Raw genomic sequence first — 131,803 nt, forward strand, 5'->3', positions numbered from 1 at the left:
GGGGCATTGGTAGGTGTAAACTTATCTCAGATGGCATTGCTGTCTGTACTGGGGTATTGGTAGGTGTAAACTTATCTCAGATAGCATTGCTGTCTTTACTGGGGTATTAGTAGGTGTACATACCTTTAACATTTGGTATATTTTGTGTCTGTGGAAGGTGAACATAACTCGGACATCAATGAATATATTGAGTCTGTGATGGATGTACCTACCTTTGACATCTTGGTGTATATTGAGTCGGTGGCGGGCATACTCCTGATGCTCAGCTACCAGTAGGGGTATGATATAGATCCAGAGTGTCTGCTTTGATGGAGTGTCCAGAATGACTTCTAAGTCCTGAATTAGGTTCTCAACTTTCCTGTTGGTATTAACAACATGTATATTTATGGTCTTCTCCAGGATATGGCTGGATTTGATAATCTGATTGATTTAAAACTTTTGACAGCTTTTTGCCAACTAGATGAAGTGAGAATATGGCTTACACTACCCCCATTTCCTGCTGGATCCATGGTGAAATTTTGAAACAGTGACCTTGACCTTTAACTGATTGCATCTATACTGCAACTTGTCCAAAATTTGTCAAAGTATATACATATTTACAAATATTTGTGAAAATCTTTCTAGAAATACAACTGCTAGAGTGATGCAAAGGAGTGTGACAGTGAAATTATATTTTTAGTAAGTGACCTTGACCTTTTACACCCATATTCCAACTTCAACTTGACCATTCATGCCCATATTCAAGCTTCTTCAAGTTATGTCCAAGGCAAACATAAATACTAGACCATACACAAAATTACAACATGATTATCTTCCAAGTTATGACTTTTGCATGATACAATGTATCATAAGATAAATATGGCATGACCTTGATATAAAATGGAATAAAATGAATGTTATCCTGCCCCCTCTATTATCAGACCTGTTCTCGGCGTAGATCTGGAGAGCCTTCTTCAGCTGTGAGCGTTCCCTAGTGGTAAGTAGGTACTCCACCTGTTGTTGGAAGGATGCCAAGTGTGGACCAGTCTGACCCCAGGCCTCGGTACCATCTGGGTAGAGACGGGCACACTTTTAATGGAATGTTCACAAATAGCAAAGAGGGCAACTTTTAATGGAATGTTCACAAATAGCAAAGAGAGCAACTCTTAATGGAACTTTAACTACCTGAAGAATAACAAGCAAACTTGGAACTATACATGGGGAGAAGTAGGTATAAACTTCTGACTTTTAACCAGATGGGAAGAGACATGTACACATTTAGTTGGAACTGATGAAATTTCTACCTCTATATACAGTCACACTTCATTAAGCAAGACTGTAAATCTGCAAAACCTTCACAACTCAAACCTCTCAGTTGGCTTCAAATTAAGTATTGGCTTAAGGTGACCTACGTTTTAGTGCCCAGGGAGGGGGCACTTCATTGCCATAGCTTTTATCATACATCTGACTGTTCTGGTTAGAGGAATCAACTATTTCTGAAAGTCAAAAAAAATTACAATGATATTTAGACATTTGGTATAAAACAGGTTTAGCACAGAGCATACAGAACAATGAATTCTTGGTGACAAAATTCAATTCTGAAGAATTCATGAACACAAGGAATATATCAGATAAACCTTTTCCTACCTAATTAGTATGAGTTTAGGGTAGTTTAAGGATTGTGGTTCCACACATGAGGATGTGTTAAATTTGGCATAAATTTAAGATCCTACCAATAAATGTTGAAGTTGGTATCATATAAAGGAACAGAACTCCGGAGGATTGGCTTACAGGGTAGTCTAAGGGTTAAGGTTTCCCTGATAAGGTGTGCAGATAACGGTATGTGGGTAAGCACTTAACCAAGGAGGATGTAATGAGGGTGGTTTAAGGATAAAAGTTGTATCCATGAGGATGTGCTGAGGGTGGTTTAAGGATAAATGTTCTACCCATGAGGATGTGCTGAGGGTGGTTTAAGGATAAAAGTTTTACCCATGAGGATGTGCTGAGGGTGGTTTAAGGATAAAAGTTTTACCCATGAGGATGTGCTGAGGGTGGTTTAAGGATAAATGTTCTAACCATGAGGATATGCTGAGGGTGGTTTAAGGATAAATGGTCTACCCATGAGGATGTGCTGAGGGTGGTTTAAGGATAAAAGTTTTACCCATGAGGATGTGCTGAGGGTGGTTTAAGGATAAAAGTTCTCCCCATGAGGATGTGCTGAGGGTGGTTTAAGGATAAAAGTTTTACCCATGAGGATGTGCTGAGGGTGGTTTAAGGATAAAAGTTTTACCCATGAGGATGTGCTGAGGGTGGTTTAAGGATAAAAGTTCTACCCATGAGGATGTGCTGAGGGTGGTTGATTCTGGTTACACAGAACTCCTGGTGAGCAGTAGGTAACTTGGCCAGGATGAATTTCCACAGGACCTTCTTAGACGGTGTGTCCATCACCTGGGACAGGGCATTGAACAACTCCACAATATTTCTGAAACAAACCATTCTGATCTTTGTATATCACTGAATTTTCATGACACCCAATTCCTTATTAGTATTTATCAAAGCTTGATTCTTTAGGATGAAACAATCATATCGTTGATGGCAGGCTATTTTGCCAGCGACATATCAAGTCGGAAGAGGATATATAGACGTCTTTACAAGCTCAAGCTTCCGATCGACGTTCAACGACAACTTATATCGCCATACTTTCATAATGCATATATGAATATTTTCAAAAATTTCAAATGACATCATCTGGAAATATGTGAAAATGTCCTGAAGTTTCAACTAACCTTGACCTGTCATAGTCCAGCATTGCTTTCTTCATCCTTGACCTTTCCTTGGAGGTCAGCAGGTAGTGTGCCTTAAAAGTGATAACAGATCGTGTTAATACACTGTATTACTATTAAGGTGAATCAATAACTATATTTTGGTTGGTTAATCTAAGAATCCAACATGACAAAAATAGTCACAATGCAGTTTTAGTAAATGTGGCAGATTTTGATTGTACATAGGATTACAGTCGCCTTATAGCTTCAAGCTAGAGGGAACTTCCCTTTAGCTCAGTGGTAGGGCGTCCGACTAGGAAGTCTGGGATCGCAAGTTTGATCCCCTGCGAAATCACACTACTCTCTTTCCCTTTAAAATGGTGTCCATGGCCCTCCCTGTGGTGACAGGGAGTTAGAACCAACTAGAAAGTTTCGGATCGCAGGTTTAATCCCTGGTGGAATCACAGTTCTCTCTTTCTTGCTACATAAATAAGGATTCAAGAGTATAGAGTATCCAAAACCAGTCAGAAAGTGACTAGGTTACTGATAGACAAAAAAGAAAGGATATATTTGAACAATCAAAGCACTGTTCTTCTAAAAAATCATCCCTGTATTGATGAATATGTTACCCTCGCTACCAACCTGTTCAATGTGTTACCCTCCCTACCAACCTGGTGAATGTGTTACCCTCCCTACAAACCTTCTGTTCGAATGTGTTACCCTCCCTACAAACCTTCAGTTTGATTGTGTTAGTTACCATTCTTACAAACCTTCTGTTTGAATGTGTTGCTCTCCCTACAAACCTTCTGTTTGAATGTGTTACCCTCCCTACAAACCTTTTATTTGAATGCATTACCCTCCCTATACCAACCTTCTGTTTGACTGTGTTACCCTCCCTAAAAACCTGTTTGAATGTGTTACCACCCCTATATCAACCTTCTGTTTGAATGTGTTACCATCCCATACCAACCTTCTGTTTGAATGTGTTACCATCCCTATACCAACCTTCTGTTTGACTGTGTTACCCTCCCTAAAAACCTGTTTGAATGTGTTACCCTCCCTAAAAACCTGTTTGACTGCGTCACCCTTCCCAAAAACCTGTTTGAATGTGTTACCATCCCTATACCAACATTCTGTTTGAATGCGTTACCATCCCTATACCCACCTTCTGTTTGAATGTGTTGCCATCCCTATACCAACCTTTGTTTGAATGTGTTATCATCCCTATACCAATCTTCTGTTTGAATGTGTTACCATTCCTATACCAACCTTCTGTTTGAATGTGTTGTCATCCCTATACCAACCTTTGTTTGAATGTGTTGCCCTCCCTACCAACCTTCTGTTTGAATGTGTTGCCATCCCTATACCAACCTTCTGTTTGAATGTGTTGCCATCCCTATACCAACCTTCTGTTTGAATGTGTTACCCTCCCTAAAAACCTGTTTGAATGTGTTGCCGACCCTACCAACCTTCTGTTTGAATGTGTTGCCATCCCTATACCAACCTTCGGTTTGAATGTGTTACCCTCCCTACAAACCTTCTGTTTGAATGTGTTACCATCCCTGTACCAACCTTTTGTTTGAATGTGTTGCCATCCCTATACCAACCTTCTGTTTGAATGTGTCGCCCTCCCTGTCGGTATTATGTGTCTCATCAGTGGTCATCCAGGCTGAGGAGGCATGGCTTGACACAGTTGACATGGAAATCACTGAACCTGTCCCTCCTCCCAAGAAACCAGCTGTGGCTGTTAAATAAAGAAAACAAACTGATTGTTCAGTATACACTGTCTGATGTGAGTTACCTAAACATAATTTCAGTCTATTTAACGTACATATTGTGCTGCACTTGATTGTCAGACTGCACTCATACTACTTACCTGTCTATGGTGCCATTTAAATTTACAGTGGAAGAAATAGCTTGCACAACAGATTCTCCCCTAAAGAAACTTTTAGAACTACACTGGATAACGGGTAACAAGAATTACACACAAAATGTGTTTAGAATGTTTCAGAGGTACTTTTACTTAACCTTTTCACCACTGTAGACCATGATGGACTCATCCAGATCAATGAATGGAAGAAGCTTCTAAAGTAATATGGGGTGACAAGGTTAATGTATTGTTGGTTTTGGTTCCATTTCATGACAGAGCCCTTAAATAGATCATGTTGCAAATGCTAATATGAAACCTTTCCCAAAATGAAACCTTTTTTCCTTACCATCAGTATCTTCAGTAAGTCGTAACACCTCTATGAGAGGGGCACTGCCACTATCTTGGAACAACTGTACCAGGTGAGAATGTCCACACCTCCTATAAGAGAAGTATCGAGCTGACACGTTAACATACTTTTCCACTATTTCTTATCTTACAGCAATTTTACTACATGTTGAGGTGCTACAGGTAAGGAGACACCTCTTTTAACAAGAAAGATCAAAGGCCACTCATAGGATTGATGAATACATTATGTCTGACCCTTCTGTAATCAAGAACAGGCCACTCAAAGGGTGCGTGCCTATTGTCTGACACAAAGGAATGATAAGAGTAATACATATTGAAAAAGGAAAGAATGAAATAGAGATCCCATTGGTTAAATGTGGGTCAGTAGATACATTTTAGTCCTCAAAAGTCCTCAATAAAATGGCACAGAAGAAGCTTGAGGAGGCCCAACATAACCCGCCTTATTCAGTAGGAAAGATCAGGCCAATTCTTAATTTTTGAACATGTAAGTATGGTTTATTTCCAGATTTATAATCAAACAGGTATACCTATCTGGGTAACACAACCTACTTAACATCAATGCCATTGAGCTTCATGATGAGGTCTCCTGGCTGAAGCCCAGCCCTCTCTGCAGCTCCACCAGAATCTACTGTCTCTATAAACACTGGATTATTGCCTTTGATCACAAAGCCAAAGTTGCCTCCATTTCTCACCACCTGTACAGCTCTAAAACAAAGAATATCGATAGAGTGACGGATTTACTTGACAAATATTATTTATAAAATTAAATGTTATTCATTTTACAGCAATAATGAAACAAATTCTATCAGCTTATCTAAATTATTCTTGTTGGCCCAGAGGGTAGCGTACAGGGGTCTTAATGTGGAAGAAACCAGAGAAAGCCCACATAGGCAAGTGACCCATACCTTTTCCCATCTGATTGGGTAATCAGATCCCAGTTGTCTTGGTAACAGGTGAGTGTTCTATCCACTGCACCATCTGACAAATGTTACACTCACAGATGACTGGCTGTAAGCCTTTGTAATAGTCACAGATCTCTGACAAGTTATATTTATACTTACTTGACCTGAGTTAAGTAAAGCTATCAATTTCTTAACCAGAATGAGATACATTTATACTCACTTAACAATGCCATGTTTGTGATTGGATGGGCCTCTTGAATCACCTTTACCAGAGTGAGGCCTGGCATTTGCAGAAAGGCTTTGTTGCTGTCGTATTGTCTCATCAAATCTGTATCGCTTTCGTGGAGGAATGAATTGTCTGAAAATAAATATCATCAGTGAAATATACTAGATCCAGTTATTACAAATGAAGCAATACTTTTTTCCTGTTACCCTGACTTTAAACATCTATCCTATAAAAGATATCTGATGCTTTTAGTACTCAAGTCATGAGGGAACTTCAAGGAAAATGCATCATATGATAATTATAAGCAAAGGACATGAACTTGGTGACCTGTTATATTGAGGACCAATTTTAAGGGTTACAGACCCAGGAAAATGTACTTTTTAACATGTGAGGAATCTACAAACCTGATCTGTCTGACAATCCTCTGTTGTTGTGGTGTTTTAAGGATGACAGCCAAAGCTCTAGCGAGGATGTCAATATCTCTGTCCTCTGCAAACTGTTTCATAACACCAACCACTGCCATTTTCTTCTCATAATCATCCCCAAGAATCTCGTTCATCTGCAAGTTCCCAAAACATACATTGATCACTGACCATGGCTGACTATGGGGCTTGAATTAACCCCAAAACATACATCGATCACTGACCATGACTGACTATGGGGCTTGAATTAACCCCAATATATACATTGATCACTGACCATGGCTGACTATGGGGCCTGAATTAACCCCAAAACATACATTGATCACTGACCATGGCTGAATACGGGGCTTGAATTAACCCCAAAACATACATCGATCACTGACCATGACTGACTATGGGGCTTGAATTAACCCCAATATATACATTGATCACTGACCATGGCTGACTATGGGGCCTGAATTAACCCCAAAACATACATCGATCACTGACCATGACTGACTATGGGGCTTGAATTAACCCCAATATATACATTGATCACTGACCATGGCTGACTATGGGGCCTGAATTAACCCCAAAACATACAGTGATCACTGTCCATGGCTGACTATGGGGCTTGAATTAACCCCAACACCTACATTGATCACTGACCATGGCTGACTATGGGGCTTGGATTAACCCCAAAACATACATTGATCACTGACCATGGCGGACTATGGGGCTTGGATTAACCCCAAAACATACATTGATCACTGACCATGGCTGACTATGGGGCCTGAATTAACCCCAAAACATACAGTGATCACTGTCCATGGCTGACTATGGGGCTTGAATTAACCCCAACACCTACATTGATCACTGACCATGGCTGACTATGGGGCCTGAATTAGCCCCAAAACATACATTGATCACTGACCATGGCTGACTATGCGGCTTGAATTAACCCCAAAACATACATAGATCACTGACCATGGCTGACTATGGGGCTTGAATTAACGCTAACACATACATTGATCACTGACCATGGCTGACTATGGCGCTTGAATTAACCCCAAAACATACATTGATCACTGACATGGCTGACTATGGGGCTTGAATTAACCCCAACACCTACATTGATCACTGACCATGGCTGACTATGGGGCGTGAATTAACACCAAAACATACATTGATCACTGACCATGGCTGACTATGGCGCTTGAATTAACCCCAAAACATACATTGATCACTGACATGGCTGACTATGGGGCTTGAATTAACCCCAACACATACATTGATCACTGACCATGGCTGACTATGCGGCTTGAATTAACCCCAAAACATACATAGATCACTGACCATGGCTGACTATGGGGCTTGAATTAACCCCAACACCTACATTGATCACTGACCATGGCTGACTATGGGGCGTGAATTAACACCAAAACATACATTGATCACTGACCATGGCTGACTATGGGGCTTGAATCAACCCCGAAACATGACGTTGTTTTATTCCAATCTGAGGATGCTGAGCGTGTCTCTGGTCTTTGTGAGGTATATAGACTACACTATCTTCACACCTCAAGCTACTGGATATAAATTGCTATACTGCCATGGTAAAGATTATAATTATGTGATGATTTATTGCTGTTAGTTGCCTGTGTAGAGTGTACACTACACACTGCTAAAAGGGCCTGAATTATTCAGACAACATAATAGAGGATGTATAAGTAGGTTACAACAGTACAGTAATAGCTATGGGGTATTACACCAAGTTATACCTTACAGAGGGGGATATAACAAAATAGGTAGAAATTATAAGGACAGGATCAGGCAATAGTATGACAATCGTAGAATTTGAGAAGATTGGTTTAGTGAAGTCATACAGACATATGCATGCATAGACCCACATAGATAGCTATTTAGGTTGAAAGGCGAAGCACCCATTTATCGGCAGAAACTAAAAAACAAAATTTACCATCATGTTTGCATTTAACATTGTTTTTAAATGTTAAATGCTAATGTATTAATTGAACTATCTTAATTTTAATTTTGCCAATCAGAATAAGACTCTAACGGTTTTCGAAAACATTGTAATGTATTTAGTGGGAACCAGTTGACAATTCAGTAATACATGTTTCTGGATAAGAATGTTTATGCACTGACCTTTAAAATTGTAAATTTCTGCAAGTCAGTACATGTACTTCATTCAAAATACTTCCTTAACAACCAAAAAACGCTTTTGCAATATTATGTATATACCTGGAGATGAACATAAAAAGTTTAGGAAGTATTGCTGCTAATCTCGGACATTGGATAGTTCCACTACACCTGTTTAATCAATAACCGCTGTATCAACCTGCCGTCAGGCTGACCATCAATAATAGATAGCACACCTGATAGGCCTCATGAAGTGTACCTTTTATTACACAACATCTGTGTTATCACAGGTATGCTAACAATGTCTACATGCTTTACAGAGACAATGCAAATTAGATCTATTATAAAGGTCACATGGGATCATACATATGTAATTATACCTCTATAAAAATATAGTCTTCAATTTTATAGATTCAAACTTCTCAAAAATTTAATTAACATTTCAGAAATATATGCTGAATATGAAATGTGTCTCTGAAATAAACCTACACTTAGTAGCTTCGAGGTGAAAGATTCTATTAGTCTCTGCCAATTACTCCACTGATTTTTTCGGTAACTGACATCCGCAAAATCAGAAAAATGTGTCCAGTTTCATACAATACGATAATGACAGCAATAATATTATTATTTTTGTGCTAAATTTCTATCTCCTGTGAACTAAATAAAACCTGTATAAAATGTATACGTGATTCAACCTATTTATATTTAGAAATCCAGCAAACTAGCAATAGTCAACCATTTAGTTTCAGCCAGACACAACTTTACTCCTCAATTTACAACTACCAAATTTTCCTGAGATTGGCCATGTAATCTGTTTTTCTTCTTGGGCTCAGCCAGTTGAAATAATGTATTAAACAAAAGGGGGCCCCTGGTAAAATGTCATTATTTATACAAATACCTCTGATGATCATGATTTTAGATGTGCTGATCAAAAAACAAAATATTCAAGTGGGTGGTGTTATGCACCCTATTTGATTGGCAGCTATACACAAGACAGCCAATATACAGACAGTAAGACACAAGGAACTTGACCTTGTTGTGGAGGTTCCGTGCCCGTTGGATCCTGCTCCCCCCTGTTGGTGACTTATGTTTGACCTTGCGCACTGTGCCTCCAGTCTCCTTCTGTTTCCCAACTGGGATAATAGAAATGGTCAGTCTGCGGAGATTTCCCTGCAGGACATCAGTCATGTCTTCAGTCCGCATCACACTCTGACCGTTCACCTCCAGGACAATGTCACCTGATGGGGACAAATAGGGGCTCATCAAATTTTATCATTTCTAACAAAAATAAAATTAACCAAGATGAGCATACAGATCACATCTCATTGTTCATCACCTCTTAGCTATACTTTGGATTCCTGCTAGTGCATAAGTTCAAAATCTTGTCAAGGATTGAAGCTCAGCTAATTTTGCAATTCTTAAATATAATTATATATGCAGTTAACCTTCTTAATCTGGACACTTTGGTTACTGGAGAGAACGTCTGAATTAACAAATCTCTGGATAAACAAAACATGACTTTATTTATTGTTAGGTCATATGATAAACTGTACCATCAGGTTAAAATATCTCCTTACCATTAGCACTATTAGAGTCAAACTCGGGGCCAATCCTGCACTTTACCAATGTTGCTATCGAGGAATTGTTGGAGTGTATCAAAATGAAAGATGAATACCTTTCAAAGGAAATAACTCTTAGCCGTACTAGACCTCATTTTATATTATATTTAAGGTCATTGGATTGTATTTATAAACGGAAACAGGAAGTACATCCCTAGTTGAAAATCCGATGTAGGGAGACAGTATCACAATTTCCGCAAATTCTAATGTTTAATATTAAACTGATGAATATTGTATGTTTATTATTGACAGAACATTGTGTTCTCTCAATATTAAAGTATTTCAAAGCAATCCAGGTATTAATTCAGGTTTTTTTTTATCAATGAGTCACATGTGTCCATTTTTCTGTACTTCAGGAAACCGGCTACCTATTTCACTACTGTGAAGTTTTTCAAGAACGATAACTCTTGCCTGCGATTACTATGTGTATATGGTTTTATTATAAAATGTCAATTTTTATATCGTGTATAGAGGATAAATTTTACACAATTTCAGCATTTATTAAATTGATATACATTAATGCAATACTAATATATGTCAGTATCAGTTTTATTGACATTATTTTGTAAAAATAATGTGTCTTTCATTTTTTTTTCAAAATTCCCTCCTTTTTACATAAATTTCCATTTAAAATCCTTAAAATTCTGACAACCTATATTTTTTTTGTGGCAGAAAATTTTCTTTACTTCAAAGCAATATAACTACAAAATTTGAATAAATTCTACTGAGAAATGGTGACACAATCCTATTACCTTAAGACATACACTATATACATAAAAGAGGATAATAACTCTGAGGTGTAAATTTTCTTTGCGACTGGTGCAGTGGTACTCTTTAATATTTTAAAATAATGTACATTTTGAAGGTGGCCCTTAAAAAAGTAACACATATGCGTGTTAACAGAGGATTATAATGCCTGTTCAAACACTTTAGGAGTCATTAAACAGTTTGTGTTTGTGGAAATTGGACCAACAATTTTGCATAAGCGTTTGACAATAACTGCTGTGAAAATCTGGTCCGACGAGTGAATGTCTAGGTTATGATGTTTCAGGAACATGGATTAATAAGGTATTTTCATGGATGTTACATGTAGCCAATCGTTCCTCACAGTACAGCATATAATTAATTCAGTTTGATCAGTAGGACGCATTTTGATACATGTAGAACAGAAAAAAACACAATTATGGCTAACACTCCAAACTAAAATATAGTGATCTGGAATGGGGTTTGACCAAATCTGGAAATATCTAGATCTTTTTTTGGACAAATAAAATATATGGCATAATTTGCATTTGAAGATCAGACTTGTTGTATGCATTGTCAGGATTTTTGGAAGGACGCTATACATTATAAACATACAATGTTCATGTTAAAATGTTCCTTTAAACAGTTAAACACTGAAGATATCATACAAACAACCACACAACAGCATACAATACATTGTCTTCAGTGTTAATAGTGTTACCTTCTCTAAGTCCTGCGACAAAAGCTGGTGCGGCCTGATCTACATGTTGGATTCTCACAGGCTTCTCTCCATGCACTTCAAACCCACAGCCCCCCGTCCTACTACACACAAGCTCCACCTGTTGACGGCGAGCCACCACACCCAGGGTTGGAGGCTGTGTTCTACTGTTTTTGGCTAAAGACTTAATATCTTCCGAGGACAAGTTAGTGACATCTTGTTCATCAAACTCCAGTATCTGATCTCCTGGCATCAGCCCTGCCCCATAGGCAACCTTGCGTTTCTCCACATTGACAACGTAACATGGCCCATCGCCAACTATATCAAATCCGTAATGTTTCGGCCACTTTGGTGCTGTCCTCAATGGCATGTTTAGTATTTTCATTCTTCCATGAATATGTGATAATCCAGGTCAATCTGTAAATAAGTTAATGTTCATCAGAGGTATTATTTGTTTCTAATTGTGATAAACAAACCATCAAGAAATTTGTATACAATGATGGTAGATAGAAGCCAGACAATTTTGATTGTTTTTTATGATTACCTGGGTACACTTTTATTTATGTGGCATATACATCACATCGAAACATGCTTCTTTTCAAAACAAGATCGAGGCGCAATTATGAATGCGGCTTTGTTGCGAATCTATATATATAAAAGAATGGCAAAATATTCTCATAGAAAGTGTTGTTACAAATATCTCTCCATTCTGGGTTCTGCCTTTCACCACCCAGGTGAACAACTTTTTTTGTTTGAAATATGATTAATTGTTCAGGCTTTATTCACTGAAATGCTTAAACTACTCCCTTTTAGACCGAGCCCCAGAGGAGCTGCTCTATCCCTTTGTACAACAATTTGGTTTGTTTGTGTTTTACGTCCTATTAACAGCTATAGTCATTTTAAGGACGTGCCAGGTTTTTGTGGTGGAGGAAATCTGGAGTTCCCAGGGGAAAAACCACCGACCTACGGCCAGTACCTGGTGACTGCATGCCCCACGTAGGCCTCAAACCCGCAACCCAGTAGTGGTGGGCTAGTGGTAGCAGAATATCAGATGCATTGACCTCTTGGCCAACGCGGCCCCTTTATATAACAATACATGGACCATTAAGTATACATGTATATGGTTGTAAGGTAGGGATCTCAATTGTGTGCATTTTATGACCATGGGACTATTCCCTAAGGGCAGGGCCAGACCAAAGAGCTATAATCCATACAGGTTTATGTGGAATGATTGCCAAGCAGGTATGCATATGGTAATACTCTTACTCAGGACCCTTGTGATCATTCAAGAATATCATGGTCGTTTATTTGGGGAAACTGAAAAAGCACTCTATACCAGTTATAGTACTACTTATTAGCTAAATATCACAACCCTTGGCCTTACTGAACTTGAGAAGAAGTTTAAATTTTAACCAATATAGCCATCATTGACCTTTAATTGACCTGACTTTAACCCAGTTTGTTAGAAAATGATATGCAATGTTGGTCAACATATAATACCCAAGTATGATGGATCTATACCTTATGTTTCTTAGATAATGTTGTTATAAGTTATAAGATGTTTGACCCCTGTGACTATAAAGAAGGGTTTTATGAAGAAACTTTATAGCACTCCATTCTAGGAACTATCTTGACTAAATATTATGACTCTGGGCCTTTTGGTTTTAAATGAGAACATTTACTATGTAACCTAATGAATGTATTTTTATAGTCATACTCTTTCTAATAGATATATATATACTAAATGCATGTTTCATATCGTAATACAGAACATAGACTGACCACTACGTTTTGGCTGATCTAATTGGTCGTTTTTTCAATAAACAAATTTAATCAGTTAATCAACAGAAGTTATAGACTACTTTTCAAATATTTTGGCACAAGTTTATGATATATATAATATGACTCATCCTGTCTTTGACATCGTAGGGTGTGCAATTTCATATCTAGAGTGCTACCCTGCAAACAGATTTTACAAAACTACCCAATATTTTTAGTGTATACTGAACATTTTCCCTACAGATAGCCCTGATATACATTTATTGCATAGATAAACACAACTTACCAGTAGATCTATATGTCTGCAGTGCAAAATAAACAAAAGTCAAAATATCTAATTATGTGAAATTGAACTTAAACATTTGTATAAATTATAGCAATTACCATGCACACTCACATAGAAACAGTTTTCACTCAGAAAATACATGTATCAGTACTGATCAAAACTCAATAATACAAGGTTGCAGCCCGGTTGGGGGTCTGCAGTAAGAATAGGGAGAAATCCCCACCCCACAAGCAGCTGAAGATTTGAAACATGATGAATGATATGGCCAGAAATGATATCTCCTATCACTAAATGATATCTCCTTTCACTAAAGATATCTCCGAAACATCAATGAAAGGAGAGGAGGGGGTTCAACTACCCCAAGCAAGCTGCTGCTATGATATATTGCATCAAATGTACACATCGTCAAATATATACAATCCCACTCGTTGGTTACTCATTATTCTATCAATCCATATCCATTAAAATGTTATATAATAATATAGACACTTACCTTATACAGCATTTAATATCCTCTAACCAGTTTTCTTCTTAAACACTGTTCAAGAAAAGCGTAAGTAAATAAAGACTAATTCCATGAACAATAAATGACTAGAGACAAACTTCGCAGTATCCTAAGATGACTGAGGCTACAGTCCAGTTCTCAGCCAAGACCTCCCGTTACCTTATCAATAATTCAGCTACACCAGCAAATAATCAATGGACTGTATACCTGTGGCATCTATAACGGACAAGCACCTGTCTTGTATCACCAGTATATCACTGGCTACCATGGCTATTAGGCAATCAATAGTAAAGGTAGACCAAAACAGCCCTAACTGTTAGGATCATTTACAGGTGAGAATTCTGGTGCAAACAGTATAAATCAAAATGCAATTAAGAAACTTTTTGTTATGTCCTAAAGCAAGTAGCTATTTTAAATGCATTAAATAAGACTGTAATTATGAGCAAAAGAATAAACTAATAATGACCCTCACTCCTCTATAAAATGGACAAAAACAGTCAACGGCAATGACATAATCACATACACAGTAAGGTAATGATAATGTGTAGCAACTTTCACATTTTTCTGAACTTACATCAAATACAATGTATTTCAGAAAAAAATGAAAATACACATGTACATCTTCCAAAAAATAATGTGTACCTAGTTTCATGAAAATGGGTCAAGAAACAACTCCAAATCCTGAACCTAGAAATAGTGATAATATCATCATTGAATATGAATTCAGATCAAAACAAGATAAACTGGACTAGGTTGATTGGCAATTAGCAGAGGGTCCGTCTTGAGTTCAGAGGGTCCTGGGTGCGAATCCTGTGGCCGTGCATTTCTCTTTTCCTATTACATTGGTGCCTTTGACCAACTCTTGTTTTGAGTACTGTGCGAATGCTTGGCAAGGGTATACCTGAACCTGGGTTGTAAATAGTGATGTCTTCGACGGAAAAGACTAGGAATAAGGTGGGAGGAATGGAATGGAACTGGACTTGAGGTTGATAATCGTTGACCAGGAAGCACAATTGGTAGAATGTCAGTCTAGAGTTTGGATGGTCACTGCAGGTTCAAATCCCGGTCTGGCAATGCATGTTCTCCCTCCTGTTCCATAACCTTACAATATTAGTATAATTTTTGGGTAATTCTGTAAATATGAAAAACAATGAAGTCATAATTGTACAAATGACACACAACTTCCTAAACATGAAAATAAACCCTTTCATACATACTCTGATACAGGACCTGTAGGTTCTCTTCTTCAAACCAGACCAATTATTATGGCTGTTGTCATATTTTTAATATATATAGAAGTCATTACAAAACAATTTCTGGTTTTACCAGTGTTTTATTGATCTAGAAAGCCAACAAGGTAAATATTTAAGTACAATGTGGCCAATTTGTCCATTTAGGACTTACCATTGGAACTAAAGTCAAAGACTGAAATTGTTCAAAAACATGTAGATAAAGGTGCCTATAAAACCGTTCCGATATAAATTTACAACTTTAATAGGCTACAGAAAATAATACATTTTAAAACTAGTATTTCATGTACACCATACCAGATAACATGTATTGAACTCCAGACACAAAATTGTGTGAATGCCTTTTGTACCATTGGAAAGCAAATACAAAATGGTAAAACTATGAAACAACCATCTATACAGAAATTTATATACTATTATCGAAGCAAATGGTACAAAGAAGAAATTTAAAATCAAAGCTAACCTCACACTGTGAGCACATCAAAACTACAACCAAACACAAATAACTTCTTTTATTTTGGATTTCCTATCTTTAATTAAAGGCCGGGATATGTACCAGTCGGACAACAGCGACCGGAAAAGATCATCGTTTATCCTGTTAAAATCTAAAATTGTTGGAGTAGGCTTTGGAACTCATCTGAATGTGTAGCGCAGTGATCAGCCGGTCGGGTCCCGTCCCTGTGGCTGGATCCAAAATTTTAAAAGTGGCGGGGTTCCAACATTTTTGAAGTTACATCTCGTCATTTCGGTTTACTTTTTACGCTTGTCAAGTATTTTGATTCTTTTCATTACTTGCGTTTGTCAAAATACAAGCTGTTCGTGGTTAAAGCTGTATTTTTCACTTTTCGTTGGCAAATAACATTTCTTATATACGTCTCTGTTATTATATAGGCCTAAAGCGCATTGTGTGATTTCATTTATTTTCCCGCGCAACTTCAACTTATTCAGAATCAAGTAAATGTTTGAAACCGGAAGTCGACATCTGAAGGGTAAACAGAAAGTAGAAGTGCACCATACCGGCATACGATGTTCGATAAGTAGATACAGATATAGGTAGATATGTTGTAAATGCTACTTCTCTTAGGAAAATCTTCATAATGATACTTTTTATGAATTCTACGGTCTTAGACAAAACAAATTTGGAGATGCAACGGATCGACAATCAAAAACAAGTATTCGTAGACAGCTTTCATGATCATAAAATTCATGTACCATTTCATAGCTGCGATAACGTAGCTTCTGACGACTAGAAATTGTTTTAATATATATTGGGGTAGAGGAGGCCGGGTATTAGTAATAGTACTAACATGTAGGATACCCCATCCCATAAATAAATCTTGATATCAAATGTATGTGTGGTTTTAACAACAAGTCATGTTGGTATAACACATTTTAGGAATGTGAAAATGAAACCAACGTTATTTTGGTGTTAATATTATTTTGTTTCAGTAGATTTGAGAATATAAAGTTGAAGCTGTGCATGGGATCTTGGTGTTATGGATTTCCTTGTGCTAATGACTATTTATGTGACGGTATTTGGTGTATGTGTACTCCTGTATGTCTATGGAGATTCCCCAGCATTGGCTAATGGCGCGATTGGGAGACTACGCCATGTTTTAATGGAGGTAAACATGTTGTTCTACTGTTTTTGGATTTGAAAAGAAGCATAATATGTACATGTGTGATTTAAGGACTTAATTATTAAGACGCACATACTATTTAAACACTAGCCCATATAAGACGCAAGTCATTAATATATTTATTTGCGATGCACAATGTACCAGTTATAATCAGTGGCACTTATAATTAAATGCTGTTTTCATGTTGACATACACCTTTATGTACATGTACATATGGCAAGCCATTTTAACATTTAGTACGCTTTCATCTTAAGGTAAAATATGCTTCAAATTTATTTCACTTTAGTGAAATTCTTTTTACCTTAAGGTTCAACAAGCCCCCTAAAAGATGCTGTAGTCACCTTATTTCCAACCCCCTGATAAGTCATGTTCAAAGACCTCAATTACAAATAGGAACTTATATGTGTTACTTTTATATATTGAACTTGTACGTTGGCTATACAAAGTATACATAGCCAGGTTAACGTTGTCAAAAATAAGGCATTAAGTCTGTTGTCTTCCTAAAAATAGCTCACTGAACTTATAACATGTCAATCTCTTTTGCCACCCAACTGAGAGCTGAGAAATGACCCATATTTTTTTTATTTTTTTTATATACCTAGGTCATGCGGAGATTTATTTCTCTGCTACTAGCTATTGAGAGGAATTCTGACCTCAAATAAAGATAGATGTTGCCATGCAAAACAACTGAAATCATAGTAAAATCCCCTGGTAATACGCTCTAGCAAATTATAAATAAAAAACAAAGGCTTAGTAACCTTGATCGATGAATGAACTTTAGATGATGTGCCATTTGATAACATTCTGTGATAATATGAATGCGCTAGACATGTTATAAACATTGAAGCGGAAAAGTATGATAATGTTTATAACAAGTCTAGCTATTTTATAACAACATTGAATGCTAAGAAAGGACAACTTATATGAAGTTTAAGTAGTGTTTATGGTCAAAGGTCTATGGTTTTACACATACATACTGGTAAAATATGTTAAGCCAACGTTTTACTATGATTTTTGTACTTTCCCATAGTAACAATCATCTTCCTGAGAGACCGGTCTGCCTCTCCACACATAGTTAGAGAAATAAAGCCCCGCATGACCTTCATATATAAATGATCTTCAAATAACATATACAAGTTCAATATATTTTAATTACATATCTATATTCCTTTTTTGATCAGGATATTTGAATATGACTTGCCAGGGGGTTGAAATTTAGGGTGAATATTACATCTTTTAGGGGGCTTGTTGAACCTTAAGGTAAATTAACAATTTGTGTTTTATTTCACTTAAGTGAAAATAATCGAACTTAAGTGTAAATGATTATGCTTTATGTCTTAGCAGAATGTTCCTTCAGTTAAGTGAAATTCTTCTTAACTAATAATCATTGTTATTATATATCATACTTTTAGAAATTTATAAACTGATTAGAATATTAATTCATACAGAATGCTCAGGTGTTATATTAAGGTCATTGGAGTGTATCGATAAACGGAAACAGGAAGTACATCCCTAGTTGAAAATCCAATGTAGGGAGACAGTATCACAATTTCCGCAAATTCTTATGTTTAATATTAAACTGATAAATATTGTATGTTTATTATTGACAGAACAGTGTGTTCTCTCAATATTAAAGTATTTCAAAGCAATCCAGGCATTAATTCAGGTTGGTTTTTTATCAATGAGTCACATGTGTCCATTTTTCTGTACTTCAGGAAACCGGCTACCTATTTCACTACTGTGAAGTTTTTCAAGAACGATAACTCTTACCTGCAATTACTATTATATCGTGTATAGAGAATTAATTTTACACAATTTCAGCATTTATTAAATTGATATACATTAATGCAATACTAATATATGTCCGTATCATTTTTATTGACATTATTTTGTAAAAATAATGTGTCTTTCATATTTTTTTTCAAAATTCACTCCTTTCTACATAAATTTCCATTTAAAATCCTTGAAATTCTGACAACCTTTATTTTTTCTGTGGCAGAAAATTTTCTTTACTTTAAAGCAATATAACTACAAAATTTGAATAAATTCTACTTAGAAATGGCAACACAATCCTATTACCTTAATGCAATCTTGGTTAATTAAGGTAAATACACATTTATTTGCATTATGTTTAATTCTACTTATGTACATGTACATACATATATGTACATGTATGGCAAGCCGTTTTAACATTTAATACTACATTGTATTTCATCTTACCCTTTCACCACTGTGGACCACAATGGACTCATCCAGATAAAGATATAGTAGAGTCTACTTAAGTTACCTAGGGGTGAAAGAGTTGAGGTAAAATATACTTCAAATTTATTTCACTCAAGTGAAATTCATTTTGCCTTGAGGTAAATAAACTATTTTCATTATGAGTTTTTTCACTTAAGTGAAAAGAATTTAAAAGGAATTTCACTAAAGGGAATAGAATTTAAAAAGAATTTTACTTAAGTGAAAAAATATTTACCTTAAGTTTAAATAGTATTAAATGTTAAAATGGCTTGCCATATGTACATGTTCGAGTTATTCACTGATTTTTAAAAACTTTCTGATTAAATTTGAAACCAAACATATCCACATAAATATTGTTTTCAAATCCTTTAACAATAACTTGCACATAACAATAACTGGTTGTGTGCCTGATATGTTCAATTAATTTCATTTCCTTAATTGAATGTATGTATAATGTTTCTGCACTTCCAGATCGTGACGTTTGTCATACCACAGAGGTTTACAGATGCTGCTCATGAAAAGCTATACAATGTTCTACATACCAGGTAAGTAAATTTTTAAAATCTTCAATATGGAATCAGGGTTACCCTGTATGGGTATAGTTAAAATACTGAGTATCTGAGTTACTGGTAATAACAACATAGNTACTATAGACTCAGGTGACCGTTAAGGCCCATGGGCCTCTTGTCTATCAATGTAATATGTTGAAATGAAGTGTAAAAGGCATTATCTCCCTTACTCCATTCTGTATCACATCAAAATATTGCTGCATGCTTTCAAATGAAGGGGCGGATTGGTCGAGTGGTTAACACTCTGGCCTTCCACACAGGCGGCCGGGGTTTGATCCCCAAAGTCGTTGTATGGATGAAATATTCAGAGAAAGTGTTTTTTTACTGCCCACACAACTCCAACAACCCAGGTGGGGTATAAAATGGTGTGGGGTGGATGTTGCGGTATCTGTGCTGTAGCATTCAAGTGAGGTGGCACTATAAATGATACTGTTGGAAGCACGGTCTCGCTTCAAACAGAACACAATACCTCTCCAGCACACACACATATGGAGATATCAGACAGGTGGCATAGGACTGGTAGTTAGCGCTTGACAAGACAGCTCCTACAAATTCCTCAATATTGTATTGATTAATGTATATTATAATTGTATTGATTGTATAAAAATTGTATTTCTATGTACTGTAAAGCGCATTAGAGTGGCTTAATTGTTCTAGTTAGATAGGTCGCTATATCAAATGTTGTATATTTATTTATTTTAATTTTAAAAGTACCAGGTAATCATGAGTTTATTTGAAGTATTCCAATGCCCTTATCTATCATGAATTAAACGAAAATGCATTTGTTAGCTCTCTATCTTGGACAATTTTTCTGACACTTTTGACTGTGTTATCTCCTACTTGAAAGGTACATCATTTTGATGTTAACTTTGTATATTGTCTGGCTTATAAAATCAAACCCATTCTCAAAAGATGTTCTGTTTCAGGAACCAGGTCCTACAGTTTGTTTTTGCTGCCATTGTGTTGCTGGGCCATGCAGTGTGGGTGAAGGATATGCTGCCCATCCTTTACATGTCTGACCCCAATGCGAACCACACTCTCATGCCGATGGTGGTCGTTTTCACAAATCTGTTCTTCTTCCATAAGAGTTGTTCCTCAGATCCTGGGGAGATCAACCCAGCAAAACAGGAACTATATTCACAGGTGTACAAATTTGACATGAGACTATATTTACCAAATAGGATCTGCTCAACTTGTGACCTTCCCAAACCAGCAAGGTCAAAGCATTGTAGTAAGTGTATATAGTACTAGATTTCTGTTGGAATGAAAACAGCTATACTGTACTTTATCTAAAACAAAGCTGACTTAAGTAATTAAGAGCAATGGAGAAAGTATAATTTCACCTCACTAAGGTACATTGTATGTAGATATAACTACTGGTAGTAAGATATTTATTTTATTTATTACAAGATCATCTTTTGTAAAATGTGATACAGCTTATTTTGACTATTACTTCCAACTTAAAAACAATTGTTTTATTTGTATCATTATATCCGACCTAATAAATTACAATGGTGATCATGGTATTTTGGCTATTTGCTAGATATATGTAACCGATGTGTACATCGATTTGATCACCATTGTGTGTGGACCAACAACGATGTAGGAGGCCTGAACCATCGCTACTTCCTGTTGTTCCTACTGACTTTGGTTGGCATGGCGATAGAAGGTGTGGTTGTGGGAGGGTGGAGCTTGTGGCTATACACACGTAATTCAAGACTCCTAGAGGCCCGTGTCCTGATGGATGATGGAGAAACAATGCCTGTTAATGTATTTGTTGTTTTTCAGGTAAGGACATTTCCTAGCAATAACTGACAAAAGAGCAAGGTAGATTCCTTGGATTGCACAATCAAAATGCAAGATCTTTTCATATTCACCATTTGCATATGCTAAAAATGATAGACAATATTTGAGGTTAAGACAGATATTGAACAATTTCTATAGTTTTCTGACTACTAGAATCATTAAGAGCTACAACAATTATATCGATGAAAACATATATAAAGTGTAGTACATGTACATACATTAGTCACTTATATGAAACACAGCCAACGCATAACAAAAGTGTGATATCCAAATTGATGGTTACCTTACAGATAGTTTGCTAGAGGGGAGAAATATACGACAGTTTATTAATAATTTATTTTTGAGGGGTAGCAGAGAGGTACTTTTGTCAACAATAAAATCGGTAGGTTCAAACAATTGTTAGAATTTGAAGTGAGAACTTGAAAAATTCATGTAGGTATGTATTGTGGGTGAATGGGGGAGTCAGGTTCATAGAAACATGCTCCCCCTCAGCCTCCCCTTCAAGGTTATCTATTAGGTAACCAGTCCACTTTGGATGAAAGAAGTACATGGTTGACTGCTGTATCAACTTAGTGTAGCTGTTATATCCATTGGTTGAAGAGATGGTTACTAAGGGAGACTACTCTGTTGTACCGAGCCCTAAAAGTGAATAACTTTAGTACCATACGTGTCATTCTCTGATACCTCTCATTAGGGAGATCTCCCTCATTACACATTTCCAATGAGGGAGAAAGTGTGTGAAACACGACAGAAACTGCTTTGCGCCATTCATCTTTCCCTATTTATGTATCAAAATAACTCAAAAAAGCATTAATTTGATTCAGACACACCTTTTGTGATTGTTACACACACCCTCAATAACTAGGAGATCATTTGTCCACAGAATGTAGATTTTGAGTTTGTGTGAGTTTGGACTTGAATGAGGGAGTTTCGAGGGAGATTAGTAAACTTATGTTCTGTTTCTGTGTTTCAGCACCTGTTCCTACAGTACCCTCGATTGGTGTTCCTGGTTGTTGCCTTGGTAGTACTCATTCCTATGATTGGATCCTTTGCTATATATCATACATTCCTTGTATTAACAAATCAAACAACGAATGAAAGGTACAAAACTCCTGCAGCAGAAAACTTACAGGATGAGAAAAGCATCTCTAAACGGACTAACAAGAGCTCTTCACAAAAGCTGAACAGAAAAAGTAATAAAACTCCGGCCATTGATCAGGTACATGGAAGTCACCGACCATACCACAGAGGCATTCTTAAGAATGTTCAGGAAGTGTTCTTTTTAGATAATTTGAAAAGATCTAAACAAAGGTGATAACATGAATTCTGTTTGAAATCATGTCTTCACACTGATGTTAGTGGTGTAGCACCACATCGACATATGCATGGTGGTGTTAGGGTATTGGGTGTACATGATGTTGTTGTTGATCAAATTACACATAAATAATGATGATGTATGTTTTTTTTGCTATGATAAAAATAAACAACCTTTAATGAACCTTCTAAAAAGATTATTAGAGGTAAAAGAGTCTGGAAAGGATTTTTATTTTTTTCTTCAGCAAATCTTTTTAAAAAGGTTTTGACAGCTATGCAGACTAAATATTGAACTGTTTTTCAAACCAGTCATTCAAACCAGTCAATGAAACAATTTCTACACAAAATTAATTTTGTTTAGACAGGAAAGAAAGATATAGTAGCCTCCCTGAGACGCTGTCCTTATTTTGTTTGGTTATTGTTTCTTAATGAGCTGTAAGCATATTGCCATTTGTTATGGAAATGTGGAATTGAATTGATAAAATATGACATGGGCGTTATACAAATGAGTAACCTCCCACCTCCACGCTGTATCTGATTTATATTGGTGTATACAAAATAATACCTCATATGTCTGTCCAAGGACAAATATAAATAACTACTTATTGATTGTCCAAAACAAATCACACCATCTCATTAAATTGTGTAAAAGAAGAATAAACTTACTGTATTTGTAGTTTTGTATTTTTTAATATGTTAAAAGCACCTTCACATCTCACAAAATGTTTACATGAAAAGTACCATCAGAAGGAAGTGTGCATCTGATGGTGATACTTGTTTGTACATGACTGTGGGTGGGTTTCTGTGTCTGATTGTTAAATAAGTTTGTGTCTGTAAGTTAGGGTTGTGTGTTTGTATCTACATAATGTAATTGTTAGAATTATTTGTGTGTAAAAGTTTGTTTGTGTCTGACTGCAAGACATTTTCAGGAATGCATGCAAGACCTATTTGTATCTGGTTATAAAACTTGTACATGCCTGATGGTATGACTAATTTGTGCCTTATTTTACTACTTGTTCGTGTGACATTCAAAGACATGTGTATGTATAGATATTCTTGCAAATGAAAAAAATTATTATCACAATTCAAATTGTACATTTCCAAAAGATGCCTTACTTACCTAGCTGTAAAACTAGTGTTGCAGTGTATGTGTGTGTGTGACTGATAAGGATCGCAAGCATTCCAGTAGAGTTCTACAACAACATGATTGTCTGAATGTATTCATTGTTATCATGATAAAAAAGACAGTTTTTGTGAACAAGTTTTATCTTATCATTTTTGTGAAATTTAGACATGTTTATCCAATATGTTAGTTTCTGAGCTGTCTTCTCCTGGCCTTTGCAACCATACCTGGATGCCGCTGGTAACCACATGTTTTCATATAAATGATCGATATATAGGCATTTGTATGAAGTCTTACTTATAACTAACTACTATTCTCTCCACAGACACAGAGCAATTCTGCTCTCTGATCTATGTAAGCACAACCATAACGACAACTCATTGCCCTACGGCACCCAAAACCTATGCTCCATATAACTACAACCCATTGCTCCACGTAACCCCAAACCTCTGCTCCGTGTTACCACAACTCATTGCTCCACGTAACCCCAAACCTCTGCATCATATAACCACAACTCATTGCTCCACGTAACCCCAAACCTCTGCTCCATATAACTACAACCCATTGCTCCACGTAACCCCAAACCTCTGGTCCGTGTTACCACAACTCATTGTTCCACGTAACCCCAAACCTCTGCTCCATATAAACACAACTCATTACTTCACGTAACCCCAAACCCCTGCTCCGTATAACCTAAGCTCATTGCTCCACGTAACCCCAAATCTCTGCATCATATAACCACAACTCATTGCTCAACGTAACCCCAAACCTCTGCATCATATAATCACAATTCATTACTTCACGTAACCCCAAACCTCTGCATCATATAACCACAACTCATTACTTCACGTAACCCCAAATCTCTGCTCCATATAACCTCAACATATTTCTTCACGTAACCCCAAACCCCTGCTCCGTGTAACCACAGCTCCACGTAACCCCAAATCTCTGCTCTGTGTAACCACAGATCATTGCTCCACGTAACTCCAAATGTCTGCTCCGTATAACCTAAGCTCATTGCTCCATGTAACCAAAACTCATTTCTTCACGTAACCCCAAACCCCTGCTCCGTGTAACCACAGCTCACTGCTTCAAGTAACCCCAAATCTCTGCTCCGTGTAACCACAACTCATTGCTCCACGTAACCCCAAATCTCTTCTTCGTATAACAACAGCTCGTTGTTCCAAGTAACACGAAATCTCTGTAACGTATAATAATTTTAACAGCTCAATGATCCACGTAACTGCAAATCTATGCTCCGTGTAACCACAACCTATTGCTCCACGTAATCCCAAATCTCTGCTCCGTATAACCACAATTCATTGCTCCAAGTAACCCCAAATATCTGCTCCGTGTAATAACAGCTCAATGTCCACCTAACTGCAAATTTCTGATCCGTGTAACTACAACTCATTGCTCTATTTAACCCCAAATCTCTGCTCCATGTGACCACAACTAATTGTTCCACGTTACCCCAAATCTCTGCTCCATGTGACCACAACTAATTGTTCCACGTAACCCCAAATTTCTGCTCCGTGTAACCACATCTCATTGCATGTCATGTTCACCATAAATCTGTTCCTTACTTACCATTATTCTCAGATCTACGTTATCACAACTTTCTGTCCCGTTTAAATGCATGTCATTTCTCTAAGTAACTACGACAAAGTTCCCTGCTCCTGGCAACCATAGCTCACGTGCTGCACGAAACCCATCATTGAAACGCCAGGAGTTACTCTCACTTATGTTCACTGCATTCCTGGAATATGTCATAACGAAATTGAAGGCCGTATAAACGCCACCTTGTGGACGATACTAGTAGACTAGTGAGCTCCTTTGATGTTCATAGAAAGAATCGCGCGGCCACGTAACGTTAAGCTTGACCGGCTTTGAAGTCCTATGTCGCTCCTCGGTAACCTTGAAAGGACAGGTATCAGCCTAGCTATTGGACAGGTTTTTTTCACCAGAAACCAATCAAATAGCATATTTCAGGCCGCAGAGAATGTGGGTGAGTGGTAATCCCTGTAATTTCGAGGATGCATGTAACCACATGAAGTTTATTGTAACCACATAATCTTCGCTTACATACCGGAAGTTGTAGAATATACATACAAATGTATCTTGTATGAATTCGCTTTATCTGATAAGGGTGAGGGTACACGCTTACATGTGTCAACGTTTCGACATACTGTCCATACACATTGAGCTGGCACAACACGACCTCTGTTTTAAAGTTCAGAAATTATAACATACAAAATGTGACATTGGCGTGTAGTGTCAAAAGAAAACGAGACACAAAAGGTTTGTTATAAAGAACAGTTTAAAAGGTAGCTGTGCCACCCTGGTAACATACTAGCCGTTTCCTATTCTCTTTAGCTCATTCGGTAGAGCGTAAGACTAGTAAGCCAGAGGTCCCGGGTTCGACTCCTAGCGGAGGCATTGAACAAATAATTACCTCTGTTACAGGGACCCGGGAGCTTTGACAAACATACTCAGCGATACTTTCACAAGAATCGTTATGACCCCTGGAAATCTGGGGACGAGTTCTTTCCTGGAGGGGGAGTGTCATCCTGGTAAAATACTAGCCGCTTCCTACCGACTCGGCTAGGGAGAATATCTCTTAGCGGCTCATTCGGTAGAGCGTAAGGCTAGTAAGCCAGAGGTCCCGGGTTCCATTCCTAGCGGAGGCATTGACAAAATAATGACCTCTGTTACACTTAGCTGATTTAGCATATTGCGATGATTTATCCGTCTTCGAGCATCACCAGCACTATATATCGATTTTAATTTATTCAGAAACAAAATAAACGTCAACGTCAGATTTTCCCGCCACTTTCACGACTTTCCCTGTGTTGCATCTAGGCCGCACCTACCCCAAATCGACAATTCAATAAAGTCATTATCGTAATTTACAGCAATTCGAAAGTCAATGCTAGTTTTTTTGTATACCACCATGAGAAGCTATCAGTGTGTTACACAACGGACTTAGATATAATCTAATTCCGTGGTTACACGTATGACATGAACAACAAGTTCGCTTTACTAAAAGTGAAGTGAGGTCATGATTTTCTTTCTACTCTCCCAAAAATAACTTGAATCTCCGGCCCTTAGTAATGTGTTTTTCTTGCCATTTATGTTCGTTTGGATGTTCCGCCCAGACAACTGAACTGCTAACTTGAAGATCATCAAAGTTGTACTATTTGCTCAAGACCAATCATAGCAGGGTGGCCGGACTTACACCGGTCTCCATTACTGGTATGAAGGAAACACGCGGGGTGCATTCTAACGACGGTTAGCGTTAAAGCATTTTGGCCCAGATTTTATACATTTTGTAAAAAATAAGCAAACCCTGTAATATACTTAAATCCATAAGACTTTAACTTATCGAAATCATAAATATAAAACGGTACTTCGACAGAGTTTACATTTCTTTTTTATTTGATATCAGAGAACGTTCGTTAATTACGTGTTTATTTTCCAAAAGTAGTAGGCCCTGCGTTGTAGTTGAACAGTATTGGTGTTAGGTTTGAAGAGTTGGCGCCAGAAGAATGTGCATAAAGTGATGACGTCACAGGTTATAGTGTTTTACATGGCCATGCATTAATGATTAAAGAGTACAATGTCACGACTGGAACAACAGATCTTGTACATGTAACACTCTAGTTCGGCAACTGACAATCTGCAAAATATGGACAACTCATTACCAAGTGATAGACGATGGAGTTACAGCTTCTCAACACTACCGATACATCGTAACGCATCAGCAGGTTTGGAGGACGTTTCTTATTTCACACACTTCATTGTAACCTTTGAAGAACGGAACAGAAAACTAAGGAGCCACGACACATGAAGTGATTGTTATGTTTTCTGCTTTAGCAAGGCTTCACTTTATATATTTACTATTTTCACAAAAATGCAAATTTTCTTATTTCAAACCCATGCACACTAGACAACTCATTACTCATCTGAGATCCCCACTCTCTCAGTCTCTGCCGTTATCACATCTAAAACACATTCCCCTTCCGATATTATGAGTATTCTTTCTAGGCCTAATACACGTACACATGTGCAAATTCTTAAATTGCATCAAAAAATCTCTTAATTGACAATGGAGGTTTTTACAAATGTATTTTTTAAAACAAGATAAATTTAGCGTGTTCGGTCAAGGAGCGAGAACAAGTTCACTGCGACCATCTGTTATGTACGTTACAGTACTGTATTGAGTCTATTGACATGACTATTGATCAAGATTATAAGATATGAATTATAGATGACATAAATTACGGAAGATCTACAGAGCAGGGTACTTTAACCATGGTGACATATGATTGTCACTTATGGAGGCATGTTAAGCCTTTTGGTAAGGTAGAAAAGGTGGTTTCAGCAGAGGTAAAAGAACAGGTTTTTTGTTTCATTTATTTTCACTTGTATGAATAATGTTATAGTGGATATAGTGTCTGCCTGCATCCTATATCACCAAAGGCAAACTTTCTAACAATTTGAATACCTAGACACATTACACAACTGCTATATATCATATAATATATAATGATCACCAGAACCATAATCATCAATAACCTTGGTCACAAGTAACAATAATCATCAGTAACCTTGATCACCAGTAACCCACCAGTAACCATAATCATCAGTAACCTTGGTCACCAGTAACAATAATCATCAGTAACCTTGGTCACAAGTAACAATAATCATTAGTAACCTTGATCATCAGTAACCCACCAGTAACCATAATCATCAGTAACCTTGATCACCAGTAACCATAATCATCAGTTACTTAGTAAGATTAATCACCAGTAACCTTGGTCACCAGTAACAATAATCACCAGTAACCTAGGTCACCAGTAACAATAATCATCAGTAATCTTGGTCACAAGTAACAATAATCATCAGTAACCTTGATCATCAGTAACCCACCAGTAACCATAATCATCAGTAACCTTGATCATCAGTAACCCACCAGTAACCATAATAATCAGTAATCTAGGTCACCAGTAACAATACTCATCAGTAACCTAGGTCACCAGTAACAATAATCATCAGTAATCTTGGTCACCAGTAACCTTGGTCAACAGTAATCTTGGTCACCAATAACCTTGATCAACAGTAATTTTGGTCATCAGTAACCTTGGTCACCAGTAACCTTGGTCACCAGAACCATAATCATCAGTAACCTAGGTCACCAGTAACAATAATCATCAGTAACCTAGGTCACCAGTAACAATACTCATCAGTAACCTAGGTCACTAGTAACAATAATCATCAGTAACCTAGGTCACCAGTAACAATACTCATCAGTAGCCTAGGTCACTAGTAACCTTGGTCAACAGTAATCTTGGTCACCAATAACAATAATCATCAGTAACCTTGGTCACCAGTAACAATACTCATCAGTAACCTTGGTCACTAGTAACAATAATCATAAGTGACCTTGGTCACCAGTAACCATAATCATCAGTAACCTTGATCATCAGTAACCCACCAGTAACCATAATCATTAATAACCTTGGTCACCAGTAACCATACTCATCAGTTACTTAGTAAGATTGATAACCAGTAACCTTGGTCACCAGTAACCATAATAATCAGTTACTTAGTAAGATTAATCACCAGTAACCATAATCATCAGTTACTTAGTAAGATTGATCACCAGTGAACTTGGTCACCAGTAACCATAATCACCAGTAACTTAGTAAGATTGATCACCAGTGTCCTTGGTCCCCAGTAACCATAATCATCAGTTACTTAGTACGATTGATCACCAGTAACCTTGGTCACCAGTAACCATAATCATCAGTAACTTAGTAAGATTGATCACCAGTGACCTTGGTCACCAGTAACCATAATCATCAGTTACTTAGTAAGATTGATCATCAGTAACCTTGGTCGCCAGTTACTTAGTAAGATTAATAACTAGTGAACTTGGTCACCAGCAAGTTAGCAACCTTGCAAATAACCTTGCATATAAATTGTCTTGCTAAGGATAGCAATGCTCCTTTATCATTAGTTTGCTTTTAAATAAAAAAAAATGTCATCATGTCATGGTTTAGTGACATTAGTAATGTGACACAGAACTATAGCGACCATTAAGGGTCACGCTATTGTTCACAACATCAATTGTAATCAATTTCATAATATATCAGGGTCAGTAGGGGTCATTGGTGCTATTTATAATCATCATCTGGGGTTTATATGCAAATGAAAAAATATGCATGTGGTATGTCATAGTTAAAAGTAATACATTTTATACAGATTCTTATAGCCAAACCAGTGAAATGTTATGTGTGATGATTCAATAACTAGTATGATATGCATTCTGTCACCTTCATTAAACGAATGACAAGGAAAGCATATGTGCACTAAGTTAATCACCAGTAACCTGGATCATCAGACATCTTGATAATTGATAAACCGCACTGACCAAGCATCTTAAATCTGCAGAAGGTAGCAAAATATATTAATTTGCATGCAACAAAAACAGGTTGATAATTTCTTTTGCTGGATATGTGTTCACTTAAATAATTTTTATGGACTTGGGTTACCTACAGTATACAATTATGATATAGGCGTAATGATATCATATAATATCATAAATTCCCCAGTGGTATCAGGTTGGGCTTCAAACATTATGTATTATATGATATAGCAGTTGATAAAGGTTACTGGTGACCAAAGTTACTGGTTACATGGATATATACAGGCCTTTTTGTGGCCGAATATGGGCCGGTTCCTCTCTCCAATTTTGGCATTATTTCCCCCTATTTCAGCTTTATTTTCCCCTATTTAAGTTTAAAAATTCACCCATTTATAAATAAAATGCTACTAGGTGAATCTGCATTGGTTCCATTTTTCTATTAATTTTCCATCAGTTCCACAACTGAGTGATTTATTTCATCTTCCCTATGTTGATATTAATTGTTGCTGCTGATATTTTAAAATCTATAATGAACAGCAAGAAATAAAATTCAAGATGTAATCCATGCCCCCCTCTCGTATTCTTCCACTGGCTCCGGCCTGCAGCCTTCGCTGGACAGGTCATGCACCTACAGCGCATATTTTCCCCTATTTCGAAAAAGGGTACTAACTTTCTATTCCTGCATTAATCCCTGGGTTACCAATGCAAGTTATGAATGATCAAGCTACTGGCCAATGGTGACAAGAAAGGTTACTGGTGACTACTTCTGGTGACTAAGGTTACTAGTGTCAAGTTATGGATTCTCAAGGTTACTGGTGACAACTTCTGGTGATTAAGGTTATATAACTGCTGGTCAAGGTTACTAGTGATACAAGTTACTGATAGTCAAAGTTACTGAGGATCAAGGTTACTGATTGTCAATATAATTATTACTGGTTGACAGCAATAGTCTGAAATTGCTGATTACTGATGATTATAGCTTACAGGTGATGAGTGTTAATTGATGATCAAGATTTACTGGTGGTCAAGGTTTAGCCATGAGATCAAGATTACTGGTTTACATCAATTATATAATGTAATTTCCTCCTGGTGACAGAAAGCTGTAAACCACGAGTGTGTCAAAACTAAAAAAAAAAATCTTGAAATCATTTCTTGATAAAACATTATTTTTACTTTGCCATAGTTTGACCTAAATACAATCTGATTAAAATCATATGTTACATGGCTTCGTTAACTTCGTACTAGCCATGTAACAGATGATTTTAATCAGATTGACCTAAATAATTATGAACCTTTGATGGTTTATGTTTATTGTTATGTTTATGTAACCTGTTAAAAATATGAACCTGATGAATAATCAATAGAATGAGTTCTAAAAGGCAAATTCTCCGTCTATAATATTGAATCCCTTAACATTCTAAATATTAAAATATTTTTTTGTGAAGTACAATGCATCAGTATTTGAGGGAAAATATCATTATACAGTTTGGGGGGGGGGATACCTGAGCTTTGTAGCTTCTGATAAGACAAATTCAAATTTCAGTCTGTTAGAACAGCATCACAAATGTATCATCCATGCCCCTCCTTTCAGTGAAATTTATCTTATTTACTATGAGTTATGTGCCTTCTCCACAAATATAATTACCTTTATGGTTGTAGGAATTGTGTTGTCCACCCATCCTGTCAGTGATGCCAATCTTATCAGTCTACAGAGGAGGAGAGAGAGTAGGGCAGCCATCATGGCACAGTTGCCCAGTGCCCAGGCCTACAACTCCTTGACAGGTCTTGTTCTGGGTAGACACATAGCTGATCTGCCACGCCGTAAAAGCTCTTTGATACAGCGAAGACGATCTTCTATATACCCTTTGAATATTTTTGAAACGGAAGAGGAAAAGTTGAGTCATGCCCGAAAACAGTCACGGTCAATGAACATGGTTGAGGACATAGAAAATGAAGAAGAGGTATGGAATAGGAGACAGAGTATCAAGTCCATGGCTGCCTCTATACAAGTTAAGAAAGCTGTTAGGTAAAATACTTTGATACAATTTCACTCCTAATGTTGTCTGATTATTATCTTGCATCAACATTGTAATATTTGGTATATTTTTGGTAAGGGGTTTGGGGTGGGCATTGGGCATACAATACTTTTTTCTAGGATCCAACAGAGATCATCAACCCAAAGATAGGGTTAGACTTAAAACATCACTTGCTGACTTGCTGTGGTGTACGTATGGAAACTGGAAAGCCAACATTGTTTAAAGTTTCAAGAGCTTAATTCTTTATTCTTACTTCCTATACCGAATTCCATATATATGATTAAATTTAAATGACATTCTAACCTACAGAATGAAGAGAAATATAGGGAATGAAACTCTTTCTATAAAAAAAATTGTAAGAAAGTCTTTCAAGTGGAATAATTTGCCAATTTTTCACTGTTTTCTCTGTAATGCAGCATTTATGGATTTTTTAACTTTTTTTTAACTATTAATTTCATTTCTTCTTTGCTACAAATTAAATATATTTACCATCTGACAGTTATCATATAAATTGTCTCGCTAAGAATAGCAATGCTCCTTTATCATTAGTTTGCTTTCAAATTTAATTTTTTGTCATCATGTCATGGTCATAGTGACATTAGTAATGTGACACAGAACTATAGCGACCATTCAGGGTCACGCTATTGTTCACAACATCAATTGTAATCAATTTCATAATATATCAGGGTCAGTAGGGGTCATTGGTGCTATTTATAATCATCATCTGGGGTTTATATGCAAATGAAAAAATATGCATGTGGTATTTCATAGTTAAAAGTAATACATTTTGTACAGATTCTTATAGCCAAACCAGTGAAATGTTATGTGTGATGATTCAATAACTAGTATGATATGCATTCTGTCACCTTCATTAGACGAATGACCAGGAAAGCATATGTGCACTAAGTTGTAAAATAGTTAAGTACAAATTGACACTAAAATTGCTATCAATTCGGCTATGCCATAATTGAATGTAATTGTTATAAATGTTTGAAAAAATTATCAAATTGACAAATTGATACGATTATGCTTTGTTTAATGCCTGATGATAGATGTGCAAGAGTCAATGAGCCCCTCATCTCGCTTCAGAACTGGCCTGTTGCAGAGTATCCAGATCGCTTCCTTTATCTGCAGCTTGAACAAGTTGCTCTCTCTGTCAAACACTTTGAAGTTATTACAGTGCATAACATGATTTTGCTGTTTGATCCTTCTTGGGTTTCCGTGCCTTACCAGTGTTCACCAGGTCCTACTCCAAATTGCCTTCTAATTTCTGCGATATTACAATATGTTGCTGTTCTTGCATCCAATATTGTGTTTTCTTTAGGTGTTTTATCCTAAGGATATACAATACAAGGATATTACAAAGCATTTTGTGGACCTCCATGGCATTTGCTTTGCAATTATCATGATATGTCCTCACAGTGGTTTCAGGTAGTCAGCCTTTTCTTGATCCTCCAATATTTTGATACATTTTATTACCAAAATGCAGCAAAAGGGCTAAACAATGAATCTTATAGATACACAATTGACAGGCACATAATTGTTCCTCTCTCAAAAGGATAATAAATTGCACACAAATCAATTTACACACTAGGAGATTAGAACTATAGGTAAACAATTGTGTTGTGTGGCAACTAGAAAATACGTTCTAGTTTGTGTCACTGTGGTTTTTTTTTTCAAACTGGAAAAAAGCATGCCTCAGTCCCATGAATGTGGCCAAATTTCTCCCTGTAAAGGGCAGAAAATACCCTAGTGGAACTTGTGTCAAATCAATCTTCACATGGACAAATAAAGATGCATGACATGATCTCTATTTGTGTACTATGAAAAATCCACGTGACTTAAAAATGAAAAGAACACTTCATGCTTATCTTAACAGAAATGTTTGAATTTCATCACAATATACCTGGATTTCAAGACTGGTCTACTTACGGTGGATATCATTTAAATTTCACAGAAGTTATTATGTTTTATATTTCAAGTTGACACGACAGTCTTTTTAAGGTACATGTATAAGAAAGATAAGCCTGCAAAAGGGAAAATGTTTAAAATAATTTATTTCAGATCCCCAAATTATTTCTTTGATGAATTGTATATTGAATCATGAAAACTTCAGGTCATTGAAAGTCAACTTGCACATACAATTAGAATGATAGAAACTTAGGTTGGATAATAATTGCGTCATTTTGTTTTTATGTATTACAAACTTTTCAAATTGAAAAACATGCCTTGTTTTCCTCGAGGTCAGTGTTTGATTTTATAGCAGGATTTGTTATGTACTTACATGTATTTATATATTCAAATTAGATATCAGTAATTCCCTGTACATAGTCCTAATATCACAGTGGGGAACTAAACTGGGAGTATGCTACAATGATGAGCTAATAACTTGTTACTGCCGTTACTAGAGGGGATTTCCCTTTAGGTTAATTGGTAGACCACTAGACTAGGAATCAGAAGTCTCGGGATTAGCTCCATTTAGTGGAGGTGTTTGGAAGAAGGGACTTTGGATACACAAACATAATGTTTATAATTCTTCATCTACAACTAATCAATTTCATAAAAAATGAACATTTCATAGAAAATATTATCTATACTATATTATCTAATCAGACTGCTTGAAACTCCAACACATTGGAAAGCATTGGAAATGTACCGGAACTGGACTGGGTCGATCGTTGGCGACCAGATAGCTCAATTGGTTGAGCGTCCGTCTAGAGTTTGAAAGGTCCCGTGTTCGAACCCTGGTCTGGCCATGCATTTTTCCTCTCCTGTTACATTTGGCACCCAAAGAAATATACCCACAGAAAGTGGTATAGGGTCTCGTGTGTCTTCGGGGTCGAAGACTTAGTTAAAGGAGGGAGAATGTACCGGAACTGGACTGGGTCGATCGTTGGCGACCAGATAGCTCAATTGGTTGAGCGTCCATCTAGAGTTCGGAAGGTCCCGGGTTTGAACCCCGGTCTGGCTGTGCATTTTTCCTCTCCTGTTACAGAAAGAATGACAGCAGGGTCAAGCCAAGCTATTTTCTAGAAGCAAATAGGTCATTAGCAAATACAGCTATCATTATGTGGCCTTTCTGTCTTATTGTATTATGTGTAAAGTTACAGCAAAATAAAAATGAAAAGAGTTGTCTTAGTAAATTAATTATTATCAGAGTTCAGCTCTCTTTGTTCACTTCTGTCTTGTATTATTTGACAGTGTTTTAATAATTTTAATGTGGTCATATATCCCTATACCAGGTATCTATATCTGTGTAGATAAAATCAATGGTGTGAGGGGTCTGATCATAGATATGATAGACAAATCGTATTAAGGTTAAAGTTTATCTACTTATCACCGTCCATGTAAATGTCACCAGATACAACAGTGTCCTAGTTAGACCAGGTGCATTCAGGAAGTACAACCCCTATCTTTAGCATTGCCGTACCTATCTAGCATAAAATAGCAGTCAAACATGCTAAATAGTATATATTAGAAAAAAGACAATTGATTGAGAGATTTTACAAAACTCAATCAGCTAAAAATATATTGCATTTCAGTTTAAATAATGCATCCTCAGCTCTATCATTAAGAAATGAAAAACATGTGCCTCGTATATAAAACGAACGAGATCAATATAGTGTCAAGGAAATCAGTGCATTTTATTTATTGCTTTGCAGTATTTCAAGATAAGGGTATTGGAGTGCTTACCGCTGTGTGACAGACACCGGATTGGCCAGGCATAATGTTATCACCTCGTTCAAAAAGATCCTGGTCAATATTATGAGGTAATACAGTATATGAGCTACCAAGGTAAGGGTGCTTCATTTCTAACTAGAACAGTTTTACAAGGAAGGATATGCTTGTGTACATTCACACTGGAAGGGATTGTGATCGTTTTTGGAAGAAAATATTTTACTGATTTCAAAGTCAACAGTGAAGCACGTTTTATTTACACAGATGTTTTTTTTCACAAGGAACAGCAATTTGTGGATATATTACACCTACTAGCTGTGAGAATTCAGTTCAACATTTCTATTTCTAAAAATGACATTCAACACAAAAAACAAATATGGTGAACACTATCCAGATTATGGCACTGGCAACGAGATTGGTATTATGGACACAAGGCACCAACATGACTATCACTCTAGCAGTTTTGAACAGCAATCTCAAGGTTCCTATACAGGACATTACCCAGGAGAAACATGGCAACAAGAGGATAGAGTTCATGGAGCAGCACCTATGAATGCAGAGCTTGTCCCAGACTATGAACAGGAAAACATTGCCTTCACCAGTCATGGAAATCGTTTTGCTCAGTATAATGACTCATACTCAGATGATAACCATATAAGCCCTCGAGGACAGAGGTTGCTTTTGGAAAATTTGCAAAAAGATAGGTCACCAGATGAACATTTTTCAAGGGAAAGGTCACCAGAAGATAGATTTCCAAGGGGAAGGTCACCTGAAGATAGATTTTCAAGGGAAAGGTCACCAGACAACAGTTTTCCAAGGGAAAGGTCACCAGAAGATAGATTCCCAAGGGAAAGGTCACCAGAGGACAAATTTCGAAGGGAAGGGTCACTTGAAGATGGATTTTCAAGGGAAAAGTCACATGGTAAATTGGTAACAAAGCAAAAACTACCATGGGAAAGATATAATGATCATGATGCAACCTATGAATTTGAGAATTCACAGGAAACAATGGAATCGCCTTGGTTCAATGATGGAAACCATGAAATGTCAAGGTCATTGGTAACACAAAGCCAGGAAGGTGACAGACAAGAAATATTGTATGAAGAAATAGACAACCCTGGATTTGTAGGGTCGGATGATGCTGACTTTCAGACAGAGCAGGAAGTTCTTGATGTCAACTACAGAAGCAACCGCAATAATTTTGACTTCTTGGATGGAACACAAACAAAGATATTTCGAAGAAAAAGTAAAAAGTTTCTTGAATCCATACAAGGTAATGATGACATTAGCTTGTCAGATGGAGCTGATGTATGTGATTACCTTCCAAGCCATCAGCAAAAAGAAAAACAACCACTGCGTGACAAATTGACACTGCTGCGAGAACAGAAATCATTGCATGGTGTAGTGTCAGTGTACAGGTAGTTATTATTTTTTTCAAAGCTCACGTTAAGCATTTTTTATACACTCAAAGCCGCAATTTATACAATCTCTAAAGTATTTTTGCACAACCTAAATAACTCTGATACAGTTTACCATTCCATTGCCATACTGGTTTTCTTCTACTGTTAACCTATTCCATTTTCACCATTAACACATCTATACTGCTACAGTGTGTATATCAATACTTCTACCATTACATCATACTGTTACCATTAACACATCTATACTGCTACAGTGTGTATATCAATACTTCTACCATTAAGATATACTGTTACCATTAACACATCTATACAGCTACAGTGTGTTTATCAATACTTCTACCATTAAGATATACTATTACCATGAACACATCTATACTGCTACATCGTGTATATCAATTCTTCTACCATTAAGATATACTGTTTCCATGAACACATCTATACTGCTGCAGTGTGTATATCAGTACTGCTACCATTAACACATCTCTACTGCTACAGTGTGCATATCAATACTTCTACAATTAAGATATACTGTTACCATGAACACATATATACTGCTACATCGTGTATATGAATACTTCTACCATTAACATATACTATTACCATGAACACATCTATACTGCTACAGTGTGTATATCAATACTTCTACCATTAAAACATACTGTTACATTAACACATCTATACTGCTACAGTGTGTATATCAATGCTTCTTCCATTAAAACATACTGTTACCATTAACACATCTATACTGCTACAGTGTGTATATCAGTACTTCTACCATTAAGATATACTGCTACCATTAACACATCTATACTGTTACTTTTTACACGACAAAACTGCTACTTTTTACACAACTGTCCTGCTACAACTAAGACATTATATTAGCTGCTTCTTTTCAAACATTTATGAGATAAAGGAGATATTCAGATTGTTCGAGTTCATAATAATAATAAAGTTTGTTACAACTTCTAGATTTGAACAATAAACCAAATAGATTTTTCTATAATATAGGTGATGCATGATGACTTGTGTACATACATGTGACTAAACACAGGTATTTACATCTGGTGATTAGTGTACATCTATGACAACACTGGTATTCATACTTGGGCCCATACACATGAAACCATTATCATGCTCAGGCATGGATTCTGTGTTCAAACCTACTTACCATGTCACACAGTCAAAAAGTAAAAGTTAAACCATCCTAAATTTTATTTGGCCCTAATTCTCTTATATGAAAGGTTTAAAGCTGCAAGGCACTTGATCACTGGATACATTATTTCTATACTATCAGTATGATGTCTCATACCTGTACTCTTGTAGTCTATGGCTATATTACAGGAAGAAAATAACACTTGTTTGTCTTTTGATTGATTTGGTAGGGAGTGTAAAGTAAGATAAGAAGTCGTAGCTAACAATCACCTGATATATCTGTCATTTCATTGGTTGGTGACTGAGCATTTTATTGTACTGATCAAACTCAATTGTAAACATGATTTAATTATGCTGAAACTGATCAATAACCAATATACATGTTTTTTAAAAATAAAACTTTATTTAATTCTTTTTTATATACAAGCAATTCCCAGCTTGGATTGGTCTGTAAGCAAGATCAATTAGGTGGTCTCTGAAGACAGTTTTTGATGTCCTGTTCCTGTAACTTCTATTCGTTGGTTCCTGAATGCTTTTCTAATGTATAGTGCCTTCTTCATGTACAGTTTGGCTCAGGTTCCTAAAACATTTTTGTGTTGCCTGCAAAGCAAATAGGCATAACCTTTGAAGGAGCACTTTGATTTTTTTTAAAGGGAACTTTCTACACAATCACCAAGTATTTATAACCTGCTCTAGTTTCATTTTACCCATATCTGAAAATCAACATGGCCACCAGCATCCATTTTGGATTATAAACAATTCTGGTAAGATGTGCCTCCTACAGTTCGACTGGTTGCATTGGTTCCTAAAACAGAACCCTATCGTAAAGTGCCAAGTAAGCTCATGCTCTGGCACTATGTCCATTATCTGTTTAGTCTATCATCCATCCATCGACCTTTCCTTTAAAATTTGTTAGTCCAGAATGGCTTAAGGTAAAGGGTACCAACAAATTAAACTATATTATTACCATCCTCACTACTGTGAAATATTGTGAAACACCAAAAAAAAGAAAACTGCAGAAATCAAACTCAGGTCCTTAATATTGCACTTATACACTTTACCAATAGCAGGGCATCAAAATGAGTGTCCAATTTATAGGGCCCCAAAGCATAAGAAAAAATTGACAGGGAAAGTAACTCTAGGGCAGATAAACTCTTTTTGTCTGTTTCATCTTCTGTTCAGAAGGAAGAACACTCCGAGTCAAAAAAAGTTCTTCAAGAAAACTGAGTGGAACACTTGTTGGTGGTTATATATGATGCAGTGGTACCTTTACCTTAAGTGATCATGAATAAATCTCATCACCTTGAGCCAATTTATGTATTGAATATTGTATAAATGAAGGGTTTAATCCCATCTTAGGCAGAGTTGCAGGGCTCAAAAATGGAAAAAAGGGCTTAATCTTTGTAAGACTAACTCCTTAAATATGGGTGAAAGGATATTGACCTGGATTGGCATGGAGCTTATAGTCTAAGGCCAAGGGAATTCAATATCGAATAAATGAAGGGTGTACCCTTCTTGATAAAGGGACAATGCAAATATTATTGTAAAAGACTACTATGGAGGAAGGGATTTTTACCTAATTTGGTATGGAGCATCTATAGCTAATAGAAATTCAATGTGATGTTGATGAATGGTAGGTCCTACTTCTTGTCTAGTTTAGACAAAAAGATATTTAATCGTCTAAATAATGTTGTTTCTGTTTGATTTAGAGATCAAATTGTTAGAGTTCCTGTGACTGAAGCAACTAGGTTGAAAGCTTGGCATCACAGACAGAAACAGGTATGCTGTGTAATTTTTAATTAACCTCACACCTGCCGCTAGTTTTGTTTCATGACAGAAATAGATGTAGTAGAAACTTGCAAACACAAAGATATTCATTATCTAATCAATGATTTGTGGACATCCTGGTATACCTGACATCACATCATGATTTTATAGACTAATTTTTTAGATTCACTGGTAATGAATGATCATATATTCTATTCATTTGCAAATGATCAGATATATTGCAATGTTACCATGACTGTTTCGGTTTAATTTACATGTGATCAGTCATGGCAAAGATTCAAACTTCATGCAAGGAGCTGGATCTATCAACTGGAGCCCTGGTCTGGAGCACTGAAGGAAGTAGAAGGTATGTACTGTAATCTGATAAAGGGAATACTCTACCCTAGTACTGCATGCTGATATGTTCTACCCATGATAGGCCCAGCAGTCTCTAGTACTGCTTGCTGATATGTTCTACCCATGATAGGCCCAGCAGTCTCTATTACTGCATGCTGATATGTTCTACCCATGATAGGCCCAGCAGTGTCTAGTACTGCATGCTGATATGTTCTACCCATGATAGGCCCAGCTGTCTCTAGTACTGTATGCCAATATATTCTACCCATTACAGTCGCTGAGTGGTCACTGAGTACTGCTGCTTTAGTCTATCTGGTATTGATAGGTGTGGCTACCCACAATAGGCTCTTAGACTGGTAAAATTTCATAGATATTTACATATACATATGTATATAGGGACTCGGCTATGTAATGTTGTTCTTTTACAGGTCAGTTTGGGACTGCCATCATGGGCTATTTCCGGTTTGTTCGCTGGCTCATGTTCCTGAACATGTACATCTGTCTGGTGAACATCTGTCTGACCCTTGTGCCCTATTTTGCTTTGTACAAGTCTCCAAGTAACTTCACCTCCTCCTTGATAGGACTGAACACCACATTCTTTCAGGCGGAGGCTGTGGACTGTACCCATGGCTACAAGGAGGAACTCAATGATGTGAGATCTGCGGGCCCTGATGTGTTCAGCGATATCCTTCACTTTTTACAGGGCACTGTGAGTGTTTGTCTTTTTCTGTAATGATATCAAGTAAAACAGAAAATATACAGTCAGCCCCAAATGACAGGGTGAATTAAGCATAAGTCAAACAAAAAATATAGTTAGTAGTATCAGGTGATAATAAAAGAATTGAATTGCATAGATTATATAGCAGGAAAAACGGTGCATCAGAAAAACATGATAATAACCGAAAAGTGACATTAACGGACGTGATATTAAGTGAAATGTACTGTACTAATATGTATACATTTAAGCAAATTCAATACTCCTAACTAGGTGAGTTAGTTTCAAGAGGCTAGTTATAACAAATCTGATGTTCCAAAACTACTGTGGTTTATAGTTTTTTGTTCAAGCTACTTTATCCCTAGATTTGATATGGCAGTGTTTACTTTATCCCTAGATTAGATATAGCAATAAACATGAACTACATTTGTAATTACATGACACTAAATACTGCAGCAAATTTCTCACTACATGTGTAAGAAAGTTAAGTTAAATTTTGAGCAGCCAGAATTAAGTTCATTTTTTTGATTTTATATGCTGCTGATACTGTTCTTACCTAAATTTGATTTTAATAAATGGATGTTGTGAGTTTTAAAACAAACAAAAACTATGCACAAGACATGATATCAAATAATATATTAATTAACCAAGCCTTCCTCTTCTGATGCTCAGTTACCTGGTTCTAGCATCCTTATAATATATATACCGTAGCAAAGTTTACATTGCTTGTTACATTGCTTGATACCTCAGATACAAATGAAATGACTATCTAAATCCAGCTGCTTGCACTCGCATCAACCTATATCTACCAGGAACAAAAAGGGGAAAGCATGTATACAGTGACTGCAAAGTGACTAAACTTGATCATGAACTTTATATGCAAGTACCTGTTGAATCAGTAGTGATAGAAATACTTTGGTTATGTAATACTAGTGTAAAATGAGTTATAACACCTACCTGCCATTGTTTTCTTCAAAAAGGCCGTTATTACATGTAACTTCTAAATAGCACATTTTTGGGTAAATCGAAGATGTAGAAAAATAAAACAACATTGTTAGTATATCATTGTATCATAATCAGTTGTAGCTGTATATAAATTATTGTTTTGCCAGGGCTGGATGGAGGACACTGTGTTATTTTATGGGGCTTTTTTCAACAAGACCTACCTTAGTCCTATACATGGTGAAAGGGAGACCTACCACATGGGGCTGTCATACCTCCTCGCCACAGGTGTTTCCTTCATCATCAGCTTCTTTGTCATTGTCAAAAAGTAGGTACCTCTGTTCTAGAAATATACTTACATTATATCATTATATGGTTATGATTAATTATCATTATAAACAGGATTGAGTTGTAAATAGAAATAATGAGATATGGTTTGTAAAAGTCTGTGAAATTTTCATACCTGGTAAGTTAGATCTATTGTGCAGGACAGCCTGCAAATGGCCTCTATGACATGTACAGATTGTCATACATTTTGGTATTTCCTACATTCACACTGCTAATCTCAACATTGAAAATGTTTGAAAACCACCCTTTTAAAGCTTTGAAAAAAATCCTAAGAAAAGACATACTAGTACATAAAAGGCAACCTTTTTATAGTGTACCAAGGAAGAGAGCAGTGTGCTTCCAGGGATCAACTTTTTATAGTGTACCAAGGAAGAGAGTAGTGCGCTTCCAGGGATCAACTTTTTATAGTGTACCAATGAAGAGAGTAGTGTGCTTCCATGGAGCAACTTGTTATAGTGTACCAAGGAAGAGAGCAGTGTGCTTCCAGGGATCAACCTTTTATAGTGTACCAAGGAAGAGAGTAGTGCGCTTCCAGGGATCAACTTTTTATAGTGTTCAAAGGAAGAGAGGAGTGTGCTTCCAGGGATCAACTGTTTATAGTGTACCAAGGAAGAGAGTAGGGTGCTTCCAGGGATCAACTTTTTATAGTGTAACAAGGAAGAGAGTAGTGTGCTGCCAGGGATCAACTTTTTATAGTGTAACAAGGAAGAGAGTAGTGTGCTGCCAGGGATCAACTTTTTATAGTGTAACAAGGAAGAGAGTAGTGTGCTGCCAGGGATCAACTTTTTATAGTGTAACAAGGAAGAGAGTAGTGTGCTGCCAGGGATCAACTTTTTATAGTGTACCAATGAAGAGAGTAGTGTGCTTCCATGGAGCAACTTTTTATAGTGTACCAATGAAGAGAGTAGTGTGCTTCCAGGGATCAAATTTTTATAGTGTACCAAGGAAGCGAGTAGTGTGCTTCCAAGAATCAACTGGTTATAGTGTACCAAGGAAGAGAGTAGTGGGCTTCCAGGGAACAACTTTTTATAGTGTACCAAGGGAGAGAGTAGTGTGCTTCCAGGGGGCAACTTTTTATAGTGTACCAAGGAAGAGAGTAGTGTGCTGCCAGGGATCAACTTTTTATAGTGTACCCACGACGAGGGTAGTGTGCTTCCAGGGATCAACTGTTTATAGTGTACCAAGGAAGAGAGTAGTGGGCTTCCAGGGAACAACTTTTTATAGTGTACCAAGGGAGAGAGTAGTGTGCTTCCAGGGATCAACTGTTTATAGTGTACCAAGGAAGAGAGTAGTGCGCTTCCAGGGATCAACTTTTTATAGTGTAACAAGGAAGAGAGTAGTGTGCTGCCAGGGATCAACTTTTTATAGTGTAACAAGGAAGAGAGTAGTGTGCTTCCAGGGATCAACTTTTTATAGTGTACCAAGGAAGAGAGTAGTGTGCTTCCAGGGATCATATCAGCGACAGCCATCTTTCCTGTCCACTGCTCTACCAATTGAACCAAAGGAAGCAACCTTAAAACTTTGAGGCTATAGTTCATATGTCATACTACTGATTTTGATGGCTTGAACAATTTTAATACATTCTGAAACGACCAGCAGTTCAAGGCCAGACTTGACTTACATTTGATCATTTATGATTTTCATTTCTTTGTCGAAAACTTGGCAGCTAGGGATGAATTTTAATTAGGTAGTACCAAAAAAAACATATTTGAAAGAAAGTATAGAAACTGATAGTTGGTAACAAAAGCCCAGTTTAACAGTGCTGCAGGAAAAGGTTGCAATACTCCTTGAAAATTGATCATGATCAAGTGTTTCGTAAAATAGGCTATACACTGTTTCAGATTGAATTAATTTCAAACAATGTCTTTTCTCAGTAAGTTTTCTTGAAGTTCTTACATTCGCTCTGATCTAAGTCTTGTATTTGAATAATGGTCCATGGAAAATGGGTCTTGGAATGTGTAGTGTTCTATGTAACATGATTGAGATATGCCCATTTCGCCAAATACCTTAGGTAGCTGCAAGCATATCTAATTGGTTTATCAGAATGGCTTGAAAGTTCATGGATGGAAAAGAAAGACTGAACTATAAGTATGACAAGAAATGAGAATCAATGTACATCTATCATCAACAGCAATAATGTAATATTAATGATGACAAATGTCATATACAAGTTACTTTATCAGTGATGTGTTTTGTATACCAGCTCCTCGAAGGGATTGAAGGACACGGCGGTGATCCATGGTGCCACCATGGCCATGTACTCTAACAAAGTACTGACAGGCTGGGACTTCTGTATCTCACAGGCCAAGGCTGCTAAAACTAAGCACAGCAACATAAGTGGAGAATTCAAGGTCTGTCTTCTTTATTAGTCTTATAGGGGAATAACAAACCAAGCTACATACTGTCAGCTAAATAGCTGATTTCACATTCTATCTAAAATAAGTTTTACATGTATACTTTCCCCTTATTATAAACTCTTTCAATGTATTACTCCTAGTTCCAGCATGTTTGCTACTAAATTGGTCTTGTGCCCTTCATTGTCTACAGTACTGTAGTGACTTCTTTTTGAGGAAAACATGTGACACAGTACAGAATATGAATTTGGATTTGTTAGCACAAAGTCAATGATAATATTTACTTGTATAAGATTTTTCTTCACTATTTAAAACTGTCCCCATTTCCATACCTTATTGCAGAAAGACTTGGAAATCCAGCGTTTTATGTGGAAGATGGAAAACCGGACGACAGGTGACAAAATCAAGCTGTACCTTTTACGAACAGTTATCAATATTCTAATGGTTTTCTTACTTGGAGGATCCTTATATCTCATCTATTTATCTTTTTCACAACTTCTCGTGGTAAGTGACAATTGATGAACTGGTGTTTGTCTTAGTCTCGTTCGCAAGATCCTTGACTGTCTCCTGAATCATCCAAGTTAAAAATAAATTTGTGATATTTGCTCCTGACTGAACAGGATAAAGTAACTACACATGTATATCTATCTGCTTCAATTTTGCCTCTTTCCTTTGAGTCAAATTACGAACAGGCGAAAACAAGAAAGATGTAGAGATGGGCAGAATGCCATTCCCCTAGACAGTCAGAATTTCTTAATGCCAAATTTGGTAGTCCAGAAACCTCTAGAAACTAAACTGCAATATAGCAATATTAAATCTTGTTACAAGTTTTAGACCTGTTTCCTGAACAACAATAGCAGCAATTGGTAATGATTAAAGACATTTTTTTCTAAACTCCAACGGTTACAAATCTTGCAGATTTAACCAGTTAATAAATAGTTAAATTTTTTTTACACATGCTGTCTTTTAACTTTCAATCCTGGTAACCATACCCAAATTTTAGAAATGTTTTCTTAAACTTCCAATGGCTACAGATTTTAAGCACTTTTCTAACCTTTAAGAGTAAACATTCAAGCCTCCAATAGGACCAATGGTTACTCATTTTGAATGTTTTTTCTAGCTACAAGAGCAGTTCAATGACACGACCCCAGCACTCGTGTTTGTTATCCAGTACATACCCTCCGTGACAATCACACTCCTTAATATCATCGTACCAATTGTCTTCAAGAAAGTTGTCCTTCTGGAGGATTACACGCCATCGTTTGAGATGATCATGACACTCCTGAGGTTGGTCAGATTAATTGTTGATCAGATTAATGGTCGTCATAATGAGAAAGTTCATCTAGGAATATCATTTCTTTCATTTCCGTGTGTGTAAGATTATAAAACTCTTTCATGTCCAGGGGTGTAGGATAGGGAAATTCCACCCAAAATCCCCCGAGGGTGGAATTTCCCTATCCTACACCCCAGGGTATGAAAGAGTATCTTTCTCTCATTCCAACTACCAGAATAAACTCAGAAACCATGAAAACGCGTTTGGACTGGCTACCATTTTAAAAAATATCAATTTTCTCCATGAGCTTTTTAGGCGAAAACGAATCAGTCAGTCAGATTAAGTATACCCTATATTTGCAAACGGAGTTTGTGTTGAAAAATTAATCTTATTTCCGCACAGCCTCAGGTTTTACCAAATTTGAAAAACACCTTGAGTGGAATTTCTCTATCCTACACCCCTGGGCATGATAGAGTCTTATAATATTTAAAGAGTTCAAGACTTATTTGAGAGATATATTTGATTTTTGATGAAGGTATTGCAAATATAAAATTCAAGACGGAATATAAACAGAAAAATACCATCCACATATTAACATGTCTTTTTTTTTGACCAGTTCATTTCTTGTTCTTTGACTACAGAACGATTCTGCTGCGTCTCTCCTCCCTGGGTGTGTTGTTGATATCTATATATCAGCTCCTACAAAGTGATGATCCACAGTATGAATACATGTGTGGCAACAAGAGGTGGTCATCCAGCCTGGCCTCCAACACCTCCACCAATGTCTCAGCTGGCAGTATCATCAAGGTAGTCTCTACTTACCTGGTATTCTTCTTGTTAACCGCAGTACTGTAGTCATTAGTGAGTTGTTGGACCTTTTTTCATGGTTCTCTCTCAATTAGTTCTCTGGTGCTATACATATATCTTAAGATATCTTTTCTATTATATATCATACACTCTCTATTCCTTTTCTTTCCAGACATGTCTCCTCTATTATTCTTTTCTCTCCATCTATCATGTCAATTAATCCTCATCTGTCAATCCTTCATCCTCAAGTGGGCAGCTGATATTCCCAAGCTTCTGTCCTTCCAGCCTTACCTAAACCTTCTCCATTTAATGAAAACATGCATGTTAAATAATTTGATTTAATAAAATTATCTTGAATAGGATTGAAGTAATTGTGATCCATTGTTTGAAAGGCCTTAATGCTTATTACAGGTCAGAGTTGAATGTATAAGAAAAGAAAGGTGATCAACACTTTATTTTCAACATAAACTATTTCATTTTTTTCTGATCTTATAGAGTTCAACTTACAGGGGTTATTTATGTTTGATAGGTATGTTACAAGGTCGAAAGTACTCTTGTTAGTCCTGTGATATATTTATCTGATTCAACCTTATTGTGTTGTCAGTGTTGGGAGACTTATGTTGGACAGCAGATCTACAAACTGGTTATCCTCGACTTCCTTGTCCTCATCATTGTCACCTTCATCGTCGAGCTTCCAAGAAGGTAAGATTTATTTTATTAACTTACTTTATTAGAACTATGTCCTCAAAACACAAACTTCAAAATTTGTATAGGTTTGTTTTTAACTCAATTCCTTCTGTTTTTGTTTGAAATATTTTTTATAGTAAGAGTACTTTCCCTTGGACTGTTGTTCAGGTGTAAAATGCATTTTCTCAAAATACTCACAACTGAATTCCAATTTATTAATAATAGAAATAAGTTGAAACAAATATAGATGTTTATAAAAGTTGTTCTGATATACTTAAATATATACATGTTTATTTTAATAACCCATATATATGATATTTAGATTTGATTTACAAAAAGACAAAATCACATTTTCCTGAAAATTATTCTGGAAATTTTATATTAATGAATCCATCATCTACATTAAAAAACCTGACCTTCCTTTAAAAAGATCTATTGAAAAAACTTTTCAATTCCCAATATGTTTTTAGGCTAGTGTACAATACATTCAGTAAGAGGTTCAAACTGATCGACATGGTGGGCTTGCCTGAAGTAGATCTACCCAAGGTGGTTCTAGATATTGTTTATGCACAAACTCTTTGTTGGTAAGTTGATACTTGTTAATAATCTTGAAATTAAAGTTAATGAGTTGTTATATTTGTATCCAGTATGGATTTATCTCAGCATACAGACAGCTTACATAAAATATACTAGTATGATACTCAAGTCTACCTCTATTGTCACATTTCTTTAGATAGAAATATAAGGTTGAACTCATTTTCCTGAGCAGAATTCTCAAAAAATGTTTAGGAGTCATAACAAATTTTTCAATATTACACACTTATAACCAACCTCTACCTGTATGGAGAGATCATTTATACTAAAAGGTGCTCATAGTAACTCTAGATAAATTGAGGGTGAAAAGCTAAAAAAGAATTGATCGACTTGTTTCAGGATGGGTCTCTTCTTCAGTCCTTTGATACCATTCATGTGTTTCCTGAAGTGTTTTATTGTGTTTTATGTCAAAAAGGTGAGCCTTGTCTTTTTTTCTCTCAAAAATCCTTATCATTAATTTGTTTATATGTTAGATGGTCAGTTTATATAAGCTGATAATGTGAACTCTAATTAAGTTAAATACTACAGATATCTTGCTACAGAGATACAATGAGATTCAGACTATTTATTTGTAGTACATGTATGTCACGTACAGTTTTAAAATGTTGTTCCTTTTATATATATTATGTCACATTTTTACTTTAGGTTCCTAAATATTATGTTAAATTCTATTATATGGCTCCTGAATGATATGTTACAGTTTACTCTGTTAAACAACTACGTGGCTCCCACTCGTCCTTACAGAACAACACATTCCAACTCCCTCTTCATAGGCATGCTCTTCATCTCCTTCCTGATGGCAGCCATCCCCATCACCTACATGGTTGGCAAGTACGTCTCCTCATCTATACATCCAACAAATATTTTGTAGGCTTCAATTCTATTCCCAGGCCCTGTTACAGGACAGATGTAGAGTATTTAGCTATAAATGCCACAATCAAGCTGAAGTCACTGGCTCAAAATTCAATGTCCCATATTTAGCATAATCATGAAATGATATTGATTTATAAATGTTTTTGTAGTAATAAGATACATCCTATGATATATTTAGTCGTCTAGTGTAATGTCCTTTGTACATATTACACCTTTAGATTTGCATTATATTACATGTTAAACCATTTGCATTAACCATAAATACATTAACAGACATAAGATTTTAACTCAGATGCATATACATTATGATATACCAGAACATTTTGACGCTGTCATTTTTTTCTGTCCAGAGGTTCAAAACTATCAGTGGATTCAAAAATTCCACATCTGAATCTGTCAGGTGTTTTCCAAGCTCACTGATAAAGAATTGATCCCAGTAAAAAAAAAAAAAACAAGCTCAGTGAAAATGGGATTTGTTGCAATTGCAGTTAATATTAATGGTCTTTTGTTTTCATGTGACAGCTTTAACCCTTCCCAGAGCTGTGGCCCATTCCGTGTATACGCCACCAACCATACTGTATTCTTTGACACCGTGGCACATGTTATCTTGGAATGGCCTCAAGAGGCTCAGGATGTGTTTTTCTTCCTTGGCAAGACCAATTTCTTTATACCAGCAATACTAGTGATGTGGTGAGTAATGATAGCATGACATGTTTTTTTTATAGTACTGTAGTTAATCCAAGTAAGCTGTAGACTGAACAGAGAAATTGCATCAGGGGAGATAATCATCCTGACTCTGTCATTGTGATTAACTACCGGTATATGAATCAGTGATTTCTTTTGCTCAATTTAACAGCCAAATGCAGGCTGCTTCCCCTAGCTGAAAAGTGCCTTATTTTCCCAAAATGACAAAAAAATGAGGGATATATTCCCAATTTCAATAAAATTAATGCTGAATTTTCTTAATTCATAAAGGAACAGGCTGTTGTAAAATTTAGATAAAAAAACCCACTGTGAATTATATCACATTATATTTATCATAATAATAAACCCACTGTGAGTTATATCACATTATATTTATCGTAATAATAAACCCACTGTCTACTTGAAGTAGATGTCACTGAATAAAAGGACCTCTGTTACATGAATCACAACTTATTTTGCTTTATAACTGATGATGATCAGTGATGATAATCATAATGGTGGTTATCCCCACAATAAAGTTGAAATAGGGGGAATCCGTCTGTCTATCTGTCTCTAAATGGGAAGGATTCCTGACATCATTTCTTAACTTAATTGAAAGAAACTTTGCACACATTACATGTAATATGTACTGTAAAGCCATCTGCTTTTAAACTTCAGTTTCTGCATTTTTTTAGCGAGTTATTGCCCTTAATTAAAAAATCTGTTTAAGATTAATTTCAATTAAAGCTTAATTTGTACACATGACCAGTATATCATGTAATTGTGTCCCTGCATTCCAAGTTCAATTTATCCCCTGTTAAGGAATTATGCCTTGGCCTTCATTTAAAGTTTTCAGGAAAGCTACACATTCAGTATAAAGCCTGTGTCACTGTTAGGCTATGAGTATTTATGAGTATCTTATTGGGCAATGGGTAGGGCAGAAGGTTGACACTTATTGATACTTAAAAATTATGATATGTAGGCATGCATGTTCCAAAGTATTTGTTAAATTTTTAAGCTAATACAAATCTTTTCAAATGTGAAATCATCAGCGTCAGAAGTAGTGTTTTTTTATCACAAATGTTTATTTGCTCTAGATGAAGGCCAATTCTTAACTTTCAGTTTTTGTCTTAGATTTTGTTCAGTCTATGATATTCAATCTGTTAAATACTTTCCAGCTTAATCATGTATTACTACTGGGCGGTCAAGGAGGGACTAACAAAGATGGAGAAAATGCTTCAGGAACAATTGAAATTGGTAAGTACTTATATATATCAGCATTATTTCCATTTATTCAGTTTAAAATATTTCACTCTGTGTAATTAGATAATTTTAGATCAAAATCAGACTTATGATAATAAAAGTGTTATCAAATTATGATAAAGAAAATTTAGTTTGCCAGATAAGAATATATTGGAGCAGGAACACTTATATCAATGGTATAAGGTATGGCTGGTAGCTATAGTGTCTAAAATGATTGCCAAACTAAATGTGAATTGTTGGAAAGGGGAATAATTGTGGGTGATATGAACTCACCAAAAAAGTGTATATTTAATGTGTTTTATTGGTGTCACCTCTTTCCCTACAGGAGGGGCGTGATAAGCAGTTCCTGTTGGCACGTGTCAATGAGATAGTGCAACACATGGACACAGGGGGCGCCACTAATGGATGAAGGGTATCACGTAGTGCAACACATGAACACAGGGGGCGCCACTAATGGATGAAGGGTATCACAAAGTGCAACACATGAACACAGGGGGCGCCACTAATGGATGAGGGGATCAAATAGTGGAACACATGAACACAGGGGGCGCCACTAATGGATGAAGGGCATCACATAGTGCAACACATGAACACAGGGGGTGCAAATAATGGATGAAGGGTATCACATAGTGCAACACATGAACACAGGGGGTGCCACTAATGGATGAAAGGTATCACATAGTGCAACACATGAACACAGGGGGTGCAAATAATGGATGAAGAGTATCAAATAGTGCAACACATGGACACAGGGGGCGCCACTAATGGATGAAGGGTATCACATAGTGCAACACATGGACACAGGGGGCGCCACTAATAGATGTAGGGTATCACATAGTGCAACACATGGACACAGGGGGTGCAAATAATGGATGAGGGTATCACGTAGTGCAACACATGGACGCATGGATATTGATGAATTGGCAGTTCAACGATTTGAACAATTCAGAGAAATTGTGATCAAAGATTTATAATCTGGATACCATGTGATATAAACTGAGTTTTATTCAGTATAATATTTACCACCCTGTAAATTGACTCTGTGTCTGATTCCATACCTGGAAATCCCAATATGAGTTGTGATAATTCAGATATTGTAATTATTTGAGCAATGAAAAGGAGGGAGGCAGTGTGCTAAGCTGATCTTTATGTATGAGCCATTCAAAAATTTCTGTCACCATACCAACATGCAGCAATTACCACATGGATAGCGTGATTGCTAAAGTGTATTTCTGCTAAGTGGGGATACTTCGAAGGATTGTAATAGAAAGACCAAACTATATTTATCATACATGTGATTCCTGACAGGAGTGACAGAATGTATTGAATGTCCCTCATACTGTTGACTGTGGTGACCAGTCAGTTGAATTGGTAGAAAATAAGTTATTATTGGCTCATCTGGCACAAAGTGCTTGTGAGCTTACTGTATGGTATGTCATCCATCTATCACTACTATCTGTCATTATTTGTTCCAAGAAAAAGGCAAAAACAGGTATATGTCATTCCCTAAAGGACAATCAGAATTTTATAAAAGATAGTTTAATCATTTAGAAACCTCATTTTCTCAAAACCAATTTGCAAAATAGGTCACAAATTTTAGACAAGCTTTTCTAATTTCCACTGATAACAATGATTACATATTTTACATCCTTTAGTAAAAATGGATACAGATTTCATAAATCATGCAGTTTCCAACCTACATTTATGATCAAGGCTGGAGATTTTAGAAATCTTTTCTTAAACCTTCAATGTCTACAGATTTCTGATATCCCTAGATATAAGATGTAAGTGGTAACAGGCATATATTGTTCTCCACCTGTGATACTTGTTTGTAAATGGGATACTATAATAAAATCTTCTCATACAATTGCTTAATCCAGGAGTTCTTCAAGTTCTTTCACAGAATAAAGATCATGTACAGAAAAAATGTACATGTTGTATAGACATTCAGACATGAAATTAGATATAGTCTCTGGCTTGAAAAACAATCAACTCTGCTTAATGGAGTCTAAGAAAAATGTTGTGCTTAAATAATTTGACAGGTGTAGAAATACATGCGAGATTTTGACAATAAAGTTTTAAGAGCAATTATTTTGTTTATTTGCATGTTTATCTGGTTAGTCTGTATGGGGAGATAAATATCAAATTTCAGGACATGTCAACATTTGGAGCCTATATATTGGCTCCTATTTTTTTTTTAGCTCAACTGCCCAGAAAATGCTGATGAAGAGGCCTGGAAGGCCAAATGAGATTTTGCCATGGTGCAGTGTCCATCTGTTCACTTTAATTTCTACATTAAAAAAAGGGGGATTGAAGGGTGAGGTTTTATGCAAAGTCTGTAAGAGGTTGCAAATGTTGATGTTCTGCATCTTTGATTGGTTTATACTGGGACTCGAGGGTGATAAACATGCAATACATGTATATCCCATACATATGTTCATCTGATGTCTCAGATTGCATGAGTGCATTGCATGCATGGATATATTTCTTTAGGGTATATCCATTTGTGTAATACACAAGGGCCACTTGAGATGTCGGATGAACACATGTAGTATTGCTTTTATTATAAACCTACAATTGTTCTTCATATGCATATAATATTTCTACAAAGCATAACTCATCATTACCCCTTTGTTTATATGTTCAGTTTTCTTCTCAGAAACTTGAACCAAAAAACAACGGTGGACAAAATGATGTCGGGTATGGAATCTTAACATCAGGGTAACCATAGTGAAAATTGCGCTATAATGATAAAAACTTATTATTGTTTCAAATTGTCAGTTAGATGAGGGGATAAGTTCCAGCCAAAAAGGAGATGAGCTACTGCGATACAGTGTGAAGTACATTACCTTGTATTGCATGGCCTGAAAACTGGTTGTACCACTAGAGTAACATTCACCAGATATTTTATAAATTGGGACAAACCCAGGGAAATATGAAATCTTGAAAATCTTCAAAAATGTGCTACAACAGGCCTTTTAAAACATCCTGAATTATGATCATTGATTCCATCATAAGCATGGTGTTACTTATAAGACAACTGGCATTACTAGTAATTAAAATATTATACACAGTTAAAACCTCGTTATCATGTCTCTCTTTTCATTTGGCAACTAGCTTTATGCAAATACATTTCAATAATTGTCCCCTTTTCTTATTTTTAGAATGATTCCCTTATATGTCAAAGTCTCCTTTGATATATTACCAAACACTTTGTAATGCCAAAATTGTCCTCGACAAATTGTGGAGGTATATCAAGATTATATGTAATATGTATTGTTAGCACACTTGGATTGTAAACGGGTTCATATAGCACAACCAGTGAAGTGTGTGTAAATTGTACAAAAGGTGAGGCTATAACCCCTGGCTGTCTGAAGGATGGGACCTGCAAATAAAAGAGCAAAATTACCATATTGTTTAAACAGATTTGTCTGTATACCTATGTGATGGATATTGAACACACATGTATGCGGTTGAAAGCATGTTCACCTGGTGGGGATAATGGCTGGGCTGACATCCCCAGGGGTTGAGGACATGCATGGCCAGAACAAAAGAGAAATTGGCCTTGTTGCAATTTCTCCTCTAGAACTATTAGATGGATATCATCCTTGGGGGATGCTGATTGAAAAATACATGCACAAATGAGGGGATAACCCCCAGAAGGCTGAGTGACCGGGCCAAAAAGGGGTTGTAACTTGAAAATGAATGAGATCCTCACCCATTAATCATGTATGCAATTGCTGGGCATGGGGAGAAGAATACATATATCATACCGAGATTGAATTCAGGATCCTTTGGTAACTTATATTAATAGTCCCTGGGTCAGAATTAAGAAGTGTTTGACATCTTCTTGTTAATATGAAACAAACACAACCATGCTCTCAGAATTGGTTCCAGGTTTTCCCCTGTCTCTGGGGACTTATTCCTTTGGTCATGACATAGAAATGGCTGTGATGCCCAACCTATGACGATGTCAGAAATTCTTGATGAGTGCACACATCCCTTCCGACTAAGTTCTTGGTTCAAAACTTTGAGACTGTTGAGATCACCACTCTATAACATATACCTGGGTATGAATTGACATATATTTAGACATATAATTGTCACAATAACTATTAGCACCAGGGTCTGGCCCCATACCCCGGAGCCTTATGTGCTTTAAAAGAGAATATTTTTCTATTATTGCTTAAATATCTAGGTGAGCGATACAGGCCCTCTGGTCCTCCTGTTCAGATATGACTTTTATCTCTTTTCTTTTCAATAGACACAGATTATTTGTGTAGAAATGTTGTTATATACCAGTATAGTTTATAACTTGTATAACTTACACTGGTTGCATGTGAGTGTACTTTATGATCCTTTTATGATTCAGCCATGTAATTCTACTATATCTGATGTGAAATCAAGATCAAGTGAAATGTGTAAATCTACCTAAAGAACTTGAACCTGTGATGTTTGGTCATGCCATGTGTCTAAAAATAGAAAATAATTCATTCTTCCAATGGCTAGCTTAGCTTGTTGAGGACAATAGACCCACCCAAGCTACACATACTGTACATGTACAATGAAGTCTGACCCAGTACACCTTTCAGGTAAACTCCACACATGCAAATACCAAGAGGCTGTAAACGTTTGAATACCAGGGTGATCAAATTATCGTGTACATGGAAAGGATTGGTTCCTCAAAATAGGCATTGGGGGTGTCAGCTGCTTATAGAGCTATAGTGGCGCAGTTACTTAGCATATACTCTCACATGTGCAGCACACCTGTACAACGTACATATTACTTGTATACATCAGAGGCTTAAATGTGTGATATGACTTGTGAGGCATCAGTCTCTGCTATATACTTCATTATGGTAACATTTTAATTATGTGAATCAGATATCAGATATGGAAGTTTGATGAGTACAGGTGGTGAATAAATTACCTGTGGATTTTTACCTGGTGTATACAAACATCTGTAGGTAAGTATACCTGTATATTCCTTACCTAAACTCAGTGATGTGTACACTGGGTATATCGATGATCAGCCATACATTAATGTATGGAAAAGGTATCCATTTAGATTCATCATAAACTATGGAATTTAAAAAGCTCTGCTCTGTATGTAGTGAAAGGCACTTAGACTGGACAGATTAATTTACATTACTTCTCTGAACCTTATATATATAAGAAAATGATCAGTAGATCATAACATTATGAATTTTTCTTTTACAGATTTAAATCATCTGGCTCTAGAATGCTGAATCATATGTATAATGGATTTCGAATGAAATTCCTAAGTATTCTTAATGAAATGACATTAATTAAGGAGACTTCTGGTTTATTTGAACTCTATTTGTCAGGGATTTAAACAAAACGGTTTGTGAACAAAACATAAATAACATGGTCTTCAGAAAAGGGTGACAGCTAGTCACTGTACAAGGAAGAGAACAAAGTGTTGATACTCGCTGAAATTAAAAGCCGCTCCTAAAAGGATGTGTTGGTTAGTTAGTTTTATGAGCTGGTAAGTTATGGTAATAAAAATGATAAATAGTTAAAGTCCTGTTCACAGAGCAAATGGTATACACATCATCAGTCCAACACTATAGGCATGTACGTCAAACTCATCCCAGATCACACTGTTTTTTAAATTCATGTACATTCTGTGATTTAATTATGTATAATTAATCAACTGTAATTAGGGAACCAAGCTAAGGTCACAGGAACCATATATAATAGTCATCCAGAATAAAACCTCCTTATCATGATCTTATCTGGATTGAACTTAATATCATCCTGATTGTGTATTACTGCCTTTGATAATAACTGGTGTGAATAGCTACATCCTAACATGTTTTGATATAATTAGTATAGGTAATGATCATGCAGTGATTAACTCATTTGGTGGAATAGCCATCTGAAGTTTGGAGTTCCCTATAGGCTTGAATCCCAAGTCCCTCACATTTTGTTAAGGTAGAGAGACATAGTGTTGTATCTCCTACAAAGAAGACTTCCGATTTATTTGGCATTTTTCTAACTTGGAGTTGCTTTGCTGATTTAGTATAAAGGGTATGTGAAAGAAAGATATCTATTATAATATCCTTCTTTTATAATAAAAACATATCTGCCAGGGGATTCAATCCCTGGAGCTCTTGTTTATAAAGAACTGAGGTTTATATCTGTACAACACTACTAGTCATGATATTTGTTTTGTGAATACTTTCAGGCAACATCACTGGAAATCATTTCAAATAGTTCTAACTCCATAAAAAAGGACAACAACCTGAATAATGTATTCGTTTGACAATAGAAAAAATAGTAAATTTAACGAAAAATTAAATTTTGGAGACTTCAATGTACAAAGTGTATTAGAAAATTGCTTGATGTCTCAACCCTATCACAGATTGCTGCCTGCTTCCTATCTCTTCTTACAAGTACTGCTTGTATACTCGAACTAATTGCCTGCCACACAGGCAAATAGCAATTTACCTGTTTTCATATGAGGAGCATAGAATCATATGTAGTCTAGAACCTGTCTAACCACAGTTTTTTATAATCTATAATATATGATATTATCTAGGCCCTGTTTTACCACTGTAGTCTAGGACCTGTCTATACACCATTATTATCTAGGCCCTGTTTTACCACTGTAGTCTAGGACCTGTCTATACACTATTATAATCTAGGCCCTATAAAACTACTATAGTCTAGACGTGTCTGTATACCACTATAATCTAGGCCCTGTTTAACCACTTTAGTCTAGGACCCACCATTATTATCTAGGCCCTGTTTAACCACTTTAGTCTAGGACCTATCTGTACACCATTATAATTTAGGTCTGTTTAACCACTTAAGTCTAGGACCTATCTGTACGCCATTATAATCTAGGTCTGCTTAACCACTTTAGTCTAGGTCCTATCTGTACACCATTATAATTTAGGTCTGTTTAACCACTTAAGTCTAGGACCTATCTGTACACCATTATAATTTAGGTCTGTTTAACCACTTTAGACTAGGACCTATCTGTACACCATTATAATTTAGGTCTGTTTAACCACTTAAGTCTAGGACCTATCTATACATCATTATAATCTAGGCCCTATTTAACCACTATAGTCTAGGACTTGTTTGTACACCATTATTATCTAGGGCCTGTTTTACCACTGTAGTCTAGGGCCTGTCTATACACTATTATAATCTAGGCCCTATTTAACCACTATAGTCTAGGACTTGTTTGTACACCATTATTATCTAGGTCTGTTTAACCACTTAAGTCTAGGACCTATCTGTACATCATTATAATCTAGGCCCTATAAAACTACTATAGTCTAGTCGTGTCTGTATACCACTATAATCTAGGCCTTGTTTAACCACTTTAGTCTAGGTCCTATCTGTACACCATTATAATTTAGGTCTGTTTAACCACTTAAGTCTAGGACCTATCTGTACGCCATTATAATCTAGGTCTGCTTAACCACTTTAGTCTAGGTCCTATCTGTACACCATTATAATTTAGGTCTGTTTAACCACTTAAGTCTAGGACCTATCCGTACACCATTGTAATCTAGGCCCTGTTTAACCCCTTTAGTCTAGGACCCACCATTATTATCTAGGCCCTGTTTAACCGCTATAGTCTAGGACCTGTCTATACACCATTATTTTCTAGGCCCTGTTTTACCACTGTAGTCTAGGTCCTGTCTATACACTATTATAATCTAGGCCCTATTTAACCACTATAGTCTAGGACTTGTTTGTACACCATTATAATCTAGGTCTGTTTAAGCACTTTAGACTAGGACCTATCTGTACACCGTTATAATCTAGGTCTGTTTAAGCACTTTAGACTAGGACCTATCTGTACACCATTATAGTCTAGGTCTGTTTAACCACTTAAGTCTAGGACCTATCTGTACACCATTGTAATCTAGGCCCTGTTTAACCACTATAGTCTAGGACCTGTCTTTACACCGTTATTATCTAGACTCTCTTAAGTCACCCTATACTATGGTGTAGGACCTTTCTATTCACTCTAGTTTAGCCCCCTTTCTAACTAATATATTGGCTAGACTTAGTCTAATCAATGTCTAGGCCAACATTTCTCACTTTTAGGCCCTGTCTCATCGCTAAATTTTTTAAGACCAGTAGTATCTATATATAAATGTATAAACACTCTTTGAATGCGTTACTTAATTGATTAGGTACAGGAGAGATCAAACATCCATGAGGTTAAGCAAGGCAGTAAATGTACATTATAGAGTGAAGTATGTAAAGAAAATCAATACAGTAATCAAAGTGCAGTACTGTAACTACAGTACTGTAAATAATGTACAATAGGCGCTACATGTTAACAGGTCTTTTGATTCCATCACTCCTGACTAATTTACCGTAATTAACTACACAATTGTAAGGAGTTAGCATTTTTTAAGATTGATATTATGGTACCCATATGAACATGTATTGCATATTTGCATAATAGAATATTTTTATGTGTTCATGTAAATTCTATAACATTTTGTAAAACAATATTGTTACTTGCATGTGTATAACTTGGACATTGCTATAGCCAGCTGTCTACCACTTTTTGTTTTACGTTATGACTTGACCTTCAACTCCTTGTGACCTCGTCCTTGAGGGAAGAAACATGAGTTTAGTACTTGACACACAATTTACTCATTATGCATCCATCAATTAAGTTTGATAGCATATAACAAAAAAAATGAATGCCTTCATGCCTAAGCATCAAAATTGGATATATTGTATGGTCTGGCCTCGACCTTTAGGCAATTAACCTGTATTAAGTATACAATTGCACATCCGCTGTTAACTCATTCACCCCTGAAAACACATATGAACTCTTTCAAATCAAAGGTTGGAATAGTTTATTATGAAATTTCAGGGGTGAATGAGTTAACCCTTTCACCCCTATGTAACTTTAAAAAAGTCTACAATGCATTGATCTGGCTAAGTCTATTATGGTCTATAGTGGTGAAAGGGTTAACAGGACATTAAACCTGATAAAACCAAACCAAAAGCAGTTTTTAAGTTTAAGTTTAACTTAAAAACTTAAAACTTAAACAAACCAAAAGCAAAATATACTCACAGGCATGAGTTACAGCTGTTCACTCTTCCGTACAGGATACCTTATCATTGCTGTGTTTTATCCAGTGTTATTATGGTAATGTGGCCAAACAGTGTCCCAGGTGGGGGAACTAATCAATATTTGTGTATAAAATCTGAAAAACAACAGCTAGGTGGTTGTCAGGGAAACTTGGCCACTGTTAACAGGTAAATTGGTGTGTTGGGCTAGTCAGCTATACAACTTTACTGTGTGGTAGATTTTAAGTGAGAATTTTTTTTCCGAATCCCCATATTTGTGTTGCCTGGGAGACTGTCCATATACAGAGTGAAGAATGTGATGTAACATGTTTTATACTATTGGTGGTCAGGGCCAAGATATCTATACAGAGAGATGGTTTGACCGACATGGGACAATCTCTGTGTTCATAGGAAAGGATATCGATTTTTAAGTATCAGTAAATTGTGTTTCTTAATGTGAAACTGATTTGGAACAATTTACACCTGTCAGCAAAGACTGAAATTTCACAGTCTTAAGAGATCAGAGGCTATAATTACAAGAGAACTTGTCTAGGGTGAGAGTATATCATTTGTCTAGATGTACAAAATGTCATCATTCTGGACAGACCAGGTTACACATGGCTAGAGAGACTACCGACCTGTTTTGAGAGAGACCCTAAAATACCTGTCTAAAGGAACTAAAAAACTGTTGTCTACTGAGTCTTAAGTATTACATGGATGTAGTGACCAAACACCACCTGTCCAGATATCACCTGCCTCTAAGTGCATCATTTAAATTGGAAAGAGAATTTTCTGAGTGAATTTTCTGATGGAAAATACCTGAGCTTGTTAACGTTCCTCTATGAAAATCATGGCAACAGTATTTGTTTTAGTAAAAAATGATAACACAGAAATATAAGCATTTTTAAAACTTGGTTTACGGTGGGGATTAACACTATATAAGGAGATAAATAATTTCATAAATAATTTTTGCTTTAGGGCATGCTTGAATTTTGAATATTTTAAGATCTATAAAACTGAATATTTTTCATCTTATACTTTTCTATTTTATTACTTGTATATTTGCAATTTTTCCCCAAACATATTGTGTTTTAATATATTTACTGGAAACTCTGCAAGTGTACTGAGTCAATCACCAGTCTAAATATGTACCGGGGAAGTGTTTGGATTCAAGTTCTTAAAATGACACAACTTTGTTTAGTTTAACTTGTATATATTTCTCTTATAGACCTTATTAAGCTCTTTTAGAGATAAACAAAATATGTATGTTTATATTAAGAACGATGGAAATATTAATTTGTATAATCCAAAAATGTTCATATCCAATTATCTTGTTAAGATATAGTAGTAAGGTTCTTTTGTCAAATATAAAACTATCTAAATTAGTTAATATTATAATTTTTAATTAGATAAAGATATTGTAATATAAAATCTTTGTTTGCATGATGCAGAAAATGCAGTGATATGTATTAGATACTTGGTAGATGAATTTAATAAGGATATTTCAGAATGACCTGCGTCTTTATGTAGACGACAGCAGTTGTTATACATGTACACATACAAACACTTTTGACTAACAGGTACTAAGTCTTAGCTGCCTTTATTGGTGTACTTGACTTTATAGTTTATACGATTTTATATTTGTACAAGACAAGATAGAATTTTATCTTCCTTTTGGTAGACAAGAATGCTATGTAATTATCAGACTAAAGATTTTTTGATTTTTTTTTTACAATGAACTTGTGTACATGTATGTGTATGTATGTATATTAGTTCAGTTGATCGACTGGAAATAGCTTGTGTGTATTAATATTGAGGTCATGAAACTGTAAACAATGGCTGAAAGGGGAACTTGGGAGGCAGGAGAGACGTCTCCCTTGATGGTTGATCCCGATACAGGTTGTACAGTTTGATGTCCTGTATTTTTCAGTGTGTTTTTGACTTAATCATAGCCTTAGACTGACAGTTAAGGTACATATACTGTAGCACTGTATATTATATATATAGACCACCGTGTTTACATGCCTGGTACATAATCAGACAACATGATCACAACACCATACGACACCTGTTTTGATGATCACCCTTAACGCGGTTACACCACCTGTATTAATGATCACCCCTACCACATCTGTATTGATGATTACCCTTACACCACCTGTATTGATGATCACCCCTACACCACATTTGTATTGATGATTACCCTTACCACACCTGTATTGATGATAACCCCTACGCCACATCTGTATTGATGATCACCCCTACACCACACCTGTACTGATGATCACCCCTACCACACTTGTATTGATGATTACCCTTACCACACCTGTATTGATGATCACCCTTACCACACCTGTATTGATGATCACCCTTACCACACCTGTACTGATGATCACCCCTACACCACCTGTATTGATGATTACCCTTACACCACCTGTATTGATGATCACCCTTACACCATCTGTATTGATGATCACCCCTACCACACCTGTCATGGTGTCTAATATTAATGATCACCCATACCTCATGTGCATTTTTTCCCCGAATGTTTCTAGAATCAGCACACCAGAAACAAGAAAACATGGACAGGAGACAAGACTTTACAGGAGTAGCTATAGATCCTACATTTCATGTAAACAGTCAACAAGATGCAGATGGCAGCAGATACAGGTAAGCACTAGTTTAAAAGCAGGTAGTACAGTAATATGGATAAGACAAGATAGATTACAGTAGCAAGCTGATTTACCTGGTCTCACTGGTCAGGGGAAAGCAAACTGATTTACCTAGTCTCACTGATCAGGGGACAGGAAACTGATTTACCTGGTCTCACTTGTCAGGAGAAAGGAAACTGATTTACCTGGTCTCACTGGTCAGGGGACAGGAAACTGATTTACCTGGTCTCACTGGTCAGGGGACAGCAAACTGATTTACCTGGTCTCGCTGATCGGGGACAGGAAACTGATTTACCTGGTCTCACTGATCAGGGGACAGGAAACTGATTTACCTGGTCTCACTGATCAGGGGACAGGAAACTGATTTACCTGGTCTCACTGATCAGGGGACAGGAATCTGATTTACTGGTCTCACTGGTCAGGGGACAGGAAACTGATTTACCTGGTCTCACTAATCAGGGGACAGGAAACTGATTTACCAAGTCTCACTGATCAGGGGGACAGGAAACTGATTTACCTAGTCTCACTGAACACGGACAGGAATCTGATTTACTGGCAAATGGCTTGCAAGTGGGAAAGCCAGATTAGTTGTGAATAGATTGACAAGATTCAACTGTGAATATGTACTTTTACATTCAAGAAAAAATATGCTTTTAAATGTTAGGTTTTTCTACGATCTTAAAGATATTAAAATGCCTAAATAAGTAAGTATTTCTATCAACATTTATATTATGGTTTAATTAACATTTTAGGTCCGATAATGGTGACTTTGAAAGTCATATGGGGCATCCAAACTCACGTTATTCTAGCAGTGAAGGGGGAGCTACACTGGTACGAAGACGAAAGTCGTCGCGTCATCACGGTCAAGATGGTCAATATGAAGACTGGGATGAGGAGGAGTCCAACATGTTACCAAGTCTACGATTTCAACAACGTTCTCGTACAAAATCCCTGAAACAACGACATAAGGAACTTCAAGATGAGCATGTACAAAGTCAGAATAATAAACCACAGACACTGCGGGAACGGTATGCTGAGATGAAGGAGCGAGAGGAAGTGACAGCTGGCAATTTGGCTAGCTTGATGAGGTAACCATTTACACTAGTAATGTGACTAGCTTGATGAGGTAACCATTTACACTAGTAATGTGACTAGCTTGATGAGGTAACCATTTACACTAGTAATGTGACTAGCTTGATGAGGTAACCATTTACACTAGTAATGTGACTAGCTTGATGAGGTAACCATTTACACTAGTAATGTGACTAGCTTGATGAGGTAACCATTTACACTAGTAATGTGACTAGCTTGATGAGGTAACCATTTACACTAGTAATGTGACTAGCTTGATGAGGTAACCATTTACACTAGTAATGTGACTAGCTTGATGAGGTAACCATTTACACTAGTAATGTGACTAGCTTGATGAGGTAACCATTTACACTAGTAATGTGACTAGCTTGATGAGGTAACCATTTACACTAGTAATGTGACTAGCTTGATGAGGTAACCATTTACACTAGTAATGTGACTAGCTTGATGAGGTAACCATTTACACTAGTAATGTGACTAGCTTGATGAGGTAACCATTTACACTAGTAATGTGACTAGCTTGATGAGGTAACCATTTACACTAGTAATGTGACTAGCTTGATGAGGTAACCATTTACACTAGTAATGTGACTAGCTTGATGAGGTAACCATTTACACTAGTAATGTGACTAGCTTGATGAGGTAACCATTTACACTAGTAATGTGACTAGCTTGATGAGGTAACCATTTACACTAGTAATGTGACTAGCTTGATGAGGTAACCATTTACACTAGTAATGTGACTAGCTTGATGAGGTAACCATTTACTCTGTAACGAGACAAACTAATTTAAATCTTGCTAATAAGTTCCGGTAAATTGACCAAGTGCTCTTTTAGAGTTGTCATGAGGCTACCTTGATGAGGTAATCAATTACAACAGTGAATTGGCTGACTTAACGAGGTAACAAATCACAATTGTAAGGTTAATTACCCGAAAGACAGACGAGCTTACACCATGACAATTATCTATCTACTTTTCATTTAAAAGAGTCCAGAATGGTTGGCAAAGGAGACTCAATTTTATATCATAGGGAAAATTGAGTAAATATTTAGGTGCCTACTCTTAAAGTAAATATTTAGGTGCCTACTCTTAAAGTAAATATAAAAGGATTTAAGCTAACTTCAATTGATGTCAGGATATCCCTAGGCCAGGGGTCTCATTATTTTATAAATGAACAGTGTGACCTTCCATATCTAAAAGCTACTTCTTCAGTACAGGTTAAGTGATTTAGACCATATTGGCATCACCCTGGGACAACTCCTGTATGAATCAGGAATCACATTCATACAGGAGTTGGTCCCAGGGTGATGCCCCCAGTTTACAGTTCGTGTATCAACTTAAATGCCTGGTGTACCTATTTAAGTCACAGTTGTACCCATTTCATTGTCTGGTGTACCCATTTCAATGTCTGTTGTACACAACAGACATTGAAATGGGTGTTATATGTCTAACACCAAGGGATCTCAAGGTTATATAAATCACATGGGGGCAATGAGGTGGAGCCCAATAGAGGAAATACAAGTGAAGTTTATTCTTTCAGTGGAGTTAAGTGATTTTAACGTACCTGATTTATTATGAAGCATCTTTGAACAAAGGGGATTCAACTTTGTATCAACAATGGATGTGAAGCCCTTGCCTTCAGGGCAGAGTGGCCCGTAGCATAGGGTTTTTGTCATGAACAGGCAAATACTTACTAATTTTGCCAATAGTGAAGCTGCTATGTCTTGGCTTGCATCAAGTGTTTAAGTTTATATAAGTCACTTTTTGCATATAAAACATTGTATCTAGAGAAGGGATTAAAATATACAAAATAAACATCTATATTTATTTGGATTTCAAATTAAGTCTGTTGAATATCTACATTTTGTTGTATGTACCCAGTTTACAGTTGGTGTATCAACTTAAATGCCTGGTGTACCAATTTAAGTCACAGTTGTACTCATTTCATTGTCTGTTGTACCCATTTCATTGTCTGGTGTATCCATTTCAGTGTCTGGTGTACCCATTTTAGTGTCTGGTGTACCCATTACGGTGTTTGTTGTACCCATTTCAGTGTCTGGTATACCCATTTCAGTGTCTGGTGTACCCATTTCAGTTTCTGGTGTACCAATTTCAGTGTCTGGTGTACACATTTCAGGGTGTGGTATACCCATTTCAGTGTATGGTCTCCCCATTTTAGTGTCTGGTGTACCCATTTCAGTGTCTGGTATACCCATTTCAGTTTCTGGTGTACCAATTTCAGTGTCTGGTGTACACATTTCAGTGTGTGGTATACCCATTTCAGTGTCTGGTGTACCCATTTTAGTGTCTGGTGTACCCATTTCATTGTCTGGTGTACCCATTTCATTGTCTGGTATACCCATTTCATTGTCTGGTATACCCATTTCAATGTCTGGTGTACCCATTTCATTGTCTGGTATACCAATTTAAGTCACAGTTGTACTCATTTCATTGTTTGTTGTACCCATTTCAGTGTCTGGTGTACCCATTTCAGTGTCTGGGATACCCATTTCAGTGTATGGTATACCCATTTCAGTGTCTGGTGTACCCATTTCATTGTTTGTTGTACCCATTTCAGTGTCTTGTGTACCAATTTCATTGTTTGTTGTACCAATTTCAGTGTCTGGTGTACCCATTTCAGTGTCTGGTGTACCAATTTAAGTCACAGTTATACCCATTTCATTGTATGGTGTTCCCATTTCAGTGTCTGGTGTATCCATTTCAGTGTCTGGTGTACCCATTTCAGTGTCTGGGGTACCCATTTCAGTGTCTGGTATACCCATTTCATTGTTTGTTGTACCCATTTCAGTGTCTGGTGTACCCATTTCATTGTTTGTTGTAGCCATTTCAGTGTCTGGTGTACCCATTTCAGGGTCTGGTGTACCCATTTCAGTGTCTGGTATACCCATTTCAGTGTCCGGTGTACCAATTTAAGTCACAGTTGTACTCATTTCATTGTCTGTTGTACCCATTTCAGTGTCTGGTGTACCCATTTCATTGTCTGGTGTACCAATTTAAGTCACAGTTGTACTCATTTCATTGTTTGTTGTACCCATTTCAGTGTCTGGTATACCCATTTCAGTGTCTGGTGTACCAATTTCAGTGTCTGGTGTACCCATTTCAGTTTCTTGTGTACCCATTCCAGTGTCTGGTGTACCCATTTCACTGGTTTTTGTACCCATTTCATTGGTATAACTATCTCAGTTTCTGTTGTACCAGTTTCCTTGCTTTTAGTGCTGTTACAGATGGTAGTTAAGATAAACAACTTTTTAAACATGAACATTGTAAATGTTGATTTATTTGCATGCTAACTATTGCATTGTAGAAAGACTAACACATTGATGTAATCTGAGTTTATTTTTTCCTGACAGAGACAAAAACCAGTAAGTAGTGTTAATGTAATGAGGGAGTAGTCAATCCAATGTGCACTTCCCAGACTGTTATACAGAAGAATAACATTAGCAATAGGTCTCTTAAATAATATGCTAACATGCTAAATCCCAATATTCTCTACAACTCTTTCTTCATTTTCAAAAGTTACTAAGATTTAAAGACCAGGTATTGAAGAACTACATCTGGTATTAATCTAACAAAATCTGCTAACAGGTGCTCGATTTCCATTTAAAATTCGTCTTGTTAATAATATAAAAAAACAACACATAAACATATTAAATACCTAACACTTTTCTCTTTAGTTTTACATGGTACTCTTCTAAGCTTTGAAATATAACTATAAAAACATAAGAGATTGGGTTTGTCTCAGGATAGATACAGGATAAATTATTTTTTTGAGAAAAAAAACATGGTTTGTCAAAGGATTATGGGGTTTGTTTCAGAAAAAATGATTGTACGTGTGACCCTGAGTAACTCCTCACATAAAAATAGAGCTACTGCACCCCGGTAATAGATCTTGTCAGTGAACACAGGAATGGTCACAGGGAGTTGTTTTTTAAACAGATTTGACATATCTTGTATTTTTTGTGCATGAAAAGAACACAATGTATGCAGGATAGAACTTTTCATCTGTCCTGTTTCTATCCAATACTTAACCATGCCGTGATGAAATTTCCATATGAAACATGTAGATGTTTACACAGTATTATGTGTAACTTCAGGGCCAGACGTGGGACAGACTTTAAGTTAATGAGGTAACCCTGCACGAACCAGCCTATTATGGTATATACAGTAGTACGTTCATCTGCCTCCTCCAATTATCTATGCCCACAACACAAAGCAGTACACCCTGATGGTCCAGGCTCCGGTATAAACCAGACCTTTAGCTTGGCGACACTTTATCATTTGTATTTAAGGCTTTATGATCCCTGACACATTATGCTTGTTACTTTTATAAAGATTGTTTTTCCTTACTCCCATGAAGGCAGGTGTGTCTGTATGTTATTGAGCGAGGAGCTTTCCACCTGATCAAAAAGTGGCCATGCATGGTCTTTTAGCCTGTTTATTGAGAATATTCTGATGATACAATTGCATATCAAGCTGAAGGATACAGCGTATATTGTATATATGTTACCTCCCCTTAGATTATGTGGGGTGAAGTCTGAAAGATATGTATGGCTATAACTCAGGATTTGTGTTATGCACAATATTCTTATACAAATATATCCATGTCATTATATGTATAGGTAAATTGACACTAATTCCTAATATCAAATATCATATCAACTCTGTCTTAATCGATTTGATGTAATGAATATGAAAAATTATATTATATGTATTCTTCAGTTTATATTGCATGTCTATTTGAAGTATTGTTTGTGTAAGCTATATAAACATAATCACCTGTGAAGAACCTTACAGCTCCTTGAGGGTTCATTCAATCTAAGGTGCTACAGAATAAATAAACACAAACTGTGTTCACTACCTGTATTATTTGAAAGTGAGATTCCATTTACCTCAATTAAACAGATGATAGCTGAAGTCATTTTGATGCAGGATAATTATTCAACGCTTTTTCTCATTCTTAACCCGTTTATTTAACTAATCTTAACCAAAACATCTGATGGAGTGTAGATTAAAATCACTATTTAACTACTGAAGATGTTTTAGCGATTGACATGCCCTTATGTTTTAATGAAGCCTGTCTTTTGAGGGTTTATACAAGACATTAAATCAGTATTACAAAGACAGTTTACAATGTTATAATGTGCAATTTTACACAAATGTATGAAATTTTACAATCATATCTAAAACAGATTTTTACATACTTCAAAAACTTTGAGGCCATGTAAAAGAACTTTGAGGCCATGTAAAAGAACTTTGAGACCATGTAAAAGAACTTTGAGGCCACGTAAAAGATTAGATGTTAAAGTGTAAGCTTGATAATGAAAACTATCATGTTAAATCTGTGTCAAATATCTCTCGTAAGTAGAATTACACTTTTATAAAGTCAAAAACGCATGCTACAGGGTTATACTGTCATGAGGGTTAGAAGTTGCTTGGGATACAGTCATGATCAACCTCAAGGTCCTATTCCAGAATGTTGCATCTTTGGTGGAGGAATCACTTGAGTGGAAGACTTAGGATTTAATGCACTGAAGTAATAAATTCACATCTATTATATACATGTATGTGCACTGAAGAGTTAATATTGTACAGCTTCTTTTGCAGGAGATGTTTGTAAGTATTAAATTGTACTCGAATATCTTATTTTACTTTTAAAAAGATATAGTCTACCCTATAATTAATAATTAATAAAAATTGGCTATAAGGATGAATATTTAGCCATTGGTTTATTACAAGAAAGTTTAATTAAAGTAAAATTGTTATTCCCTTGTTTCCCCAGGGACTCCACTCTCAACAAGATGAACAGATCTAGAATGCTCAAGGGCACGGAATCCAAGGTACAGACCCCCTCTTATGACAGGCCATATATAGATATGTACCACTCAAATGTGTACTCGTAACAGCACATTAAAATTTCAACATATACAGTAGGAGTGTTCATATGATTTTTATGTAAACATTGTTATTGGTCATTACATAACCCAACACCGAGCAGGTATGATTCACAGTTCATTTACTGGAGCCAGATTTTATAAATACTTGTTTCACTAACCTACATACTTTTTTTTGTATTTGCTTATTATGATCTGGGAGAGGTTCAGATATCTGCCCATATTTGTATTTCCCTAGCTAGCTGTCACACACTGGTGGGGCATTAAATGATGCTATTGGGACAACCTTAAGTTTTTCCAAATGACATCTTCGGTAGACTTAATTGTGTTTATCTTCATTATTCTTATACCTGTACTATAAGTCCAACAGTCATCAAACTTCATTATTCTTATACCTGTACTATATAAGTCCAACAGTCATCACACTTCATTATTCTTATACATGTACTACAAGTCCAACAATCATCAAACTTCATTATTCTTATACCTGTACTACAAGTCCTACAGTCATTAAACTTCATTATTCTTATACCTGTACTACAAGTCCAACGGTCATCAAACTTCATTATTCTTATACCTGTACTACAAGTCCTACAGTCATCAAACTTCATTATTCTTATACCTGTACTACAAGTCCAACACTCATCAAACTTCATTATTCTTATACCTGTACTATAAGTCCTACAGTTATCAAACTTCATTATTCTTATACCTGTACTATAAGTCCTACAGTCATCAAACTTCATTATTCTTATACCTGTACTACAAGTCCAACAGTCATCAAACTTCATACTTTTATGCATCTTGAAAAGTACATACTAACACTCCAATATATCAAATGTAGATCACTGTGACCTATAATTTTTGGTTCAGTGACTTTGGGTAAGACTGACATTAAGGACCCCTGTCCCACTGCACTGTGGTTTTTCATATATACAGTAATAACCTCCCCTTACCGGTCAGTTTGATTTGGATTTTTGTCATGCAGATTTTGAAAAATAAAATTTGTGATAATCATAAGCTGCTGGTAAATCAAAATATATACTGAAAAACACTTAATTTGAGGGGGATTAAGGTGGGGCTGTAAGTTGTCACAGAATAAAAAAATCATCGTCAAGTTTTTAATGCGTGATATCTCTCTTAGGAGTACTATACCATTATAGGGCCTATAGGTCACTTTGACCTGAATGTTCTGCTTCACTGACATTGATTACATTTACATACATGTAGCTGAATTTGTGTGGTTAAACTCGGGGTTGTTTAGCTCCATTTCTTTGCTTAGACTGAAAAGATACTTTTATTTCCATCTATATGTTTAAAACATTTTCTAGTTTATCTTAACCTTTCACTTGGAAATAAACATGAATTTTAAGTATCAAGGTGAAGGTCAATCATAAGTAGAAATGTATACACAGAGATTTATGGAGTTTTAGAACTTCTATGATGCAGTGATGGATCTACAATTTATTTCCATCGATCCTTTTCCGCTGTATTGCTAAAACAATGGGTCAACAATGATAAATTTCAGTATTTCTAGAAATTCTTTGAGTCCCATTAAAATTTTATGAGTAGAGGCCTCGGGACTAGATTGATCACTGTTGACAGTAAATCAGTTTGTCATGATCTACTGAGCTGTTGATCAGGAAGTTGTCCAAAATACACTGTAAAATAACATGACGCTGTTTGATTATCAGATGTGGCACAAGCTGAAAAGACAAAGTAAAGAAGTCCTACAGCACTTTACCATATGGCTGAGTGTGTTCAAAGAAATTGAAGGCAAGTGTTGATCTCTTATCGAAATATTTAAACACATTCACCTGTAACTACATGTAAGAATCAAATCGGTCAATATTTATTTTGTGAACGTTTGTTTTTTGTGTATTCCTGAATCAACTCAAGAAGACATTGATAAACATGTATTATTTTTACAGTAGGAGTACATGTAATGATTTTGTCTTCTTTACAGAGCAAACCTTTTTTTTCATACAGAGTGTATAACAATTAATCTTAAAGATCGGCATGGTACAATTTTCTTGTAACTCACTTAAGTCATGTCAAACAATCAAAAAGTCAAAATGTGAACATTGAAAACAATATTTGGCTTCAAGTCTCTTCAAATTTTGTCCAAATCATTGACAAAATAAGATTTTTATTTATTAGTTCATAACAAGAACAAGAACAAGAAATTAAGCTTGAGCACAAAATCCATGCTTAAGCTTGAAATGGTTTCATGATTACAGGCTCATGTGTTCAGTTGATTTATTCTAGATAACCTTACTCATTAGACCTTTATTTGATGTCAGAGTTATCTCCCTGAAAAACTTTTTTGTCCCAAATGTATTGTAGTCAATGAAATGCTTTCCAAATATGTCATAAAAAAAATCATTTGTCAATGAGGCAATATTATAATTAATGGAAGATATTTGACAGGCATACAATAAATGTGAACCTCTTTTTAAAAGGATAAGATTGATATCACTGGCGGTGTAGCCTACATACAGATCAATTTCAACAAATTGTATCAATAGTATTCAATATTGTCAATTGTTCTAAATGAGGCTGAGTCTAAGTAAGACATCTGTTAAAAGATACATTGTGTTTATGATGATATTACTGGGGGAAATACATGCCAAACTCAACATTTGTGATTCTACCTGTTTTGGGGTGAAACCCATCTTTACTGGCGGAGAGAGATAAAAATAATAAAAGTGAATACATCAGAAGCTATCTTGTATGTACATACATCATGTCATAGAACATTAGTGAAAATGTAAATCTTTGATTTTCAGGCTCATACGGGACAGCCATTATGACTTACTTTCGCTTCATAAAGTGGCTAATGTTTCTCAACCTCTACATCATGATAATAATGTTTGGGGTGATCACAGTGCCACACCTAGCCCTAGGGCCCTATGAATTTCAGGAATCTGTGAGCCCTGAGGTTGGGGGATACCTAGAATCTGTCAACTGTACACTGGACTACATTGACTATAACATCAACTACACAAACTCAGAGTCCACGTTCGAGAAGGTCCTTGATGTTCTACAGGGAACAGTAAGTCACCTTTGTTTTACATAACACATTAAAAAAATGTCTTTAATATTTAAAATTTTGTTTCATTCTGTCCTCAATATGTCTATGTGAATAACACTTGTGATGTGAGAGGAATGAAACCAGGGCATCCCAACCCTGGCATCCCTCCTAAAACATACTGGGGAAATAAAAAATTGAACCTAAAAGAAAAAGAATTACACTTCGCATTAAGATGTTTGATTCATTATGTGTAAGTATAGTTCCTCTGGAATGTATACTTGCTGACCAGCTTTGCCACTAACCAAGACTTATTTTGCTGTGTAGGGTTGGATGGAGAGGAAGCTGTTGTTTTATGGAGTGTACTTCAACAAGACCTACAGTGTAGGAGATGATACAGAGGTCTACAATATGAGCCTAGCCTATCTGCTGGCTGTGGGGGCTAGCTTCATCATCAGCTTCCTTCTTCTAGTAAAAAAGTTAGTATGACCTAACTGGTCGACGGTTTCATGGAGAAGGGTGTGGTAGCTACGTATAGACCTGCATGCATCTGGGGACATCACTGACTTCAATTAACGATATGTCATTCTGTGTCATGTTAGTTGTGTGGTTTTAATATTTTATCAAGTTAAATTGGATTCACTGTTTTCATAAACTTTCATTGAAAAAGAATGCATGTTATATTTTATGAATTTATACTAAGGAATATTCTCTTGTCAGACTTAAACCATTGAATTAATTGGAGAAAATCTAACCCAAGAAAAAATGTGAAATATAAGACTATTAACCTGTAACTTAAGGACATTCTTACGCTGAAAAATTGCGTGTGATTAGATTTCAGTGTATTTCTTGATTGTCAAATTATCTGTTAAACTTTCAATTGCTGATTGCAGTGTTCATTGACTCTGCTGATTGGTCAATCTTTCCGTTACAGTTCTGCCAAGAACGTGAAAGTGACCCTTGGAATAGAGAAGACTGTAGCTCGGTACTGTAACAAAGTGTTTGGTGGCTGGGATTATTGTATCAAGGAAGACCGGGGTGCAAACATCAAAAGGGCAAACCTTAAGACTGATATAAAGGTAAAATTATTACCAATGGGCTGATATAAAGGTAAAATTATTACCAATGGTCTGATATAAAGGTAAAATTATTACCAATGGGCTTATATAAAGATAAAATTATTACCAATGGGCTGATATAAAGATAACATTATTACCAATGGGCTGATATAAAGATAAAATTATTACCAATGGGCTGTTATAAAGATAAAATTATTACCAATGGGCTGATATAAAGGTTAAATTATTACCAATGGGCTGATATAAAGATAAAATTATTACCAAAGGGCTTATATAAAGATAAAATTATTACCAATGGGCTGATATAAAGGTAAAATTATTACCAATGGGCATATATAAAGGTAAAATTATTACCAATGGGCTGATATAAAGATAAAATTATTACCAATGGGCTGATATAAAGATAAAATTATTACCAATGGGCTTATATAAAGGTAAAATTATTACCAATGGGCTGATATAAAGGTAAAATTATTACCAATGGGCTTATATAAAGATAAAATTATTACCAATGGGCTGATATGAAGGTAAAATTATTACCAATGGGCTGATATAAAGGTTAAATTATTACCAATTGGCTGATATAAAGGTAAAATTATTGCAAATATACATGGTCAGGACAAGCATGTTTCTCAGACCAATTTTGTCTGTCATGTAATATAATGAAGATTAAAATAATAATGTATTGGAGATATAAAAAAGCAATGTTACTGTAAAAAAATGCATGTATTTCATATATTGCTGTATTGCTGATAAAGAACAATAAAATTCTGTTGATATGATCAGGAAGCTACAATATGTATTGTTGGTTGTGTTACACTAAAATTACAATGACGTAAGTTGCCATTGTTGTAAGAGAGATGCAATGTATATGTTTGGTCATTGAAGGCTGACCTTCAGGAGCAGAGTCTCAAACTGAAGCTGTCCAAGCAGACGATGAAGGACAAGTGCCAGCTGTACATGATTCGTTTGGTGATCAACATCCTAGTGCTTGCTCTCCTGGGGGGCGCCTGCTACCTTATCGCCTTCACCACAGAGAAGATGTTGGACGTAAATATCAACCTTTACTCTCTGCTTCTGTTTCTTTTGGAAAACCCAAGTCTCCAAGGTTTACTGACACAAACTATGTCCACATGAGATGAATCCCACACTCCTATATTTCCTGAGACAAATCCTTCCCTCCTATTTTTAGCTCACCTGGCTCGAAGGGCCAAGGGAGCTTATGGCATGGTGCGGCGTCCGTCGTCAACAGTTTACTTTAAACAACTTCTTTTCAATAACCAAACTGCCCAGGGAGATGATATTTGGCCAGTAGCATGCTTGGGTGAAGGGCTACCAAGGTTGTTCAAATGAATGACCTTCAATTATATTCAAGGTCACAGGGGTCAATTGTTTAAAAAAACCTATAAACAACTTCTTCTGAATAACCAAAATGCCCAGGGTGCTGATATTTGGCCAGTGGCATGCTGAGATGAAGGGCTACAAAGTTTGTTCAAATGAATGATCTTCACCCATATTCAAGGTCACAGGGGTCAAATATGTTAAAAACTTTAAACAACTTCTTTTCGATAACCAAACTGCCCAGGGAGATGATATTTGGCCAGTAGCATGCTTGGGAGAAGGGCTACCAAGGTTGTTCAAATGAATGACCTTCAATTATATTCAAGGTCACATGGGTCAAATATGTTAAAAACTTTAAACAACTTCTTTTCGATAACCAAACTGCCCAGGGAGATGATATTTGGCCAGTAGCATGCTTGGGTGAAGGGCTACCAAGTTTGTTCAAATGAATGACCTTCAATTATATTCAAGGTCACATGGGTCAAATATGTTAAAAACTTTAAACAACTTCTTTTCGATAACCAAACTGCCCAGGGAGATGCTATTTGGCCAGTAGCATGCTTGGGTGAAGGGCTACCAAGTTTGTTCAAATGAATGACCTTCACCCATATTCAAGGTCACAGGGGTCAAATATGTTAAAAACTTTAAACAACTTCTTTTCGATAACCAAACTGCCCAGGGAGATGATATTTGGCCAGTAGCATGCTTGGGTGAAGGGCTACCAAGTTTGTTCAAATGAATGACCTTCAATTATATTCAAGGTCACATGGGTCAAATATGTTAAAAACTTTAAACAACTTCTTCTGAATAACCAAAATGCCCAAGTTGATGATATTTAGCCAGTATCATGCTGAGATGAAGGGCTACAAAGTTTGTTCAAATGAATGACTTTCACCCATATTCAAGGCCACAGGGGTCAAATATGTTAAAATCTTGAAACAACTTCTTCTGAATAACCAAAATTCCCAGGGTGATGATATTTAGTCAGTAGCATACTAGGATCAAGGGCTACGAAGTTTGTTTAAATGTATGAACTTGAATCATATTCAAGGTCACAAGGAGCAAATATGTTCAAAATATTTAAACAACTTGTTCTGAATAACCAAAAGGCTCAGGATGTTGATATTTAGTCAGTAGCATGCTGGGATCAAGGACTACTATGTTTGTTAAAGGGAATGACTTTGACTTATATTCAAGGTCACAGGGGTCTTCTGAATAACCATGTGTCCCAGGATGTTGATACTTTGCAAGTTGCATCCTGAGATGAAAGGCTATAAAATTTGTTCGACTTTCAATCACATAGGTGAAATGTTTTAAAAAAAATTAACAGGATCTTTTGAATGAATTTTAATCATAAATACTGATATTTTGCCTGTAGCTTTATTTTAGATCACTTTTAAGGTTACATGTGTGAGATTTATACCAGGTGAGCGATGCAGGCCCATTGGGCCTCTTGCCCTGAGACAAATCTCACCCTCCTATATTTCCTGAGACAAACCCAACCCTGCTATATTTCCTGAGACAAATCCCACCCTCCTATATTTCCTGAAACATATCCCACCTTCCTATATTTCCGGAGACAAATCCCACCCTCCTATATTTCCTGAAACATATCCCACCTTCCTATATTTCCTGGGACAAATCCCACCCTCCTATATTTCCTGAAACATATCCCACCTTCCTATATTTTCTGGGACAAAACCCACCCTCCAAAATCCTGGGACAAACCCCAACCTCCTATATATCCTGGACAAACCCCACCCTCCTATATTTCCTGGGACAAATCCCACCCTCTTATGTTTCCTGAGACAAACCCCACCCTCCTATATTTCCTGGGACAAATCCCACCCTCCAAAATCCTGGGACAAACCCCATCCTCCTCTATTTCCTGGACAAACCCAACCCTCCTATGTTTCCTGAGACAAATCCCACCCTCCTATGTTTCCTGAGACAAACCGTATCCAGCCATGATTCCAGAGACAAACCCCATTCTCCATGGCTTCCTGAGACAAACTCTAGCCTGCAATGTTTCTTGAGACAACCCCCCCCCCCCCTACTTTACCATTTCTTCTTATAGTTACATTTATTTTTTTTATTTTGAGATATTTATATTCATGTCAGTTTATAAATAGAGTAACTCATAAACCCATAGATCTTCTTAAGAATCATTCAGACATTTTTAATAGATGTCTTGTTTATTATTACTTAAACTTTCATAAGTTGAATGAAACTTAGTCTAGTTCCAAGTAATCACAAAACTTCAGTGAATTAATGTAAACATACTTATTTCATTGGGCTAAAATTTTAGTACATTATGTGATTGTAACAAATTATTGCATTGATGAATTTAAACAGATAAATTTAGTGCACTCTTAAAAGCTTGAAAAGTGCTAAAATAAGATTACCACTAATATATGTACATCTATAATCATTTTTACAGTGTGTGTTTCAGTGTTTCATGTTTGTGTTTCAGTTATTAAAGAAGGACCTGTCGGACATCCTGGCCCTTTTTGTTCAGTATGTGCCTTACATAACCATCACAGCTCTCAACCTTATCCTCCCCATTGTCTTCCAAAAGCTGGTTCAGTTTGAGCGATACTTCCATGAAAATGAGATCAAGATCACATTGACTAGGTGAGTATAAGTCATCATGTATACTACTACTACTAATGATAATAATAATTTGAGATTCTTATATGATGCTTTAACCACAACCTAGTTCGTAGGTTTCTTAAAGTGGTACCCGGTTCACAAATGATTATCCGTGGTTATAGGGCCTTTGCAACCAGCCAATATCTTAATCAACTCGCTGGGGAGCATACAGCCAGTGTTGCCATTTCGGAACTCACAGCTAGCTTTCAACAATTCTAGCACTGCCTAACCACATACTCATTTACAGCTGAGTAGACTGGAACAAGCAAAGTAAAGTATCTTGTTCAAAGATACAACACAGTACTGTGACATGACTCGAACCTGCAACCCTTTGGTCATGAGCCGGGCATCCTTCCACTAGACTACTGTGCCTCTTATTAGGGATATATGTATACTAATTAGGGATACATGTGTACTAATTAGGGATACATGTGTACTAATTAGGGATACATGTATAATAATTACGAATACATGTTACTGTAATATGAATCTGCTTTCCAGTAGAGTTCCCAGCTAAGAAACTTCTAGAATATCTGAAGTTAACAGTATTTGCTGTTATATATAGAGCTCATCATGGAGCTGAAATAGTTTCTAAGTAAGTGATGTCTGTTTGGTGTACTTGTACTCATATCTAGTAACTTCAATAACAACAAAAATAGAGGAAACAACAGTTGTACCAGACAAGCTATTAAATCCTATTGTTGGTGGCACAAACAATATATTAAAAATAATATCAGATTGTTGTTATTGATTAGAATACTACAATATGTTGGAGTCTTTAGAAAAGATATTAAGTAAGAAAAAGACATCCAACATTATTCAAAATTTCTTATATTGAATATGTGCTCTTTATGTGAAAATGTTTCAACATTTCAGATCCATATTATTGCGACTGGCCTCCCCAATAGTTCTGATAGCCATCTTGTATCAGCAACTGATCGGGGTGGGTGGGGAAGAGGATCTGGGGCGATGTGGCAATACTCGCTGGTCAACCAGCTCTGGAGGGACTGTCAAAGGCAGCGTCAAGGTAGAATTATCAAGGAGAAAGGCTGTAGGGAGAGATTCACTTGATCAAAAGTAATATAGTGAACTTTGTCAGGGGAGAAGGCGGGACACTTTCTCTAGTAAGACCTCTCTAGGGAGTTTGTCAAAGTGTAAATGAAAATAAAAACTTCTGCTGGGGGAGGGGAATGGTGGGGGTACTTTCTTTAGAGCCTCTTTGTAATGAACAGAACATCTTATACTGTGTAGTTGTACACTTGTTTCTTTTCAGATATGATAATTTATAACAAGTAAAAGATCTTTATGCTTGATAACTTATAACAAGTAACAAAATCTTAATAGAATTAGCCATGTCATGTAGAGTATTCTTTATCAAGTAGAATGAAAAGATACCATAGGATGGATGGTTTGAATTAGGTTTAGAATGAATCTTCCACATTAATTTCATATTCTTGAGCGTATGTGGTAAACTGAGAGATACAGACATGCTGTGAGATAAATCTAATTATAAAGTACTGACTAACATACAGTGTATATGTATGAGAAATGATATGTAGGGCATATAGGCATCGATAGATGATATTATGTTGCCAAAGTTATAAACACTTGAAGTATAGGCACTTGGTTTATTTGTATGTAAATGAGAATAATGTTTACCTGTGTTGTCAGTGTTGGGAGACCTATGTTGGACAGCAGATCTACAAGCTGGTATTGTTAGACCTGATTGTGGAGACCGGCATCGTCATATTTGTACACCTACCCCGCAGGTGAGATTACTTATTCTTGCATGCTAGACCGAGATATCCGCATTTCCAGCGGTGCTGAAAAATTCTATCTGACCCACGGGTCTAGATCGCTTACACATGCAGACTGGTGGAGGGAGTTATAGTGACCTTTCAGGGTCACGCTATTGTTTGTGATGTCATTTTATGATGTTTTGGGGTCATTCAGGATCATTGACGTCACTAACAATTGACATCCGGGCTTCATATGCAAATGGGAAATGTGCAGACACTTTACAACTTTACTAGAAGAGCAGCTGTTTTTACAGGTTTAAGGTAATGAGCAAGAAATAGAATCCATCTATGATGTGAGGTAAGGATAAGGTTATTCAAACCCTCAGGATAAAATATTGACCAAAAGACCCTCGGCATAGCCTCAGGTCTCCTACTCAATATTTTATCGCTTGGGTTTGAATAACCTTATCCATACCTCTCATCAGGGATGGATTCTATTACTCTATCCCTACTCCCTACCATTCAGTCTGAGGTTCTGTACACCAGGTAGATAAATAACTCCCTACCCTACCAGTCTGAGGTTCTGCTCTATCCTTACTCCCTACCATTCAGTCGGAGGTTCTACTCTATCCCTACTCCCTACCATTCAGTCTCAGGTTCTACTCTATCCCTACTCCCTACCATACAGTCTGATGTTCTGCTCTATCCCTACTCCCTACCATACAGTCTGAGGTTCTGCTCTATCCTTACTCCCTACCATACAGTCTGAGGTTCTGCTCTATCCCTACTCCCTACCATACAGTCTGAGGTTCTACTCTATCCCTACTCCCTACCATACAGTCTGAGGTTCTACTCTATCCCTACTCCCTACCATACAGTCTCAGGTTCTGCTCTATCCCTACTCCCTACCATACAGTCTCAGGTTCTGCTCTATCCCTACTCCCTACCATACAGTCGGAGGTTCTGCTCTGTCCCTACTCCCTACCTTACAGTCTGAGGTTCTACTCTATCCTTACTCCCTACCATACAGTCTGAGGTTCTACTCTATCCCTACTCCCTACCATACAGTCTGAGGTTCTACTCTATCCCTACTCCCTACCATACAGTCTGAGGTTCTGCTCTATCCCTACTCCCTACCATACAGTCTCAGGTTCTGCTCTATCCCTACTCCCTACCATACAGTCTGAGGTTCTGCTCTATCCCTACTCCCTACCATACAGTCTGAGGTTCTACTCTATCCCTACTCCCTACCATACAGTCTGAGGTTCTACTCTATCCCTACTCCCTACCATACAGTCTGAGGTTCTGCTCTATCCCTACTCCCTACCATACAGTCTGAGGTTCTACTCTATCCCTACTCCCTACCATACAGTCTGAGGTTCTACTCTATCCCTACTCCCTACCATACAGTCTGAGGTTCTACTCTATCCCTACTCCCTACCATACAGTCTGAGGTTCTACTCTATCCCTACTCCCTACCATACAGTCTGAGGTTCTACTCTATCCCTACTCCCTACCATACAGTCTGAGGTTCTACTCTATCCCTACTCCCTACCATACAGTCTGAGGTTCTACTCTATCCTTACTCCCTACCATACAGTCTGAGGTTCTGCTCTATCCCTACTCCCTACCATACAGTCTGAGGTTCTACTCTATCCCTACTCCCTACCATACAGTCTGAGGTTCTACTCTATCCCTACTCCCTACCATACAGTCTGATGTTCTGCTCTATCCCTACTCCCTACCATACAGTCTGAGGTTCTGCTCTATCCCTACTCCCTACCAGTTTGAGGTTCTGCTCTATCCCTACTCCCTACCATACAGTCTGAGGTTCTACTCTATCCCTACTCCATACCATACAGTTTGAGGTTCTGCTCTATCCTTACTCCCTACCATACAGTCTGATGTTCTGCTCTATCCCTACTCCCTACTATACAGTCTGAGGTTCTACTCTATCCCTACTCCCTCTATCCCTACTCCCTACCATACAGTCTGAGGTTCTGCTCTATCCTTACTCCCTGCTATACAGTCTTAGGTTCTGCTCTATCTCTACTCCCTACCATACAGTCTCAGGTTCTACTCTATCCCTACTCCCTACCATACAGTCTGAGGTTCTACTCTATCCCTACTCATTACCATACAGTCTGAGGTTCTGCTCTATCCTTACTCCCTGCTATACAGTCTTAGGTTCTGCTCTATCTCTAATCCCTACCATACAGTCTCAGGTTCTACTCTATCCCTACTCCCTACCATACAGTCTCAGGTTCTGCTCTATCCTTACTCCCTTCCATACAATCTCAGGTTCTACTCTATCCTTACTCCCTACTATACAGTCTGAGGTTCTGCTCTATCCTTACTCCATCCCATACAGTCTCAGGTTCTGCTCTATCCCTACTCCCTCCCATACAGTCTGAGGTTCTACTCTATCCCTACTCATTACCATACAGTCTGAGGTTCTGCTCTATTCCTACTCCCTACCATACAGTCTGAGGTTCTGCTCTATCCCTACTCCATACCATACAGTCTCAGGTTCTGCTCTATCCTTACTCCCTACCATACAGTCTGAGGTTCTACTCTATCCCTACTCATTACCATACAGTCTGAGTTTCTGCTCTATCCCTACTACCTACCACACAGTCTGATGTTCTGCTCTATCCTTACCCCCTGCTATACAGTCTTAGATTCTGCTCTATCTCTACTCCCTGCCATACAGTCTGAGGTTTTGCTCTATCCTTACTTCCAACCATACAGTCTGAGGGTCTGCTCTATCCTTACTCCCCGCTATACAGTCTTAGGTTCTACTCTATCCCTACTCCCAACCATACAGTCTGATGTTCTGCTCTATCCTTACCCCCTACCATACAGTCTCTACTCCCTACCATGCAGTCTCAGGTTCTGCTCTATCCTTACCCCCTACCATACAGTCACAGGTTCTACTCTATCCCTACTCATTACCATACAGTCTGAGTTTCTGCTCTATCCCTACCCCCTACCATACAGTCTCAGTTTCTACTTTCTCCTTACTCCCTACCATACAGGCTGAGGTTCTTCTCTATCCCTACTCCCTACCATACCGTTTGAGGTTCTGCTCTATACCTACTCCATACCATACAGGCTGAGGTTCTGCTCTATCCTTTCTCCCTGCTATACAGTCTTAGATTCTGCTCTATCTCTACTCCCTGCCATACAGTCTTAGGTTCTACTCTATCCCTACTCCCAACCATACAGACTGAGGTTCTGCTCTATTCCTACTCCCTACCATACAGGCTGAGGTTCTTCTCTATCCCTACTCCCTGCTATACAGTTTTAGGTTCTGCTCTCTCTCTACTCCCTACCATACAGTCGGAGGTTCTACTCTATTCCTTCTCCATACCATACAGTCCGAGGTTCTGCTCTATCCCTACACCCTACCAGTTTGAGGTTCTGCTCTATACCTACTCCATACCATACAGTCCGAGGTTCTGCTCTATCCTTAATCCCTACCATACAGTCTGAGGTTCTGCTCTATCCCTACTCCTACCATACGATCTGAGGTTCTGCACACCGGTAAAATAAAATAACTCCCAATAAAACTAATCCCTAACATTCAATCCTAAGTACTATGCATAGTGGGCAAGTAAGATTACTCCCAATTACTTAACACACATTCAGAGAATTTGTACAGAGATTCAGTACTCCAAGTAATTCCTCAACAAAAGACAATCACAAGGTTTATTGAGAAGAAGATATACAATGTACCTGTTTACTGTGATATATTTATGTTATTTGGAGAATGGACAGGTGTTGAGAAATGTGTACAGTAATTTGGTAAATCTTTTTCACATTTCAAAAACGTTTCCTACAAATAAAAGGCCATATGTATGACATTGTAAATCAAGACACATACCGGTACATCCATTGTGAAATAACCTAACTTGTAGTTTACTAATGGCAGTTACTTTGTTCCAGATTGGTATTTAATAGATTTAGTTCAACAAGTAAGCTTATCAAAATTATTGGAGCCCAGGAGTTCAGCGTTCCCATCAATGTGGTGGATATTATCTACAGTCAGATTCTCTGCTGGTAAGTCACAGTGACATCATGTTACTCATTACAGATAGGTCTCTGGTTGTCAAAATAATTTGACCAGGTGAAATTTCATGCTACCTTTTCCAGGTTCAGAGAGATTACACTTTAAAATTGCCCTTTAGTGGCCCAATCGTCTAGGAAAAACACATCTTTATATGATTTTATTTATTGCAAGGACACAGAACCCTGAAACAAAACTCAAGCAGTTCAGTATATATCAATGGTATCCTGTAGGCCTACTAGCTATAGGTAGTGTCCTGTCTTGTTTCTGTGGTGGATGTCATTAGTTGTCTGAACAAGGTATTGTCCTATCTGATTAAAAGTAATTAGGATGTTCGTTTAATTGTTATAACAAAGACCTCCAATAGTGACCCATACATGGATATGTTTGAGTTATCTTTAATCATTTCCAGACAAGACTTAAGATTGATTTCTACAAAGTAATGTGTTATTCAACTTTGGTGAAATTTGGTAAGATGTATATTTTCCAACCCCAGCCATACTTTGGAATATTTGTCATTTATGTGATTTTTTTGAAAGAATATTATTCTCCCTGACCAAGAGATAGCAATGTGTACAATTTTATAAATGTTCTATTTGAAGTCCTCTCTCCAGAAATAGTGCTGTGTAATAAAATTCAGAAAGGATGTTGAGTCAATGTGTAAAATTAACAATGCTGATAAAAAAACACCCAGCTTGAAAGTGATAGGTGTGGTGTTCTGTTGCAGGTTGGGTCTGTTCTTTAGTCCCATCATTCCATTCATGACGTTTGTCAAGTGCTTCCTCTTCTTCTATATCAGAAAGGTAAGAGTTCTTGTAGACTTTCTCACCAGTTAGTTATACCTTGGTACATCAGTAATTGCAAGCACTGTGATTCTACCAGACTTTTTCACTGGTAAGTGTATCATCATTTGACACAGCAGTCATGACTGAGAAAACCAGCAAGTTTAATTTAAATGTACATATATATAAATAATACTGATGACAAAGTTATTTTGAAAATGCAGGAGTATGGATTAAAATTTCTTTTATAATATTATTGCCTGTAAGCAATTAATTTAAATAAATGAGAATACAGCAGTATAATAGCATGTCCTGTTTGTATCTCCCCCAGTTTTCCCTAACTAACAGCCGTATAGAAGATCGTCCCTTTAAGACGTCACGCTCCAACTCCCTGTTCATGACCGTACTACTGCTGTCCTTTATACTGGCTGCACTCCCCATCGGTTACATGATTGGAACGTAAGTACTCCATTCCAAAACAGGATATTTTTATATTTTATTGTGATATTAACACAGTTTCTTATAAAGTCTTATTACTTGTTTGCTAAATACTGCTCTTAGTGGAGGAGAAAATGATGTGATCTTTTCCTGAAAGGTTGAATTTTATGAATAATATACATTATTCCACTCAGCTTAAGGAAGTAGCTGTCCAGTAAAGAAATCTTCTGATAGGTAACAATCATACTTATTATCTCTCCGATTGAGATCAGAGGGAGTGTTGTAATCACACTTATCTATTGATCCATCTATCTGTCCCTCCACACTCAGTCTTCAAGCAATAACTAAATCTACCCAAAATTAATACACAGTTCTTCTTTACGAAGTGCTTGCTTGGGATTGCTTTTCAAGTCTTAAGATAAAAGGTCAAGGTCACTTACTATAAACAGAAAAATAATACACTGCTTCTTTATGGAAAGTACTTGCTTAGGACTACTTTCAGATTGGAAGTTCAAAGGTCAAGGTCATTGTTGCTTCAAATCAAAAATAATAATGCTCAATAGCTCAAGTTCCATTGGTCCAATAACACTCAAACATCATTTATGCTACCTGACTGAAGATGCAAAAGTCAAAGGTCAAGGCCACTGTTACTAAAAGTATTACATTCTACAATATAAAAATACCTCTGTATCAAATCTCAAACCATGTCACCCTCCTGTGATACCATGCTAAAACTAACTTTCTGAGTCCACCTCAGGTCAGACAAGATAATCCTGCTTTATAAAAATATGATCAATATGAAACCACTTTGACCAGTAACATCTTGTTTTGTTCATGTAGCATCGCTCCTAGTCAGAGTTGTGGGCCTTTCCGAGTGTACAACAGCACCGAAAGTGTCATGTTTGATACTATTACCAGCACCGTACAAAGATGGCCGCCAGTGGCTCGTGACATTTTCTACTTCCTGGGTACTGCAGGTTTTCTGGTTCCCCTTATCATCATTCTGTGGTAAGTAGTAACATGTCCCAGGGGAGTGGCTTTCTGGTAAAGGATTTTAATACTGGTGAACTAAGTGTATAGATTTGATAAAGTCACAGATTACACTGGCTTCTGAAACCTTGTACAATGCTACCAAATACTTAATAGATGACAAATTCTGATTATTTTACAATCAATATTATTTCCACAGCCTTATTTAATTCTAAAACCTTTTTATCATATCAGAATGTTAAAACACATCTTTGATTTACATAATACAATCCACTTTTTAAAGTATTCCCAGCTAATGCTAGATGTTAATTTAAATTTTGAAATAAGAATTTCCTGTATGTTAAAGCAATAAAAAATGTCTTTATATTTCTAGTTCTCACAGATTGTATTGAATCCATATATATCCTGGTGAAATTCTGTGTCCATCAATTTTAAACATTTAAAAATAAAGTTCATTAATCTCAGTGGTTCAGGGTAAGGATAACTGGGTATATCTTTTGATTGATGTATAACATTATAATTTATGTGATTTCAGTCTCATAATGTATTACTACTGGCTTCTTGGATCAGGCTACAAGAGGACAGAAAAATTGCTTCAGCAACAACTAGTTCTGGTAAGTCTGCTAACTGGGGCAAAGTGTAGGATTTATTATAAAGTTTATTTGTTTGTGTTAAACTATTCACTGTTTCCTTGGTCAATATATAACTGCAAAAAATAGATCCAGTAAATATATACTTCTGATAAACCATTTCACATTAAAAAAAACTAAGAAAAACATATCTATGGAATTAAATTGTTTGTGTAAATCGGAAACATTGACAGAAGTGGGAAGTTTGATAGGACATTTGAAACATTTACAGAATAGGGGGTTATGAGGACATTAGGACTTTGATAGAACTAGGGTGTTTCCATTATTACTACGACGTCTTCATTTCTGATTGGATTTTGACCAAACATCATACATTAGTCAATGATAAGAATAACAAGTTCATATTTCTCGGTGTCATGGTCACTATGACTGATAAAATTGTTATCTTTTGATAAAAAAATCCCCAAAGAACAATAATGTTTCTATGTCAGATATAATGAAATTGATTATCAGAGAATGAAGTTGTCGTAGTGATAGATTAGATATAGGTCGTGTTGGTAAGCAGCAGCACAAGGCTCTCCAATAGACTCTGCTTATGCCAGTATTCACTATATTGTGAGAATAGATATAGGTCTTGTTGGTAAGCAGCAGCACAAGGCTCTCCAATAGACTGCTTATACGAGTATTCACTATATTGTGATGTATATTTCTAAACGTTTTATTCAGGTTGGTAAGTATGGATTATGAAGTTCTTTTTACACAACCAATACAATTTTCTATGTGACGTTTCGATGACCAGTACAACATGTACACTGTCACCTTCATCAGTCAAATGACCAGTGAAGCGTATGCACACAAAGGTGTAAAATATGTATTGTGTTAACTGGGCACCTTATATTCAAACTTGAAGGTGGTATATGCAAGTCTCTTCATCTCAACGTAAACACAAGGTGATTTTTACACCTTTGTGTGCATACGTTGGTCATTTGTCTGATGAAGGTGACAGTGTACGTGTCATACTAGTCATCGAAACGTCACATAGAAAATTGTATTGGTTGTGTAAAAGAACTTTTCATAATTGTGGTGCATAGTTTGACGTCTTTGATTGAAGGAGGGGTGTGAAAAACTAGACTTATCAGTGGTTCATAACCATAGGAAAGGTGTGAGAATACTGATTCATCTGTTGTCTTGATTTGTAGGAGGGACGGGACAAAAACTATCTCCTGGGACGAGTTAAAGAGTATCAGCTCCTGCAGCCAAGGGAAGATTCTGAGGATGTGTTTGATTTTCGACAGACTGATGTACTAGCAGGCACCTAACAATTGTATTGACTCTGTGTTCTGTTAAAGGAGCAGTCTCAAATATACTCAGGGTAGGGTAAGAATCGAGGTTACCTCACATCTCCTGTCTACAATTCTACCTATACTTGTCTCAATGCAACTTCTTCTGTTATGTTGAAGGATCTACATTGAGTATCATAGGTGGTGTTATTACTGTAGGCCACCTGGAAAGGATTGGGGTTGTAGTACAACATATAAAGGTGTGCCTATAATTAAATGTATAGAGATTAATATAATTAAATGTATAGAGATTTATACTACAACAGGTGTCGGTGTGAAAGGTTTCTGTACATAGTACAGTACATTGTATGTAGTAAAAGAGCTCAGAAACAATACCTGTCAAGTAAGACCAGGTTGTTATGTATGCACACTCATAATGATAATTACATAACATAACCCAGTGCTACTCGGAGCTTACATGTTATTAAATATCATTTGGTTCCCATAGTAAGATTCCATTCACATTCCCCTTGTATCTTTTCAATGACGGGATCAGAAAGAGACCTGTTTGGCATGCTTAAAAAACGTGCCAATCAAAACCCTCAGTTATTTCTGATGTAGGCCATTCTACAGCGATTGGCTGTTGAATATTTCATCAATTGAAATTATGCTATGAAATTTATGATTATCTAATATCAACATGTCACTTGTTGTTATACATGTATGGTGTCAACACTAATTACATGGTGTCACCACTAATTACATGGTGTTACCACTGGTTACATGGTGTTACCACTGGTTACATGTCACCACTAATTACATGGTGTTACCACTGGTTACATGGTGTTACCACTGGTTACATGCCACCACTAATTACATGGTGTTACCACTAGTTACATGTCACCACTAATTACATGGTGTCACCACTAATTACATGGTGTAACCACTTGTTACATGTCACCACTAATTACATGGTCTTACCACTGGTTCTATGTCACCACTAATTACATGGTGTTACCACTGGTTACATGTCACCACTCATGTACATGGTGTTACCACTGGTTACATGTCACCACTAATTACATGGTGTTACCAATGGTTACATGTCACCACTAGTAACATAGTGTGTTTCATATTACTGTCACTGATCCAACACTTGTGTTTATAATGCCATGTTATATATGTGTAATATACAAAAGGACATTTATCTCAAAATATTTTTCATAATTTTGTTGTCCTTTTCATTCTGTGAAACAAGACAAAGAAAGGTAGAGGACAGTTTTGCAAACTTGTTTTTATGGAAATATAATTAGAGTTAAAATACACATAAATTTTGAAAAATTCAACAAAATATAAATATATAATTAGAATTGAAAAGAACTGTTTATTCCAGATAAAAGCCAAAGATACTCAGAATATTACCGGCTATATATGTAATGTAAAACATTGGATCCTATTTAATGGTAGTCAGATCACAGGAAAATGAATATCCTTATAAACATGTTAGAAGTCATGTTTGATTGATTGATTGATTGATTGATAGGTTTTACGTCCGCTTCACTACCGAGTTCGGTAATCCAGCAGACGAATAGTCATGTCATAGGAAACTGTTTATGAACTTTCTACGGTTCTTTGAGGGGCATTGGTTAGTCTGCAGTTCTGGTGTTGATGAACCTCTTCTCACAAAGAGACAGTACATGTGTTATTTTTTACTTCCAAATGTATATTTATATGTTAACGAAAAGTGTTCAAAACTGTTATTTGTTAATAATGTACTTTATTAAATTTCATTAATATACAGGCTGTGTACAATCTACTTCATTAGAAACCGGACAATGTAATAGAGAGAGAATTTTATACATAGTTCTGTAGTGCAATCTGTGTGTATGTTGTTGTTTATATATATATATATTTATGTGTACATGCTTTATACTATCACATTTTAAAGTTTGTGTTATTAATCTTTTATGTATATCATGTATTGGCTTGTGTGTGGATATATGTAACAGTCAAGAAATCCGTTTTTGACATCATGTTTACCTTATTCTACAAAGAATATAGAAATCTCAGTCTTCCTCTCCTCAAATTAAATGTCTTTCATGTTTGACATGATGTTTATATTCTGGACACTTGATTCCTAGAATAGTTCAGCTGACTTCTTTATATGTATTTATACATTTGTTTACATGGTACCACTGAGACTCATGCTTACATGTATCTGTATAGTACTACATGTATCTGTATAGTGCTACATGTATCTGTATAGTACTACATGTATCTGTATAGTACTACATGTATCTGTATAGTACTACATGTATCTGTATAGTACTACATGTATCTGTATAGTACTACATGTATCTGTATAGTACTACATGTATCTGTATAGTACTACATGTATCTGTATAGTACTACATGTATCTGTATAGTACTACATGTATCTGTATAGTACTACATGTATCTGTATAGTACTACATGTATCTGTATAGTACTACATGTATCTGTATAGTACTACATGTATCTGTATAGTACTACATGTATCTGTATAGTACTACATGTATCTGTATAGTACTACATGTATCTGTATAGTACTACATGTATCTGTATAGTACTACATGTATCTGTATAGTACTACATGTATCTGTATAGTACTACATGTATCTGTATAGTACTACATGTATCTGTATAGTACTACATGTATCTGTATAGTACTACATGTATCTGTATAGTACTACATGTATCTGTATAGTACTACATGTATCTGTATAGTACTACATGTATCTGTATAGTACTACATGTATCTGTATAGTACTACATGTATCTGTATAGTACTACATGTATCTGTATAGTACTACATGTATCTGTATAGTACTACATGTATCTGTATAGTACTACATGTATCTGTATAGTACTACATGTATCTGTATAGTACTATTGTTCGCATACATGGTATGCAGCTCATTGTTATTAATAATGTTTTCATAACTGTATTTAACTAAATCAATTAACTATGCATCATTTTATCTGTATGGTTATATTAAATTGAATAAACTTATTTTTATATTAATTAGAAAGAACTGTGTTCCTGATTTTATTGTTGCTTTTCTGATGTATTTGTACACTAGTAGTTATAGCTAATGCTGTATGGAAACTATATGAAGGACACCTATAGAAAACTACAGTACATCTTTGTAGACATATGTACAGGTGTCTTAATTAATGTCCTTGTGGCATCATCGATCATTACTGTGTGATGTCATGGTAATTATGACGTCACAATAGTGCCTTAGTCATACAGTACACATAGAAACCATCACAGGTTGGAGGGTGTAAACATTTCCATCCTGAAGGTGTTAAACGATGTATCTTTACCTGAGTACGAACTACTCATAGAGATTCAAGGTTAAGAGAAGCATTATGTGAGTGTTTCTATGTGTACTGTTCTTTTAAATGTGTCATGCACTGGGCTTTTGTGAAAGACTTGGGAATTGCTGTTGTTGATTTAAATGATGACATATCAATGAACTGGCGAAAGAATTGTCATCTAGCGCATCATATGACTTATGACCCAACAAAAGATCTATTGAAGAACCTTACTAAAAGGATAGCTCCATTTCCAAGGATAGGCAAAGATGTCTCATTCTAGACATAAAGGCAGGTTAATTGAAAGGCAATCCGGTGCTGCATTAATATAACCAGGTCATCCCTATAGAGTCTTAGTCAGCAGGATTCAAACACCCAACAGAAAGATTGCTGAGTTGGCGAAAACTGAACGGGGTGACCATGTCGTTAAATAGTCCGCTGCATAAATCTGAAATATGAAGGAATGTCATCAATGCACCAATACCCGGCAATGCTATCCTTTCCTGCTTTGATATGTGTAAATTATACGTATCCATATCAAGAAAGGAAGGATTTCATGGTATGCAAAAGTCAGAAGATCCTCTCACACCTCTCCGTCAGATGATGTCATGAGTATGATAGCGTACTGTTTAAGACGATGATACCTTTAGTCTGGACGAGAACAGCTCAAAACAGACGGGAGAAGTTGCGATTGAGTATACATACAAAGTACTAGGATGAATAACGTCTACGTTGTGATTATTGGCTATATTTATTTATATATAATATACATCGGTGACGGGTTTGACTCATGGACAGAAACTCTGGAGCCTCTACTACATAAATGTTACTTTTGCAGAATATTCGAACGCACTTCACAAGGATATCAAGATCGAACTTAGATAGAGCAAGGACAAAACGATTTTTAAACATGTGTACATCTGGATACTAAGAATAGACAAGTACATAAAGATTGGTATGTGAAACTAACAAACAGTTGTACTTGCAAAGGGTGTTACACAAACAACGGTGCCGTCAATATATCTTCCTCATGTGATAGAGCACAGTGCATTATTCACGTTACGGAATTTAGTTTACTGTTTACTGTTCAGTAACTGTGACACCACTATTTATACAGAAAATACAAAAAGATACGTAAACATGAACAATTGAACAAAGTAAAAAGTCAATAAACAGGCACTTCAGTAAGAGCAATCAATCGTCAAAAGATTTAAACATGTCTCTAGATTGTACCACCAACTCCAGAGAAATGGGTTTACAAACAACTCGTTACCAGCTATATCCATAGGGATACATTGCTAAGATAAGCGTTATTTGAGGAGTGCTCTCTGTGTAATTACTATGACTAAACCACTATTGCGAAGTCATAATTTATTAAAATGACATTACATGAATTGATGACGTCAAAAGGACCACAGGCACCTGTACATGTACACAGATTCACAGAAGCGCAATGCATGCCAAATTTAAAGAGACTGCATATGATTCTCAACCAGATTATGTTTTATTCACAGAATTTAGTTCACTGCCGTTTTGTTTAGTAACTGTGACACCACTGTTTATGCGGAAAATACAGAAACATACAATGTACGTAAACATGAACACCTGAACAAAGTTGAAAAGCCAATAAACAGGCACTTCAGTAAGAGCAATCAATCAGCAAAAGATTTAAAAATTTCTATCATAAAGGTGTTAAAAGGTGCCTCTAGATTGCAGCACCAACTCCAGAGAAATGGATTAGGAAACAAATCGCTACCAACTACTAAAAAAATAAAGTATATCCATATGGATGCATTGCTAAGATAGGCGTTATAACCTGAGTGCTTCTCTGTAAAGCAGCACTATTGCGACGCCATAATTTATCAAAATGACATCACATGGATTGATGACGTCAAAAGGACCACAGGCACCTGTACATGTACATTTGAACTATCAAAGTCAACACTACCTAGAACCAGAAGCATATCCACGGTTCATGAAGAAGGCTAGGAGACTGAACATTTGAAGTTATTCTTTGTAATATACAAGTAATACATACATGAATAATATGGTCACAGCTTGTCCATGGACTTTACAACTGAAGATTGAAAAAAGGGGAAAGACAAAGTACGTGTTTAGACTGCGTCTGCAGATGGGGGTAATATCGAAGCGTCATTAAAACCATAATTCGAACTCAAAATCAATAAAACTTGGGCAACATAGGAGCAAAGAAGAGATTGGCGCAGAGACCATTAGAAAGTACAAAGAGAATAAGAACAGGTGTTCCGAAAAGGGAACCGCTTCATCGATTACATCAGCCATGTAAATCTAAGTCGAATCCAAGTAATGTCAGGTCCTCGTGTCGAGAACTAGGGTAGTGACAACACAACCATAAGTAATGTCACGTCCTCACATAGAGAACTAGGGTAGTGACAACACAAGCACAAGTATTGTCACGTCCTCGTGTCGAGAACTAGGGTAGTGACAACACAACCACAAGTAATGTCACGTCCTCACATAGAGAACTAGGGTTGTGACAACACAACCACAAGTAATGTCTCGTCCTCGTGTCGAGAACTAGGGAAGGGACAACACAACCACAATTAATGTCACGTCCTCGTGCCGAGAACTAGGGTAGTGACAACAAAACCACAAGTAATGTCACGTCCTCACATAGAGAACTAGGGCAGTGACAACACAACCACAAGTAATGTCTCGTCCTCGTGTCGAGAACTAGGGGAGTGACAACACAACCACAAGACACTGTTATGAGCATAGTCAAAAACATCGACCTTCATATCACAGTAAGAAATAACATATTTCCCTGCGAGATCATGATGACTACCATACAATCTGTCCCTAATCCAGTCGTCTCTGGTCCAGCACAGGTGCTAGTCTGGACGTCATATCGTCTCTGGACCAGCACAGGTGCTAGTCCGGACGTCATATTGTCTCTGGACCAGCACAGGTGCTAGTCTGGACGTCATATTGTCTCTGGACCAGCACAGGTGCTAGTCCGGACGTCATATCGTCTCTGGACCAGCACAGGTGCTAGTCCGGACGTCATATCGTCTCTGGACCAGCACAGGTGCCAATCCGGACGTCATATCGTCTCTGGACCAGCACAGGTGCTAGTCCGGACGTCTTATTGTCTCTGGACCAGCACAGGTGCTAGTCCGGACGTCATATTGTTCCTTATACTGTATTTTGATATATTGAAATATTGTAGGTTGAATGTATGAAATGATATAATGTCTTGTTAGTGGTCTGATACATTAACTCTTGTTCAATGTCTATAACAAATCACCTTGTTCAATGTCTATAACAAATCACCTTGTTTAATGTCTATAACAAATCACCCTGTTCAATGTCTATAACAAATCACCCTGTTCGATGTCTATAACAAATCACCTTGTTCAATGTCTATACAAAATCTGTTCAAGACCTACAAAAAATGCACTTTGTTCAAGACCTATAAAAAATGCACTTTGTTCAAGACCTATAAAAATGCACTTTGTTCAAGACCTATAAAAAATGCACTTTGTTCAAGACCTATAAAAATGCACCTTGTTCAAGACCTACAAAAAATGCACTTTGTTCAAGACCTATAAAAAATGCACTTTGTTCAAGACCTATAAAAATGCACTTTGTTCAAGACCTATAAAAAATGCACTTTGTTCAAGACCTATAAAAATGCACCTTGTTCAAGACCTAAAAAAAATGCACTTTGTTCAAGACCTATAAAAAATGCACTTTGTTCAAGACCTATAAAAATGCACTTTGTTCAAGACCTATAAAAAATGCACTTTGTTCAAGACCTATAAAAATGCACCTTGTTCAAGACCTATAAAAAATGCACTTTGTTCAAGACCTATAAAAAATGCACTTTGTTCAAGACCTATAAAAATGCACTTTGTTCAAGACCTATACACACCCTTTGTTGCTGAAAGTCTTCTTGACCTTAACCAATTGTTTATATTGGATGGGCAGACGCATACTGACATCGTTATAAACTTAATAAAACATGAGTAATGAGTTTCATCAATCATCAAAATACGACCGCTGTAGACTGAGACAAGAGTATAGTAGAATATCTACACGTATAACGCTAGAGCATTTAAAACAATCATTCCAACCAAATAAGATACAGGCGTATACAGATTTCGGGCTGAGTTGGTTACGTCACTTTTCAGGCTGTTTGGGATCTCTTCCAATAGGAACTTCATGCGGGCCTGGAACAGGTCTTTGCCTTGTGTTGGTTCATACTTGATGTCTATATATCTACGGTCAGTATTACTGTACTCAGGCCAATAGACTAAGCCGGCATCGTTTGGGTTCCTATGTAGAAACAAAATAAATCGGTATTAATAGGTTTAGTCTTTCAGTCATTACGAAATAAGGAACACGTTCTAACAATTTCTTGAAAAATAGATTGAAATGAAAATTTTGGTAGCAATGGATTTTTAAGTGCAACCTCGTTCAAAATTTTGAAATCATGATATTTTTATTGAAATAATTTAGTTGTTGTTGATCATACAAGAGTAGACCCGCTGATGGCATTCCGCTGAGCACAAGTATCCTTACTAACGAGGTAACAGTAAGTACGGAATCACAAAGTTATAGTACACAGAAACAGAATTGTCAGCCCAGCTAATGAAGTTACACTACACACAGAAATAAAAGTGACGACTAACGCAGCATGCCACTATCTGAAGGTTTCAAGAAATGGTTTGAAAGGTTTTCTTTTTCAATTTGACCCCTGCATGTGATCTTGAAAATTGGTCAAGGTAATTTGGTTGCACTTTATACCAGCATGATACTGGCCACATATCATGGCTCTGGGTGTTTTTGTTTTTCAGAAAAAGTCGTTTAAATGACAAGGAAAGGACCAAGAAGCGCTTCATTGCATGATTCTTACTACCATCGGCCTCTGGGTAAAGTCATTTAAGGTATTTTCGCATTTAATCCTAATCTGTTTACGTTCTAAATTCCTACCCTATTTGCATACGACACACACTGTTACATGTAACACCATTATTGCATTCCTTGTTTACATTCTGATTACCTACCCTGTCTTTGAATACCTACCCTGTTTTAGCAAAATTGACGAAGTACGAGTTGAATGTTTCTGTTAACGCCCGGGCCTGCTCTGTGGCAGCAAATGCGGGTGCTTGGTTATAAGGACCGAACTGGTAGCCCGTTTCCTCAGCGTGGCCTGCGCCTAGCATCCAATAGGGTTTTTCATACAATGTGGTCGTATTCGTCACCTGGGAAAACACATATTGGTATGTTTTACCTGAGCCCTGTCCTTGACTGTGGAAATTCAGTATTTGCACGGTCGGGGCCAAAAAACACGAGTCACCATACAGGTTGGCGATGTTCCTGCTTCGCTGAGCCTTGTCATTAGTACTGTATCTCTTACATATCATGTCGGATACGGCGGAACCAGCCTGGAACATGTCCCTGGCTACAGCTGGGGCCATCACGTTACACAGTAAGGCTGGCGGATAGCCGTCGCTCGTGTTAAACTGCATTGTCCCTTCGTAAGGGTAAAACATGTACGTTGCAACCGACCCCTCGTTTTCCATTGTGCCTGCTATCAAGTCTATAGATTTGAAGAAGACAGATTCAGCCGAGTTGGGATCGCTTAAACTGTCGACGGGCAGCGTGCGGAAGAGTTGCCTGTCAACGACCGGGTAGAGCTGCGAGGCGATAGAGAAGTAGCCGTAGTAATGGACGCTAGTAGTTGGCTCAAGAGAGGCCTGCAACAACACGTCAGCCGAAACATACTGAAGGCAGTCTGTCACCACGTTACGATTGATGGTGGAATTGAGAGTCGGTATACACCCCACGTCTTTGATGACTTCCCTGGCAACTCGGATTGGATCAAGCGATATCGACATGAGGCTTGTTGCAGATCCACTCTGAGCAATCACTCGATGAAATAAACCTCTGTTGCTAGGGATACTTGCCAGTAACGTGACTGATATTGCACCCGCCGATTCACCAAATATAGTTACATTGTTGGGATCCCCTCCGAAAGCCGCGATGTTTGCTTGCACCCACTTCAGAGCTTCAATCATGTCCCAGAGTCCGTAGTTACCAGGCAGAATATCGTCTCCCGTACTCAGAAACCCAAATACACCCAAACGATAGTTTATGTTTACGCCGATGACGTCCTTTATTGCGAGGTAGGACGAGTCATATGCAGTTCCTTGTTCTATAATATACGATCCGCCATGGATCATGAACATGACCGGCTTCTTGTCTGTTGTAGAGATGGGATACGTGGTAAAAATGTTCAGCTGCAAGCAGTCTTCTGACAGATTCTTGTTTTCTATTCTTGCCCACTGATAGTCGCCCCCTATAGATTTATATTGCACACATGACGGTCCGAATGCTGTTCCGTCGAGGGTGTCTTCCCACGGCTCTATGGGGACAGGCTTCTTGAACCTCAGCTTGCCTACGGGAGGTTTGGCGTACGGAATGTTACGGAACTGTGTAACATTCCGCCTGAGAACGGACTTAACCAGTCCCTTTATGGAACCAGATGGGGTTTTGAGGGTCGTGGTGAACTGACCCGACACGCACATGACTACTGTCAGGGCGAAAAGCAGCCTTGTCGACAGGAGGAGGCTCTGGACTGTCATTGTGGCTCCTAAAACAAAGCAACAAGGAAGTATGCTTTAGTTCTACAGGCAAAATTTCGAAACAAATGACTTCCCGTCCGGAAAAAAGGGAATTCTGGCCTATAAACTGATTTGCTCGCCAGAATGCCGAGGAAAATATATAAAATAAACGTGCTACATCTTTGTGAAACAGAATGTGCCTCTGGAAATATATATGCTAGTAAGTATTAGGATGGTCAGTTTTCTTGCATGTGAGTTTGTTGACAAATCGAGCAGCATTTTATACCGTATTAGAAAGTCTGGTTTCTGACGTAATGTAAAATAATTCAATTTTGCCTATCTCCCCCATAATAATTTTTTTGGTATATATCGTATATACCTAAAAAGAAAAACAACTGATGACAGAACTACTTTTTACACTTCAGAATGCAAAATTACAACGCAGCCTTTTATTAGGGCAATTGTTTAGTTTACGTAAAAATTAAATAAATCTTTAACTGTGCATTTACAACGTGTTTGTCTACTTTTTAAAAATTAAATTATAAAGAAGGCCCAAGATTTTGTTTTAGTATATATGGTATATACCGAAAAAATATTGTGCACTTTTTGCATAAACCGCTTCGCGGATTTATGCAAAGTGCACATTTTTTTTTCGGTATATACCGTATAATAAGAATAATAATAATAATATACAGCATTTATATAGCGCCCTTTATAATTTGTAAAATTACTCTAAGGCGCTTTACAACATATGGATAATAGTAATGGTTATAATTGTGAAAATAAACAACAAAGGCTTGCAATCACTTTCATACATTTAACAAGCAATGTGCACATAATTGAACAAATAATAGGGTGGTATTTACATGACGTCTTTGCAAAGATTCTAAAATGCAGACGTGAAGAGGTGAGTTTTTATGTCCCTCTTGAACTTGGCCAGGGAATTCGACTTCCTAATAGCAGATGGTAAGCTATTCCACAACGTAGCCGAAACCCTCCCAAAGCATCTGTTTCTGTAGGTCCCAGTACGAGATTTTGGGACACACAACAAAGATTCTGACTCCGACCGCAGTGATCTTGACGGCTAACAAGTTCCTGTATATACCAAAACAAAATCTTGGTCATTCCTTAAATAACCTGGCCTGATACATGTATATCCTGACCTCTTCGAATCCAGCTTCTCCTCACACCTCGAAAAATAAAAAAGGCCGTTCCCTTAATAAGTGAATTCGTCATCAGAGATATGTTGTTTAGAGTATGGTTAGCATACCGGCAACTTTACTCAAATCTACTGTCAACATATCCAAATCTTCCATAATTAAAAAAACAACAACAACAACACCGCTACAGACACGAAACACAAATATACATACATTTGTATTTATATGCTGAAGAAAACTCGATTTGATTTCTTGTTTCCTCTAACGACTGCTCAAAGTTTGTGACCACATGATGGGCCGAGATTGATGAAACTTCGGCGTTGTGGAATACAATTGTGGGTGCATATTTGGATTCCTGTAGTATTATAGATACACACGCTTTGCTGGTATCAGATTTATAGTTCCTGCTATCTATATATCAGCATTCTACATTCTTACATCACAGTATAAGGACGTGTGAACTTTGGGAACTTTTTCTCATCGAATGATATTGAATTGGTTTAAGGCCATTTTGTTTACGATTAGAAAAGCAAGTTTTCGTTACAGCCTGTTTGAGGTCGCAGTCCAGAGTTAATTCTGAACCTACGATTTCAGATTTAGCACAGGGAAAGAATTCATATATGAAAATGAAGAAACAAGATTTAAGAACCATCCACTTTCATCGGACGTGAACAGGGTTTATTTTTAAATAATTTTTGGTGAAAGTAAAACGCGTCTTTCCCCAACGAAACGTGACAGATATCCAGTTTGAAAGGCGCTACTGTTGTTCTCGAAATATATATCGTAGAGAAATCTTTCTTATCTAGTAATCAATAATTTCTGCATAAAGTTATATTTTTTGACCAAAATATTTGTTTAGTACATATACTTTACTATGTCACAATTCAAGCGCAGTTGATGTTTTAATTTTGTTTTTGACAATGAAGATGACACTTGTAAATCTACAAATAGTTCCTTTCCAAGAATATGTGGCAGTTTTATACTATTGACGGTAAAATTTTAAAAACATACTAGAAACAAATGTGAGAAACCCGTTTAACTAGTCTGGACCGCTCCTTAAGAGCCACAATGAGTATGATTTGGTTGATACTATCTTTAAGGTCGTACCCTGGTGTGTGTCATATTTTGATACAGAAGGGTTAGCAGGAATACTACCATTTTAAGGACTCTGTGTGTCCCTGCCTAAGGACAGAACCTATTGCCTACCTCAGATAACGAACGTTCTGCAATATTAATATGGCCTAAAGTGAGGTGGTGCCAAGGCTGGCATGACGAAATATTAAGAAGATCAAGAAAAGAAATACTAGAAAAGTTTGGACAGATCCTCCCAACTTTCACAATAAGATGAGTTACTAATAGCAATACCCGAAATCCTCCTGCTGATGACGCAATATATTAAAATCGTCTCGCCGTTAGGAGCTACATTATGGCGCTAGTTACCAATGTACCATTTTACACTTCTCATATGTTGTAATGGCACATTTAAAAAAAATGGTTAAAAAGGGATGGTTGGATTGCTCTTCGTCTAATCCCTACTCCTTTACCAATCAGGCATTGTTGTACTCATCCGGCAAAATGGCTCGAAGGTTTATCGGAACACGTAAGCAACCCCTCTCCCCTTCCATCCCGACTACATGGAGTTGGCAATTCATCAAGCACACAATGAATTAACACCACATATCAGTAGGATTTCAGACAGAAAAGAAATCTAGACCTACTATTAGTATGTCAGATACAGTGTTAACCCTAACCCTTCAAAGCAAACCCCTAAACTATTACGGATTCCTATTTATTACGTTTTTAACCAATCACATCAATAGACCTATTCCCTAAATATACCCGACATTCCCATCGTGATCTTTATTTGACCGCTGGACCTCGACCTCAATTATTAAAATACAGTGAAATACGGGTTTCTGGAGCATATATCAGCCATTCTTCGTGAATGGACCCCGACCTTTGTATAATGGTATATCATATTGAGGCGAAGAGTCGCACACCAAACAGGAAGTCACTAGGACTCCTTTTGACCTTTGATACTAACCTCAAGTATAAAAACTATGGTTTCCTGAACATATCCAGCCAGTTGCAGGGTAAATCACGGGTAGGCGGTGTGTCATATCCTAAAATGAGGTCACATGGAACGTTTTGTCCTCTGACCTTGACCCCAAGATCAATAAAATTGTACAACAGTTTTTTTCCGATGCTTACATTGGTTACCGTTTTTTATGGATGGACTTCAGAGGAAACGCTGAAGTTAGGTTACAGTTTATGTCGCATAATAAAATTGGTTCCTGTAACCACAATATAGCATCTAGCTTCAAATACGGAATAGGCGTTGGTTTCCGGAGGACATATTTGCTACCATTTATGAATGACCATTGTCAGACGGTCATAGTGTCACGAAATGAAACGATGTCATTGAAGTCAACGTGTAACTATCTGACCTTGACCTCAAGTACCAAACATTATTTATTTATGGAATAGATATGTGAGGGCGGGGGTATTCTTGAAACCATTTCTTCTAGTTAAATCTGGTTTATTTTGTTTTGGTTTTTAGCTTCTGAATGGCAATTTTCCTCTCTTTTACTACTGTCAAAAGTAATGTCATGACAAGGGATCGAAGGCTAAACAACAGTGTGTTGAACGTATTAAATAGCTGCTTACGTGACTAGCAATGTGCCACAGTCCATATAAAATGTGTTGTTATACAATAAAAATGTTTGCATTTCGTTGTGTTGTGATGTAAGGCAAACACCTGGTTTATCACGTGTTATGGTCGTCTCCTTTCTAAGTTTTATGAAATTATTTTGCTGTAGGTAAATTCATGTTTATCCAGTAATATTTGACGTGTTTTTACTTCACCATATCGATTAAAACGTGAGAATTCGTCATGTTTACCAGTAATGATACAGATTAGTCAAACGCGTACACCGGTCTGAGAACAAAGTAAAATATTTGACTAAGATTGTTTACAGTGTGGGCTAACTCTGATCATTCCATATTTACTTAGTTGAATACTCAAGATATGTACACTCTATATCAGAGGACCTCCTGTTTGTCTGACTAAGACACTCGGTATTACAGTCAAAATCGCTTTCATACAACAACCTTGGCTTTTGCCGAACCAAAAAGGATATACGCTTGTAAAACAATTTTAAGAGTGGAAACTAATTAGATTAACTATAAACCTGGAATAGTCCTAACACATTCTATTTGTATAAGACGAGGTGCATAGTACAACAAAAAACGCAGCGTTTCGATCTATCCCCCCGCTAGTAATTATGCCAATAATTAAGTGTGTCTTCAGGTATAAAACATCACACGTCATGAATCGCTACACACCATGCATCTAACCGTTTGATATAACTCACAACAAGTCATATAGGTAATAAGCCGATACAAGTCCAGTATATTGACAGAAAGAATACTTGGAGGCCGTCGGGTGGTTTTAATGTTTGATCAAACATACCATAAAACCATTCGAGATAAGTTCACGTCATAAACCATTCGAGATAAGTTCACGTCATATACCATTCGAGATAAGTTCACGTCATATACCATTCGAGATAACTTCACGTCACATACCATTCGAGATTAATAGAATCTCTCACCCCCTTGTGGGTGAGATAGGGGAATCTTAACCCTCGGGGGAAAATTCTTTAGTTACCAAACACGAGGCTCTGCCGAGTGTTTGGCGACTTAAGAATCTTTTCCGAGGGTTGAGATTCAACTATCTAACCCACAAGGGGATGAATGATTCTTTTTCTCTTACCCTGTTCTCCTATTGTCATATATATTATGTAATGAAAACGTCACATGCTAAATTCAGGGTTGACGTGACGTTGATGGATTGTTGACGAAACGTCATCGTATTGTTGACGTGACGTCATACCATTGTTATGAATAGGGGAATTCCTCCGTCTCTGCCCTAGGGTGAGACTAATAGAATCCATCCCTGATGTGAGGTAAGGGTAAGGTTATTCAAACCCTCGGGATAAAATATTGAGCAAAATACCCTCGGCAAAGCCTCGGGTCTCCTGCTCAATATTTTATCCCTCGGGTTTGAATACCCTTATCCTTACCTCACATCAGGGATGGATTCTATTTCTTGCTTATCACCTAAAACCCGTAAAAACAGCTGCTTTTCTAGTAAAGTTGTAAACTGTGCGCACATTTCTCATTTGCATATAGAGCCCGGATGGCAATTGCTTGTGACGTCAATGACCCTGACAGACCCCGAAACGTCATAAAATGACGTCACGAACAATAGCGTGACCCTGAAAGGTCACTGTAATTCCCCCGCCAGTCTGCGCGTGTAAGCGATCTAGACCCGTGGGTCGGATAGCATTTTCCAGCACGGCCGGAAATGCGGATATCTCGGTCTGGTACGCAAGAAAAGGAATTCTCTTACCCTGGACAGGGATATCCTCCATTTTACCGGTGTGAGATTTTCTTATCTCACCCCAGGGTTGAGACAAGCTACACGTGTTCTTTGCACGTTCTCAATAATTGTATGACGTCATAGCAACAATAACATGACGTCACGGCAACAATACAATGACGTCACGTCGACAATTTAGCCGCATCACATCAACATTGTCTTGCATTGATGTAACGTCTATATAAAATACCAGGGTAAACAGGGTAAGAGAAAAATAATCATTCACCCCCGTGGGAGTGAGACAGGGTGATCTCAACCCTCGGGGTAAGATTCTTAAGCTGTCAAACACTCGGGAAGCCTCGTGTTGGACAACTTAAGAATATTACCCCTGTCTCATCCCCAAGGGGGTGAAAGATTCTATTAATCTTACACCGGTAAAAGTGCGGATACACCTGTCCAGGGTAAGAGAAAACTTCACGTCATACACCATTCGAGATAACTTCACGTCATATATCGTTCGAGATAACTTCACGTCCATATATCGTTCGAGATAACTTCACGTCCATATACCGTTCGAGATAACTTCACGTCCATATACCGTTCGAGATAACTTCACGTCATATACCATTCGAGATAACTTCACCTCATATATCGTTCGAGATAACTTCACGTCATATACCGTTCGAGATAACTTCACCTCATATATTGTTCGAGATAACTTCACGTCCATATACCGTTCGAGATAACTTCACGTCCATATACCGTTCGAGATAACTTCACGTCCATATACCGTTCGAGATAACATGACATGTTATATGTTACGTTAGAAATAACATCACCTCATATGTAATTATGAAGATTTTGATATTACTCCACACATCAGGTATTGGCATCATTCGAGACAATGTTATATACTATATGATGTAATACACCGAACCTTGCTCACGAGAGATTGCTTTAAGCCTATCAACACTTACCTGGTGGTACGAGGACGCGATACTCCCTCACTTCGCTAATATGATAGTACCCGCCGCCTTTTCACTGAAATACAAACTCTGTCTGAGAAATGAACCTATCAGAAGGCGTTGTATTAAGAGGATTACAACCGTAGTATGCACATAGAGAACCGTAACCCACAACCAATATATGTACTACTGCGCAACATATAAACTGTTAACAGAATCCACCCGTATCTATAATTTCATGTTCTAATCAATGTAGGAGTTTCTTGAATTTTTTCGACCCTGCTTGAAAAGTTTCCGTAGTTTGCCTTTATCTTGGTTCCTACCTGAATCCCAATGTAGAATAAGACCATGCTGAAGGAGAGCTATTCTCTATTCTAAAACAGTGTCTCTACAGCCACTGTGATAACAGTGTCCATACCGCCATTGTAATAACAGTGTCCATGGAGGCACTGTAAGAACAGTGTCCATACAGCCATTGCCATAACAGTGTCCACACAGCCACTGTAATAACAGTGTCCATACAGCCATTGTAATAACAGTGTCCATACAGCTATTGTAATAACAGTGACCATACAGCCATTGTAATAACAGTGTCCATACAGCTATTGTAATAACAGTGTCCGTACAGCCATTGCCATAACAGTGTCCATACAGCCACTGTACTAATTGTGTCCATACAGCCACTGTAATAACAGTGTCCGTACAGCTATTGTAATAACAGTGTCCATACATCTATTGTAATAACAGTGTCCGTACAGCCACTGTGATAAAAGTGTCCCTACATCTATTGTAATAACAGTGTCCATACAGCCACTGTGATAACAGTGTCCCTACAACTATTGTAATAACAGTGTCCATACAGCCACTGTGATAATAGTGTCCCTACAGCTATTGTAATGACAGTGTCCATACAGCCACTGTGATAACAGTGTCCATACAGCTATTGAAATAACAGTGTCCATACAGCTATTGTAATATCAGTGTCCATACAGCTATTGTAATAACAGACTCCATACAGTCACTGTAATGGCCGTGTTCATAGAGCCACTCTAATAACAGTGTCCATACAGCCATTGCCATAACAGTGTCCATACAGCCACTGTACTAATTGTGTCCATACAGCCACTGTAATAACAGTGTCCGTACAGCTATTGTAATAACAGTGTCCATACAGCTATTGTAATGACAGTGTCCATACAGCCACTGTGATAACAGTGTCCATAGAGCCACTGTAATAACAGTGTCCATACAGCCATTGCCATAACAGTGTCCATACAGCCACTGTACTAATAGTGTCCATACAGCCACTGTAATAACAGTGTCCCTACATCTATTGTAATAACAGTGTCCATACAGCCACTGTGATAACAGTGTCCCTACATCTATTGTAATAACCGTGTCCATAAAGCCACTGTGATAACAGTGTCCATACAGCTATTGTAATGACAGTGTCCATACAGACACTGTGATAACAGTGTCCATACATCTATTGTAATGACAGTGTCCATACATATATTGTAATAACAGTGTCCGCACATCTATTGTAATAACAGTGTCCATACATCTATTGTAATAACAGTGCCAATACAGCCACTGTGATAACAGTGTCCATACAGCCACTGTAATGACCGTGTCCGTACAGCTATTGTAATGACAGTGTCCATACAGCCATTGCAATAATAGTGTCCATACAGCCATTGTAATAACAGTGCCCATACAGCCACTGTGATAACAGTGTCCCTACATCCATTGTTATAACAGTGTCTATACAGCCATTGTAATAACAGTGTCCATACAGCCACTGTTATAACACTGTCCATACAGCCGTCGTAATAACAGTGTCCATACAGACACTGTAATAAAAGTGTTCATACATCCATTGTAATAACAGTGTTCATACAGCCACTGTAATAACAGTGTCCATAGAGCCATTGTTATCACAGTGGCCGTACAGCCACTGTAATAACAGTGTCCATACAACCATTGCAATAAGAGTGTCCATACAGCCACTGTAATGACAGTGTCCATACAGCCATTGCAATAAGAGTGTCCATACAGCCATTTAAATAACAGTGTCCATACAGCCACTGTGATAACAGTGTCCATACAGCCATTGCAATAAGAGTGTCTATACAGCCATTTAAATAACAGTGTATATACAGCCATTGTAATAACAGTGTCCATACAGCCACTGTAATAACAGTGTCCATACAGCCATTGTAATATCAGTGTTCATACAACCATTGTAATAACAGTGTCCAAACAGCCATTGTAATAACAGACTCCATACAGTCACTGTAATGACAGTGTCCATACAGCCATTGTAATGACAGTGTCCATACAGCCACTGTTATAACAGTGTCCATATAGCCATTGTAATAACAGTGTCCATACAGCCACTATACTAATTGTGTCCATACAGCCACTGTAATAACAGTGTTCGTACAGCTATTGTAATAACAGTGTCCATACATCGATTGTAATAACAGTGTCCATACAGCCAGTGTAAATAACAGTGTCCATACAGCCACTGTAATAACAGTGTCCCTACATCTATTGAAATAACAGTGTCCATACAGCCACTGTGATAATAGTGTCCCTACATCTATTGTTATAACAGTGTCCATAAAGCCACTGTGATAACAGTGTTCATACAGCTATTGTAATGACAGTGTCCATACAGCCACTGTGATAACAGTGCCCATACATCTATTGTAATGACGGTGTCCATACATCTATTGTAATAACAGTGTCCGCACATCTATTGTAATAACAGTGTCCATACATCTATTGTAATAACAGTGCCCATACAGCCACTGTGATAACAGTGTCCATACAGCCACTGTAATGACCGTGTCCGTACAGCTATTGTAATGACAGTGTCCATACAGCCATTGCAATAATAGTGCCCATACAGCCACTGTGATAACAGTGTCCCTACATCCATTGTTATAACAGTGTCTATACAGCCATTGTAATAACAGTGTCCATACAGCCACTGTTATAACACTGTCCATACAGCCATCGTAATAACAGTGTCCATACAGACACTGTAATAAAAGTGTTCATACATCCATTGTAATAACAGTGTCCATACAGCCACTGTAATAACAGTGTCCATACAACCATTGCAATAAGAGTGTCCATACAGCCACTGTAATGACAGTGTCCATAGAGCCATCGTAATAACAGTGTCCATACAGACACTGTAATAACAGTGTCCATACAACCATTGCAATAAGAGTGTCCATACAGCCACTGTAATGACAGTGTCCATAGAGCCATCGTAATAACAGTGTCCATACAGACACTGTAATAACAGTGTCCATACAACCATTGCAATAAGAGTGTCCATACAGCCACTGTAATGACAGTGTCCATAGAGCCATCGTAATAACAGTGTCCATACAGACACTGTAATAACAGTGTCCATACAACCATTGCAATAAGAGTGTCCATACAGCCACTGTAATGACACTGTCCATACAGCCATCGTAATAACAGTGTCCATACAGACACTGTAATAAAAGTGTTCATACATCCATTGTAATAACAGTGTCCATACAGCCACTGTAATAACAGTGTCCATACAACCATTGCAATAAGAGTGTCCATACAGCCACTGTAATGACAGTGTCCATAGAGCCATCGTAATAACAGTGTCCATACAGACACTGTAATAACAGTGTCCATACAACCATTGCAATAAGAGTGTCCATACAGCCACTGTAATGACACTGTCCATACAGCCATCGTAATAACAGTGTCCATACAGACACTGTAATAAAAGTGTTCATACATCCATTGTAATAACAGTGTCCATACAGCCACTGTAATAACAGTGTCCATACAACCATTGCAATAAGAGTGTCCATACAGCCACTGTAATGACAGTGTCCATAGAGCCATCGTAATAACAGTGTCCATACAGACACTGTAATAAAAGTGTCCATACATCCATTGTAATAACAGTGTCCATACAGCCACTGTAATAACAGTGTCCATACAACCATTGCAATAAGAGTGTCCATACAGCCACTGTAATGACAGTGTCCATAGAGCCATTGTAATAAGAGTGTCCATACAGCCATTTAAATAGCAATGTCCATACAGCCATTGTAATAACAGTGTCCATACAGCCATTGCAATAAGAGTGTCTATACAGCCATTTAAATAACAATGTACATACAGCCATTGTAATAACAGTGTCCATACAGCCATTGTTATGACAGTGTCCATACAGCCACTGTAATAACAGTGTCCATACAGCCATTGTAATATCAGTGTTCATACAACCATTGTAATAACAGTGTCCATACAGCCATTGTAATAACAGTGTCCCTATAGACACTGTAATAACAGTGTCCATACAGCCACTGTAATAACAGTGTCCATACAGCCATTGTAATAACAGTGTCCATACAGCCATTGTTATAACAGTGTCCCTATAGACACTGTAATAACAGTGTACATACAGCCACTGTAATAACAGTGTCCATAGAGCCATTGTAATAATAGTGTCCATACAACCATTGTAATAACAGTGTCCTTACAGCCTTTGTTATAACAGTGTCCATACAGCCATTGTAATAAGAGTGTCCATACAGCCACTGTTATAACAGTGTCCATAGAGCCATTGTAATAAGAGTGTCCATACAGCCATTGAAATAACAGTGTCCATAAAGCCATTGTCATGACAGTGTCCATACAGCCATTGTAATAAGAGTGTCCATACAGCCACTGTTATAAAAGTGTCCATAGAGCCATTGTACTAATAGTGTCCATACAGCCATAGTAATAACAGTGTCCATTGAGCCATTGTACTAATAGTGTCCATACAGCCATTGTAATAACAGTGTCCTTACAGCCATTGTAATAACAGTGTCCATACAGCCATTGCAATAACAGTGTCCTTACAGCCATTGTAATGACAGTGTCCATACAGCCATTGTTATAAAAGTGTCCATAGAGCCATTATACTAATAGTGTCCATACAGCCATTGTAATAACAGTGTCCATTGAGCCATTGTAATAACAGTGTCCATACAGCCATTGTAATAACAGTGTTCATTGAGCCATTGTAATAACAGTGTCCATACAGCCACTGTGATAACAGTGTCCCTACAACTATTGTAATAACAGTGTCCATACAGCCACTGTGATAACAGTGTCCCTACAACTATTGTAATAACAGTGTCCATACAGCCACTGTGATAACAGTGTCCATAGAGCCACTGTAATAACAGTGTCAATACAGCAATTGTTATATCAGTGTTCATACAACCATTGTTATAACAGTGTCCATACAGCCATTGTAATAACAGTATCCCTATAGCCACTGTAATAACAGTGTATATATAACCACTGTGATGACAGAGGTTTTCAAAGTATCAAAAGAAATATAGGTACGAATGTCTGCCACGCTTAGCAAATAATATTAATCATACCTGTATTAAAATGGATATAACATTATTGTAGTATTTTAACATTCTAATGCAACTGAAAATAGCAAAAAAAATAAGAGAGAATACATGGAAAAAGTTAATAAGAAAAATAGAGATATCGGAGGCATCATGGCGGCTACCATTGAAAGGTCATAAAATGTTGACAAAATTTAGGGTATTTTCCCTTTATTTACCTGTTTTTTTTTTTATCAACAAGCACCTGTTCATGTACCAAAGTGATCTTTGACTGTTTGAGGTACATTGTACATGTTCGATGCAATAGTTTCTGATAGTTTCGTAATGATCCTTTCAGAAAAAACGTCGGCTACAGACATTCAATATATATATATAACATTCAACATAGCTTGCGGCAAATGTGTTTTCCTTACTCCTCTGAATTCGAAACACATTCAACCATATAATAAGGGATCGTGTAGACCATGTTTCGTCGTGGTCTCTTCAGTGGTTGCTGATAAATAGCGGTAACAAACTTGAGATGTAGATCCAACGTAAATCGGAGTATACGCCACAAGGGACAAAGGCAAATTGTATCAGGATTCATTCCAAGAAATAGCGGTTACATATATTCCCCATGCAATATTCATACATAATCCAAAACGGCCTGATAGTCATTTTGTTCTTCTGATTTCACATGCAACATTCAAACATAATCCAAAACGGCCTGATAGCCATTTTGTTCTTCTGATTTCCCATGCAACATTCATACATAATCCAAAACGGCCTAATAGTCATTCTGTTCTTCGGTATCAGCTGAATTTGAAGCATGCACAACTAGGGACTAGAAAGAAAAAATATACACCAAGACATGTCATGAACGTAGGCATTTCGTTGTTCAGGAGACATTTCAAAATAATCGCCTTACAACCAGTTTTGTTTTCTCTGATCTATCTCTAATTGAAGCATGCATATCTGTGGATTGTAGGGAATCATATGTATTTGTTCCAAGCTTCATTAAGATTCATTTATTAGTTTTAGAAATAGCAGTAACAAAATGTGCATGCTGTGCCTGATGGTCATTGTGTTTTTCCAATCTACTTCAAATTGGAGCGTTTACAACTCCCAGTCTCCTGTTGTTACCAGTATCCTTCCTCCCTCCATGCTTGTCTTGCCTAAACACAGCTGACAATCTGTGATGTGTTTTTTTAAAGTGATTGTCTTTTTCTTCCACCTAGCATTGATTAGAATCTCTGTAATCTTCTTAAGGACCTTATCCTGGAACCTAGGGTACCTGGTGCCGATTTTTTAAAGTTGCCAACATCGGAGACGGGGCTGCAAAGCCAACGAAAACAAGAGGCCCAATGGGCCTGCATCGCTCACCTGTTATAAATCTCACACTTGAAACCTTCAAAGTGATCTAAAATAAAGCTACAGGCAAAAACAAAATATCAGTATGAATATGATTCAAGGTCATACATTTAAACAAACTTGGTAGCCCTTGATCCTAGTATATATGCTACTGACTAAATATCATAACCCTGGGCATTTTGGTTATTCAGAAGAAGTTGTTAAGATTTTAACATATTTGACCCCTGTGACCTTGAATATAGGTGAAGGTCATTCATTTGAACAAACTTTGTAGCCCTTCATCTCAGCATGCTCCTGGCCAAATATCATCACCCTGGGCATTTTGGTTATTCAGAAGAAGTTGTTAAGATTTTAACATATTTGAACCCTGTCACCTTGAATATAGGTGAAGGTCATTCATTTGAACAAACTTTGTAGTCCTTCACCCAAGCATGCTACTGACCAAATAGCATCTCCCCGGGCAGTTTGGTTATTGAGAAGAAGATGTTTTAACATATTTGACCCCTGTGACCTTGAAAATAGGTGAAGGCCATTAATTTTAACAAACTTTGTAGCCCTTCATCTCAGCATGCTACTGGCCAAATATCATCACCCTTGGCATTTTGGTTATTCAGAAGAAGTTGTTTAAAGTTTTTTTTAAGACAATTGACCCCAGTGACCTTGAATATAATTGAAGGTCATTCATTTGAACAAACTTGGTAGTCCTTCACCCAAGCATGCTACTGACCAAATAGCATCTCCCCGGGCAGTTTGGTTATTGAGAAGAAGATGTTTTAACATATTTGACCCCTGTGACCTTGAAAATAGGTGAAGGTCATTAATTTTAACAAACTTTGTAGCCCTTCATCCCAGTTTGCTTCTGGCCAAATATCAACACCCTAGGCCTTTTGGTTATTAAGATGAAGTCGTTTAAAGTAAAATATTGACGCCGGACGCCGGACGGTCGGACGACGGACGCCGCGCCACGGCATAGGCTCACTTAGCACTTCGTGCCAGGTGAGCTAAAAACGCATCAACTTCGCAAGCAGCTGTAGGCACACATGAAACAACATCCTCTTGCGACATTAACTTAAGCATCGACGAGTCTCAAACGGCTATTAGTATTAGTAATGCCGGACCGACCGAACACAGTTATGATTAGCTGCGATAAAGTAGCTTTCTGACAACGAGTTTTTTTTTTATATATTGCGTCGTCAGGGGTAGAGGAGGCAGGGTATCAATATTAGTACGAAGTTCTAATCAGTCTGACTCATGTGTTACCCCTGATATCGGGAATACAAGCGAGGCCGATATTCGTCTTTCTAAAGTGAAGGTGGATACCGATATCCTGTCAAAAAGAGTTCAAATTCAATAGACCTACAAGATAAGATTTGGTTAGCAACTTAGCACAAAGCGATTGTAATGAAATACAACTAAGTCAACGGAGGCGGGTTGTTTTTCCGGAAAGGGTGTATTTTTGTGTTATTTTTTTTCACCGATTAGAGGTAATCCGAATAACAATTGTAGACTGATTTGTTGCTAGCATTGTTGTTATAGGTTTTAGGGCAGATATAATAATTATGCGCGTATAGCCTATTAGGATCCATCTGAGTTTTACATTCACTTCGCCTGCAAATGTAATATGAAAAAGGCAAAGCCTCAAAAGTCAGAAAAAAGCCACGTAGCTTTTGCTAATCTGTGACATTATATAGGCCTATTGAGCATTTTACAACATAGATACATTCATTTGTCCCTGTCATGAACTGATAAAGTATATTTTTAAGAGTAGTCCTAGGCCGATCTTCAGTAGGACTACTGGATATAAGCTTACATGTATTTTTCATTTCCATTTCAACAAATTTTATTGATAGATGTTATAGTCAAATGAATTGAATAACAGGCAAGCCTATATAAATTCTTTCCATGAGTGGCTCAAAATTTGATCATATATACAATGTAGTTACTACAATAATGATTAATTAATTTAAGGATACTTTGAAATAAGGATACATGTATACATCTAAACATCGATATAGGAGCTACCGTCATCTTATATTCTGAGAAATGTTGATAATATAAAAAGGGTTTGGGGAACACAACAGCAAATAATCTGAATAAATTAATCTGTTCATATTGGCTCAGACATTTCAAATATCTAGTTAATTTAGATTCATCAGGAAAGAGATATGACGCAACGGATATTTTCGGGGAATTCCGACAATCGACACATTTTTGTCGGAGAAAAAAAAGGAGAGCCGTCTTTCGCATTTGAAATACATTTGAATTTTTGCGATGCTTTCAAATAATAAAGTGAATGAATCAACCAGAAAAATGGTGTCTGTAAAATAAATTAAATCACTCAAATAGTTANCCCCCCTAGAATGACTTCGCGCCTTCGCAACTTTGGTGCGACTTTCTGCATGCACAATGGAAACAACCCAGCTACGCGCCTGAGAATCAATCTAACTAAAATCAGATTCTAATTCCGTTCCTACATTAGATTGGTGGCAGAATGTAAGAAGTCTTAACCACCGCGGCCCCTTGACGGGTCGGCTACAAAGTAAACACGCTGCCTTGTCCTTTAGAACCCTGGTCCACAGATACGATGGGTTCGGTATAACACTACAAGTAGACATCAAAACGGAAGTCCAACCTGTACCCCTCCACCTTTCAGATTCCAGTCCAGGAAACTTTCAGCTTTCTTCCACTTTTCTTATGTAGCCGATTTTATTTTCAACTTGTACGTATCTGAAACCTTAGTGTACATATGCTTTAACGGTCATTTGCCTGACAAAGGTGACAGAGTACATACTGCACTAGTAAACTAGTAAGCGAAACGTCACACCTTAGCAGTTCACTGGTTGTGCCACATGAACTTGTTTACAATTAAAATGTGCACACTACATGACCTACCAATTGATTTTTTTTATTTTTTTTTATTTTTTTTATTACATTTCAAGATTTAGTTTGTTGTGTTTATAAACTATATTTTGGTTAATTGGACTTTTCTCTGAAGCAATCAATCAAAAAATCTCACAGCATGAGTAATTAAATATGTCACCCAAGTCAGTAAAAAAGTCTACCCGGAGACACATTGAAAGATTTGAGAAAAATCCATTACAGTATACAAAACCATTTTTGAATGATTTTGAATAAGAAATAACAGGACAAAAATCAAATGGATATTGTGATCAACATGTTGGCATCATTAAAATGTTGTGTACTTGTGAGAAGACTTGTGGCTCACCAATTCGCCAGGTATGTCATACTAACACCTGGTCTATTGAAATCTGGTCTAGTGTTATGAGTCATGTGTATGTGAAATCAGATTGGTTCATGTTTAGGCTAAATGCTTCAATAACACAAAAGGATGTCAGAAAAAAAAAGTATCAAAATTGTTTCAACAAATTAGTTTTAAGTAATATTTATTTCAGATAAATACAATCATACCTTTACTTCAAAACCCCAATCATAAGATCACAGATTATTCCCACAAAAGATAAAAATAACACAATATTGAAGTGGCATCAACTGACAAAAATTTTGAAATGTTGTGAATTGAGATTACAGCTTTTTGAATAGTGTCAATTGACAAAATAACTAAATCAGTGTCAATTAATGTAAACAAACAGCTTTTTAAACGTTGGTAAGTGAAGTATAATTGAAATTAATGTCAACTGACAATAAAATTAAAGGTCGCGTTCCATTGACAAGAATTTCAATAAATGTTAATTGACAAAACAGATTTTAAGTGGTATTGACTGATAAAACCGGTTATAGTGGTGTCAAGCCACAAACAGTTGCAAGTGGTGTCAGTTGAAATTACAGCATTACAGAATACATTGATAACAAAAAATATATAACAATGCTGCCGTACGTTTGTGTCAAATCATATGCATATTGTTGTATTTCAAAAGCAACAAAAATGTTTAATAAGCAAAACCAACCAACTTAAAACGGTTGTATGGTTATGACTTTACTTCTATAATGGAATGTATTCACAATGGAATGTTTACCTCAGACTCGACTTACCATATCCCACTTGGCACCTGAACCCCCACCCCCTTAAGCTTTGGCTCAGTTAACTGGGCACATAAATAACCCCTCTAATCTGAGGCTCTTAGCTCTCTCCTCTTGGCACTCTACTCAATCCATCGGATACTTCACACAATTTTCCATCAAACAACAAATATTATTTATTCTCTATATCTAGATATGGCCTATGAATAATTTAAGAGAAATTTGAGAACTAAAATAAAACAATTCTAAAAACATAAGTACCTTGTCAGTTACGTTACAAAAAGATTTCAATGAACATTCTCCTAAAAATTATGTCATTAATAAATTTAACAGGAAAATAAAGTTTAGATATATGCCTTATCAGTTATCAGGGAACATCTGATGGCCATTTTAACATATCCCCCCTACACTAGTAAGAACTGGGACATAGTGATGACCCACTTACCTTGTTAACAATATATCTACTACATCAGCAGAAATCAACAAAACCATCATTATGCATTATATTCAATATATATTGTGTGACTACAAAATATTACCCAACCAGTATATATCTGTACGAGAAACATGGCCCCTTATCAGTAATATATAAAGTATAACAGCAGGTCTAACCATATCACATCACAAACTTCAGGGCCCCTTATCAGTAATATATAAAGTCTAACAGCAGGCCTAACCATATCACAAACTTCAGGGCCCCTTATCAGTAATATATAAAGTCTAACAGCAGACCTAACCATATCACATAACAAACTTCAGGAGGTTTGAAGTAAAGGGACATGAGACCAGCTTCAATTTGTGTACAAATTATTTATTAAGAACAACAAGAGTAAAAAATGGTTCATGTCTAACACAATGAACAACAGTACGGATTTCATTAGGAACACACAGTAACAAATGTAAATAGGCTTTCAAACATATCATAATTTCAAAAACACAAGTTTCCTAGACCTTGGCGATCAGCTTGGTGAAAGTGACTCTTTAGAAAAGATTACATGGCAGGTAGATTTTCAAGATTGAGTTGAGATTGCTTTGGCAGAGATCTCATTGTCACAAGGATGCTTTTGCAAATTCTGTTTTAAATCGGACGAGTGCCAACAATATGAAGAAGCATTTCCTGTATTCTATATAATGAAATAGTATTATCTGTCCCTAGACCAACATGCAAAAAGGATTTCCAAGTTTAGAAGATTCTAAAATATTGTTTCTGATACCCTAATGGGTCCCCAACCCCAGCCTCCAAGGAAGCCAGCCCCCACACGGAGGAAACCTGAAACACCTTGATATAAGAATGATTCATATGTGAAACCTGGTTATAATATTTTCAATATACTTTTGGAGAAGAAATTTGAGGTACTCTTTCATAAAACACTGGAAAGTCCATAAGGAATAATTCTGGCAGGCGTATGAACCCCCTCTCAGGTACATCTGTCTATTCATAGGAGCTACGTAAAACAGTTGTTTTTAAAGATTTATAGTTACATTAATCATTCTCTGAACAAGCATATATAAAAAAAAATATTGTACCAATGTCAACTTTTGCTGCAGATATACATTGCTCTGCATCCTTCCATTGTAATGCATTGTGCCCTGCCATTTGGGATTCAAGGGGCTCGAAATATCAAAATTTTACTTTATATACAATTTTGATTGTGTATAAGGTAAAACTTTGATATTTCCAGTTTCCAAACTGATGAATCTTATTGATGATATTAGAGGGACTTGATATAAGTAAACTGTTAAATCTTTAATAAATAACATGACAATTACTACATATGTACATAAGTTATATGTATAATAAAATTGATATCAAAATAATTTTAGGGATATGCGTCTCATTTCTATAGAGCATCAAATAACTGCATATCAACATATGTTTATAATTTACAATGCATATTTGTTCTTAACACAGGATTCCCACATATACGGAACAATCCATGCCTGTCCCAAGCCAAAGTGCCGGAACAATCCATGCCTGTCTCGATCCAAAGTGCCAGCACAATCCATGCCTGCCCCGAGCCAAAGTGCCAGAACAATCCATGTCTGTCCCGAGCCAACGTGCCAGAACAATCCATGCCTGTCTCGAGCCAAAGTGCCAGCACGATCCATGCCTGTCCCAAGCCAAAGTGCCAGAACAATCCATGCCTGTCTCGAGCCAAAGTGCCAGAACAATCCATGCCTGTCCCTAGCCAAAGTGCCAGAACAATCCATGTCTGTCCCGAGCCAAAGTGCCAGAACAATCCATGTCTGTCCCGAGCCAAAGTGCCAGAACAATCCATGCCTGTCCCTAGCCAAAGTGCCAGAACAATACATGCCTGTCCCTAGCCAAAGTGCCAGAACAATCCATGTCTGTCCCAAGCCAAAGTGCCAGAACAATCAATGCCTGTCTCGAGCCAAAGTGCCCGAACAATCCATGCCTGTCCCGAGCCAAAGAGACATACGTACATAGAACCCTTCTGATTGGTTCTTGATAAAAATGTAAAAATAATGAAATGTAAGAGGTAGAAAAACATAACTGCAACATTATTCAGTATAGCTGAATTATTTCCTGGATATGTGGTGAAAGGAAAAAACATACATTACTTGTATTTCACTAGCTGCAGGAAAATATTATCCTATCCTTTGATTTTTTTTATAGACATCTTTCTTGTATATAAGTTATTTGAAACCATAAAAAAGGGACTCAACATATTATACAATCATATTTAACAAGCAACAGAGATCTGTGTAGCGAATGAACACTTTATACATTAACCAAACGAACATTGTAACCGACTACCATCAGCAGACCAGCACTTGTAACATTCTAGATTCACCTTACACACTTACAAAATGTACAAACTTGTGTGATCAATAAGAAATTACCTATAACAAATATCTCACCCCTAGAGGACTTTCTCTATAACTGATGCCTCAACCTTAGTGGACTTTCTCTATAAATGATGCCTCACCCTTAGAGGACTTTCCCTATAACAGATGCCACAACCTTAGTGGACTTTCCCTATAACAGATGCCTCAACCTTAGTGGACTTTCCCTATAACTGATGCCCCAGCTTTAGTGGACTTTCCCAATAACAGATGCCACAACCTCAGTGGACTTTCCCTATAACTGATGCCTCAACCTTAGTGGACTTGACCTATAACTGATGCCTCACCCTTAGTGGACTTTCCCTATAACTGAAGCCTCAACCTTAGAGGACTTTACCTATAACTGATGCCTCACCCTTAGTGGACTTTCTCTATAAATGATGCCTCAACCTTAAAGGACCTAACCTATAACTGATGCCTCACCCTTAGAGGACTTAACCTATAACCGATGGCTTACCCTTAGAGGACTTTCCACATTACTGATGTTTCATCCTTAGAGGACTTCACCTATAACTGATGCCTCATCCTTAGAGGACCTAACCTATTACTGATGTCTCGCCCATAGAGGACTTTCCCTATAACGGATGTCTCATCCTTAGAGGACTTTACCTATAACTGATACCTTAGAGGACTTTACCTAAAACTGATGTCTTGCCCATAGAGGACTTTACCTTTAACTGATGTCTCGCCCATAGAGGACTTTACCTATAACTGGTGCCTCATCCTTAGAGGACTTTACCTATAACTGATGCCTTACCCTTACGGGACCTAACCTATAACTGATGTCTCCCCCATAGAGGACCTAACCTATAACTGATGTCTCGCCCACAGAGGACTTTCCCTATACCAGATGCATCAACCTTAGTGGACTTTCCCTATAACTGATGCCTTAACCTTAGTGGACTTTCCCAATAACAGATGCATCAACCTTAGTGGACTTTCCCTATAACTGATGCCTCAACCTTAGTGGACTTTACCTATAACTGATGACTCAACCTTAGTGGACTTTCCCTATAACTGATGCCTCACCCTTAGAGGACTTTACCTATAACTGGTGCCTCATCCTTAGAGGACTTTACCTAGAACTGATGTTTCATCCTTAGAGGACTTTACCTATAACTGATACCTTAGAGGACTTTACCTACAACTGATGCCTCGCTTATAGAGGACTTTACCTTTAACTGATGTCTCACCCATAGAGGACTTTACCTATAACTGGTGCCTCATCCTTAGTGGTCTTTCCCAATAACAGAGGCATCAACCTTAGTGGACTTTCCCTATAACTGATGCCTCAACCTTAGTGGACTTTACCTATAACTGATGACTCAACCTTAGTGGACTTTCCCTATAACTGATGCCTCACCCTTAGTGGACTTTCCCTCTAACTGATGTCTCACCCTTAGTGGACTTTCCCTATAACTGATGCCTCAACCTTAGTGGACTTTACATATAACTGGTGCCTCATCCTTAGAGGACTTTACCTATAACTGATGCCTCACTCTTAGTGGACTTTCCCTATAACTGATGTCTCGCCCATAGAGGACTTTCCCTATAACTGATGTTTCATCCTTAGAGGACTTTACCTATAACTGATACCTTAGAGGACTTTACCTAAAACTGATGTCTCGCCCATAGAGGACTTTACCTATAACTGATGTCTCGCCCATAGAGGACTTTACCTATAACTGGTGCCTCATCCTTAGTGGTCTTTCCCTCTAACTGATGTCTCACCCTTAAACAACTTTCCCTATAACTTATGCCTCAACCTTAGTGGACTTTACCTATAACTGAAGTCGTTTGGAGGCCCCCTAGTCTGGCACTGTAGTATTTTTCTTCTCCTGTTAAATCACTTTATTCTTTGTATATCCTTCATGCAATATGTACAAAAAAAACTATTTACAATCAACCCCTGGGACCTGAGAAATACACAGTGTATACCAGTTACCACCATCAATCATACTTAGGGTAATACATAGTGTCTACCAGTAACCACCATCAATCATACTCAGGGTAATACAGTGTCTACCAATAACCACCATCAATCATACTCAGGGAAATACACAGTGTATACCAGTTACCACAATCAATCATACCACACTCCACTTATGCTAAATCATGATAATTACTTCCCACTTTGAAGTTTAATATATTAATGTACTGAGAAATTATAAAAATACATAGTTTCACAACAAAATAAAAACTGAGATTCATTGAACATTTGGGTTAAATAAGCCCCAGGTCCCACAACACCAGCATATCTGTTTTACACAAGATGAGTTTCAACTCATTGGATTACATACTCAGCATTGTTACAGTGCAAAAATCAAATATAATGTCACACACGGTTAGTGGGGACGTTGATTAATAAATAACCTTTGATTTAATTTTCCGCATCATCATAGCTATACATATGTATGTTGGCATGTGAATACAGATACATCGAAATATTGCTGACTCGGTCCAAATATTGGACTGAAGCAAAAAATTGACAGACATCTCAAACACATGTATGTACCCAAGGTATAACAAAGATTTGACTTATATTCCTCAATAACATCATCATTTCCTTCTTCAGACTTTTAAAAGGGTCAGAAATTACAATCAACATTGAGTTGATACATTGTATCAATCATTTTGATAACAAAAATACATATGAAAACAATTTCTTAATCACGCCCTGTCTGGGCCTCATATCCACGATTCATGGCACAGAATTGTCTAGTTGATAAATACCAGTCTCCAACCACTACCCCTACTAACAGGAGTACCTTGATCCAAATAGATTGGATTGGGCGGATTGGTCGAGTGGTTAACACTCCGGCCTTCTATGCAGGCGGTCAGGGTTCGATCCCCACAGTCATCATACACAGTATTCAGAGAATCTGTTTTTCTCCTACCCACACAACTCCAACAACCCAGGTGGAATATAAAATGGTCTGGGATGGATGTTGCGGTAACTGTGCTGTAGCATTCAAGTGAGGTGGCACTTTAACTGATACCGTTGGAAGCACCGTCCTACTATAAACAGAGCACAATACATCTCCAGCACACACGCAGGCATACAAACATAGGGAGATATTAGCCAGGTGGCATAGGACTAGTAGTGAGCGCCTAATAAGGCAGTTCCTGCAAATTCCTCAAAATTGTATTGATTAATGTAAATGCTAATTGTATTGATTGTATAAATTGTAAATATATGTACTGTAAAGCGCTTTAGAGTAGCTTAAGCTAGCTAGATTAAATGCCATATATTATGATTATTATTATTATCACACACCAGCTGTTGCTATCGTGATTGTAGCACCTTGTTTAACACTTGTTTAAAAGAAGAAATACAAGAAAATATACCAATCATTTCATGTCTTTGCAGTTATTCATTGCTTTCAAGCATGGTTGATTATATGTCCCATAGGTCTTCATGCTAGAGTTAAATTTTTCACTGATTTTTTTAGTCTGAAAATTAACCCAGTTAGACTGAGCAACCACATGATTAGTGATTTTTTCATCTGTGTGGAAATCAAGACAATCACTATCTTGTCACAAAAATCAGTGAGACTGACATTTTTCCATTCATGTGATAGCTACGCATACATGTACATCCTATATTTGGAGCATATACAAAACATGAGCACAGCCATTATCAATAACAAAAGGCCCATGGGCCTTAACGGTCACCTGATATATTTATACAGAGAGTTGATTTTGTTTTTAACACGAACAGAAATATTATTCAGTGACAAAAAACAATAAAAGCACCTTATTCAATATCTAGCATACAGATTTAAGACTAAAAAGTATTTGAAACTAGCACCTCTGATTCTAAACAAGGAAAATGAAGAAATTTTAGCACACTGACTCCTTTGGGCCTCACCCTACAGCCCTTGGGGGTAAGGCTGGTTCAAAATTTTCAAAGTATCAAACTGTCAACTCAGGGTTATAATTCCAATCAAGTTATTAACATGTAATATTCAAAGTATCATTTGCCATTATAAACAATAATAAATTTTGCCCAGGGTCAAGAAATTCACAATTTTGGTAAAGCACCTTAAGACCCTTCCATCTATGAAGAGTGTTTGATTCTACCATATCTGGGTCTTGAGAAGAAGATTTTTTAAATTTTAGTCAATTTGACCCTTTTTGGCCCCGACCCTCAGGCCCCTGGGGGCCGGGAACCAAACCGGCAACTACTTTTGTTGACCTTTGGCCATGGAAGGTTTCTGCAAAATTTAATTGAAATTGGTTCAGGGGTTTTGGACAGGAAGTCGAAAATGTGAATTGTTTACGGACGCACGACGGACAAAAGACAATCGCAATAGGTCACTTGAGGCTTTGTCTCAAGTGACCTAATAAAATTCAAGACAAACACCTATCAATTTATAAAATAAAGGAAAACTGAAAAGATACTCTTAAAACAACTAAATTAAATTTCATTAATACGTTTTTTCACTGAGAATTTTGGAATGTGTGTCTATAACATTTCGTTCTCATAGACTTTGGGTATACCATTAGTTGTCAGCTGTCGGTGTTAAAAGATACTTTATCATCTGATGATTCTATTGGTATGGAATTGTGATCCAAGTTCTCTTCTTTAATTGGATGTAGGCGCTCAAGGCTGTATGCTTCTTTTAAATATTTTGTGGTTCCATTCTCATTAACCAGATCTTTGAAATCTTCTGCAGTCGACACACTGATGACTTTGTGAAGTACCCCACCCATACTTGCTCGCTTCTTGCTTTCCAAGAACTTAGCATACAAGTACATGATGCTCCCCGACATGTTTATTGTGATCCCTATGTAAGTTGACAAGTTGTGACTGATACCACCAAATGTAAACATCCCAAGTAATGTCTGAAAGAGGGCTTTCACCCCACCTACCACACTGGTTGTTAATGCTGAGGTCAAACTTGTACATAAAAACAGTGAGTAGTTTAATAAACATCCTATACTTATAGTCACAAAAAACAGCACAACAAATGACACGCTCTTGGCTTGGTTGTACTGTGTCACCTCACTAACTTCACCACTGACAACCATGTAGACGGTGAGGAAGGGCAGAGTGTTGAAGCTGTTGAGTTGTAGGGTTTCCACAGTGCTCAGGTCCTTTTCTGTGACCTTCTGGACCAGCAGGAGGTACAGGGAGTGGGTCAGATTACTCAGGGCTCCACATGTGTAGGCGTATATGTTAAACTTTAGATCACCATAACCTACAAAAACAGATATTTCAGTATTGGTGAGATTTTATGATGATACTACAGGTACTTGAGAACTGTTTAATGGTGTTTCTTCATTCTTCATATATTTACATATATTGGTAAATTCTGGATCTTTCTGTGGACAAACATGTTCCAGAGATATTGAAAAAAGTGCTATAACTTACTTGCTATCACACATCCCCCTGTAATGAGCAGCACGGCTGTGATGGTGTTTCTGGAGGGAAAGCCCTTCTTTAGAATCAGAATGGACAGAAACATGGTGGCTAAGGGTACACATCGTTTTAGCACTCCATACATAGCCACATTCATGTGTCCCAGTGCATTAAGTCCCAAAATCGAATTAACACCATAAAACAAAGCTGGAAGAAGAAACATCTTACCCCGCTTTATGGTGTATCTAGGTAAATGTATCAGTTTTAAATAGCTTAACAGTTCCAAGACACCGATTGTGAAAAGCATCTGCATGACCATGATGAAGACAGGATAATCAAATTCAAATGTGGTCATTAATGTTTTGTTTATGAATGCCATGGATACAGAACAGACACCATATAAGAAGGCTGCAGCTGTGCCTTTGAATGTAGAGGTTAGATGCCGGTAGCTTGACAGAACTGTAGGGCAAGACATCTTGGTGGAATGTAGATGGCTGAAAAAGAATAGGGGTGCAAAACAATTAATTTATGCCATTCATTTATAAAATCACTTATTCCGACTTTGCATATTGCAGAGTTATCTTCTCTTGTGAGCAGGTATTGATTGTTACGTCATTTGTTTGTGAGAGTAACGTCATCAATTTTTGAGAAAAAGACGTAATTTTCTCACACATACCAATGACGTAACAATCAATACCTTCTCACAAGAGAAGATAACTCTGCAATACGCAAAGACGGAATAACATCAACTATATCCATATTTTTATGTATTAATGTTGCAATTGGTAATTGGTTCAATAATAAGTTATACTGAATTATCAGACAATATTTAATCATTAATGGATGAGAGACTGCTATATAATCATAATACAATATGACAAAGTCACAATGGTCTGCAAGGGCTACAACAACTTCTTTTTGTTATGATATTAAAATCTTTCAACAAATGTAATCAATGATTACAAGCTCACCAGTTGCAGCAACAGGAAAATGTTTACATTTAGATGCAGAAACTTATTTCCAAATCAATTTTGATATAAAAATACATGTGTGATCCACTGTCGCTTCACCGGTCATTTGTCTGATGAAGGTGACTAGAGTATGTAGTGTACTAGTCATTACAATGCCACACATAAACACTTACCTGGTTGTCATGAGAACAAAAATATTGTCCATCATTAAATCCTAATAAGTTACTGTAACATCTAATAGAAAACAGGCCTTCACCAGCAATTTCTTATGATTTAGCAATATTTCAAATAAAAAGGGGTTACAACCTAAATGTGCAGCCATGTAGGTGGAGGTAACAGGATTTCAAAGCAAATTTTAGAGTCAAGAAATGAGTATTTAGGCCCTGTCCTTTTGACCACAGCTATGTGCTCGTTTCGATCAATAATACTAATAAGTAACAATGTTTATGATATTATATCATACGTATAGGACAACAATCTTGATTGATCAAAACAATTACCACATGAATATGTATCAACCCCTCTGCATTAAAGCCAATTTGGTCTTTGTTGAGTATAAAATAGAGATATGCAGCGGAACTGGACTGGGTCAATGATCGTCGATCAGGCAGCTCAATAGGCAGAGCATCCATCTATTGTTGGGATGGGTCCCCGTTTTGAACCCCGGTCTGGCCTTTGCTTTTCTCTTTCTCCTGTTACAAAATTGGCGAGCTTGCCAACCTTTGTTTCAAGCAATGGGCACATAGCTTCCGGGTTGTTTCGCCCCAAATCCCGTTCGCCCTAGGTTGTTTCGCCCTAAAACAAATTTTTAGGGCAAAACGTTGTTTGGTATTTTCTTTTCATTTTTATTTGTTTTAAGTCACAAATTAAGTCTTCTTCGTCTTCCATATCATTGAAATCAGTTTTATTTAAAAAAAATGTGTTTGTGTTGTTTTTAAGTACATTGTAAAGCAAATAACGGAATACGTTATTTTCTTCACGCCGACACACATTATAACATATATTGAATTTGATTTTAGAAATGAATAAGAATAGTGAAATGAAACAAAAATGGTGTAATTTTAATTACATTGTACGCCAATGTGGGGTATACAACAATATTATTTTTCCATGTTAACACATTTAGTCTAGTGTACACATAATTGTCGCCGTGTGACGATGTTTTCTTTACTTGATTTCTGCGCACGTCCGTGTTGTTTTTTGCTAATTGGAGATCATTTTGAGAAGTTTTGATAGTACCGACCAATAAAAATTAATATGCATATTTGAGTAGATAATTTGAGTACTTTACTGAAGGTTACTTGTCATAAATAGAGCATTTCTCAATATTATGTAATGTTGAATTATAACATAGTATTGAGAAATGCCCTATTTATGACAAGTAACCTACTCAAATATTATTTTTATTATCTATTTACTTAGAGAAATTAATTTATTTTCATTATATGTCCATATCTTATATATATATATTATAAGTGTTGTATTTAGAGAAATTAATTTAGTTTCATTATATGTCCATAATTATATGTCCATATCTTAGGTTCGTTCTTCATCTTCCGGCACGTAACTATATCTTGATTCAAGAGAAAGATATTCATATTAACTTTTAACATGATATTTGTGACTGAAAGATTTATATTTTTTAGGGCGAAACAACCTGTGGCGAGCGGGATTTGGGGCAAAACAACCCTTAGTGCGAACGGGATTTTGGGCGAAACAACCCGTTACCGGGCACATATGTGGGTTAGACATTTGTGATGAACTCCTGTACACTGGGTGAATGCTTAGCAAGGGGATACACCTGAACCCGAGTTATAAATAATCTGAACCCGAGTTGTAATTGTATCTTCTGGGCGAAGACTTTGGAAAGGAGAGAGGAATGAAGCGGAATTGGACTGGGTCGATCAGGTAGCTCATTAATAGATAGAGCGTCCGTCTAGAGTTCGGAGGGCCTCGGCATTTCTCTTTCTACTGTTACGAGCTCTTCATTTCCGGTCACAAAGAGAGGGGCTACACATTCGTGCACCTGAGAATTACAGCTATAAGGTTTGGACCTAAACTGAGGTTTTCAGAGTAATTTCACATATTTTTGACAGATCGTTATGTCAACAGTAACATCATAACGGATATCACAGCTCAGCTATCAAATGTGTTATATTTGAATAGCGCAGAATGTGTGATATGTCTAATGATTGAACCACCTAACAACCTACCTAACTGATTGTTATGTTTTTACCTGGAAACGACAGCTGGGAAACGTGGAAGTTTTCAATTCATCTCACATCTTTCAAACGCTTTGTATATGCGTCATTGTGAAATGGATCGTTAAAACACTTTTAAGATTATGATTCCCATTCGGACTTTCGAAAGCCCTCTTCGGTTACTAGTAAGATTAACATATTGTAGCACTCGGAACTCCTCGACCGATTCGGTCATCAAAACGCTGTCGGCTCGGTGAAGAGAAGAGTTTGTTTGAATAGTTAGCATATTTACCTAAAGTATCATAAGAGTCCATGCACGTTAAAAGTTATTATTGCAATATGAGCACTTGCATGCTAAGGACTAGCTTTGAGTATCTTCATCCCCCACAGGTGTTTGAACACACTGATATGATAATGATGTGTTAATTAGCTGTTTAGGTTCACTTACACAGCTTGATTTTGATTTTTTTTTTATATAGGATAGTGAAAGTAGATTCGAAGTGCATTCAACCATAACATACAAAAATGTTACCCAAATGCAGGATTATTACCCATATGCGCCGTTGAGCCCAACCTGTTACAAGCCCCCCAAAAGATGCTGTAGTCACCTTATTTCCAACCCCCTGATAAGTCATGTCCAAAGACCTCAATTAAAAATCGGAACTTAAATATGTTATTTGTATATATTGAACTTGTACATTGGCTATACAAAAATACATAGCTAGGTTAACGTAGTCAAAAATAAGTCATTCTGTGAAAGGCTGATGTCTTCATAAAAATAGCTCACTAGACTTATAACATGTCAATCTCTTTTGCGACCCAACTGATTGCTGAGAAATGACCCATAATATAAAGTTTATGTATATACCTAGGTCATGCAGAGCTTTATTTCTCTTCTACTACTCTCTGCTGTTGAGAGGAATTCCGACCTCAAACTAAAGATAGATGTTCCCAGGGGAAACCCCTAACATCATATAAAATCCCCTGGTATGCATTTTAGCAAATTATGAATAAGAAAACAGGCTCAGTAAACTTGATCGATAAATGAACTTTAGATGATGTGCCGTTTAATAACATTCTGTGATTATATGAATGCGCTAGACATGTGATAAACATTGAAGCTGAAAAGTAAGATAATGTTTATAACAAGTTTTAAGCTCTTTTATAACAACATTGAATGTTAAGAAATGACCTGTTATATGAAGTTTAAGTAGTGTTCATTGTCAAAGATCTATGGTTTTACACATATTCACTGGTAAAATATGTTTCGCGGACATTTTTCTATGATTTTTGTACGTTCCCATATAGCAACATTCATCTTCTTGTCATGCTAGTATGGGGGGTCAGACGATTCGTCCCAAAACCGTAACGCCGCAAGCTGTTACGCCGCAAGCTGTTACGCCCGAAGCTGTTACGCCGCAAGCTGTTACTCCCCAAGCTGTTACGCCCCAAACTGTAACGCCGCAAACTGTTACGCCCCAAGCTGTTACACCGCAAGCTGTTAAGCCCCAAGCTGTTACGCCCCAACCTGTTACGCCCCAAGCTGTTACTCCCCAAACCGGAACGCCGCAAGCTGTTACGCCCGAAGCTGTTACGCCGCAAGCTGTTACCCCCCAAGCTGTACCCCCGCAAGCTGTTACGCCCCAAACCTTAACGCCGCAAGCTGTTACGCTCCAAGCTGTTACGCCGCGAGCTGTTACGCCCCAAGCTGTTACACCGCAAGCTGTTAAGCCCCAAGCTGTTACGCCCCAACCTGTTACGCCCCAAGCTGTTACTCCCCAAACCGGAACGCCGCAAGCTGTTACGCCACAAGCTGTTACGCCCCAAGCTTTTACGCCCCAAGCTTTTACGCCCCAAGCTGTTACGCTCCAAGCTGTTACGCCGCGAGCTGTTACGCCCCAAGCTGTTACTCCCCAAGCTGTTACGCCCCAAGTTGTTACGCCGCAAGCTGTTACCCCCCAAGCTGTACCCCCGCAAGCTGTTACGCCCCAAACTGTTACGCCCCAATCTGTTACGCCCCAAGCTGTTTCGCCCCAAAACCGTAACGCCCCAAAACCGTCACGCCCCAAGCTGTTACGCCCAAAGCTGTTACGCCGCAAGCTGTTCTGCCCCAAAACCGTAACGCCCCAAGCGGTTACGCCCCAAAACCGTAACGCCCCAAACCCGTAACGCCGCAAGCTGTTCCGCCCCAAGCTGTTCCGCCGCAAGCTGTTACGCCCCAGGCTGTTACGCCCCAAGCTGGTACGCCGCAAGCTGTTACGCCCCAGGCTGTTACGCCCCAAGCTGGTACGCCGCAAGCTGTTACGCCGCAAGCTGTTCTGCCCCAAAACCGTAACGCCCCAAAACTGTAACGCCCGAAGCTGTTACGCCCCAAGCTGTTCCGCCCCAAGCTGTTACGCCGCAAGCGGTTACGCCCCAAGCTGTAACGCCCCAAGCTGTTACCCCCCAAGCTGTACCCCCGCAAGCTGTTACGCCCCAATCTGTTACGCCCCAAGCTGTTTCGCCCCAAAACCGTAACGCCCCAAGCTGGTACGCCGCAAGCTGTTACGCCCAAAGCTGTTACGCCGCAAGCTGTTCTGCCCCAAAACCGTAACGCCCCAGGCTGTTACGCCCCAAAACCGTAGCGCCCCAAGCTGTTACGCCCCAAGCTGTAACGCCGCAAGCTGTTACGCCCCAAGCTGTAACGCCCCAAGCTGTAACGCCGCAAGCTGTTACGCCCCAAGCTGTTACGCCCCAAGCTGTTACGCCCCAAGCTGTTACGCCGCAAACCGTAACGCCGCAAGCTGTTACGCCCCAAGCTGTTACGCCCCAAGCTGTTACGCCGCAAGCTGTTACGCCCCAAGCTGTTACGCCGCAAACCGTAACGCCACAAACCGTTACGCCCCAAGCTGTTACGCCGCAAGCTGTTACGCCCCAAATTTGATTCAACTATTTTGCCCCAAAAAACTACAACACCCCATAAAATGAACTTATTTGACAAATTTTGTAGTAAAATATCTACTTTTTATGTAATATTCTTAAAGATAGACATTCAAAAAATAATATCTGTTGCAAATCGTTTGATGTTTGGGACACAATTTTTGTGCCATAACATTATATCTATATTGTAACATATCTATAGTATCTATGTCATGCAGGATTTGTTTATTTTTAAATAATATATATATATATATGTATGAAATAATTAGATTTTATTGTTAAATTATACACGCGTGCCATAGATTGGAAACAAAAAATGTTTTGTGTGTTGCAAGAAATAGAAGGTGTACTATTTGTTTATGTATATATGTCTATATGTATATATTTCTTTTTCAGCATATTTAATTAAAAAAAATCATTAGCTAATTAAAAAGAAATAACTTTTTCTGCCAAGTTACATTCTTCTATGGACTTAAATAGCATCTAATCGATCGAATCAGTGAGTCTCACTTCATACCAGCTCGTCATTTTCGTTCTTCATCGTGGGAAATTTGAAATAGCTGACATTCATGCTGATATCTCAATATGTTTAGGGTAAGAACAATATATATGCTTATCAACTGACGATCTCTTTCATCAACATGCAAACTGACAACTCAAAAAATTACACGAACATTAAAACAAATATAAATGTTAAAAAATTGTACCAATTTGAGTCTTGAGGTTACGTGTTCCTAAGCATTAATATTTAACTTGCATTTCACAAGATCAGATATCGTTCAATATAGGTGTTAAAGAATTATGGGGCGATATAGATTTTGGGGTGAAACCGATTTTGGGGCGATATAGCTTAAAGGGCGAAACGGATTTTAGGGCGAAAATATTTTTTTGGGCGATATGGTTGTCATATTTGGGGCGAAATGAGGTGAAAAATGGGGTGATGTGAAAAAAAGTAGGGGCGAAATGGTCTTGGGCGTAACGGGTTGGGGTTGAAACTTCTGTAATTCCTAGTATGCTTCTCCACACATAGTTAAATAGAAATAAAGCCCCGCATGACCTAGGTATATAAATGATCTTCAAATAACATGTCATTTCGTAACATTCAGTTGGGCTGCTTAAGAGATTAACATGTTACAAATCTGGTGAGCAACTTTTATCATTACATCGATCAACCTTAATGCCGTATTTTGACTTCGTTAACCTGGTTATGTACCTTTTTAATAGCTCATATACAAGTTCAATATATTTAATTTAGATATATATTCTGATTTTTGATAAGGGTTTTTGAATATGACTTGCCATGGGGCAGGCTATCTTGGATTTTGACATTGAAGGTTTGTTAGTGCTTTTTCTCAGGAATAGCTTGAGGGATCTTTCTCAAATTTAAAATGTAGGTTCCCCTTAGTCTGTAGTTGTGCATGTTTGATTTTGAGGCTGATCATAAAAACAAGGTGCATTTACTGTTAATATGGCTTGATAAATCAGATAAGAGAAAAGGTCAAACTGACAAAGAACTTATAAAGGTCGTACAATGGTGGGCGTCAAGATCCTCTGGGACCTCTTGTTTTTTAGGTCACCTGAGCTTTGCTCAAGTGACCTATTCTAATCGCTTTTCGTCCGTCGTGCGTCGTGCATAAACTTTTACATTTTCAACTTCTTCTCAAGAACCAGTGGATGGATTTTTTTCAAACTTGGTCAGAATCATCCTTGGTAGATGAGGCTTCAAAATTGTAAAATTGGGATTCCTACCCCAACCCCTGGGGCCAGGGCGGGGCCCCAAAGGGAAAATTAACCAATATTTCAAAAATCTTCTTCTTCAGACTCAGAGGTACTACACTCATTT

The 131,803-nt window shown here is 37.2% G+C and overlaps 9 protein-coding genes across 23 annotated transcripts in view; 6 read left to right on the forward strand and 3 right to left on the reverse strand.

Annotated features, from left to right (window-relative positions):
• Nucleotides 1–12,645, reverse strand: part of LOC110454590 (delphilin-like) — a 29,890-nt gene extending 17,245 nt beyond the window's left edge. For both annotated transcript variants that reach the window (XM_021504177.1, XM_021504175.1), the window contains exons 1-12: nt 11,751–12,645; nt 9,699–9,904; nt 6,510–6,664; nt 6,100–6,237; nt 5,527–5,682; nt 4,958–5,049; nt 4,349–4,485; nt 2,766–2,836; nt 2,313–2,461; nt 1,392–1,475; nt 923–1,049; nt 213–358 (exon numbers count right to left, since the gene is read on the reverse strand). In XM_021504177.1, the coding sequence (XP_021359852.1) occupies nt 213–358; nt 923–1,049; nt 1,392–1,475; nt 2,313–2,461; nt 2,766–2,836; nt 4,349–4,485; nt 4,958–5,049; nt 5,527–5,682; nt 6,100–6,237; nt 6,510–6,664; nt 9,699–9,904; nt 11,751–12,132 (1,843 nt within the window). In that variant the 5' untranslated portion in view covers nt 12,133–12,645. The remainder of the gene's footprint in view (nt 1–212; nt 359–922; nt 1,050–1,391; nt 1,476–2,312; nt 2,462–2,765; nt 2,837–4,348; nt 4,486–4,957; nt 5,050–5,526; nt 5,683–6,099; nt 6,238–6,509; nt 6,665–9,698; nt 9,905–11,750) is intronic.
• Nucleotides 12,646–16,523: 3,878 nt separating this feature from the next.
• LOC110454608 (probable palmitoyltransferase ZDHHC4) lies at nt 16,524–24,391 on the forward strand. 2 transcript variants are annotated; one of them, XM_021504219.1, is made up of 6 exons: nt 16,524–16,620; nt 17,017–17,192; nt 19,920–19,993; nt 20,944–21,248; nt 21,561–21,805; nt 22,797–24,391. In XM_021504219.1, exons 2-6 carry the CDS (start codon nt 17,064–17,066, stop codon nt 23,136–23,138), a joined length of 1,095 nt encoding a protein of 364 aa, XP_021359894.1. In that variant the 5' UTR covers nt 16,524–16,620; nt 17,017–17,063; the 3' UTR covers nt 23,139–24,391. The 2 variants fall into 2 exon arrangements, with proteins under 2 accessions (XP_021359894.1, XP_021359895.1); XM_021504220.1 differs by having other exon boundaries at nt 17,020–17,192.
• Nucleotides 24,392–27,848: 3,457 nt separating this feature from the next.
• LOC110454605 (transmembrane channel-like protein 7) lies at nt 27,849–52,175 on the forward strand. Of its 3 annotated transcripts, none has more exons than XM_021504214.1 (17): nt 27,849–28,027; nt 32,350–32,716; nt 40,687–40,756; nt 41,030–41,111; nt 41,530–41,810; nt 42,929–43,086; nt 45,310–45,457; nt 45,803–45,964; nt 46,581–46,747; nt 47,375–47,540; nt 48,145–48,242; nt 48,698–48,811; nt 49,161–49,236; nt 49,522–49,652; nt 50,217–50,384; nt 51,557–51,635; nt 51,967–52,175. In XM_021504214.1, exons 1-17 carry the CDS (start codon nt 27,949–27,951, stop codon nt 52,048–52,050), a joined length of 2,430 nt encoding a protein of 809 aa, XP_021359889.1. In that variant the 5' UTR covers nt 27,849–27,948; the 3' UTR covers nt 52,051–52,175. The 3 variants fall into 3 exon arrangements, with proteins under 3 accessions (XP_021359889.1, XP_021359890.1, XP_021359888.1); XM_021504215.1 differs by lacking the exon at nt 27,849–28,027 and adding an exon at nt 28,093–28,111; XM_021504213.1 differs by lacking the exons at nt 27,849–28,027; nt 32,350–32,716 and adding an exon at nt 36,350–37,822.
• Nucleotides 52,176–56,135: 3,960 nt separating this feature from the next.
• Nucleotides 56,136–90,126, forward strand: LOC110454593 (transmembrane channel-like protein 7). Of its 6 annotated transcripts, none has more exons than XM_021504187.1 (19): nt 56,136–56,233; nt 63,278–63,392; nt 64,147–64,482; nt 68,603–68,635; nt 70,288–70,345; nt 72,094–72,175; nt 73,189–73,454; nt 73,758–73,909; nt 74,365–74,509; nt 75,398–75,559; nt 78,324–78,484; nt 79,379–79,529; nt 80,174–80,271; nt 84,190–84,303; nt 85,038–85,113; nt 85,424–85,551; nt 86,371–86,538; nt 87,056–87,134; nt 88,310–90,126. In XM_021504187.1, exons 1-19 carry the CDS (start codon nt 56,206–56,208, stop codon nt 88,427–88,429), a joined length of 2,472 nt encoding a protein of 823 aa, XP_021359862.1. In that variant the 5' UTR covers nt 56,136–56,205; the 3' UTR covers nt 88,430–90,126. The 6 variants fall into 6 exon arrangements, with proteins under 6 accessions (XP_021359862.1, XP_021359863.1, XP_021359864.1 ...); XM_021504188.1 differs by lacking the exon at nt 56,136–56,233 and adding an exon at nt 56,240–56,608; XM_021504189.1 differs by lacking the exon at nt 56,136–56,233 and adding an exon at nt 60,825–60,911.
• A 5,352-nt stretch (nt 90,127–95,478) lies between these two features.
• On the reverse strand, nt 95,479–104,894 carry LOC110454606 (carboxylesterase 3B-like). Its single transcript, XM_021504217.1, has 3 exons — nt 104,880–104,894; nt 96,818–98,387; nt 95,479–96,067 (listed from the first exon to the last, which is right to left on the reverse strand). The coding sequence occupies exons 2-3, from the start codon at nt 98,377–98,379 to the stop codon at nt 95,824–95,826; spliced, it is 1,806 nt and encodes a 601-aa protein (XP_021359892.1). The 5' UTR covers nt 98,380–98,387; nt 104,880–104,894; the 3' UTR covers nt 95,479–95,823.
• Nucleotides 104,895–114,829: 9,935 nt separating this feature from the next.
• LOC110454595 (keratin-associated protein 10-5-like) lies at nt 114,830–118,085 on the forward strand. Its single transcript, XM_021504191.1, has 2 exons — nt 114,830–114,874; nt 117,549–118,085. Exons 1-2 carry the CDS (start codon nt 114,830–114,832, stop codon nt 118,083–118,085), a joined length of 582 nt encoding a protein of 193 aa, XP_021359866.1.
• Nucleotides 118,086–122,792: 4,707 nt separating this feature from the next.
• LOC110454602 (UDP-galactose/UDP-glucose transporter 7-like) lies at nt 122,793–127,139 on the reverse strand. Of its 3 annotated transcripts, none has more exons than XM_021504204.1 (3): nt 127,077–127,139; nt 123,882–124,363; nt 122,793–123,708 (listed from the first exon to the last, which is right to left on the reverse strand). In XM_021504204.1, the coding sequence occupies exons 2-3, from the start codon at nt 124,342–124,344 to the stop codon at nt 123,017–123,019; spliced, it is 1,155 nt and encodes a 384-aa protein (XP_021359879.1). In that variant the 5' UTR covers nt 124,345–124,363; nt 127,077–127,139; the 3' UTR covers nt 122,793–123,016. The 3 variants fall into 3 exon arrangements, with proteins under 3 accessions (XP_021359879.1, XP_021359881.1, XP_021359878.1); XM_021504206.1 differs by having other exon boundaries at nt 127,054–127,092; XM_021504203.1 differs by lacking the exon at nt 127,077–127,139 and adding an exon at nt 125,341–125,446.
• The window catches only part of LOC110454601 (phosphatidylinositol N-acetylglucosaminyltransferase subunit Q-like), a 21,006-nt gene continuing 15,912 nt past the window's right edge, over nt 126,710–131,803 (forward strand). The window contains exon 1 of one of the 4 annotated variants that reach the window (XM_021504202.1): nt 126,710–126,886. The gene's annotated coding sequence lies outside the window, so the exon portion shown is untranslated. Of the gene's footprint in view, nt 126,887–127,248; nt 127,320–131,803 lie in introns of those variants that run through there. The other 3 variants (XM_021504199.1, XM_021504200.1, XM_021504201.1) reach the window with 3 other exon arrangements.
• On the forward strand, nt 128,377–129,210 carry LOC110454596 (protein IQ-DOMAIN 14-like). The gene has a single exon (XM_021504192.1). It carries the CDS (start codon nt 128,377–128,379, stop codon nt 129,208–129,210), a length of 834 nt encoding a protein of 277 aa, XP_021359867.1.

The sequence above is a fragment of the Mizuhopecten yessoensis genome, unplaced genomic scaffold, assembly GCF_002113885.1.
Source record: "Mizuhopecten yessoensis strain PY_sf001 unplaced genomic scaffold, ASM211388v2 scaffold7939, whole genome shotgun sequence".
Classification (NCBI taxonomy): Eukaryota; Metazoa; Mollusca; class Bivalvia; order Pectinida; family Pectinidae; genus Mizuhopecten; species Mizuhopecten yessoensis.

Excerpts from the sequence above, each read along its gene's own strand:
- LOC110454595 (XM_021504191.1), top strand. The coding sequence starts at position 114,830 with ATGTTGTGTACTTGTGAGAAGACTTGTGGCTCACCAATTCGCCAG. Across the intron at positions 114,875-117,548 it reads GTGGCTCACCAATTCGCCAG|GATTCCCACATATACGGAAC; the intron begins GTATGTCATACT and ends TTCTTAACACAG.
- LOC110454608 (XM_021504219.1), top strand. The coding sequence starts at position 17,064 with ATGGATTTCCTTGTGCTAATGACTATTTATGTGACGGTATTTGGTGTA. Across the intron at positions 19,994-20,943 it reads TACAATGTTCTACATACCAG|GAACCAGGTCCTACAGTTTG; the intron begins GTAAGTAAATTT and ends GTTCTGTTTCAG. Across the intron at positions 21,249-21,560 it reads AGCAAGGTCAAAGCATTGTA|ATATATGTAACCGATGTGTA; the intron begins GTAAGTGTATAT and ends GCTATTTGCTAG.
- LOC110454605 (XM_021504213.1), top strand. The coding sequence starts at position 36,756 with ATGACATTCAACACAAAAAACAAATATGGTGAACACTATCCAGATTAT. Across the intron at positions 37,823-40,686 it reads GGTGTAGTGTCAGTGTACAG|AGATCAAATTGTTAGAGTTC; the intron begins GTAGTTATTATT and ends TGTTTGATTTAG. Across the intron at positions 50,385-51,556 it reads CCAGCAATACTAGTGATGTG|CTTAATCATGTATTACTACT; the intron begins GTGAGTAATGAT and ends AATACTTTCCAG.
- LOC110454596 (XM_021504192.1), top strand. The coding sequence starts at position 128,377 with ATGGGGGGTCAGACGATTCGTCCCAAAACCGTAACGCCGCAAGCTGTT.
- LOC110454593 (XM_021504184.1), top strand. The coding sequence starts at position 62,558 with ATGGCTGAAAGGGGAACTTGGGAGGCAGGAGAGACGTCTCCCTTGATG. Across the intron at positions 79,530-80,173 it reads CTGTCAAAGGCAGCGTCAAG|TGTTGGGAGACCTATGTTGG; the intron begins GTAGAATTATCA and ends CTGTGTTGTCAG. Across the intron at positions 85,114-85,423 it reads TCTTCTTCTATATCAGAAAG|TTTTCCCTAACTAACAGCCG; the intron begins GTAAGAGTTCTT and ends TATCTCCCCCAG.
- LOC110454606 (XM_021504217.1), bottom strand. The coding sequence starts at position 98,379 with ATGACAGTCCAGAGCCTCCTCCTGTCGACAAGGCTGCTTTTCGCCCTG. Across the intron at positions 96,068-96,817 it reads GTCAATTTTGCTAAAACAGG|GAACCCAAACGATGCCGGCT; the intron begins GTAGGTATTCAA and ends GTTTCTACATAG.
- LOC110454602 (XM_021504203.1), bottom strand. Across the intron at positions 123,709-123,881 it reads AGGGGGATGTGTGATAGCAA|GTTATGGTGATCTAAAGTTT; the intron begins GTAAGTTATAGC and ends CTGTTTTTGTAG.